The sequence below is a fragment of the Muscardinus avellanarius genome, assembly GCF_963383645.1.
Source record: "Muscardinus avellanarius genome assembly, chromosome: 1".
Classification (NCBI taxonomy): Eukaryota; Metazoa; Chordata; class Mammalia; order Rodentia; family Gliridae; genus Muscardinus; species Muscardinus avellanarius.
Genome location: NC_137786.1, coordinates 84,368,515 through 84,512,693, shown reverse-complemented (window position 1 = coordinate 84,512,693; position 144,179 = coordinate 84,368,515).

Here is a 144,179-nt window from a genome sequence, read left to right as displayed (position 1 = left end):
AAGCCAAAGGAAGGAGCACATACCAGTCCTGCTGACACCTGATCTCCAGTGCCTTAAAAACAGCATTCTTACAAAAGCTCAAACACCACAACCTGAAAAAGAACAAAGGTGGCAGGAAAAGAAGGCTAGGAGATGCATCAGAGAGCAGAAAAAAAAACCTGCCCAGAGAGCAGAAAAAAAATCTGCCCACATCATGGCCAAGGGTGCCATGGTGGCCCCATCTTGCCTCACTGCACCCAACTCCAGAGATGAACAAGAAAGCAACCAAGGACCTGCAGAAAATAGGGATTGTAAGCCATCAGTTCCTTCTGTGCAAACACCGGCTACAACTTGAAGCAGTGACGGCTGAGCTCACCATGCCCCCCAGAGATCCAGACCAGCAATCAGCAACTCAGTAAGTGAAGCTGCCATCCCTGCAGGAGAATGCCCAGGGCGGTGCCTCTAGGGACTCGTACATCTGTGATAAACTCTCTGGTTCTGAAACTTTGTGGTTCAACCCAGTGAAGGTGGGGGTGAAGTCTGCTGTTGAACATAGCAGAGGCTCGAACAGACTCAGGTTCTGCATCAGTAGAAAGTGTGTGTGTGTGTGTGTGAGACCTATGCTGAACACTAGATACAACTAGTAGAATCTCTGGGATCACCACAGACCACCCAATCATGGTGAATGGGTAGAAATTAGACCAGCCCAGCTCTAGTTGTGCAGAAAAGAGAAAAGAGACTCTTAGATTGAGTTTGGTCTCAGAGGCACCTGCTACCAACAGAGGCAGGGCAAAAATGAGATTCCACCTCTGTGCAAAGCATGGAGGGTGATCTTTGCTTAATACCAGATGCAGCCCCATTGATACCGGTCATCTTCATAGACTGAGAAAGACTCAGAGAACCAGCCTTGCAGCAGGAAGGGTGGCACTTGTTGTCTGTACAGAGAGAGATTGTAGGGTTGCATTATTTTGTTTTTATTTTGTTTGTGTTTTTGTGTGTATATGCTTGTTTGATAGTTCTATTCCTAAACTCTCTTCCAAGTTTCTTCCCTTATACATACCTACTCTCTTCTCTCCATCTCTTTTCTTTTTTTCTCTTCTTTTTTCTTCTTTGTCTTGTATTAAATCCACTTTATACCACTATACTAAATACTTTACATTGGTCACTAGAATACTTCTACATATTTATTATCTCTAATCTGTACTATATACTACCTTACCAAGCTCATACTCTCATTCTATTTGATCCTATCTGTGTCTTTATCCCTGCATTTGTGATTTTACTTCCCTAATCACTCAACATTCACTGTTGAATACAACACATTTACTCTTTGATATACCAGCTGACACCTAGAGATTGAGAGAAATCTACCAAAAGCAACAGATACAAATTTCTGAAATCATGAGAAGGAGGAATGACAAGGAAGCAATGAGCTCCCACAACCCCACAATAACAGAACCTGATAACACAGAATTGCAGAGATCTCCTGAAGGCCAATTAGAATTGTAACTGTAGAAATAATACAACCAAATTATGAAGATAAGAGATGTAAAAGAAGATATCACTACTAACAGTATAGGAATTCAGAGGATTATCATAAACTACTTTGAAAAACTAAACTCCAACAAAATGGAAAATCTGAAGAAAACTGACAACTTTCTAGATAAATACAACCTGCCTAAACTGAGTCATAAAGATATAGAAAATTTAAACCAACCAATAGCAATCAAAGAGATTGAAACATCAATAAAGAACTTACCATAAAAGAAAAGCCTAGGACCAGATGGTTTCCCAAGTAAATTTTATAAAACATTTATAGATGAGCTAATCCCAATACTTCTCAATCTATTGAGATTGAGAAATAGAAAAAAAGAGACATTCCCAAATACATTCTATGAAGCCAACATCACATTAATACCAAAACCAAATAAAAACAGTTCAAGGAAGGAAAACCACAGGCCTATATCTTTGATGAACATGGATGAAGCACTGCAGAGAATTGAAATAGAAGAAACATACCTCACCATCATAAAGGCAATCTATAATAGGCCCACAACCAACATCATATTAAATGGGGAAAAATTGTGAGAATTCCCCCTAAAACAGGAACAAGACAAGGATGTCCATTATCACCACTTCCTTTCAATAATAGTACTTGAGACTCTAACCAGAGCAATAAAGCAAGAAAAGGAAATCAAAGGAGTACAAATAGGAAAAGAAGACTTAAAATTATTGTTATTTGTAGATGACATGATTCTATACTTAGAAGACCCAAGAAAATAACCCAAAAGGCTTATAGAACTGATCAACAAATTCAACAAAGTGTCTGGATACAAAGTCAATCCTAAAAAATCAAAAGCTTTTTTGTATGCAATCCATAAATGCACTGAGAAAGAAATATAAAATCACTTCCACTCAGGGTATCCTACAAAAATTAAAATACTTAGGAATAAACTTAACCAAGAAGGTAAAATACATCTATGAAGAAAATTATAAAACATTGAAAAAATAAATCAAAGAAGACCTTAGAAGATAAAAGATCTTCCATGTTCATGAATAAGCAGAAATAATATAATCATAATGGCATACTTCCAAGAGTGATCTATAGATTCAACACAATACCCATTATATTACCAAGGTCATACCTCACAGACATAGAAAAATCAGTCCTTAAATTCACTTGGAACAACAACAAAAAAATCCAGAATAGCCAAAGTAGTTCTCAGGAGGCATCACAATACCTTACTTCAAACTATATTACAAAGCCATAGTGGTTAAAAACAACATGGTGCTGGCACAAAAAGAGACACATAGACCAATGGAGCAGAATAGAAGACTTAAAAACAAATCTTCACACTTATTGCCAATTGATTTTTGACAAATGGGCCAAAATATACACTGAAAAAAAGAAAGTCTGTTCAACAAATCATGTTAGCAAAACTGTTTAACTATATGCAGAAACATGAAAATAAACTTCATTTTCTTACTCAATACAAGAGTAAAGATGGATCACAGTTGAAAATCAGACTAGAGGCCTTGAGGATCCTTGAAGAAGGCATAGTTCCCACACTTTTACACATAGGCACAGTTAAAAACTTTCTCAACAAGACCCCAAAGGCACAAAAAACTAAAATGTGAATCAATATGTGGGATTTCATTAAACTGAACAGCTTCTATATAGCAAAGGAAATGATATCAAGAACCTCAACTGAAAGTGAACAGAATGGAAGAAGATTTTTGCCAAACTGCTCTGATAGAGGCCTAATATCTAGACTATATAGAGAACAAAAGAAACTCAGGACTAAGAAAACAAATAACCCAAATAAAAAAATGGGCAAGGGAAGAGCCTGCCTTCCAGGCTGCGAAAGCCCTGTGTGACCCGGAAATCTCCTTGGGGCACCCCAGCTTCTACGTCCTGAGGGAGGCAGAGACCATTGCTGGACACCACACACTGGACCCTTGAGCACCTACCCTGCACCCCTGGCCCACCGCTGGGTGTTCCCACTCTCCTGATAGCCAGATGCTTAGTTCTAAGTGAGAACACAGCTCAATACACCTTGGAAGAGCATACCAGCAGCAATAGACAGCTGCATCCACTCACACTTGGGTCCAGTATTAGCAGTGCATCCAGCCTGCACTCTTGGAATAGGCAGAGCTCTGGCAGTAAGTGTGGGCATCCAGGAACCAGCACCCATTTGCCCAGGGTACATCTTGGGACCACACTGGCTAGCCCAGCTGGAATTTCCAGAGACACAAGAAAATCCATCGGGCCACAATATCTGCACAGGACCTCAGGGGGAGGTTCCAATTATACTTTGGTCATTCTCCACCCCTGCTGTAGGGAAGCACAGGCTGGAGACTAGGGTGGTGAGTGCAGAGGTGCTGACCACAGGTTAGAATTTCGCAGAACCTGTGAATTGTACAGAATCAAATAACAGTGAAACCAGACATCCAGACACATAAACCTAAAGCAGCTAAAGGAGAGAAAGGTGTCCAAACACCCAGAGTGACCTAAGAAGATAAAAATAGAGTACAAAGAAAACTAAGAGACATTGGATGGTATTCTGAAAGCTACCAAAGCAATCAGATATGTACATATTATATGGACCTGACCCCATATGCATAAATAAGGAGGACTGTTTGTTTTACTTTTAATGTGGATGTTTTGTTTTATTTTGCTTTTACAGTGCTTTTGCTTTGGTATGGTTATTGCTGTTTTATTTATTTTTTTTCTTTTAACCCACACTTCTTTTACTTTAAATTGTTGTTATATATATATATATATATATATATATATATATATATATATATATATATTTATTTATTTATTGGATAGTTTGCCTTATTTTTTTATTTCACACAGCTGCTAGTTCCTTTTATTTTATTCTTGTTCTTTTTTCCTCTTTCTTCCTCTTTCCTTCCTTTTTCTTTCATTCTCCTCCTTTGATTGGTTTTACTTCCTTTTTCTTGGATTACATAATAGTCTTGGTATCTTGCGTGGATTCTTTTTTTTTAATGTCTGTCTGCTCCTTCCATCACCCCTATTTACAAACCTTCCCACACTAACCTACATACTTTTCTACCCCAAAACTTTTCCCCATACTATACCTTCTGGTTTAATACTCAAAGTATTTCTTATATCCATAATGACTCTACTAACAACAAGAGTCCTAGTAGTTAACTCTCTCTCATTCCTAGCAAGTTATTACCTTATCATACTTAAAGTCTTTCTCAACCTAACATATCCTCTACCTAATCCGACTTCTTTACCAATCACCCCAGCTCCTCACACATCACCCGCCCTCAACACTGGAAAGGCTCTGCTGACTAGCCAATACCCCTAAACTCCTAATATTAAGATTTGACTAAGCACATTACTCACAAACAATGGGTAGAAATCAGAAAAACAGGACAGAGAACGCTATAAATATGAGAACCAGGAATTATGAAGAGACAGCAGAAATCACAAATACTGACCTACTAGAAATGCAAGAAGGGGAGTTCAGAATCTTGATGTTCAATATGATGAAAGGATTTAAAACAAGTATAGAGGAGGTTAAAGGTGAATTAGAAACACTAAAAAAGAATCAGAAAGAGGTCTGGAATGAAATGAAAGAGGCAATAAGTGAAATGAAGACAGCAATAGAAAGAAATTCTGGAAGATTAGATGAAATGGAAAACAGAATATCAATATTAGAAGACAGTACATCCCAAACTGAAAACACAGTCAGCAATATACAGAAATCTTTACAGCAACAAAACCTAAGCATCCAGCAATTATGGGATAATATGAAGCGCCCTAATTTACGGATAATAGGCATTGAGGAAGGGATAGAGGTACAGACCAAGGGCATCTGTAATATCTTCAAGAAAATAATCTCAGAGAATTTTCCAAATATGGAAAGAGACTTGAATCTTCAAGTCCAGGAGGCATACAGAACTCCACTGAGACAGGACAAAAGAAAAACCACTCCACACCACATAATAACCAAATTGACCAGCATAGAGGCCAAGGAAGGAATCTTAAAAGCAGTGAGAACAAAAGGACGGGTGACATATAGAGGCAAAACAATAAGAATCACCCCAGACTATACAATCCAGGTCAGGAATGCTAGGAGAGACTGGTACGACGTGATTCAGACCCTGGAAGAAAATAACTTCCAACCAAGGCTCATCTATCCAGCAAAACTACTATTCAAGATCAATGGGGAAACCAAAGTCTTTCAGGATAAACAGAATCTCAAAAAATTCATGAATTCAAAGCCAACACTAGAAAAAATTCTTAAAGAAATAAACCATAAGGAAGAAAAAAGAAGCAGACTTCAGAATCAGAGAAGAGAGGAATTTAATAAGTGGGCCATTTAAGTAAAGAAGAAAGATCACACCACCCAAGAGTAGACAGAACACAAAATGGCAGAAAATAAAAATCATATTTCAATAATATCTCTTAATGTCAAAGGACTTAACTCACCAATCAAAAGACATAGACTGGCAATGTGGATTAGGAAACATAATCCAAATATATGCTGTCTGCAAGAAACTCACCTCACAGCCAAAGACATTCACAGGCTGAACGTGAAAGGATGGAAAAAGATATACCATGCTACCAGTGACCAAAAAAGAGCAGGGGTAGCAACCCTGATATCCAACAAAACAGACTTTAAACTAAAACACATCAAAAGAGACAAATCAGGGCACTTCCTTTTATTAAAAGGAACAATACACCAAGAAGATATAATGATAGTAAATATTTATGCCCCAAATATGGGTGCAACCACATTTGTAAAACAAACCCTTCTGGATATAAGATCCCAAGTAGACCCAAATACGATAATTCTGGGAGACTTTAATACGCCTCTCACACCACTGGATCGATCTTCAAGGCAAAAGATGAGTAAAGACGCTTTAGAACTAAAGGAAACCATAAACCAAATAAACCTAATAGACGTTTTCAGAGTATTTCAACCAGGAACTACAGAATACACTTTCTTCTCAGCAGCCCATGGAACCTTCTCCAAAATAGATCACATCCTGGGACACAAAGAAAATACCAGCAAATTAAAAAAAATGTAATATAATTCCATGCATCTTTTCAGACCACAACGGAATAAAAGTAGAAATCAACAACAGGAAACTCGAAAGAAACTATTCAAATTCATGGAGAATGAATGATACACTATTGAACGACGAATGGGTAAGAGCAGAAATTAGGGAAGAAATAAAGAAATTTATGGAAACAAATGAAAACAGAGACACAACCTACCAAAAACTATGGGACACCATGAAGGCAGTACTAAGAGGAAAGTTTATTGCATTGAGTGCCCACATAAAAAGGATGGAGAACCACCAAGTAAAGAACCTAATGACACAACTCAAGGATCTAGAAATTCTGCAACAGTCTATTTCCAAAGCCAGCAGAAGACAAGAAATCATCAAAATTAGAGCAGAAATAAATGAAATAGAGAACAAAAAAACAATTCAAAGAATCAATAAAACAAAAAGTTGGTTCTTTTAAAAGATTAATAGAATTGATAAACCCCTGGCCAACCTAACCAAAAGAAAAAGAGAATCAACTCAAATTATCAAAATTAGAAATGAAAAAGGAGATATCACCACAGATAGTGAAGAAATTCAAAAGATTATTAGAAACTACTTTAAAAATTTATACTCCAATAGATTTGAAAACCTGGATGAAATTGACAGATTTCTAAGCACAGTTAACCTTCCTACACTCAACCAAGAGGACATAGCAAGCCTAAACCAACCAATAACAACCAAAGAAATAGAAATGGCAATAAAAATTCTTCCACCAAAGAAAAGCCCAGGCCCAGATGGGTTCCCAGCTGAATTCTACAAAACCTTCAGTGAAAAACTAATACCAATACTTCATAACATGTTCTGGGAAATTGAAAGAGATGGAACTCTTCCAAATTCCTTCTATGAGGCCAGTATCACATTAATCCCCAAACCAAATAAAGATACCTCAAGAAAGGAAAACTACAGACCAATATCCTTAATGAACATAGGTGCAAAAATTCTAAACAAAATACTAGCTATACGCATTCAAAACTATATCAAGAGAATAATACATCATGACCAAGTCGGTTTCATCCCAGAAAAACAACCCTGGTTCAACATACGCAAATCAATACATGTTATTCACCACATAAATAGAACCAAGAACAAAAACTACATCATCATAGCAATAGATGCTGAAAAAGCATTCGACAAAATCCAACACCCATTTATGTTAAAAACACTGCAAAAAATTGGGATAGAAGGAAAGTACTTCAACATCATCAAGGCAATATACTGCAAACCCAAAGCCAACATTATATTGAATGGGGAAAAACTGCAAGAATTTCCGCTAAAGTCAGGAACAAGACAAGGATGCCCACTATCACCACTCCTTTTCAATATAGTCCCTGAGACTCTTGCTGCAGCAATCAGACAAGAGAAGGAAATCAAAGGAATCCACATAGGAAGAGAGGAATTAAAATTATCCTTATTCGCAGATGACATGATCCTTTATCTGGAAGACCCAAAGAACTCAACCAAAAGACTTCTGGAGCTGATTGACAAATTCAGCAAAGTCGCAGATTACAAAATCAACCTAAAGAAATCAGTGGCCTTTCTTTATGCCAACAACGAATCCACAATGAAAGAAACAAAAACATCAATTCCATTCACTATAACCTCAAAACCAATAAAATACCTAGGAATAAACCTAACCCAAGATGTAAAAGACCTCTACAACAAAAACTATAAAACATTAAAAAAAGAAATAGAAGACCTTGGAAGATGGAAAGATCTCCCGTGCTCATGGATAGGCAGAATAAATATCATCAAAATGGCCATTCTGCCAAAACTGATCTATAGGTTCAATGCAATTCCCATTAAAATACCAGTGACATTCTTCAGAGACCTAGAAAAATCAATCATGAACTTCATATGGAGAAAGAAAAGACCTAGAATAGCCAAAGCAATTCTCAACAACAAGAAACAGGCAGGAGGCATTACAATCCCAGACTTCAAACTATACTGTAGAGCAATAGTAGTAAAAACAGCATGGTACTGGCACAAAAACAGATATACTGACCAGTGGATTAGAATAGAAGATACAGAAACAAACCCACACATCTTTAGTCAATTAATCTTTGACAAAGGAGCCAAACACATACGCTGGAGAAAAGACAGCCTTTTCAACAAGTGGTGCTGGGAGAACTGGCTAACCATTTGTAAAAAGATGAATCTAAACCCCTATATCTCACCTAACACAGGAATCAACTCAAGATGGATCAAAGACTTAGAAATTAGACCTGAGACTGTGAAGTTAGTAGAGGAGAACATAGGTTCAACACTACAACATATTGGCACAGGCAGTAACTTTCTCAACAAAACCTCCAAAGCTCAGGAAATTAAAGCAAGAATAAACATGTGGGATAACATCAAACTAAAAAGTTTCTTCTCATCAAAGGAAACTATCAATAACCTAAAGAGGAAGCCTACAGAATGGGAAAGGATTACCAGCCACCATTCTGATAGGGGGCTAATATTCAGAGTATACAAAGAGCTCAAAAGACTCTACACTAGCAAAACAAACAACTCAATCAAGAAATGGGCAAATGAACTAAATAGACACTTCACAAAAGAAGAGATACAAAGGGCTAATAGATACATGAAAAGATGTTCTTCATCACTGGCCATCTCGAGATGCAAATCAAAACTACACTGAGATTCCATCTAACCCCAGTCAGAGTAGCAAGCATAAAGAAATCAAACAACAACAAATGCTGGCGAGGATGTGGGGAAAGAGGAACTCTTTTACACTGTTGGTGGGAGTGCAAACTAGTTCAGCCACTATGGAGATCTGTGTGGAGATTCCTAAGAAAGGTGGGAATAGATCCACCATATGATCCAGCTATACCACTCCTGGGTATCTTTCCAAAGGGGTTGAATTCAGAGAAATGCAGCAACTATGTTCATAGCAGCACAATTTGTAATAGCCAAAATATGGAACCAACCCAGATCACCATCAACAGATGAATGGATAGCAAAACTGTGGGAAATACACACAATGGAATTCTATTCAGCCATAAAGAAAAACAAAATTATATCATTTGCAAGAAGATGGAAAGCCCTGGAGAACATCATGTTAAGTGAGATCAGCCAAGCACAGAAGGAGAAGATACACGTTTCCTCTAATATGCCCAAACTAGAAAACACAAAGGATACCAGTGGGACTCCAGATATTAGAGGGGAAATACTAGCTAAGTTTTAATGGAAAGATAGGAGAGGAGAAAGGCCGATCTTGATTAATGAGGGTCTACACCTGAACATGTGTAAAATTATGAATAAGACATGGTTAACCTGGACAACCATTGGTGGGAGGGGGGAAGAGAAAATGGGGGCGGGGGGGGAGAGGGCACCAAATATAGTGTAAATGTACACTATTTATGTTCAATAAAAATTGTTAAAAAAAAGAAAGGAATAAAAAAGAAAAACACCAATTAAAATATATAAACAACAACAAAAAAAAATGGGCAAGGGAACTAATAGACACTCCACAAAGAAGAAGTTCAAATGGCCAATAAATGCATAAAAATTGCTCAACATCATTAGCATTCAGAGAGATGCAAATCAAAACTATCCTGAGATTTCACCTACCTCCAACTGGAATGGCAATCATTCAAAACACAAACAGCAACAAATTCTGGGAAGGATGTGAAGAAGTAGGACTTCTAACTACATTGTTGGTGGGACTACAAATTAGTGCAACCACTTTGGAAAACTATGGAGGACCCTCAGAAGAATGGTAACAATTTTACCATATGATCCAGCAATATCACTTCTGGGTATCAACCCCAAAACTGGAAACCAAACTACCAAACTAATGCATGTGTATCCATGATCATAGCTGCAGTATTCACCATAGCCAAACTATGGAACCAGCCAAGATGTCCAGCAACAGATGAATGGATTACAAAACTATGGGATATGTACATGATGGAATTTTATTCAGCCATAATGCAGAACATGATTATATCATTTACAGGGAAATGGATGGAACTGGAGAACAATATGCTAAGTGAACATTATGCTAAGTCACAAAAATAATAAATTGGATGCTCTCCCTAATATGTGAAAGGTAGGGAGAAACTGGGTCATAGGAGGAACTCTAGACGAAGAAGCAGATACTATAGATGAGCAAATAAGGCAACCCGAGGGGATGGGAAGGGGGAAGAGGGAAATTCTCTAATGTTCATGAAGTACATGAACAAACATATCAAAGTCAATCACTAAATCAAGCATGAGAAGAAGAAGGGGCAGGAAATGAGGTGGGAATTGGGCAAGGGCTAATTGGGTGATGTAATTGGTTATGCCTCCACCATCTTGTACTCCATTAAGATTTTTTTTTTTGGTGGTACTAGGGGTGGAACCCAGAGGTTTCTACCTCTGGGCTATACTCTCAGACCTTTTTGGCTTAGGTAAAACATTGTCAAAAGATCCCAAAGGCAAAAGAAACTAAAAGGCAGATCAATATGTGGGATTGCATGAAACTGAAGAGCTTCTGCAAAGCAAAAGAAACTATCAAGAACCTCAACAGAGAGCCAACAGAATGGGAGAAAATACTTGACAACTATTCCTCTGGTAGAGGACTAACATCTACAATATACAAAGAACTCAAATTCAGCACTCAGAAAACAAATAGCCCAATCAAACAATAGGCAAGTGAACTAAAAATAGACACTTCACAAAAGAAAAAAGTCAAATGGCCAATAAATGTACAAGCAATCAGAGATATGCAAATAAAAAGTACCCTGAGAGTTCACCTAACACCAACTAGAATGGCAATTATATTAAAAAAAATGTTGGCAAGGATGTGGAGAAGTTGGAAGTCTATACATTGTTGGTGGAATTGCAAATTAATGAAACCACTTTGGAAAACAGTATGGAGGATCCTCAGAAGAATGGGAATGAACCTACCATATGATTCAGCAAGACCACTTCTTGTTATCTTCCCAAAAGGATGGAAACCAAACTAATGCCTGCATATCTATGTTCATAGTTACATGATTCACAGTTGCCAAACTATGGAAACAGCCAAGATGTCCATCAACAGATGAATGGATTACAAATTATGGAATATGTTCACAATGGAAGTTTACTCAACCATAAAGAAGAACAAAATTATGCCATTTATAGAGAAATGGATGGAAATGGAGAACTTTATGCTAAGTAAGATTAATCAGTCATTTGATTAATCTCAATCAGTAAGAAATCAGATGCTCTCCCTAATATGTGGAGGCTAGGGAGAAAATGAGTCATAGGAGGAACTCTAGAAGAAGAAGAAGGAGAAACTACAGATGAGCAAATAAGGTGACCTAACTGAAAGGGATGAGAGGGGAAGAGGGAAATTTCCTAATGTACATGATGTATATTCATAGACACCAAAGTCAATGACTAATCAAACATGAGAAGGAGGAAAGGGGAAGGGAATGGGGTGGGACTTGGGTAAGGGCTAAATGAGTGATGGGTGCATGTGTGCCTCTACTATCTTGTACCCCATTAAGATGTATGACTACAATGTACCAATAAAAATTAATAAAAAAGGAAAAGGAAAATACAAACAAAAAAGAACGCAGCTCAGACTAGCATGCAAATGCTTTGTTTTCTTCTAGAATCATAGAATTTCTTTCTCCAGCAGAGGCTCTCTGTTTTATCACCTGCAATCCTCTATTTAATTAGATTAGCCTTTAAGAAATTTTTTTCTTAATAGTATTAACTCTGTATTTTCACATCACTGATCAGAACAACTGTGTCCTTAGTCCTTCCCACTGTTCAAAGGGGTACTAGTAATTTGTCCTCAGAGACTAGTTAGGAAAGAAGAAAGCATAAACCCACATCTCAGGCCACACAAGATCATGAAAATGATATTGCAAATTAACTCCATAGTTTATTGATAATAAAACTAAATTCAAAAGGTATAGATTTTTGAAGTTAATAATCACTTTGAAGTTTTACATGATATATTTGATGGTACAGAATTGTTATAGAAATTTAACTTTTAAGGACATTTTTCTGTTTGGGGAAGGGATTATGATTAGATTTAAGCCACATTTAATTAGGAGTACCTTCATAAAAATATTCTCTTGTTTTTATATTTTTAGAATAGGATGGTATTATTAAAATGAGAACTTTGCCTCTAGTACTTAATATTTATTAAGCACTCATTATATACAAAGCCTATATTCCTTCTTTTACTAAATAACAGGTACCATTAAAGAAAACTGTTCATTAAGATCACCAAATCTAAGTTGGCAGTAATGCACAATAGTTCTCCTTCTTATTATTGTAGCCGATAGATAGACCACCTACAGTAATTGGTTTCCAAATTTATATGCCTTTTACTCATATAGTAAATAAAAATAATTATATTATTTCCATCATAAATTTTCCCATTATAATTTTTACTGCACATTGAGATTTCAAACAAATTTGTTCTTCTCAGATTTTCTTGGAAATTTAAGCAATCAACCAAAGTAATACTGAATAATGCTTGCCACAAGAAATAGCTGTCTCTTCTCTGCCCATACTCTTGGCATTTCTTGGGTAGTTTCCAACTCAAGTCTCTTGGCATACTTGAAGACAGGTAAAGGACATTGGAGAGTTGAAACAATAATTTTCAAAGAAAAACTTTCCATGCAAGAAAAATGATAGATTAGAGGCCAACATGTTACAAGTTTCTAACCCTTTGGTTTAGAGGAGATGAATAGTGAGGAGCTCAGAACCATTCTATTCAGCCAGTCAAAGCTGGCACGTAAGGCTACAACTGCTTAGGAAAGAAATTGCTTTATGAATTTCTCTTTGTTATCATTTGTTCAGGTGGATCTTTTTATTTTATTTTTTGATAATGTGGTTTGAACACAGGGTCATTCTACCTCTTAGTTATACTCCTAGGCCTTTATTATCCTTTATTATTATTTTAAATAATAAATTTGAAACAAGATCTCACTAAGTTGCTGAGACTGGTCTCAAACCTGCAATCATCCTGTCTTAACTCTCCAAGACATTAGAGGTGTGTGTCACCGTGCCCAGCTATTTGGGGTTTAAAATGAGTTGCTTGAAAATATTTACCTTATGACTGAAAATAAAATAATTTGATATCATGGACTAAAGGGACAGATTTTCTTTGGGGGGGACACAGTTTGATGGTATGGGGAATGTGGTCTTGCAGTTGCTTTGTAAGTGGAAGACTCTAGCGAGCTTTTTCAAGAGAGTCCAGATGTGAGGAGGTGCTGTCCACAGCAGATAAAGCCACAGGACCAGGCTCACCTGGCAGGTTGGTCCCTGTTCCTGCTTCTGCAAGAACATCTTCTAGGCCACCTGGGGAGGCAGACTTTTCTGCTGTCTGTTAGGTCAATCAACATTTTCTGAACTTCTGTGTTCTGCAGATGATTTGCCTACTTATTCCCCCTGCTTACCTTCAGTTTGACAACCATATTGTTTTCAGAAAAGGAAAAGACTTTGAATAGTATGATTGTGGTCATATTTTAGAAATGAATAAATTGAAGCTGTGAAAGGATATACAACTCACTTGCGTGGGCCACAGTGACCTAATAACATTATTGAGACAGTGCTGCTTATTCCATATTAGTGAATTGACTCTTCCTTGCCTACTTGAGTAGTGAGATTTGTTATATTTAGATAGGTTAGGTTGTTCCCTAAATAAGAGACAGATAAGGAAAGCCCATACCATTAGTTGGCCTGGGCACTCACTTCCTCAGATTTTACTCTCCTTGGGTTTCTGCATCTACCTTGCTCCCTCAGATATCTTCCTAGTAACCAAACAATGTATTTACATATGATCCCACCCTTTGCTGCTTCCTCATCCTTTGTATTGTAAGTATTATAAAATTTATCTTATCCCAATAATAAGTTCTCCCTTCAGTGTGACACCTGCATTCTTAATGAGTACTCAGGTGATGGTGTTGGTCTAGACACTATACTTTGAGAATCACTTACTGAAAAAATTTACTTTTTCTTTTGTTTTGCAGTACTGGAGGTTGAACACAGGGGCATTCTACCTGCGAGTTACACCCCCAGCCCTATTTTTTATTCTTTATTTTGAAACAATCTCACTAAGTTGCAGAGGGCCTCGCTAAGTAGCTGAGACTGGCCACTATTCTGTGATCCTCCTGTCTCAGCTTTCCAAGTACTGGGATTACAAGCATGTGCCACCATGCCCAGGTAACATTTACTCTTTATGCAAATAAAATCTAGAAAATAAAACTACTTTTATTTTTTTATAGTGTTTATTTTGAAATAATTGCAAATGGACATGAGTTGTAGTAGTAAAAATACACGGAGTTCCAATATACTCTTTGGTCAGAATCTTCAGTTGTTTACAATTCTGAACCAGGTGAGAATGTTTGGACATAATACCCTCAGTCTTCTTTAGCTTTTTAGTGTTTCTTTCTTTCTTTTTTTTTTTTTTTTGTGGTTCTGGGGGTGGAACCCAGAGGCTTTCTACCTCTGGACTATATACCCCAGACCTATTTTATATTTTATTTGGAAACAGGGTCTCACTAAGTTGCTGATAGCCTCACTAAGTAAGTAGCTGAGGCTGGCTTCGAACCTGCGCGATCCTCCTGTCTCAGCCTCCCAAGCACGGGGATTACAAGCGTGTGCCACCACGCCCAGCTAGTGTTCATTTCTTAATCATAAGAATAGTATCACTACAATATCAGAAAAATAAACAAAATCAAGAAGTTAACAAGATCATCAATAAATCTGTAGATTCAATTCAAATTTTTCTGCTTGCTCTAATAATGTGTTTTATATATCCAGGATTGAACTCAGGGTCTTGTATTGTTTTTATTGGGCATATCCTTGGCCTCCTTCATGAAAGAACAGTTCCTCAGTCTTTTATTTACCTTGACATTCTTCTCTTGTTTGGAGAGCATAGATTATTTACTTGTAGTATGTCTCTTAATTTAAATTGGCCTAATGGGTCCTCATGATTTATGATTTTGATAGGAATGCCCTGTTCTCCTTAGCGAATCACATCAGGAGGCATAAAATGTCACTTTGACCCATTACTGGTAACATTAGCTCTGAATAATTTAATTAAGATGAGGTTTGCTCAGGTTATTCAATGTAAATTTAATTAATAAGTATGTTGCACTTGTGATGTAAAAAGTATTTTGTGGGGGATGTGTTGAGACTCTGTAAATTCTCTATTCTTCATCATAATTTCACTGACCAATTTCAACTGCAATGATAATTCAGCCTGGCTCAATGATTACCATTAAGGCTCTCAAATTGTGGTTTTCATCTTTCTTCCTTCTAGTTGTTGGTTGACAGTCTTGTCAGGATATATCTTTTCTTTCTTGTCAACTTAGCTTTATTTTCATAAAATCATGAGTTTTATGAGTTTTATGTAAAGGGATATACTCCATTAATATCGTACAAGTTTCCCAAAACCTGGCAAGCAGGAGCCTCTTCAGTCTGATTGCCTGTTTCACTTTTACATGTCTTGATCATTCTCTGAGAAACTCTTAAATTACTTGTGTAAAAAGATGGCACATCCCAGTTTTTTATTTTCCTTTTCCAAGTTTCAGCAGGCAGGCTGTCTCAGCAGGTTGTCCTAGTTCCTTTCAATGAAAAATGATCTCTAAATTCATTATTTTAGCACAGGCATGCTCATGGCCATCAGTTTGCATTACTGCTAGATCTTCTCAATGGAAAGAGGTAGAAAAACTGTGTGTGTATACAAACATGTATATTTATCTATCATCCCTCTATCATCTATCTTATCTATCATATGTTTATCTAGTATTTATACATCTACCTACAAGTTCAGTCACACTTTCCAATTCACCACTTCAGTCCTCTTCTTCTTTTCTACATTTATCACACTATTCTCTAAGAATAAGAAAATTGGCTCTTTTTGTCCAGTATGTACTTATCTGCATAATTCCCTATAGCTAACCAACTCTGGTTCTATGTGCCTTAAACACAGCCACTATTGAAAAAGAAGGGAAGGAGGAGGCGAGAAAGAAAGAAAAGCAGTTGGAAAGCTGGATGTAGACATCCTGTGTTCTTCTTCCCACCATCACTCTCCATAAAAGGGACTGGTGAAAGACAAAAGGGTGAGTGAGTGTGTGTGTGTGTGTGTGTGTGTGTGTGTGTGTTATTATTTTGTGGTGCTGGAGATTGCACCCATGGCTTCTCAGGTGTAGTTCTTTTGAGATAGTATTGAGCATAATAGATTGCATAAAACAGATAATAAGTACTAATTGAATGAATGTTTCTGGGGCCAACATAAATTTGGAAAATGCCCTCCTTAATCATATTTGAAACTGGATTAATGCTCTAAGTAAAATAGTTGTCATGAAGCCAGGCATGGTGGCACATACCTGTAATTCAGGTACTTAGAAGGCTGAGATAGGAGGATTGTAGGTTCAAGGTCAGTCTTAGCCATGTAAGGAGACTTTCAGCAACCTAGTGAGACCCTGTTTCAAAATAAAAAAATAATAAGCCAGGCTTAGTGGCACACGCTTGTAATACCAGTACTTGGGAGGATGAGACAGGAAGATTGCACAGATTCGAAGCCAGCCTCCGTTACTTAGGCTTTCAGCAACTTATTGAGACCCTGTTTCCAAATAAAATATAAAATAGGTCTAGGAGTGTAACCCAGAGTTAGAAAGCCCCTACCTGGGTTCCATCCCCAGGACAAAAAAATAATGGACCAGGGGGTTTAACTTGGATGTAGAATGTCCCTGGGCTTAATTCTCAGTAATACGCACGCGCGCGCGCACACACACACACGTTAGCATTTATTTATCTAAAAACAAGATGATTTCAATAGTTTGCTGAATCAGAGGTAGAGTCAATAGCAGAATACCAGCTTGACTAATAACAATTCTGTTTACTTTTTAAAATAAAAATCCTACTATTTTAATTTAAAGTTTTAATTTCATTATACTTCAGACAAACCTTAAGAAACAAGTTTTTTACTTTTATACAAGTCTTGAGGAACAGAAAGTAAAAGGTAGACAGAATCCTTAGCAGATTTGGTGAGCTCTCACCCCTCTGTGGGCCGCTTCTGCTGCTTCTAAGATAACAGTTCAAGTTTCCATGATTATTTCTACTAGCAAATCACTTTGTCTTTAGTTTTCTTAGTGATTTATTTTGAAGACTATGATATACATATGTATACACACACACATACACACACACACACACACACACACACACACACATATATATATATATATAGAGAGAGAGAGAGAGAGAGGGAGAAGAAGGAGGAGGAGGAGGAGGAGGAGGAGGAAGGAGGAAGGATGAGGATGAGGAGGACAATCTGTTAAAAAAGAGATAATAGTGAATTCCAACAGAAATACTTTAGAAAAAGCATGTTTCTCCCATGTTAAATAAACTTCCCTGTCTTGAATTCAAGGGGGGTATCTCTAGATTATTGTCTTATAGATTTTTAAAGATTAGTCCTGAGGAATATGAATCCACAAAATTTTGTTCCCTCTTTTCTTGCTTAGTGGTATCAGGCTCTGATTTCAGAGAATCAGAGGCTTTGGGAAGTCTAGTACAGTTGCCAAAGGCAATCATTTTAATTTTTATGAAACAACTTATCTTCCTGGAAAATGATTTATTTTAGGCATGGCCTAATTTCTTTCAAGCCTCAGGCTCAGGTGTCTGTGATAATTTGCAAAATGTGGGGGAATAACATGGAGTTTTCTACCTGTCAGTGCAGGATTACTGCTTCTTATTATACAGACAGAGAACAGAGACATAAGAAACTACAGAGTCTACAAATCTGCAGAATAGCTAAGATCCCCATCACTTAACTTACTATCAAACTGAAAAATCTCTCTTGTGTTACTTCTTTTTCAGTCTGACTCCCATCCTAAGGCATGTTCCTCTTTATCCATTTTGTGCACTAAGCTCCCTTTACTTCAAAGGTGCTTTTTACCCAGGGAGAATGATTGAGCGGCTGGCCTGATTGGTATTCTGCCTTGAAATTCTGAAGGATATTTGTTGAAGACTAATATTGTGAACAGGCCTAATGATGTGGAATCCAAGAAGAGAATTCAATCTTTGACCTATTATTTCAAATTATATAGCTACGTGATACAAGTTTGATGTTTAAAACCATTAGCCACAAGGGTCTGTCTTATGGCTTTTAAAGCCAAATGACTTTGGATAATAATTTCTCCACTACTGGAAGGGGACTATTTTGCAGGGTCCTCTACCCCCAGTCTGATTTTAATAAATTTTCTTCTTCCTTGGCACCCTCCTAACTCACCAGATGTGATGATCAATTTGTGAGTACTTAAAACCCAAACTGATTTTAAAGCTGATCCTGGGGAAACATTTTTCAAAGATAAGATTATCATTCCTCCCCACTTTCTCCTAAAAAAGTCCAAATATTTTAAAGTGAAATAAACATGATATCTATTTCTGTTCTCAGACAGTTATTCTATTCCTGTTGCCCTCCATCTTTGCTGATCACCTCAGAGAGAGGTTAACTCTGGATTTCTCTGTTTTCATATTGCTTTCCCCTTCTAGTGTGTTTTAAGTGAATTGTAACAACCCAATACCAATCTATTCCTCAGTCCCATCAGGGACTTATTTAATCAGCATGAGCTGGTAATGAAATGTTCTGGTATGAAGTAGTTTTGATAACCTGTTCACTAGGACAAGGATAGAAGATGCTGCCTGGGAAATAGGTATGAAATTCTTTATGCCCAGGAGCTCCTGTTAACTACTCTCCTGATGGGAAAGAGATAGAAAGACCTAAATCTTATCTAAGAAATAAAGCTATTAAGTAAGAAAACATTCCTACTGCAAACACTCAACTTCTACAGAGTCCAGAGATTATGTCTATTTGGAATGAATGACCAGTTACCCTCCATTTATTTATTTATTTATTTATTTATTTATTTATTTATTTTAATTTTTATTGGTGCATTGTAGTCATACATCTTAATGGAGTACAAGATGGTAGAGGCATACATGCACACATCACCCAATTTAGACCTTCCCCAATTTCTACTCCATTCTCTTTCTACTACTCCCTTCTTCTCACGTTTGGCTTAGTGATTGACTTTGGTATGTCTGTGAATGTACATCATGTACATTAGGGAATTTCCCTCTTCCTCCTTCCCATCTCTTTCAGTTAGGTTGCTTTATTTGCTCCGCTTACGGTTGCTCCTTTTATGTCTAGAGTTCCTCCTATGACCTTTTTCTCCCTTTTATCTCTCAGCATCTAAATGAATGTGGATGAGCAAGAATGCTGTGGTCCTTGGGACTCAAAAGCACTGGGTGATGGGACTTGCCCAGTAAAGTCCCATTTGATATTTACTAGAAGGGAGACATGTGGAGGAAGATGGCAAGTTGCTTTGTAAGGACCACCATGCTAATCCTGTGTGCTTTCCTACTGATTTCACTGCGCTGCCCAGCTGTGTTTGTGCTGTGGGCTATACAAAGAAAGCACTGTGGAGGAAATCGTAAACACTTGATTTAATTAAAACCATTACCAGCACCATTTCTCCTCTCATTTCTCTAAGTGCCAAGGTATAGATTACGTTTGAACAATGACAATGCAATAAACACATGGGGAGAAAATACAATTTTCTTTTTATGGTTTGTAAAAAAAAAATAGGGCAACGGTAAGAGACCCTGTAGCAATGAAACATTTCCTGGTCAGCAGTTTTCTTTGGTGCAGAGGTTTGCAGGGTTAGAGTAGGGGAATACATTCAAGACGCTTCTCTCCAGCTAAACAATAAAAAGAGAGAAAGAGGAAAATCAATCCTAACTTGTCCATCTGATCCTGTGCTGAGGTCTCCAGTGCCATCATGGAAAAGCCACAAGCCATGGGCATAGTGCGGTTTTCTTCACCAGCTGGACAATTTTTGCTTTCATACCAGTCTGCACGTTGGTGCCAAGAGGAACTGTGCTAATCCTGCTCATCTACTGACCCTTACATTTAGTTAGAAGAATTCACAATGTTTAGCCGGATGCTGTTACTAACACTGGTAATCATTGGATAGAAGAATAAATTGTACTCACTTCTGGGTGCTTCTTGTGGTTAAAGATATTGCTCCTTTTTTATGGGTAACTAACTTATCTTGTTTTGTCAGGGATTTTTCTGGTTTTAAAGCTGAAATGTTGACACTATGAGAACCCCTTGGTCTAGGAGAAACAGGGCAGGTTAGTAACACTAGTTACCAGTGACATTTAGGTTCTACTGTTTAATTTTTTTTTCTTTGGAAAATTCACTTTTATAAAATCATTTAATTATAGCTAACATTTATTGAATGCTTTAATATATGCCAACTACTGTCCAAGTCTTTAAATCAAATTTATTTTTTCATTCCTTCAAGTCCCCAAAAGGAGAGGTGATATATAGTTGCATGGGAGGTGGGCTGAACATCCCAGGAAGCATCATATAGATGAGGTAGCTTTACTGGAAAAGATAGGTACTCTTATTATCCACATTTTATAATAAAGAAAGTAGACATCCAGAAAGATCAAATGCCTGGCCTATGATCAAACAGCTAGGATGTGGTAAGTAAACAGTCTACCCTGGCAGCCTTGCCTGAGAACCCTCAGTGGGGTTATTATTAATTATGGCTGCAATAGCAATCCCTATTTACTCTTGAAATACATATTTACATGACTGTTTTCTGTCATTACTTCCTCAGAGTGACTGAAATTATTGGACTTATGGTGCCTACTCTAGCATATTTCTCCAACTAAATTGCTCAACTATGTCCTTTTTTCCCCCCCTGTATATTCCCAGAATGGCTGTTTCCTAGAGTGGTATCTAAAATCATGCTTATTTTTCCTGGTCTACTATGAAATGTAACAGTCTATAGACAATGCTGCCCCATAAATATATCTGAATAATTTAATATAGAATAATTAAAATATTCTATAGTTGCAGTGTCCAAAATAGTACCCTATGTGGTACTGAGCATTTGGCAAATATCTAGTGATAGAAAAACTGAAATTTACATTTTATTTAATTTTGCTCAATATTAGATTAAATTTAAATAGCTGCATGTGGCTCGTGGTTAGCACAAAGAACAGCACAGCTCTAGAATTCATTCACTAATGAAGAACATATCAATATTTGTTAAAAATTATACTAATTGCTTTATTAGTTGGAAGTACACCTGTCAACTAATTTCTACATGACTTGATATAAAAAAATGAGAGACAGAAGTGGTAATGAGAAAGAAACCACACCAAGAGAAAGGATCTCTATATTCTTTTATTATTGTTATCTAATAATGTTTTCTAAGGGTGCAGTGGATCACAAAGTAGATTGCTTTGGCAATCATAAAATTCATGTTCAGAAATCTTAATGGACACTGGATACAGTAGGGTTTAGAGCTCACATTGACAATAAATACAAGAATCAAAGTAGCTGGGTGTGGTGGCACATGCCTGTAACCCCAGTATATAAGAGACTGAGATAGGAATATTGAAGGTTTGAGGCCAGCCTCAGCAACTTGGCGAGAATCTGTTTTAAAATAAAGATTAAAGGGCAGGAGGTATCGATCAGAGGTAGAATGTCCCTGGTTTCAATACCTCTTCCAAAAAAGAGTTTTTTGGGAAAATGTTGCAAATATTGTGTCCAAAAGATCAATTAACCTTAGTTTTTGCCTAGATCTTTGTATATTTATCCACAATTTTACATAGTACATGTAGAATATAAATAAAATTTCTTTTCTATGACTTTAAGGCATTTTGGATAAAAGATATAACTATGATTTTTGCTAAAATTCTCTTGGGAAATTTTTCCCAAACAAAATGACCTCCAAGTAATAAAGGTTTGACCTTTGTCCTTTGGCTCCTTTGAATGATTGGGTGGACCAATCTGAGATACCTAAAAGGGAAGGGTGATTATTAGAACAAGCTGGATGGCTAATTTCTTCAGGAAAGGCCTTTTGCTGGCCTTGCCTGGCTATTTTTGTCACACATCATTAGTCTTGAAAGAATACTCCCAGGAAAGTCACCTCATGGTGGAATGCATTGGGAGCAGCTGTGTGTCTTTTATTGAGCAGCTTGTGAATGTGAACTGTCGAGGCTTTTGTCCCTGGCCACTGCTCTTCCCCCGTCTCAGGCTCTCTATAGTCAGCTGCGTTTACATTGCCAGCCAAATTTCCCTTTGCCTTTAGGAAAATACTTTTAAAGACCCCTGTGCTGATGCCACCTGACTTATCAGCTTGTGGTTGAGTCTCCTGCAGCCAGGGATGCCTTCTTCTCAAGTCTCTCATCTAAGAGTGATACTGTCAAGTAGGACAGCCAGATAAAATACAAGATTTTTAGTTAAATTTTAATTTTAGATAGTGAGTACTTTTAAAAATTACAAATATGTCTCAAATTGTACATGGGCTATATATTTGCTAAAACGAATTATTCATTGCTTATCTAAAATTTATATTTAACTTTGCATCTTGTGTTTGAATTTGCTGGGTCCTTACTTCAGGGGAATTCACTCATAATACTTAACAGTGAGGCAAGAGTTAGTTGAAAGGAAACTTTGTGGGAAGACGTCATGTGTCATTTGAACGATATGGTTTATCTTTAGGAATACCAAGTATGCTTTATTTAGAGTGACCAAGGCTTTGATCATGGGAATAATCATAGAATTTGGGTCTTAGCCATGACAAAAGAGTGTTGACGGGACTAACAAGTTGTTGACTGCTCTGGCTTCTCATAGAGCTTCCCCTAATTACCACACAATAGCAATTTTTAACTGTAGAAGAAAGCCAACCGCTGAATTCAGAGTCTGTAATTTCTTTTCTTCTTCTTTCTGTGGAGGTGTGAGGAGCAGACTAAAGATGAAGTTGCTTCAGTTCTGAAAGTTGCTTGTGTTCAAGGATAAGACATCCTGCTGTTAACTGATTTTCATTAGATTTCTTTTTGCAGGGTGCAGAGGCTAGATAACTTGTGGCAATATATTAAAAGTATAGAAAGAAAGACATTCTGATAATGATTCATAATGAACAATGTAGGCCGAGGAGAAGAAGAAGATAACATATGCATTGTGTCAGAATAGACTTCTTACTTAATGGAGTTAGTGATGTCAACAGGTGCATTGTTTGCCAAACTGCTAATGACAGGTCAGGAAAGCCACATGACTTTGTATCCCAACAAGCAACTCTGGCTCTATCAGAGGTAACTCTAAACTTTAGGCAAAGCCACAGTGCTCAGTCCCAAGCAGTCTTCTCTTGCTGTCTGAGTTGGTTTCATCTCCTCTTTATTCTTGGATTGGTGGCTTTAAAATGGAAATGTTGGATTCATTTCAATTATTACGGTGATACAAGCATTGTAATTCTCTCTCTTGAGTTTTTAAATGTGTTGATTGTACTCTGGGAATTCTATGGTTCTTTTAAAAATACTGAAAGTGCTTGTTCATTTTTTTTTTTCTATTGTAAATGCTTGTACTATTTAATTCCCAACCCTATTGTATTTGAACTTTTGTGGAGGAATCAAAGAGACACAAAAGGCATTCTTAATGATAAACTTCCATTTCTTCTTTCAAAATACAAATTAAACTAGTTCGGAAGAAATTGGAGGGAAAGAAAATTGCTTTAATGTGTAACTTATTCTGGGTCTGGAAGTCTTAGTTTTTAAAAAGAAATACTCTGGCAAACAAAACAAATGGTGGTGAGTGGATGACACAGTCATAATTGTCAGGCTCTGGTGTCTAAAGCCATTTGCTTGAATTATTTATGTCTGCAAACTGACAGGAATTTCATAAGTGCAAACAAGCCAAGTCCAGTGGGTGTAATTTATATGATGCAATCACACATCTGATTGACTGCAGGCCTCATCTGCCTGAGCTGATGCCTTAAAAACCCAGGGGAGGAGTTTATTTTAAGACAGCCCCATGCCCATCCATGTTGGATTAGTCAGTTCTTCAACAGCCTGATTTTATTCATTGTCGAAAACAACTTAGCACAAAGAACAATCTCTCTACAGTTGTTAAAATAGTGCAGTTGTATGTAGTGCTATTGGACCACTTCTTTAGGCTTTGAAATGATCTCTGTAACCTCCTTTCCTTGAAAAGAACTTTGATAAAATTATCAGAAACCAACTGAATTCTGCTCTGCTGTTCTGTAGTTGTATGAGACGTGGTCGTTGGAGTCTGGCATGCCTCTAGCATGGTTTTTCTGCTTTGTCTCTGGGACTCAGATGGTCCTTAATGTCTTCTCCCAACACTCATTAACTCTGCCCTCTTCCTTTGTGGTGCCCCTTTGGCACTATTGGTGGGGATGGGGACATGGTTCCATTGTACTGGTCTTTGGAGTTGGAATAGAAAATGAATAAAAGGAAATTGCCTCGAGGCATTTTTACATAACCTTCATTATGTACAGATGAAAGACTGCTTCTATCCATTTTTATGTGGACTTTAGAGAAATTCTCATGGAGCTTCTGATTATTAAAACTTAAGTTTATTTTATAAATTTTAAGAAAAAGCATTTTAAAACTTGAGAGCAATATTATTTATAAAATTTTTGTTGTGGTTGGTGTTTATTCAGTTTTGCATTAGGCATGACAGACAACTTTGAGAAGTGATTTAATGACATAATACTCTGTATTTTAAAATATTTCATAAAACATTTTATATTTCATATTTTATTTATTTTAAATATTTGTTCATTAAAATTCATAAAAATTGCTCAAAGCATTGCAGTTAATTTGGGCATAGTGGCACATACTTATAATCCCAGAATTTGGAAGGCTGAGACAGGAGAATCGCAGGTTTGAAGCCAGCATGTGGTACCTTACGTAGACCCTGTTTCAAGACAAAAAATAAAAAAGTCTGGGGATGTACCTCAGAAGTAGTTTGCCCCGGGTTAAATCCCTAGCATCACACACACACAAAGGTATTTTAGTTATTGTTCATGATTAAATTGCTAAAACTATTTTAATATCAATTTGTCCTGATCAAAAGTTATTTTCTTTGAAAATTCAGTAAGTAAAATAAATTGATGGCTGTTACTTTTTTATGTTAACAAGCGGAGCTGCTCCAAAAGTTTTTGAAAAATAGATACTGTACTAATCACAAATATTATCATATTGGCATGGGTTTGGGTGATAGGGCAACTATGTTACTGTTAAAAAGAAATGTTAGAAGCAGGTGCATGATGGTGCACATGCTTGTAATCCCAGCATTTGGGAGGCTGAGACAGGAGAACTGAGGTTCAAGGACAGCGTCAGCTACTTAGTGAGGCCCTTTGCAACTCAGTGGGACCCTGTTTCAAGATAAAGAATAAAAAAATATGGCTGGGGGTGTAGCTTGGAGGTAGAATGCTCCTGGGTTCCATTCCCAGAACCACACACACACACACACACACACACACACACACACACACACACACACACACGTTCCAATCTAAGAGAAAACAATAGCCAATTGTCTGCAGAAGAGGAATCCTTAGTTTCAGAAATATTCTTCTAGGGGAGGAGAGAGCTGTTTTTCATGCTGTTTTCTGTTCTTTCTAATTACCTTTTCCTGGTGTGTGCTATGTTATTTCTTCTCTCTTATGCTGACCACAAATAAAAAATTTTATTATATTCCGGCCATGAAAGGCAACTGCACTGATAAGAAAAAAAAATTATTTAAAAAAGGGTGGGTGTTTTATCCTCTATTAAGTGAGTTATCGTTTCAGGCTTCCTATAGCATCCTTCCTGCACTCATTTCTCCAGTCTGGAGGAAATTCCTTCTCCTACCAACTTGGGCTGTACCTTAAAGGCTTGCATTGTTAAGTTTCTTCATAAATCATGATGGGATTTGCCTAGACTTAAAATATCTTTGTTGGTGCATTAGGATTACGCAAAATAGTGGAAATCACTGTGATATCTTTATACATGCACATAACATAATCTGGATTTTTTAGAACTCCTCTGTTTCAGGCACACTGCAAAGGATTAAGCCATACAAATATCATGAATAATCAAGTTTTATTCATCTCTTACACCTGTGTTTATAAAAAGTCCTGGGCAGCTGGAAAAGCAGTGTAACCTCACTCAACACTTGACATTAAGTTTAACCTCTGCCTAAGGAAATAAGCACTTAAAAACCTGCGAAAGGTCTCTTTATGGGAACCTCAACCTAGGGTCTCATGTTTACCCTTTGACTGGTTGTGCTAACAGAAAATTCTATTTTTTCACTGCCCCACCTGGAATATAGCTCCTATTTAAAAGCATAGTTAGATACTTAAAATTTTCACTTTCCTTCTCTTAGACACTCTCCCTTCTAAGCCACCTCTCAAGGTCCTCTGAACAACTCTATTATCTGTTTCATTCACAGAACAGCAGGAGATGACACTCTGGTCATGTTCAAATCAGAAAAGAGAGGCAGGTGAAATGCCTGGGGACTTTTTAAAACCAGGAGATCAGTATTTTAAATCATCAGATTCCTTAAAGATTCAGAGAGTATTATCCAATAATTTTAAAGACTATCTTCAATTGCACTATGGTTAGTCATCAGTGAGCATTGCGTTAACACCCATAGAGAGTGTGTTAATGAACAAAGACCTGGGAGACAGGATATGACCCCTACATCAGCGAATGTGGGCTGTGTGGTCATAACAGTAAATACACCATCTACTGTTGAAATAAGAGAGCTGATGGTAGTAAGAAAAAACATTTAAGAACAACGTTAGAGAGACTACTATTCCAAGAACATGCATAAGAGTGAATATTAATTAGTTTAAATGATAGGATAGCATTATGAATATTCAGAATTTATCCCTTCCTGAACTCCATCTAGCATAGAACTGATAATTGCATAACTAATATATTCTGTGCATGTGAGATATACCAGAGAAAAGAACAGCTTTTATAATAGAGAAAATATGCATCTTCTCCAAAAGGTCAGGTACAGCCTTTCCAATGTGTTCTGTTTGCTTTATCAGGCTTGAGAGAATTCTGCAGCATTTTCTTTTTGCAGGGGAGAGGTGAGCAGTACCCTCTCTTTTCCTCTCTCTACTAGATTGTAGCTCACTCTGAATGTGTGAAAACGAATAGCTGAATTGAGGACAGAGGTGCTACTACACAGATGCTAGCATGCACGTTATCAGCATAGAGTGAAGGAAGTTACTTGAGAGAAAATTTCATCTTACCTTGTGCAGGTTTTTTATGTATTCTGTTCACTTAAGACATTAATGAACTCCTAACCTTTTCTTTAGGGAATAGAATATAGTTAAATGACTATCACAAGCATGTAATTGAAGATTAAAAGGAAGAAAAATTCAAATGTTCTGAAGGGGAAATAAAATTTTTTAAAGCTACTGTGAATTTTGGGAACTGTAGAGTCACTTTGTACACTATTTTTTTGTGAAATGTTACATGAGATATGAATAATTTAAACTTCAATTGAGTTTCATTTCTAGATACTAGATTAAACACAAGAGACAACTGAATAATAAGCTTTTATTGAGCCCTATGGTAAGTTCCTTAGATTTGTGATAAATTTTTAAAAATAATCAGCTATTTCTAAATCCATTTTCTATGAATAACCCATGAAAAAATATTAAAATACAGTGGTGAAATGAAATGCAGTTCTTTCTTCAATTGTTCAATAAGTTGAGTGCAGTGAACACTTAATATAGTCTTACATTGAATTTTCTTTTTTTTTTTAGTTGGATTTCACATGGAGTTACAAGATAATATAAATGCTTTTGCTTTGCTTTTTATAGATAATGAGCCTGAGGTAAAGACATGCAAAAAATATTTTTCTGAGTATCCAATAGCCAGTTCAGGTAGAATTCATTTTATTCATAAATAAAATAAATTTTATTTATTTTGCAACACAAATAAAAATAAGTATTGATATTTTCTTAGGAATATACATAAGAATTTCCAAAATACACTTCTATATAAATCTCATAAAAATTATTTTGTTGCATACAGTATGCTTAAGAAAAAAAAATGTCACTCTAAGTATTTCTTAATAGGAAAAACTATGGACTCTAGATAAAATCACCAATAAAACAATTTTTTTCTAAAGCCAATTTTTTAGAAATTAGTTTTCTACAAGCCAATTCACTAAGTGACCAATTCAATAACAATTCATTTGAATATAATACTAAAATAATATGTACATAGTCATTAAATACATTTTAAAACATGTTTGATAATTAGAAAACTTAATGAAGATGTCATTTTGTAAACCAATCTTTTAGTGAATTGGCCTGCTTTTAAATTGACGGATTTATTTATTTCATGCGAAAATAACACATTAATGAGCACATATTGTGTGCTGGAATTCGATGTTTATACTTAGTTAACTTATTAACATAACATCCTTGCCATTAGAGATGTTATAGTTTAGTGGAAGATGGAATCAAGAATACCATCACAGGACAGAGAGTATTGTGGCAGGAGAGATTTGGGAGCACAAAGAAAGGCCCTGAGGAGAAGTAACTTATTCCATCTGTTCACTGGTCACAGGAGGCTTCTAAGACGAGGTGAAGCTTGAGCTGAGATTTGGAGACTGAAGGAGATTTACGTAGGGAATGGGCAAGTGATCAAAAGTTCAGAGTGTGCTAAGGAAGTGTTTATCAATCTGAGGTCTGTCCTGCCTACCTCTCAGGGATCCTTTGAAGCACTCTACAAAATTATGATGGAATTATTGTTAGGATCTAGATGATTCAGCTTATATGTACATATGTAATTATTAGAGCTAATACTTACCTAGTGCTTACAATGTTTCAGGTACACATTAAGTCATGTTCTCTTAGTTCATGCAAATATTACAACAGTCTTCTGGGATAGATAGAATTGTTAATCCCCTTTGTACAGTGAAGAAACCTCAGATCTAAGGCACAGGTAGGTGGCAGGTACATTTAATTACAGTGGTATAGTATATTTTAGGAGACTCTTAGAGATTCGTAGGTAGATTTCCTTGCCACCACTTGTACTAGATGTCATTTTATTACAACTAGTAGGCCACAAGACTTTGGAGTTATTGTAATACCCAACCTTTATTGATCTGATGGGTCATTTTTCTCTGTAGTATGTATGCCTGCCACAGAATATTTTCATCCACATTTTTGTTGCTTTTAATAATTACTGAGGGTCCTTAGTTAGAATCAGGGCCCTCAGAAATTAGTAGAAATGATAATAAAAATGATCATAAAAGAAGACTAAGGCATATCCTTTGAGTGAATGAGTCGGGTATTGTATGGATTTGTTGACATCCACGTTGATTTATTTTGTTGTTCCTTGGCTTTTCTCTTGGTAGCCATATTTAGTAACCATCTATGGTGACTGTATATCCTAGGTTTCATTTTAGTTGGCACTAGAGATAGATATAATTTTAGTCCTTATGTTTCAACTTTGGTTACAGACTTTTGTTCCTACATTTTAAGACACTTTCAGAGAAGAAAAGCATTACTAAATTTTATATCAAACAAAATATCAGGACTCTGGGTTACAATCATATATAGGCTTTTCTGAATTTACTTATTCTTTTAAGTTTATTAATAATAAAACAAAAGGAATGGATGTATTGGCGAAGAAAAGACCTATTTGATGAGGATTGTCTGGTCTCTCTCCTGACCGCCCAGTGTCGCCCAGGGGTAGTCCCAGTCTGGCTTTGAATGACTCAAATAGCAGTTTCTTCAGCCTCCCTTTTAGGAGAGTTCACAGCTTAATGGCAATCACATCTAAGAAAGTTTTCTTGACATTGAGCACAGACATCATTCTCTAAGGTGCTCCTGGCTGTGGTAATGCTAAGCCAGGACTGCAATATTTCTCTGCTTTTATGGGTCCTCATATATCAGATGAAGTACCCAATAATTATGTAAAACACCTTGGATGGATCCCAGACTGGGAGTCTTGAAATGGCAAACAGATTAATCATACACTAAAGGAAGGCATAGGACCCACATGTACACTTATTAGATCAACTGGTCATCCCTGAATAATATCTTACTCTGAAAGAAATGCTCCAAGCAGGAGAAAAGTCAGCAATGACCAAGGAGCCATCTGGAAGTTTCTTTCCATTTCTTTAGGGTGTTCTTCTTGTCTTCCTCCCTTAGTTCTGCAGTCAGGCACAGGTAGCTTTCTGATGTTTGCTTACACACACATGTACTTGAAAGTTATATTTACTTATGCATGTTGCACTTTTCTGTACTCAGTTCTTTAATGTTTTCCCCCAATGCTTGTGTTCAAGGATTTTTCCCTATGTGCTACGGTTTATTCCTTTGTTTAATTAATGCTTTAAGAATTATAATTATTAACACATATTACTTATACAAGTTAATGTATTTTACCTGACATTTCCTGCATATATCATGTTCTGATCATGTTCACCCACCTTTCTACCCCTTTCCCACTCCCTAATAGTCCTTTTTCTACTTCCAAGTTATTACTTTTATTTTATTATTTTCTACAAATGAAAGATACTTTTCTGGAGCTGTGTTCCTGCCAGAACTGGGACTGCAGCTGGGAGCAGTGCCCTGCGGGAGCTGGTGCCTGGGTTGGTTCCACTGCCAGGCTGCCCACTGCTGTCAGCTCACTCTGCTGGTAGCTGCTCTGTTTATTAAGAGCCTTTCTTTTCTAGGAATCAGAATTTATTGATTTGGACTGGTTTTTAGCACTATGTTCCCCCTCAGTTCTTCCCCGGGACTTTCTACCTCAGCACAAATAGTAGAAATGCTTCTTTAATTCACCTTTGGTGTGCTGCTCCAATGTTTTGTGTTTCTCTGTTCTGTCATTTTACTCTTCCTGGGGATAGACATCTTAATGTCGAGTTTTTTGATCCACGATTTAGTATATCTCACATTTATTTAGGTTTTAATTTTTCTCAGAGATGTTTTGTAGTTTTCAGTGTAGAAATTCTTCACTGAATTTATTCCTAAGTATTTAAAAAATTTGAAATTATTATAAGTAGAAATATACCCCAATTATTGCTTTTGATATATAAGAATACAGCTGAGTTCTATATACCAGCCTTATATTTTGTGACTTTGATAATTTTGGACTTTCTATGTAGCTCAGTAAAAATAGGAACTTTATCTTATATAGCTTCCTTTTTCAAAATTTCATTTTTTTTCAACATTTTAAAGCCCTAAGATATCTAGTTGTCTTTGTATTTTTTCAGTTTCTATATATCATCTATATAGAATCTTGGACTCTTGTCATTATAACTATCTTAAAATGAGAAAATAAAAACTGCAGGAAATTAATTAACTTGCCTAGTATCAGATAGTAGCCAGTGAAAGCCAGATTTTAATTACAGGTCTGTCTTAATCTAGAGGTCTCACTATATATACACATATAAAATATATGCTAGATATATCATTCCAAATGAGTGTTCACTAAGTATTAATTAACTCAAGATGAATTATTTCAATGTTCTACTAATTATGAATTCTGATTATTTCAGTGAGAAAGAAAATGTGTGATCTGACGAAATTTCCTTATTCTGAGTCCTGGAAAATTGAATAGGATAGAAAGAACTTGATCTTCAAATGTGTCATACATTTGAAGATGATGCAAAGATTGCTGATGAGAATGCTTGTTTGTCATTTTCTTTTAATTTTAAAATGCTTTAAAATAATATCATTAAGTTAAAGTTGAAGGCAAAATTTAGACTAAAATACATAAAATAAATACCTCTCTGAAGTATTTTGGTAAATGTATAACATTGTAAGAAATCAAATATTTCAAAAAAGCTTTTACACACATTTTAAAAATTTCTTACTATTGTTGCATTGCAGTCATATATCTTAACGGGGTACAAGATGTTAGAGGCATACATGCACACATCACTCATCTATCCCTTTCTCAATTCCCATCCCATTCCCTCCCTGTCCCTCCTTCTCACGTTAGGCTTACTGATTGACTTTGATATGTTTCTTAATGTACATGATGTACATTAGGGAATTTTTCTCTTTCTTTCTCCCATCCCCTTCAGTTAGGTAACCTTATTTGCTCATCTATAGATTTTCCTTCTTCATCTAGAATTCCTCCTATGACCCATTTTCTCCCTAGCTTCCACATATTAGGGAAAACATCCTATTTCTTACTTTTGGTGACTGACTAATCTCACTTAGCATAATGTTCTCCAGTTCCATCTATTTTCCTGTAAATGCTGTAATTTTGTTTTTATTTATGGCTGAGTAAAATCCCATTGTGTACATATCCCATAGTTTTGTAATCCATTCATCTGTTGATGAACATCTTGGCTGCTTCCATAGTTTGGCAATTGTGAATTGCATGACTATGAACATAGATATGCATGCATTGGTTTGGTAGTTTGGTTTCATTTCTTTTGGGTAGATACCCAGAGGTGGTACTGCTGGATCATATGGTAGGTTGGTTCCCATTCTTCTGAGGATCCTCCATACTCTTTTCCAAAGTGTTTGCACTAATCTGCAATCCCACCAACAAGGTATTAGAATTTCCACTTTTCCACATCCTTGGTTGTTTGTGTTTTGAATGGTTGCCATTCTAGTTGGAGTTCAGTGAAATCTCAGGGTAGTTTTGATTTGCATCACTATGATTGCTAATGATGTTGAGCATTTTTTCATAAATTTCTTGGGCATTTAAATATCTTTTTTTGGAAGTGTCTATTTAGTTCACTTGCCCATTTTTTGATTGGGTATGTTTGTTTACTTTGTGAGCTTCTTGGGTTCTCTGTACATTCTAGATATTAGTCTTCCATTGGAGAAATATTTGGCAAATATTTTCTCTCATTCTGTTGGCTCTCAGATGAGGTTCTTGATAGTTCCCTTTGCTTTACAGAAGCTTTTCAGTTTAATGCAAATCCACCTACTGATCTGTCTTTCAGTTTCTTGTGCCTTTGGGGTCTTGTTGAGAAAGTTTTTACCAAAAGCCATGTTCAAAGAGCTGCAAAGACTGGTCTAATTTCCAACTGTTTGATCCATCCTGAATTGACTCTTGTGTAGGGTGATAAAATAGAGTTTATTTTCATTTTTTTGCATATGGTTAAACAGTTTTGCCAACACCCTTTGTTGAACAGGCTATCTTTTTTTTCAATGTATGTTTTTGGCCCCTTTGTCAAAAATCAATTGGCTGTAGTGTGTGGATTTGTTTCTGAGTCTTCTATGCTGCTCCATTCATTGGTCTATGTATCTGTTTTTGTGCCAGTACCATGTTGTTTTTATCACTATGGCTTTATAGTATAGTTTGAAGTCAGATATTGTGATTCCTCCTACATGTTTTTTGTTCCTGAGAACTACTTTGGCTATTTTGTTTTTTTTTTTTTTTTTGTTCCAAATGAATTTAAGGACTGATTTTTCTATGTCTGAAAAATAATTTTGGTAATTTAATGGATATTACACTGAATTTGTACATCACTTTTGGAAGTATGGCCGTTTTGATGATATTTATTCTGCCTATCCAAGAACACTGAAGAACTTTCCATCTTCTAAAGTTTTCTTTGATTTCTTTTTTCAATATTTTATAATTTTCTATGTAGAGAAAATTATGTCCTTGGTTAGGTTTATTTTTGAGTATATTTTTTTGTGGGATGTCCTGAGTGGAAGTGCTTTTTAGATTTCTTTTCAGTGGATTTAGGGGTGCCATACAGAAAAGCTTCTAATTTTTTAGGATTGATTTTGTATCAAGAAACTTTGGTGAATTTGTCGATCAGTTCTATAAGCCTTTTGGTTGACTTTGTTCAGTTTTCTAAGTACAAAATCATGTCATCTAGCCGGGCGTGGTGGCGCACACTTGTAATCCCCGCGCTTGGGAGGCTGAGACAGGAGGATCACACAGGTTCAAAGCCAGCCTCAGCTACTTAGTGAGGCTTTCAGCAACTCAGTGAGACCCTGTTTCCAAATAAAATATGAAAATAAAGGTATGGGAGTATAGCCTGGAGGTAGAAAGCCTCTGGGTTCCACCCCTAGTACCACAAAAAAAAAAAAAACCCAAAACAAAAAAAAAAACACAAAAGCATGTAATCTACAAACAACAATAGCTTTAGTTCTTCTTTTCCTATTTCTACTCCTTTTTCTTTTCTGGCTAGAGTCTCAAGTACTATAATGAAGAGAAGTGGTGATAATGGACATCATTGTCTTGTCCTGTTTTTAGGGGAAATTCTTGCAGTTTTTCCCCATTTAATATGATGTTGGTTGTGGGCCTTTTGTAGATTGCTGTTATGATGTCGAGGTATGTTCCTTCTATTTCAGTTCTCTGAGGTGCTTATAGCATAAATCGGTATTGGATTTTGTCAAATGCTTTTTCAGCATCTATTGAAATGATCATGTGGTTTTTGTTTTTGGTTCTGTTTATGTGATAAATTACATGAATTGATTTTTGTATTTTCAACCAGCCTTACATTCCTGGGATGAACCCTACTTGGTCATGGTGTATGATTTTCTTGATGTGGTTTTGAATGTGTGTTGCTAGTATTTTGTTTAGCAGTTTTGCATCTAAACTCATCAATGATACGGGCCTGTAGTTTTTTCCCCCTGAGCTGTCTTTATTTGGTTTTGGTATTAATGTGACGTTGGCTTCATAGAATGTATTTGGGAGAGTCCTGATTTTTTATATTTCATGAAATAGATTGAGGTGTATTGAGATTAGCCGTAGGAGGTGGGCGGGTTTCTTTTTTGCTCTCTGATCAACCATTTAGCTTTTTTTTCTACCTCCTTTTACTTGTTTTGCTCTTTTTAAATTTATGCTGTTTTTTTTTCTTTTGTAAGAACACTATTTTCACAGCAATAGAGACCAAGAGTCAGCAGGACTGATATGTACTGCTTTCCTCGGTCACCATCTTCCTGAGAGTCTACACACATTTTTAAAAAGACAGCATTGTATGAATATGGTAGACAATTTAAACATAAAATATTCTAAATACAGAATTATAAACAGACATTCATCCTTCTCACTCTTTCATCATGCACTGCTATTCCCAGAGAAAAAATAATTACTACCTGGTATAAGACATATATTTATCTATATCTATGTTATAATGTGTGTATCTATCTATCTATCTATATATATGGTATATATATATATAGTGCCATATTATATACATGTATATATGTATATTATATATACCTATGTATGGTGCTATATTCTTTCTACTACATTTAGCATAAATGATAGTATACTGTACATATTATTTGATATAATGCTTTCCTCAGAATATAATGTGTATATATATATATATATATATATATACACACACACACACACACACACATACACACACACACACACACACACATCTATGGTGCTATATTCTTCCTACTACATTTAGCACAAATAATAGTATACTGTACATATTATTTGATGTATTGCTTTCCTCAGAATATAATTTATCAATCACTTCATTTTCAGTTCACATAAATATATCATTTTTTTTTTTTTTTGGTAGTACTGGGGTTCCTGGAAGCCCTTCTACCTCTGGGATACACTCCCACGGGCTACACTCCCACACCTATTTTTTAACTTTATGTGGAAACAGGGTCTCTTAAGCCAGCGAGGCTGGCTCCGAAGCAGCGCGATCCTCCTTTCTCCGCCTCCCAAGCACAGGGATTACAAACATGTGCCACCACGCCCGGCAATATATCACTTTTAAAATAGTCGCATTATGTAATCTCAGTACTTGGGGGGGCTGAGAGAAGAGGATCACAGGTTCACAGCCAGCTTCATTTACTTAGTGAGTCCCTCCACAACTAAGTGAGACTCTGTTTCAAAATTAAAAATTAAAAATAGGACTGGAAGTATAGCTCAGAGGTAGAATGCCCCTGGGTTCAATTCCCTGTACCCATACACACACAAAATAGTAACATTATATTACATTATAAGGATTTACTATATTTATTAGTTCTCTTTTGATAGATTTAGGCTCTTTAAAATTTCTGTTTACTACAAACAATACTACCATAAATACAATAATCTTTAAAGAAAAAAATATATATTTGTACTGGTTGATGGAACCCAGGGGCATTCTACCTCCGAGGTACGCCCCAGCCCTATTTTTTATGCTTCGTTTTGAAACAGGGTCTCACTAAGTTGTAGAGGGCCTCACTAAATAGCGGAGGTTGGATGTGAACCTGCAATTCTCCAGTTTCAGCCTCCCAGTACAAGCATGGGCCACCACACTGGGCTTCTTTAAAGATGTTTGAATATGTTCTGGTGGCCATAATTGTCTAATGCTTATATCAATGCCATTAAGTTTTATTTGTGTAACTTTTTGTTATTTATTTTTCCTTTTTTTGCTTAATTTTAGCCTATTTTTATTCATTAAAATTGTGATACCATTCCTGATATACAGTAATATCATATATAGGTTTAGTTTTTGTTGTGTCCTCTAATCTTAGGTTTTGAATTTGCTTTTCATATTATTTTTATTTTATAATTTAAATTTTATTTGGTTTTGTCTCTATATAAATGTATTTCCTACAAATAGCTTTTAGATAAGTCTATCCTCTTAAAAATTTTATTTAACATGTACTTTCTTAAAAATTAGTGACCACTGAGAAATTATGAATTAATATGCTTCATTATTATAATTTCACATTATAGAGAACTCTAATATATGTTGCCCTAAAAAAGCCCTATTCTCTTTTTGTTCCTTTTTTCTGTACCATTTTTTTTTTCTCTCTTTTCTTTGGTACTAGGAATTGAACCAGAAGTGTTTTACCTTTGAGCTTTACCTTCACCATCCCTTTTCATTTTGAAGTAGGGTCTCACCAAGTTTCTGAGTCTGGTCTTGAACCTGTGATCCTCCTGCCTCAGCCTCCTAAACACTGAGATTATATATTTGTGCTACTGTACCTGGCTCCTCTACTATTTTCTTTAACAACCATAGTCTACATGAACAAATTATACTAGGTGTAGTAATAAATGCTTCATAGATAGAAAAAAAAGGGGATAAATTCATCACAAAGGATCTGCTTAACATCATGAAGATTCCCTTGGAGATTAAATTTTCTTGTTAGAGTAATACTATTTTTTGTGAAAAAGGTTTACAGGTTTACATAATAAAATTTGTGTGTATTGCTTTTTTTAAAAAAATATTTTTGGAAAGAGCTGAATATTTTCTGACTGAAAATCCAGATGCCAGGTCATCTTATATCTAACTGTGATAGCATCTCTAACAAACTATTGTAATTCTAATATGTTTTATTCCTAGTCACATAAAACCATGAGCATTAGTTATAATTTGGTCTGGAATTAAATATATGGGCTATCCTTTGAGGCAAGGCATCTGCAGTATTATTTGCTCTTTCTCTAAAATTGATTTTTAGAAACATTAGTGCCCATAACTTTGGTTTGGGGGAAAATATTTATACTACAAATTGTCAGAGCCAGTATTAAGGGATAATTGCTTTTAATAGAGCAGCAAAGACATTTTAAAGAACCCTTTATACTAGGAGAATTAAAGCAATTGTCTGGCTACTTCAGGCAAAATAATTCTTTCTTTTGTCAATTTCTGGCTAATCTGAAATATTTTTTTGTTTTAAGGTCTCTAAAAACTCCTTTACTTTCCTATTGCATTTTATGGGTGTAAACATAAGTAGATGAAAATATCATTCTTGCATTAATAAATTTATCCTCTTAGGAAATACTCTAACTTGTACTTTGTTAAAAAAATTACTTCAAGTAATGTTTTATAATAACACTGTAATATAATTTTCTGAGCTAGGGCAAAATAATCTGTTTATTTTGTAAGTAGAAGTTTGTAAGTAGAAGTTTGTAAGTAGAAGTTAAACCTCCTGCCATTAAATCTCCAGCAAATAGTCTTATTGCCCATAGATCTCTGCCCCACAAGGAAAGTTGAAATGTAGGTTTTAACAAGTTACAGTAGCTTCTCCTTTCCCCTTCTACTTCCTGTTCCATTTCCATTTCTCTTCTTTGTCATTCATATTAAACAACTCAAGACCTAAAGCCATTAGCTGATTCAGGATTAAGTAGGAGACTGAGGAAAATACCTACTCTTGTGTAGATCTCGATTTCTGAACACCATTCTCCACTGATCGGAAGCCTTATTTCAGGAGAGGAACCGGCAAACGACAAGATGATGTGGGGACATCTTGTACTGTGAAGCAAGGAATTACTTAGAAAATGATAGGAACATATCAAGAGAATGCAGGATCCAGCTAGAAGATGCTGGCATTCGCCAAGATCCAGCTAGAAGATGCTGTAATTTGCCAAATTTTGGAATAACTTGAGCATCAGTGCAAGCGAGATAATAATGGATTGTATGTCATTGAAGTTGTGAAGCATAATTCTGTGTTGACAAAATAAGTGAAAGAATTGAAAGTCTAATGAGAAATGGGATATTTACATAAGTTCAAAAGAACCATCTTGCCGGGCGTGGTGGTGCACGCTTGTAATCCCCGCGGAGATGGGAGAATCCCGCTGGTTCGAAGCCAGCCTCGCTGGTTTAAGAGACCCTGTTTCCAAATAAAAATATAAAACAAGTGTGGGAGTGTAGCTCGGAGGTAGAAGGGTTTCCAGGTATCACTAAAAAAGGGTTTCCAGGTACCACTATAAAAAAAAAAAATCTCATAAAATTATTTACTAGTTGTGGAGGGAACAGAGAACATCATTTTTGCTTTACTCATGTCAAAGGTGCTTAATCTGAAGCTCATCATAAGAAGAAATCTTGAAAATATCCCACCTGAGGACCTTTTATAAAATAACTGGCCCATACTCTTAAAAACTGTGAAGATCATGAAAATCAAGGTAAGACTGAGAAATAGTTTCAGAGTAAAGGACATTAAAAAAACCAAGATAAAATGCCTATAATGTGTTATTTAAATGTAAAAAGTATTGTGGAGACCACTGGTAAATACTTGAACACAACATGAAGATAAGATGACAGGGCTGGGCATGGTGGAGCATGCTTGTAACCCCCGCGCTTGGGAGGTGGAGACAGGAGGATCGCGCAGGTTCAAAGCCAGCCTCTCTGGCTTAAGAGACCCTGTTTCCAAATAAAAAAACATATAAAATAGGTTTGGGAGTGTAGCCCGGAGTTAGAATGGTTTCCAGGAACCCCAGTACCCCCCCCCACACACACACATATGATGACAGAAATGTGTCAGTGTTTATTTTCTGATTCAGTTGATTATATTGTGATTATCTAGCGGAGGAATTTGTACAACCCACTAAAGTATTTGAAGGTGAATATTCATCAGATTGGCAACTTACTATCCAATGGTTCTAGAGAAAGGGTTTTTTTTGGCAAATATTTGCAACTTTACGGTAAGACTGAAGAGTATTTTAAGATAGGCACCCTAAAAAAGTAGCTCTCATCACAGTATTGTTGGTGGTTCATTATTAGGGATGCCAATTATATTAGAAAAAATATATTGGCTTTCTAAAGTTCACTATTTTTTGTCTTTTCACCCTGAGCTTTGAGTCAGGTTTACAAATATTATTTTATCATGTAAAGCAACACCTTTAGGAGACCTTTTTCTATACCATACCAGCAGTTAATATTGTCAAAATCAAATGTTAGTTTGATTTTGGTATTAACCAACTAGCTGATATACTTCAAATAGGCTTGTGAAGGTCATATGAATATTTCACTTTCAGGTTTTGTCTATTAAATTACAGAGGCTAACTTTCTCTGAGGCCCCATGCTTCATGTAATTTTAAGAAATTCTTCCATGCTAACCTTCAACTAATCCTTGAAGGTACCTTTTATATCTCAGAATTCCTGAACTGCAGCTAATTACTGTCAGTTATCTGTTGGGTGTTAAATCTGAGTGAGAACTTGTTACCATCTATACGTCTTGATCTGTTTGCTTTTCCCTAAGAGATATAATATATGATAATGATGAATTTACAAACTAATATTATTTGAAAATCGATGAGTGAAAGTTTCAAGGAAAAAGAACACCACAAGTTTTAAGAACAAATGTCCTTGAGCGGCATTTCCTATGAAGATGATAGCATGACGTTATTTTGGGAAGCTTCTGCTCATTGTACCATCTAACATATTTATATAGGAAATTGTTCTCCATTAAGCCATACTGACACATGCTGTTTCATTTTATGTAGAAAAACTCAGTTTATTTGTAAGTGTTGTAGATCATTTAAAAAATTTTGGTCAGTTTGGTGTGGGATTGTTATTATGAAAATTAACAGTGACAATAAGACCTCAAGAAATATATGCAGGAGTAGGTGCACCTGTGTGCTCTAATTTGTAGTGAAATACAAGTAGAATGAGTCCTACTGATTTTCAGGACATAATCACAATATATATTTCTAAAACATGCTGATTTACCTGAAAATACTTGGTTTCATTTTTTGAAATTGTAAACCATGTTTATTACATCATATTTGTTGAATGATTCTATAGAAGATGGTACATGACCAAACAGCATTCATTTTGTTTTCTTTTATTTCTTTTTTGCAGTACTGGGCATAGAATCCAGGGGCATTTTGCATCTGAGCGATATACCTCCAGCCCTATTTTTTAATTACTTATTTAAAAACAGGGTCTCACTAAGTTGCAGAGGGCATAAATAACTGAGACTGGTTGCAAACCTGTGATTCTCCTGTCTAAGCCTCCCAAGTACTGGGATTTTAAGAATATGCCACCATACTCAGCTAGCATTCATTTTCAATATCTGCAGAAAGGGTTCTTCCAAGTTTACATGAAAAAAAGCATGTACATTTTACCTATTAATTGTAAAGTCTATTACAATATAAATTAGTTTGATGGAATGGGTAAATCTATAAAAATCTTATTATTCTCAGAGGAAAAGATCGATGGTTATCAATAACTGGCTGAAAATTATGAAATGATTGTTGGGCACTAGATATACCTGCTATTTTTTTCATTGCATCTCAAATCCTGTGAAGTTAGGTGCTTTGGGGAACAGTGCCATACTGCTTATACTTCTTCATGATTTTAGTTCTGAAGAATATAAGAACATATCGATCCAAAAGAGGATGGTTATGTTCTTTGAATAAAGTGAAAATTTAAATTGCATATATTTTGTTGTATCATTTTCAACAGAGGTTTTTCATGTTCCTGACCTAGAATCTGGTCATCATTATTCTACTCTTTTCTATGAAAACAGCCATTTTAGATTCCACATATGAGTGACATCACTCAGTATTTGTCTCTGTCTGTGCCTGACTTGTTTTGCTTAGCATAATATCCTTTAGGTTCATCCATGATATGTTTTATTTCTTTTTGTGGTGCTGGGGATTGAACCCAGGGACATTGTACCTCTGAATTATACCCTAGACCTTTTTTATTTTATTTTATTTTTTGTTTTGAAGCAGGATCCATAGGTTGCTTAGAGTCTCACTACACTGCTGAAACTGTTCTTTTTTTTCAAGTTTAAGATAATTTATTATAGCAATTATGGGAAATCAATACACATTTCATACTCCATGCATGGTCAAGTTGACTCATCTTTCTCCAAATTTTCAACCTGGACAAGGGGTTCAAGTAAGCACTGTGTGCCTATTGCAGACTGCGCTATGTGATCAGTACACCTAGGAATGGAGCACAGTTATCCAGAGGAAAGAACTTAAGGCTCTAATTTACCCAAAGGTATCTGATAGACTAGCAGTAATCTTAGAATACTTATGGTTCTGCCAAGGACAGAAAAGGCAAACTCAGGTTTATTACCACTTATCAGTTGGATAGAATCTACAATTGATTATGTGATTAGTTTTTTTTTTTTTTTAGCATTCAATTCCTTTGCTTAAAAGGAAGACTTCAGATGAGACAAACTCACTTTTTCTAACTTTACTCCTACCCTGCTTGACTTATTATTATTTCTCAAACTTATACCTCCTACCTCAGGGGATTTGCACTCACTATTTTCTCTATGAATCATAGGGCTTCCTTCTTTCTTTAAAATTTTTAAATAAATTTTTATTGGTGCATTGTAATCATACATCTAAATGGGATAAAAAACTTGTGGAGATATACATGCACACATCACCCAATCAGCCCCTTCCCGATCTCTAACCCCATCCCTTTCCTTCCCTCCTATGCTTGGCTTCCTGATTGACTTTGATATATTTAAATGCATCATGTGCTTTATCCTCCCTCGTATCCCCTCAGATATGTCACCTTAATTGCTTCTCTATTTATCCTCCCGCGTATCCCCTCAGATATGTCACCTTAATTGCTTCTCTATAGGGTCTCTTCTTCATCTAGAGTTCCTCCTGTTATCCATTTCTCCCTAATATTTTGCACACTAAGAAAAGCATCTAATTTCTTATTTTTTGTGACATTTCACTGTAAATGCCATAATTTTGTTCTCCCTAATGGCTGGGCAAAATTCCATTGTGTACATATCTCATAGTTTTGAAATCCACTCATCCGTTGAAGGACATCTTGGCTGGTTCCAAGTTTGGCAATGGTGAACTGTGCAACTATGAAAATGGTTGTTCATGCATTAGTTTGGTATTTTGGTTTTCATTCTTTTTGGTAGATATCCAGAGGTGGTATTGCTGGATCATATGGTAAGTTCGTTTTCCTTCTTCTGAGGATCTTCTATACTATTCTCCAAAGTGGTTGCACCAACTTGCAATCCCACCAACAATGTATTAGAGCTTCTATTTCTCCACACTTATTCCCACTTATTGAAAACCTGAGGACTTCCGGGAAGATGGCCACCGAGAAAAGCGGGGCTTAAGAGTCCCGCTAACAACCAATCTCCATTACCACAAAAAGAGCGCCTTTCATAGCCAGAAAACACCATCACTAGAAAAACAAAAAAAACCACCAGGCTCCAGAGAGAAAGCGGACTGAGAACAGAGCTCAGGGCCACAGAGGAGACACACGCGCCCGAGGACGCAGCAGCAGCGCCATACTGCCGGCGGCAGCGGCGAACTCAACGGACGGCTACAGCAAGCCAGGTGAGCCGCTGCAGAACAGCCAGGCGGGATCTTTCGGCGCAGACAGCATTTAAAGCTCCCAGTGGCTGAGCTCAGCACACGCTGCAGGGATTCAGAGTGGAAATCAAAACCAGAGAAGAAAAAATACGCCAGCCTCATGGCCGAGGGCGTGGCAGAGGCGCCATATTGCCACCGGCGGCGGCAGCAGCAGTGAATTCACCGAGTCCAGTACAGCTACATCTGCGTACTCAAGAACAGTGAGTCAAATTGCCGGCCACAGAGGAGAAATCGCAGTATTGGGCCTCCTGGGACTTGACCCAGTGAGGGAGTGGTGGTGGCAGAGATATCACACCATAGGAGAACGTGCAACCTGGCACCCCCCCATAGTTTAAAGCAGCCTCTATCGACTCCCTGGGTCGGAGACTCTGTGATACAACCCAGTAAAGGAGTAGTGGGGTCTGAGATAATACAGACTCGAGATCCAGAGCACCTTAAGTGAAGCCATAGTGACCCAAGGGAAGAACCCAGAGAAGGCACAAACCTCCGAAATCATGGGAAAGAGGAATAACACTGGAGTAATGAATGTGCACAACCCCACAACATCAGAACCTGATAAAACAGAAAATCAGAGATTTCTAGAAGATCAAATCAGGAAAATAACTGTAGAAATAATAGAGGTGCTTCGAAAAGAACTCAGAGAGAGCCAAAAAGAGATAAAGGATGCAATTAATGAAGTAAAGGCCTCAATTCAAAGCACAAACAACCGATTAGAACACATGGAGAACAGAATCTCGCTCTTAGAAGATGAGCAATCCAAAAATGAACTCATAGTTTCTAATCTAGAAAAAAATATCCAACAGCAGGAATCTGACATTGAAGAAATATGGGCCCATCTTAAGAGAGCTAACCTAAGAATAATTGGAATAGAGGAGGGAAAAGAAAGTGATACCAAAGGGATCAACAATCTCTTCAAGGAAGTAATAGCAGAAAATTTTCCAAATTTAGAGCAAGAGGTTGATACACAGATCCAGGAAACTTATAGAACTCCCTTTAGATAGGATCGGAGAAGAGGATCCCCACGCCATATAATTGTCAAAATGACCAATGTGGAAGCCAAGCAGAGAATCTTAAAGGCAACAAAAACAAAGGGCCAAGTGACATTCAGAGGCAAACCAATTAGAATCACTCCAGACTTCCCAAACCAAGTCATGAGAGCCAGAAGGGCTTGGAGTAACATATTCCAAACTCTGAAAGAAAACAACTTCCAGCCAAAAATTTCCTATTCAGCAAAACTTTCTATCAAATTAAATGGAGAAATAAGAAGCTTCCATGACAAACAGAAACTGAAGGAATTTATGTCTTCAAAACCAGCGCTAGAGAAAATACTCAAAGAGATTAACTACAAAGAAGAAATAGGTAACACTCACCAGAACCAGAGAAACAAGAGTTTCCATCCAACAGACAACTAAGATTGGTTATCTGTGGAGATTCATTATTTATGTTAGTCTTTTACCTATCTCTAAGTTGTATTGTTTGCCTTTATTGTTGTTAATTTTTAGGATTTCTAGTTGGAATATTAATATACCTTCAGATATAGCATTTGGAAATATTTTATCCCATTCTATTAGTAACATTCTATTAGTAACTTTTACATTGTCTTTGGATATACAATATTTTCTTTTATTTTTTAGGGAGTTTGTATATTCTTCTGTTGCCTGTGCCATTGAAATCATATCCAAGAAATCACTGCCAATTTCAATGTTGTGAGGTTTTATGACCCAGATTTTCTCCTAAAAGTTTATAGTCTTAAGATTTATATTTAGGTCTTTTATCTATTTTGAGTTAATACTTGTATATGGGATTAGGTAAAGGTTCAATTTTATTCTTTTCCATGTAATTATTATTTTTCAACAATATTTAGTTAAAAGATTATTATTTCCACCACCAAATGTTCGTGGAAACCTTGTCAAAAATAACTTGACAATATAGGGAAGAATTTAGCTCTAGGCTTGTATTTAACTCCAATGGTCTATATATCTGCCTTTAGAACAGTACTACACTGTTTCAATTATTGTAGCTTTATATGGTTTGAAATCAGAAAATATATATCTGCTAGCTTTGTTCTTTTTCAAGATCGTTTTGGGTATCTAGAATTCATATTTCATATTAGGATAGATTTTTTTCTGAAAAATAAATATATAAATATATGATAGTTTCACCTAAAAAAACAGAAAAAAATATGCTCTAGTAAGAAAGAAAGCAAAAAGAAATATTGAAATGCTATCTTTAAATCATCAAACGCTTGGTATCAGACAAATGAAACTGTTATGTGAGATTTTCATTTTTAATTTTGGATAAATTGCTATAATACTAGATGTCAACCACTAAGCCAAGCCTGGGAAGGAGGGATGGGGAGAGAATGGGGTGGGGATCGGGTGGGGGCTGACTGGGCGATGTGTGCATGTATGTCTACAAAAGTTTGTATCCCACTATGATGTATGAATACAGTGCACCAATAAAATAAAATTAAAAAAAAAAAAAGAAAACCTGAAAGCCAGTAGGTGAGTAACTTTGATAAGATGATCCACTCACAACAGATATTTTTAATAAAGGTCGCTTGGATCTGGAAATCTGCTGAGATATTAGGTGAGGCAGCAGCAGCTTCTAGTGTTTTCTGGCCACACAGCTGAAGAAACCTGCTGGCCCTTTGCTCTGGAGTAGGCCCCAGTTCCAGGCCTACTGCGCAACAGGCTCTGGGCCTGGCCTCATCACATGGCAGGCTCTGGTCCCTGTCACTGTGGGCAGGACGTTTACAGAGGTTTCCATTTTTCCATATGTGTGTGTGTGTGTGTGTGTGTGTTTAGTAGGAGAAAATAGCACATGTCATTTGCAGAAGCTGGGAGCCCAATTCCCTAGCAGCAATGAATTTTATCTCCCTACTGAAAGTGAAGGCTCACAGCCTCACCATGGAGAGCGGGATCCTCTGCTCCAAGCACACCTTGGCCCCCAGTGCAGCAAAGATGAGCACGGCTTCCATGATCTGAGGTCTCCCGAGACACCCAGCGCAGTGAGCCAGTCCAGCAATATGGGCGGGGCTCCCTCCAACTTGCCCCAGACATTTTTCTTACATAGTATGTTTCCAGAATTCCTGCAATGTGCGGAAGGAGCAGTCTACTTTGGGAGAGAGTTCTTCAAAAATTCAAGGTGGATTGGAATGGATCTGTCTGCCTCTCCCAAATATTGGCCACCGCCGCTGCCACCATTTTGGTCGTCTCCGCGAAACTTTTTTTCACATAGTATGTCGTCCAGAGTTACTGAGCATGTGGTGCAGGAACAGTCTACTTTTGGGGAGATTTCTTAAAAAATTCAAGGTGGATTTGTCTGCCTCTCCTGAATACTGGCCGCAGCTACCACCTTCTTGGTCTCTCCTACAGTATGTTGTTAAATATTCCTGTGTATGTGTGGCAGGAGCAGTCTGCTTTCTAATCTCTTCTGGGATAGCCCTCCAAATATCACCTTTCTTGTAGTGGCAGTGCCTGGTTGCTGTCTTGCCTTTAATTCAGCCATTTTCCACTCTCTCCTATATTTCAGATAGGAAGTTATGATTGGAAATGTTTCTGTGTATTGTCCAATCAAAATCTGTTGTCCAGGGTTTCTCAGAGGGATGCATGTCCTATTCTGCCATTGCCAACCCTCACCACTCTGGCTGCAGTTGCCACTGCAGCCACAGCCGCCACCATCTTTCTCCCTCTTCAATATTTTTTTTAATAAAAGAAAACAGTACGTGACTTTTGCAGGAGTTGGGGGCCCAAGTACTTAGCAGCAATGTGTTTTATCTCCCCACCAAGAGCGGAGGCCCACAGCTTCACCATGGAGAGTGGGTTCTGCTGCTCCGAGCACACCCAGCCCCAGTGCTGCTCAGAGGAGCATGGTGGCCAGGAGCACCCTTGGCTCCTGGGACGCACAGTGCCATCTGAACTGACTATGCGGGGCTCCATCTGATGCACCTCAAACATTTTTCTTACATAGTATGTTGTTCAGAGTTCCTGAGCATGTGGGTCAGGTGCAGTCTTCTTTCAGGGAGATTTTCTCAAAAGTTTAGGGTGGATTACAATGAATCCACCTGCCTCTCCCCACTACTGGCTGCTGCCACCGCTGCCATCTTGGCCTCCTCCCAAGCATTTTTCTTACATACTATGTTGTCCAGAATTCCTGAGCATGTGGGGCAGGAGCAGTCTTTTTTGGGGGGAGATTTCTCCAACAGTTCAAGGTAGGTTGGATAGGATATATCTACATCTCCCAAATACTGGCTACCACTCCTGCCACTGCCACTGCCACCCTCTCTGCCGCTGTCTCTGTCATCTGAAACTGTTCTTGAACTTGTGATCTTTCTGTCTCAGTTTTGTTTCCATTAATGGACTGTGAACTCCAGGAGGGCAGGAACTACGTATGGATTACAAAATGTGCCACTACTCCTGAATCATCCATGTTTTAGTAAAAAAATAAATAAGTAAAAAGCTTCAGCTTTCTAATTATTCTACCCACATTCCCTTCCCATCGTTGGTTTTGAATTAGTAACCCTGTCATATTAGCACAAAATTCTCAGAGATTTTTGAAATGATGGTAGAGTCTGCTCTCCCAGAAAAAGAGAGATAAAGGGTGTAGTAACTTAGACCCAGGCAAAGAAAAAGTGGGTTCATGTTGAAGACACAAGGACTATTACTGTATCTATGAGGTTGGTTGCACAGTGGAAAAGGAAAAATCAGTGCTTATATCAAGGCCAAGCAGTGCCAGTCTCCAATGTTTTCAACATCATCTAAATTTCTAATAAAGTGTCATGGTGGAAGTAAACATTCATAAAGTCTTCCACTTATCCAACACTGCCAAGATGTGTGTGGGAACTAGAGATAAGCTGGCATCCGCATCAGACATAATTCCTGCCCTCCTAGATCTTACAGTCTATTAATTGAAACAGAGTCAATAAACAAAATCTCACCAAGCAAAAAGAAAACTCATTTGAAGGGAATAGCAATTACCAAAAGGCAAGGGGCATTGTGTTAGCAAAAATAGACTTTGGCCTCTTTATCCATTGATGGAGAAGTAGAAGAGCCTTTGAGGAAGTCGTTCTTATCCTACCCAAGCATTTACAAATGTACAAGTAGCTTCTTTTCGTAAAAACTCTCCACCAGATTTTCTTGCCACTAAATATGTTCCACATTTCTTACCATTTCATATGTGGAATAATCAGGCTCCTGTTTCCATAGCCTGCTTCCTACTCTGTAAAGACCTGAGATGTTGAATTCTTCACCAGGGATGGCAGGCTTGTTCCCTCTTTAGTCTCTGTGCTTATCTTATGTCCCCATTCTGAAATGTCTTCTTTTTATCACATGACTGTTTACCTATTATTCTTTTTTTTTGTACTGGGGGTGGAACCCAGGGGCATTATTTCTCCAAGCTATTTCCCCAGCCCTATTATTTATTCTTTATTCTGAAACAGGTTCTCACTGTGTTGCAAAGCCTCACTAACTAGCAGAGGCTGTCCATGAACTGCGATCCTCCTGTCTCATTCTCCCAAATGCTGGGATTACAAGCATGTGCCAACACACCCAGCTTTTCTATTATCCTTTAGGTCTTAATTAATTTTTTTTTCAATAGTAATTAGGCTTTTATTTTTTTTATTTTTTTTTATTGGTGCACTGTATTCATACATCATAGTAGGATATATACTTTTGTAGACATACATGCACACTTTTCCCAGTCAGCCCCCACCCAATCCCCACCCCATTCTCTCACTATCCCTCCCTCCCATGCTTGGCTTAGTAGTTGACATCTAGTATTATGGCAATTTATCTAAAATTAAAAATGATAATCTCACATAACAGTTTCATTTGTCTGATACCAAGCTTTTGATGACTTAAAGATAACATTTCAATATTTCTTTTTGCTTTCTTTCTTACCAGAGAATATTTTTTTCTATTTTTTAGGTGAAACTATCATATATTTATATATTTATTTTTCAGAAAAAAATCTATCCTAATATGGAATATGGACTCTAGGTACCCAAAACGATCTTGAAAAAGAACAGAGCTAGAAGATATATATTTTCTGATTTCAAACCATATAAAGCTACAATAATTGAAACAGTGTAGTACTATTCTAAAGGCAGATATATAAACCACTGGAGTTAAATAAAAGCCTAGAGCTAAATTCTTCCCTATATTGTCAAGTTATTTTTGACAAGGTTTCCACGAACATTTGGTGGTGGAAATAATAATCTTTTAACTAAATATTGTTAAAAAATAATAATTACATGGAAAAGAATAAAATTGGACCCTTACCTAATCCCATATACAAATATTAACTCAAAATAGATAATAGACCTAAATATAAATCTTAAGACTATAAACTTTTAGGAGAAAATCTGGGTCATAAAACCTCACAACATTGAAATTGGCAGTGATTTCTTGGTTATGATTTCAATGGCACAGGCAACAGAGGAGTATACAAACTCCCTAAAAAATAGAAAAAATTGTATATCCAAAGACAATGTAAACAGAGTTAACAGTTACTAATAGAATGGGATAAAATATTTCCAATTGCTATATCTGAAGGTATATTAATATTCCAACTAGAAATCCTAAAAATTAACAACAATAAAGGCAAACAATACCATTTAGAGATAGGTAAAAGACTAACATAAATAATGAATCTCCACAGATAACCAATCTTAATTGTCTGTTGGATGGAAACTCTTGTTTCTCTGGTTCTGGTGTGTGTTACCTATTTCTTCTTTGTAGTTAATCTCTTTGAGTATTTTCTCTAGCGCTGGTTTTGAAGACATAAATTCCTTCAGTTTCTGTTTGTCATGGAAGCTTCTTATTTCCCCATCTAATTTGATAGATAGTTTTGCTGGGTAAAAAATTTTTGGCTGGAAGTTGTTTTCTTTCAGAGTTTGGAATATGTTACTCCAAGCCCTTCTGGCTCTCATGACTTGGTTTGGGAAGTCTGGAGTGATTCTAATTGGTTTGCCTCTGAATGTCACTTGGCCCTTTGTTTTTGTTGCCTTTAAGATTCTCTGCTTGGCTTCCACATTGGTCATTTTGACAATTATGTGGCGTGGGGATCCTCTTCTCCGATCCTGTCTAAAGGGAGTTCTATAAGTTTCCTGGACCTGTGTATCGACCTCTTGCTCTATATTTGGAAAATTTTCTGCTATTACTTCCTTGAAGAGATTGTTGATCCCTTTGGTTTCACTTTCTTTTCCCTCCTCTATTCCAATTATTCTTAGGTTAGCTCTCTTAAAATGGGCCCATATTTCTTCAATGTCAGATTCCTGCTGTTGGATATTTTTTTCTAGATTAGAAACTATGAGTTCATTTTTGGATTGCTCATCTAAGAGCGAGATTCTGTTCTCCATGTGTTCTAATCGGTTGTTTGTGCTTTGAATTGAGGCCTTTACTTCATTAATTGCATCCTTTATCTCTTTTTGGCTCTCTCTGAGTTCTTTTCGAAGCACCTCTATTATTTCTACAGTTATTTTCCTGATTTGATCTTCTAGAAATCTCTGATTTTCTGTTTTATCGGGTTCTGATGTTGTGGGGTTGTGAGCATTAATTGCTTTAGTATTATTCCTCTTTCCCATGATTTCTGATGTTTGTGCCTTCTCTGGGTTCTTTCCTTGGGTCACTATGACTTCCCTTAAGGTGTTCTGGATCTCGAGTCAGTAGTATCTCGGACCGCACTACTCCTTTACTGGGTTTTATCACAGAGTCTCCGACCCAGAGAGTCGATAGAGGCTGCTTTAGACTGTGGGGGGTGCCAGGTTGCACATTCTCCTATGGTGTGATATCTCTGCCACCGCCCCTCCCCCACTGGGTCAAGTCCCAGGGAGTACAGTACTGGGATTTCTCCTCTGTGGCCCGCAATTTGACTCACTGTTCTTGAGTACGCAGATGTAGCTGTACTGGCCTTGCTGAATTCGCTGCTTCTGCCGCCGGTGGCAATATGGCACCACTGCTACGCCCTCAGCTATGGGGCTGGCGTTTTCCTTCTTGATTTTGATTTCTACTCTGAATCCCTGCAGCGTGTGCTGAGCTCGGCCACTGGGAGCTTTAGATGCTCTCTGCGCGGAGAATACCCGCCTAGCTGTTCCGCAGTGGTGTTAGGGTCCGAGAGTCACCCCCTTACCCAAATAACGAAGGACACACCAAGGTTGCAACTCACAAGCAGAGTTTATAGTGCTGCAGCTCTTACTGGCACGCCAGTGGTCGAGACTCCTTCACTAGCTTGACTGTCAGTAGAGGAATTGCCCAGCAGCTACCAGAGGAAGCCTCTGGCCGAGCTAGCGTTCAGCCTCAGTAGACAGCAAGGAAAGTGGTCGGAGCTCGACCCCTAGCACACTTCAGGCTCTATATTTATAGCCCCTGAAGGGGTGGCTACACACGTCACAGCCCGCCAAATTGTAGGATACAACCAATCAGATAAAAAGGTAAACAAGTATAACCAATAATTTAAAAAGAAAGCACACACACACTTGAATCACAGCAAATAGTCTTAAAGGACAGCCTTTCTACGTCACTGCCCGCCAAGGAGTGACTTTCTCTTTCATGCTCGGTTACTATGGTAACCTTCAGCTCGGCCCTTGAATACCAGGTGTCTTCTTTAGATAAGGTTTATAGCGGGCTTGGAACTCACTTCCAAGAAAAGTAGCTTCATATAGCTTCACTCTCTAAACTACTTTATACTATTTTAAAATGTTTCAAACTTTAGTAATATCCTTAAAATAATTTCTAACAGTAACTTAGGTTTTAAAATAAAACAACTTTTAACATTAAGGTAGCTGGGATATAAGCAAGTAGTTTCACAGAAGCCAAAACTCAGGCAGTTATCATAAGCAGGAACTTATAAGTTGTACTTTATATTGGCAAGTGGGGTTACCGAAGCAGAGACTCACAGTTTTATTCTAGGTTAATTCTTCACATTTTAATTTTATCAGGAGAGGGGAATGTTTCCTCACAGTACTCTCACATGTTTTTGTTACTCTCTTACTTCTACAAGGGTCCTATTTTAATTCTAATATCCTGCTTTCTTATTTCTAGTAGATTCCCTATACTAGTATTGTCAATATCTTAGATTCTTCTTCCTGCATTCCTTCAGTGGCTCACGTCGGCTTGCTGTAGCCATCCCGTGAATTCACCAGTGCCTCCGGCAGTATGGCGCTGCTGCCGCGTCTGCCGCGTCCTCGGGCGCGAGGCCGGTGTATCTCCTCTGTGGCTCTGTTCTCAGTCCGCTTTCTCTCTGGAGCCTGGTGATTTTTTGTTTCACTGGTGATGGTGTTTTCTGGCTATGAAAGGCGCTGATTTTGTGGTAATGGAGATTTGTTGTTAGCGGGGATCTTAATCCCTGCTTTTCTCGGTCGCCATCTTCCCGGAAGTCCCTTAGGTCTTAATTAAATATCACACTAGGGAGGTCTTTCCCAATGAGCTATGCAATGAATAGTCTCCCCTGACTCTGGCAATCTCTTCTTCTTCTTCTTCTTCTTCTTCTTCTTCTTCTTCTTCTTCTTCTTCTTCTTCTTCTTCTTCTTCTTCTTCTTCTTCTCCTTCTCCTTCTCCTTCTCCTTCTTATTCTTCTTCTTATTATTAATTTTTTTTTTTTGGTGGTGCTAGGGTTCCTGTAAACCCTTCTACCTCCGGGCTACACTCCCAGATCTGATCTATTTTTATACTTTTTTATTTGGAAACAGTGTCTCTTAAGCCAGCGCAGCTGGCTTCAAACCAGCGCGATCCTCCTGTCTCCGCCTCTCAAGCGCAGGGATTACAAGCGTGCGCCACCATGCCCAGTGCAACTTTACTTTCTAGTGCAGCCTCTTTTATATTTATGACACAGCACCCTTTATGCTTTGTAATTATTTTCTTTGTTCTATGACTATTATAGTAGAGCTTAATTTTGTGTAGGCCGTGTTCATCCTGTTCACATGGTGACTTGGCACATAGGGGGCATCAGTTGATAAGTGCAAAATGAATGAAAGCAGCCATCTAGCAGATCAGATAGGACGTGGTACCTAAAACTGAAATACCCTCTAATTATGCTGGTAAGCTTCTCAACATGCAGCAAACATCTAATCCATGAAGAAGTAAGATCACCATAATCAAATGCATCATTTACTTTTATAGTAGAAAGAACTTTACAAGTCACATTTTGACAAGTTTCAGATAGCTCACTGATGTTTTTCAACTGAGCCAGAGTTTACATTAATGCTGCATTTGTAGGATTGTGGTTTTAGAAACTTTAAAAAGTCTGTTTATTCAGCTGGGAGCTTTTGCTTTAGTAGGAAGAAATGAATTTTATAACACGAAAATAAAGCAGCAGGCATCACTAAGACTAAGAGTTGTTCAGAGAGCAGAAGTAGGCGTGTTCCACGCAGCGGATATCTAGATAAATCTACGTGATGATGGGGCCACTACAGTTAAATCTCCTTCATTCTTAGCATTTCCAAATGGATTTAATTCATACAAATTGTTTATGTCATAACAACCTTTTATGTTTTTTGTGTAATGTCACTGAAAATATTTCAGGAAACATTTTTTTTCTTTACTCATACACAGCATCCTTTAGTAAACTATCTCACATAAAGTTACTTCCTATAAAGAATTCTGCTGTTGACTTGGCTCTTCCTTTGAATTCCATCTGCAATAAGGCTTTCTGAAATATATTGGTATTCCTAACTGGTTGGATTCTGAAGGAAAGATAGGCATATGTGTAGACAGGGAGTGACTCCTTTTTAAAATTTACAGTCAGTATAAAGAGAGCCAGATGTTCTAAAATTTTATGTTTGTTTCTAGCCTTTCACTCTATAGTGTATTGTTACAAATGATTATAATTATTTAATTGTATAGTTTAGTTTCTTTATAGAATTCTATTTCATTTTGATAAAAATTCGCTATTATGTGTATTTTGTTATTTCACATTATGTGTGTTTTATTAACACCCCAAAATGCCAACAAATTATGACCAATATATTTAAATAAAATGTAACCCCTTAGACACAATGTATCATATAAGATGTATTTATTCATAATGATAGAAAGTACACAATGAGAGATATATAGATTAAGTGAAAGAAAAGTTATCTATAGGTTTAAGTACTTTTATTGGATTAATGACAAGAATATTCATTTTAATTTTATATAGGTAAGGGAAGTTTCTGGCAGTTTTAAACAATTGTGTGTTAATATCTGTGAACTCATATCTTAAACATTTTCCTTATACATGAAATTATTGTACTGATCATATGAATACACATACATACCTACATTAATACATACATACTTATATTAAGAATTCAGTGGAATACAGGTAGTTTCCAGTAACTAATTTGAGAGTTAGATTATTTTAGTTTGATGGCCAGGCCAAGCTCCTCCTCAATACTCACTTTAGATGATTCTGAGGCCTGTGATCTGTGGTCTACTCTGAAGTATTATGGTAGCTGTTATTTTTTAAACAAGGAGATGGGTCTTAATTCTTTTATGATACAGTAAGAGATTCTTGGCGGTGTTAAGGTTTTTAGGCGCAATAAAAAAGGTGAGAGAGCCCAGTGGCCAAAAAGAATTTTAATACCGTCTTCTCTCCGGGATAGGACCTGGACCGCTCCTGAAGACCACGGAGCGCCTCCGCAGCTGGAAGGGAAATGCCCTTCCTTTTAAAGTTTACGTCTTGTGGGTGGGGTTATGCGTGGAAACTCCGCCCCTTTCACGAAATCGCCCAGCAGAGTCTCCTCCTTTCCTAAGGTCCCGCCCCACAGGACCCAACCTGTCAGGCAGGTGGACCCAGGATATCAGAAAAGCTTCTTTCAGTAAACTATATGATTCTAATTGTGATTTTATTTCTGATATCTTCCCTCCCTATAAAATATCTCTAGGATAAGAGCTAAATTGAAGAATGAGTCTAGTTAGAGGGCCTAAGCTCTGAAAAAAAATATTGTAATATCTTCTCTTATCTAAAGTAAAATGTTATCTTTTCCAATATTACATAAATGTGCATGCTAAAATTGAGACAGTTTCTTGAAGATATTCTGGTTGCAAAAATTAAAATTGAGAGCAAACTCATAAAGACAGAAATGTTTGCCTCTGTCTCTGTCCCTTTTGGTGTCTGTCTCTTCCTTCGGTGTACTGGTTTTGCTGGTGCCTGAAATCCTGTCTACTCTGCTAACGCCTTAGTCTGGCCCTGGCCTGACCAGCGGTGCCATTGTTCCGATACTTCACCTGTTCACTCGGTGTAGAGAGAAGCTGTGGCACAAGTGTTCATGTTCACAGAAGGCAACACAGAGGAAAATTAGGACATATAACCTCAGATAGGAGCTGAGTAAAGTCGGTTTAGAGACTCTTCCAGTTCCCTTTTCCCAATTTTATCAAAGAATAAAATAATTAAAATGAAAGTTAGAAACAACTATTATCACTGTTTCCTTTTTCCTTTGGAAAACTTGAGCTCGTGTGTGTGTGTGTGTGTGTGTGTGTGTGTGTGTGTGTGTGTTTGCATGCGTGCACATGTATGTTACTAGGGATTGAACACAGGGGCATTCTACCTCTGAGCTATACTTTCAGCCCTATTTTATTATTTATTTTGAAACAGAGTCTAAGTTGCTGGGGGCCTCATTGGGTTTCTGAGGCTGGCCTCAAGCCTGTGATCCTCTTATCTCAGGCTCCTGGGTACTGGGATTACAAGTGTGCATCAGTGTGTCTGGTTTCAATTTTTTATCATTAGAAACTAATTGTGAAAAGTGAAAACACTGACAAAAGGATGGTTTATATGATTGTTCCAATCACATCTGACATCCTTCTGGATAAAAGGTAAATCACAACCTCATTCTATATAAGGCCCAGCTAACCTGTTGTTTTGTGCTTAAATTTTAATAGGATTTTCTTTATTCCTTAAGTCTAAAGGTATAAAATTCCCCTACAATTTGCATCTAAGCAATGTATTGAGTGATGAAATGATCAAAGAACACCATCTTTTCAGCCCTCATTTATAACTTGTCCTATTGAAGTACAGATTCTTTTCTACTTTCACTGCAACATAAAGGACAGAAACGAACTATTTCATTGTTTGGCGATATTGGCTAGGAAGTAGGCGTTTTAAAGGAAGGAAGCAATAGATTTCAGCTGAAATTTTACTGCTGGGAGATGGCCTGATAGAGTGTTTCCTCTTTCTTTTTAAGCACAAAGAGCTGGGATTTAACTGCATTATAAACCATTTCATCAACAGATCCACAAAGTAACAAGCATCCAGGTACTTTGTTTTCTTTTTGCCATAATATGTTACAGAGACAACTGAAATTAAAAGGGAGAAAAGGCTTTTGAGATGAAGGGGACCATCAAGCCAATATTCTGAGGGAAATAGGAGATGATCATGAATAGGATGAAGGGTTTCTCCCCTTTGTTCTGTTTTCATAGAGAGAAACCTGTAACAGAAGTGAAATTGGTTCTTTTGTGCCATCTTCAGCAGGCTCTAAAAGGATAAATGGAGTAATGGTACTAGTACTTCCCTGCCTCAGTCTAAATCCAGCATCTTAGGGGGGAAATGGAAACAAATCTCCTAGACGGACAGGAATTTGGAGCGGGACTCTGGCATAAACAATTGGCTCTTTAGAAGGGAGAAATTGAAGCTCTTATGTCTTTCTTAGTCACCTCGAGAATATCTGGGACAAATATTCAATGTCCATCCCCCTTCCCTGCCTCCTGTCCTCTGGAAGGGCATCTCTGTGGAGGGGTGTGCTTATTTCTGGTGTTAGAGAGCAAATAGGTCTAGTACTTCCCACGAGCCATTTACCCAGTCAAGGTATTAGTAATTTTGAATAGCAAGCTTTTAAAGAATCATAAAAAAATGTTACCAGAGCAGTGTCCTTATCCTTTTAATGTACAAAGCCTCATCTGTACAAAGCCTCATCTGTGTTCTTTATAGATGTTCATAGTTTAGCTGGAGTCATTTAGTGGTTAAGAGCTCAGGTTCTTCAGCAAGAAGTCCTGTCATCAGAGATATTTACTGGTCATGCCACCCAGCATCTAGGCAGCCCAACTGTTTTAATCACATCCTGGATTTCCTCAGTTAAATAATCCCTCCACTTGCATTCAAAAAGCACTGTGCTCTTGGCATTGGGCTTGGCCATTTAGCATGTAACACTGAGCAGTGTTAGGCTCATGACTTAATCAAAAGGGAGGGCTCCGAAGGGACTTTTCCTGGGACTGCAAGGTGAGGCAGTTGTGGTTTTCTGCTGGTCTTGGTTGAGCTTAACTATAGGGCTAGAACTTCTCGAGATAGACAGACAATGCAGCAGAAAAGACTATTTAAGAATATAGCCAGCAAACGGACATCTGAGTGAGGGTGGTGTATGAATTGCTTGTTAAGTTCCTTCTGCAGCTAGCCCTCACCTCTGCTTTTGGATGTGTTAATTATAGGAGCTTACAAATTTCTTTGTCCTTTGCTTGATTTTTACCAGGCTTTCTGCTACTTGACAAAGAATTAATGCTAACTAATATGACCTAATTCTAATCCCAGCTCAGTCTCTTTATTTTTGGTGACTTTGAACAAATGTTTATCTTCTCTTAACATTGCTCTTATATATATGAGAAAAAAAGCTACACCAAAATTATCTACTAGATCATTGTTTTTTTGAAGGTTAAGTGAAGCTGTGCTTGTTAAATTCTTAGAACATAGTAAATAGATCAATAGATATTAAACATTATTTTCAGGCAAAAGGTAAATTGTATCACAACTTTAATATCTAGGACAACATATCTTTGCGAATCTTTAAATTATGCATGCCCATCTTTTATCAGTTTTATGTAATTTCTTATATCATTGCAGTTCAAATCTCATTCTTTTTCTTTATGTTTCATGATGTCATAGCTGTTTTAGTCTCAATAATTGTGGTTATAATTTAAATCTAGAATGTCCCCCAAATGCTCATATGTTGATGGCTTGGTCCTCAACGTGGCAGTGTCCAGAGGTGGGGTTTTTGTGGGAGTGATTGGATCTGAGGGCTCTGATCTCATGATCCATTCATCTATGGGTTCATAATTGAATAGACCATCGGGAGATGTTGTTGACTGTAGGAGATGGGACTTAGTTGGAGGAAGCAGGTCACTGAGGGCATGCCTTTTCCCCAGTCCCTGATTCTCTCCTTCTGTGTTTCCTGGCTGCCATGAAGTAAGCAGTTTTCCTCTGTCCTGTTCTGCTACAATGTTCTGCCTTGCCACAAGATTAGAAGCAATGGAACCAGCTGACCATGGACTTAACCCTCTGAAACTGTGAGCCAAAATACCTGAGTTGTTAGTCTCAGGTATTTTGTCACAGCAATGAAAAGCTAGCAACTGATATTTCACTAATTTCTAGCATAACCCAATTTGATATAATGCTGAGCTTAATGGAAGTACGTGATGATAAAGAAATATACCAATAAAGAAGATGTGAAACATGAGATTTTGTAGACCAACATGGAAAGAAGTGATTATAGCAAATAATCAAAATTCACTATTCAAGTTTCATTTGGAAAAGATAAATTTCAACCTTGGTTCCTCTCTTTAGAAAATGTTAATAAAGGAAAACAAAGTGGTGGAGGTGTCTTCTCAGGGTTCTCTCTTCCCCCCTTTCTTGTCTGTCTCGATCAGATTTTATGTTTATACAGATGAGTCCCAGGTACGCCTCTCTACGCTTTTCCAGTATCCTGTGGTTTGTTCAATCATATCAGGTTTCCCCCAAATCTCTCCTGGCTCTTTTCATTTTTTTTTAATATGAATATTCCAGTAGCTTAGGCTCTAGGCTCAGACCGTAACTTTATCTTAGGCAGCCACACAATTGCCCATCCTGGATTTCATCTTCACTTCCACTGCCTCTTTTCAGTTCTCTGTGTCAGTGCCCTGTACTAGATACCAATTGCTGCTTGATATAAAATATCTCACTACCTTTTTTTTATATTCAGCCACTGCCTGTATCCATTCCCTTTTCTTCTCATCCCCTTTAAAATTTTTCTAATGTGGTACTGGGGATTGAGCCCAGGAACATTCTATCTCTGAGCTATACCCACAATCCTATTTTATTTATTAATTTTTCAACAGGGTCTCACTCAGCTGCAGAGGGCTTTACAAAGTTTCTCAGTCTGGCTGAGAACCTGTGATTCTCTTGTCTCAGCCTCCATAGTATTGAGATTATGGCTCTTATTTTCTCTTTTTAAATTTTTTTTTATTGGTGCATTATAGTCATACATCTCTCTGGGGTACAAGATGGTGGAAGCATACATGTACACATCACCCAGTTATCCCTTACTCGATTCCCTCCCCATTCCCTCTCCCTCCTTCTCATGCCTGGCTCTTCTTTTCTCTTTTAATATGCTGCTTCTGCAGTTCCCTAAAGGAACTTCAAAGGGAGAGGTAAAACTATCTTTGGAAGTGGTCCCCAAATTTGGATCTCATGGACCAATTAAATAAAAACCAGTGAGTCTAACGCAGTGGTGACTTTTTTTTATTTTTTTTTGCAAAGTACTTACATTAGAAATTTCCACTTTGCCATCCACTCTTATCATCCTTTCATAATTGAATTAGCATTTGATTCCAAATATAGGAAAGATATAATCTCAACATAAAGACCTTTAAATTGAGTACATTTTGTTATAAAAAAAACCCCACATGAATTGTCATTAATTTTCTCATTTTTTCCTGTCCAAAAATGTAGACTTGAACTGTCACTGGCTCATGAAGCTCTTTTGGGAATCACTGAGTCTGTACAATAAAATAAAAACTCTGAGCATAGCATTCAGGATCTGATATATATGGCCTAAAGGAAACATTAGTTTGTGCAGGAAAATGTTATTCTTTGTTTTTAAAGTACATTTTTGTAAACTCACCCTTCCATTTGCTTCCTTTTTTCTGAGTTTTAAGCTTCCTGATTTTGACTTCAAATCTTGACCCCTCAGCCATCCAACTTTTTTTTTTTTTTTTTTTTTACTGAAAACTAGCTCCCAGGCTGCCTTTCGTTCCTTAAGAGTAATTCTCCCATTCATACATAATCTCTCCTTTTGTCTGTGCTGCATTACACATGGAAGCTTCATTCCTGTCATATTCTACTTGCCATATGTTACCAGATTGCCAGATTGAGACTTATGCAGGGTCTACTCTATGGGCATGTCTTTTACCTCTTAATGCAGATGAGAGGAACTTGTATGGAACAAGTACATGATAGAAATCTTGGAAATTTGTGCAGAATTTGGGAATTTCAACTTTAGAGGAAATACAGTTTAAAGAAGATATAAAAAGAACACAGTATCAATGATTTAGTAACTAAAAACGATCCTGTGCCAAAGGAGTAACAGAATACAGGGCTGAAGAAGCCAGATATCTGATCCCAAAGAGCCAACAAAAAGCAGTGGGAGGAGGCACAGTCATCCTCCCAAAGGAAGGGCGAGTTTGGAATCCTGTGGCTATTTCTGTCTGGTTGGCACCGAATGATGTGAGCTAATGGTCACTGAGGAAATCCTAACAGGGAGGGAGGTGGCCGGATTTACCTTCACTGACTCACAGGCTGATATTCCTGTCTTGTATAGCTTTTTGATTAGGAGAAATGCCAAAGTAAGTATAGAAGGTAGACAGGGAGACAAATATAAGTCAAGCCGCAGGAAATGGGATTTAAGCAGAACAAAGCACAGAATTCTTTTCTGAATTTATTTGATTCTAATATATTTATTCCAAAATGAAAAGTACTTTTTAGTCTGACTTGGAAAGAGTTAGCAGGCTAAAGGAGGGTGAATGATTTTATTTTCTTAAATGTGATATTCCTTGACAGTACAGTGACATAAAGAAGTAGAAATAATAAAAAGGAAAACAAATGCAGGCTCATCTACCAAAAATAAATTCAGAGCTAAGATCCCTTTTGCTCTGGTACAAACAAGTGCAAGATTTTCAAACTGTCATTATGTTGAAATTCTGTTAGACTGGCAGGAAGGCCTACCTATCCATTATTCTATCTTTTCATTCATATATATATATATATATATATATATATATATATATCCATGTATCTATAATCTAGTTATTTGGTAAATGGCATGTACTTTCAGCCAACTTTTCAATCTCATGTTGAAATTCTATGACACCTGGAGCCTGCTATCCTGACTCAGCCTTCCAAATACTGGGATTACGGGCATACACCACTGTGCCTGGATTTAGACGTGTCATGACCTGACCAACCTGCTACTATAGAAAATGGAAGAATGAATCTGAGAAAAGCCACAGCAATTTTCTCAATGCTGTGGCTTTTCTCAATTCTCTATTGTGTGAGCAAAAAGCTGCATAATGTAATTATTTATAGGCTATAGTTTCAAAGCTATAGCATGCTTAATTGTGCTGGTGCAAAATAATGGCAGCGGGAATAACAATGAGTTGAGTAGGATCTGAACCACATCATAGACAACTAAAGTTCTAACAGAGCACATTTTTATAGAGGGTCCAGACCTCTATTTCTAGATGCCTCCTTTCTATTGAATCAAGAACCGGTACACACACACACACACACACACACACACACACACACCTCCCTCTGAATTCACATTTTTGCATAAAAGCAGAGCATGTTCCAGGCAATGTGAAGGCATCGATGCTGCTGACTGATGAATTATCTAGAGTCTAATCAGAGCTGTTATCTTCTCTAGTGACTTAGGGAGGAACCCATTGTTTACTTGATTTTCACTTCAGTTCTCTGACATGCACACTCCTGAGATCACCATTGTTAATCTAACTAGATAAATTAATATAAGCAATAAGAAAATCTTATGGATTTTTTTGGTGCTAGGAATTTAATCTAAAGGCATTCTACCTCTTAGCTACACTTCCAGCCTTTCTGTTTTGAAACTGGGTCTTGCTAGGTTGCTGAGGCTGGACTCGAACTTGTGATGCTCCTGTCTCAGCCTCCCAAGTACTGGGATTACAGGTATGTGCCACCATGCCCAACAAAATCTTGCCTCTTTATTGGTCCACATGGAGTTTTCAGAGATGTGTCTATGTAGTAGCATTAGAGTGAATTTGGAATAATTTTCTTCTGGTGAGGCACTGAGTTAACTATAAGGTAGTATGAGGAGTGAGGGAATATAAAGGGAGGAGGGTGGTCATGTCACATGATCAGTGCAGTAATTAAGAACTTCAGCACAGCTTATCAGACCAGCTGCCTGCATCCTTGTTTAGTTATCTTATTAAAGTTCCTCATTTACAAAAATTGGAACAGTACTGGATCTATTGTGATGAGGTTGATTTAAGAATTACTTGAGATGAGGGGCATGGAAGATCTTAAATGGCCAACTAATATTAGCACTTGCTGCTATTACTATGACTTGACAGTAGGCAAACCTATGGTGTCCACCGAGTCTTAAAGGAAATGAAACAAATGTACTTCTGATCTGTTATAATCTGAAACTACCTAGGGTAATTATAATAAGTAATTTGGTTTTCTGATTTAAGATTGCAAACAAAAACTAGTTTTTATTTTGGTATTATATCAGTGATAGAAAGACTTCATTTTTCTGAAATTCCTTTTTGTGGACTAAGAGATTATCCTTCATTTTTTTCTATGTAAGTCACACCCTCTATGGGTGTGAATGCAGTTGTTATTCTGAAGAATAGTTAACTGTTCTGGTAACAATATTCTTTACAAATTCACTAAAAGTAATTTTGAGAGAGTGGCACTGAAATCACACTATAAGTTTGTAAATGTTGAAGCATGTGGGGGGAACATCCATGTAATCAAACTGTTGAAAGAGTGGTATTGCATTAAAGAACAATGAGATTAGGCCTGGAGAGGAAGGATTCCTGCCTTGGGATGATGGCCTGGAACCCTGCTGTGGGACACAGGCCACAAGGGTTCAGAGTGTGGAATATAAATATCCGTATAGAGGCAACATAAACTTTTTTTGTGTGTGTGGCATTGAGGATGGAACACAGAAGCACTCTACCTCTGAGCTACACTCCCAACCCCATTTTACTTTTTTGTTTTAAACAGGGTTCACTAAATTGCTGACAGCCTCACTAAGTTGCTGAGGCTCGCTTTGAATCTGCTTCATCCTCACAAGTACTAGGAAAAGAGAAGTGTGCCCAGCTCATCATTAACTTTTTTTTTTTTTTTTTTTGGTGGTGCTAGGGTTCCTGGAAACCCATCTACCTTCAGGCCACGCTCCTAGACCTATTTTATATTTTTATTTGGAAACAGGGTCTCTTTTAAGCCAGTGAGGCTGGCTTCGAACCAGCGCGATCCTCCTGTCTCCGCCTCCCAAGCGCAGGGATTTACAAGCGTGCGCCACCACGCCCATCTCATCATTAACTTTTGAAGGAATGATCAGGCAAAGTTTTTGAAATTCTGTATATTTAGGAAATTCAATCATTTTATTTAATTAAGAAATTTAGAATCCAGAAAAGAAATGAGAAAAGAAAAAACAAAACTAAATTGAGTAAAATAAGAGTTACAGAAAGAGCAGAAAGCCCATCTTTCTCATTCTCCCAATCACCACGTATGTGACGGAGAGTTTGCCTAATTCTGTGAAAAACAACTTCTGGTAGAGGCTGGAGGTTGGATTTGTGGTTAAGGTTTGCCTTGGACTTGTGGATATGTTACTATGCAACATTTTATTAGAAAATGCCCTTTCTTATGAAATAAGTCAATTAAGGAAGGGCCAGACAAATAAACTACTGCCCTTGAGATTGGAAAAGGCTGCATTGAGTAGCATCTTCTAAGTGAAGGCATGGACACAGCCCTGATGGCTAATGAATTGCTTCCTTTCTCCCATACTGAAGACGAGTGCTTCAATTAGTGTCTGGGGCGGTTGCACAGAGACCTACAGTTTATGGCTTCTCTTTCTCAGATCCTAATAAGAGGCAAGAAATACTGGTTGCTGGTATGATCAATTTTCAACAAATTGATTATATCTTCTCTAATTATCACAACTACAATTGACACCACAGACAATTTAGAGAAAAAGCAAATTTAATCTTGAAAAATTTCTAGGTGCTTTTAAGACTACAGCATGCAGATCATAATAGCACAATGTCTGACAAAGCATTGTGGGAATCGCCATAGGAACCAGAGTGTTTTACATAGTCCTTAAAAGCTCTGACACATCTTTCAAAAGAGGAGCCTGTTCACAGCACCTGCTGTTAAGAGGTTTCGGTTCTTTGGTGTTTGTTATCTCTAGCACTTTTTGATCTTCTTATTTTAAGATTTGTTTCACTGGTGAGAGGAAAGGAGGTCCTTTTCTAATGATCAATAGTTTCATGGTTTGTCTCTGTCTTACACATGACAGTTGAGGTGAATGTGCGTGCTCCGTTGGTTTTTAGTATCCCTCTGGTTCATGACCCTGAGTACTAAGGTCTGACTAAAATGCTCCAGCCAGCTGAGGGATGGGTCTGGCATGGCAGAGGATGGCAGAAGAGTCCTATTATTCACACAAACATCCCCTTTGTGTTGAACTCCAGGTGGTTGAGAATTCTACAATATTCAAACCTACTTCTTCAATAGGGTAGAAAGCCAAGTGTCTTAATTTCCCAGAGGCCATGATTTAGAATTTCAAAAGGTATATTTGTTTCACCTGCTCCACTTCTGCAACTGGGCCTACAGGATCAGTTCTGCTCTCCTGTGAATTCCAAGAATCTTGTAACAAAAGGTAAATATTTTTCTGGGAGGAAGTAAATAAACATAACAAATCTGAGCAAATATCAGTTCATAATTCTTTTGGTGCAAAATTCCGCATGCTCCAAAGCTCTTGTTGCTTGAGTACGTTTTTGTCCAGGCATTTTTTAAAAAGCGAATTAAGACAATATAATTCAATAGAGGGGACTTGGGGGGGCTAACTAATTAGTCTACAGTAACTCGACAGTCCGCCTTTTCTACTCTCCAACACTACTAATCAGCTTTGTTTGATGAGAAGCATGGACAAGTGTCCCCCTGACATGCAAAGTGACTCTGAGGTCAGGATTATGCAGATTATTATGTTTAGTGATGTGTCCCTTTTTTTGTTTTCCCCACCCTATTATTTTGAAAAAATTCAGGCCTGCCATAATTCTCAAGGAATAGCACAATGCACACCCATATGTTCTTCATCTAGATTCACCAATTTTTAGTATTTTGTAATATTTGCTATCTATGATCTATCTGTCTATATCGATCTATCTATCAATCTATCTATCTACCTACTAAAATCCTCTCTAATTTTTTTTCTTTGAGCCTTAGAAAGTAAACTGAAATCTAAGTATTTGAGAGACTGAAACTTGCAGGCTTGATGATAGCTTCAACAACTTAGTGAGACCCTGCTTCAAAACAAAAAATAAAAAATAAGGGCTGCAGATGTAGCTATAATATCACCTCTGTGTACTTCAGTATTTATTACTTAAGAAAAAGAACATTTTCATACTTTACCACAATGCCATTTTCCCTAGGAATTTAAAAAGCAGTGCAATAGGCAATAATACTTAAAGTGCATATTCAAGCTGGGCGTGGTGGTACATGCTTGTAATCCCAGTACTTGGGAGGCTAAAACAGGAAGATCACAGATTCTTGGCCAGCCTCAGCTACTTAATGAGGCCCTCTGCAACTTAATGAGATCCTGTTTCAAAATAAAAATTAAAAAATAGAAATGAAAGTGTAGCTTGGATTCAATCTTCAAAGTGCTCCTGGATTCAATATCTAATATCTCAAAGAAAGATGCATATTGAAATTGTCACTTTTCTCCAAATGTTCCCCAAAATACAATATACTATTTCCTAAATTAAAACTTAAAAATCTAATCAATGTTTCTACATTTTAATTGGTTGTTGTCTCATTTTTTGCTATTTTTGGTGCTGGGGGTTGAATCCAGCCAGGGCTTCACACATTGTTTTGTCAGTAGCATTTATGACAGGAGCATTTTGAATAATTTAATTCTGTTATCTTGTAGAGTGTCCATTGCTGGGACTTTTCTGACTGTTACCTTATGACTAGGTTGCAAATATTTTGTTCAAAATTATGTTGCTTAGGTGGTATTATTTAATTCCTATCACATATCTTGAGGTGGATAATACTAAGCTGAAGTGCTTGGTTAAGGTTGTTTATGAAGTTCTCTCTTTTATAAAGTTTTTCCTTTATAAAGTAATAAGTACCTTATGGAAGAATCCTTTGTTTTGTAAACAGCATGAGTTTCTAGTCCCAACTACCTTTCACCCAGTGATTTCAACATTAAAGGGTGATCTGTATCTTTCTGAATTAGTATTCTGTTGATTGACAACTGAGCCTTTGTCTAGTTTTTATGTTGTATAATAACCACTGAAACATTAGGATTATTTAAGTTTTGGTGTCTATCCATCCGACACTTCTATTATTAATTTGCTCAAATTTCACTTTTCTCAGTTGACCATGGTTAGAAACATCCTTTTTCAAAATTCACTGAAGTTTCATCTCCAACCTACTGTCTCAACAGTTTTCTGGCTGAATAGCATTTTTAAAGCATGTACCTTTCTATTTTGTAGTAATAGATAAAGGTTAGAAAATAGATGAAGACATAGGTGAAAGTAGTAGCATATAGAGTGGTAACAGGATGTCTGGTGCCCTAGGAAGCAGACTCTAACACCGAGACCTGTATGTAGAGTGAAGAAAGCTCTCAGGCTCAGCACATCTGTGGGGAAAGGAAGCCAGGGAGAAGTTAGGTCCTAATGCAGTGCCACATGGCTTGCAATTGTGGTATCAAAATCCAGTGATGAGGAAGGGTCCCCTCTTGTCTGGGTTTTCCAGTTGGAAAGTTGCTTGGAGTGCCCCTCTGGCCAACCTTCTTTTCATCTGCAGATAGATTATTGAAAATTGTGGCTCTGCTCTGTCAGTCTAAATTACATTAAGAGTATTAAGAGGCGCTCTGCAAAGACAAAACAGGATTTGGCAATTTGATTTCAGGGAGACTTGAAAGGTCAGAGATGGAAGACCAAGGTGGAAAAATAAAAGGGCTTCGAGCTCCTGTGGTGAGAAACAGCAGTTGGGAGTGAGGATGACAGCTTTGCTAACCAAGGTGTAATGTCTTCAGCAAGAAGCATCAGCCGAGACAGAATTCTATTTGTCTCTTTGTGGAGACAGGGAGCTATACTGATTTTCTAAAAGGAATGTGGCTTGTTAACTTTGCTTTTTCTCATATGATTTCTAGTTTAAAAGTACTTTTGGTTCATCAAATGATTTTTTTATTGAGCAAAAATAAAAAGCTATTTTAATTTTCCATTTATGTTTCTTCTAATTTTATCAATTTTGATCCAAAGCTGCTATTAAAAAACAGTGCAAAGTCTTCATGCTTTAAATAAAATTTGTTGCCACCTTTTAGGCAATGGACAATTATGTAAGAATTTAATGAAATAAACCTCATTTATGTAAGGTTCTAGAACACATTTCTACACATAATCACTTTACTACTAGTTATCACGTTATGTTTTGTTAGTGCTCTGCAGATGACGGTTGTGAACCAGTTACAGTTATGAGTAATTAGATGGATGGTCCTGCAATAGGATCATGTACTCATGCTCACTAAGTAGTTAATATGGCCTTGGCATCGGACTACAGATGAGTTAAGAGACATCTTTGAGCTTCAATTTTCTTTCTTATTTCTTTCTTTTATTATTCTTTTCATTTTCTCTCTTTTTCTTTCCTTGTCTTTTTTCTTCTTTTTCCTTCTTTACTGGCTCTGGAGATTCAACCTAGAGCCATTCTACCTTTGAATTATACCTCCATCCCTTTTTATATTTTGTTTTGAAACAGGTTCTTACTAGGTTGTTGAGAGTCTTGCTAAATTGCTGAGGGTGGTCTTGAACCTGTGATACTTCTGTCTCAGCCTGTCAAGTACTGGGATTATATGTGTGTGTGCCACCAGGCCTGGCTGAGCTGCAGTTTTATAATGTATAAAATAGTAATAATAGTCTCCTATTAGAATTTTTGTGAGAACAAAATGAGAAAATGAATGTAAGTGTTAAACATGAGAACTGACTCACAGTAAATGCTCAAAGGCGGTTTAAAAAGTTCTTATTTAATCGTGTGAATATGAGAGACTGCCCAGCAGGCATTGTTTTCCTGACAGATTATGTTTATGTGACGGTGTAGGAAGATTGTAAACATCTGTGCTTTGGTTACTATCTTCATGATTTATTTAACCATGTGAATTTTGTCAACTGTTTTCAACTAATCAGACACAAGCAGGCACAGGCAATGCCATTGACACTACACAGATGGTTTCTCCATCCATCAGCATCCTGGGTGGGGCATCCCTGGGGACAAAGCAACTCTCAATGTTAGAGGCAGGGAAATTTGAGCTTTTGAATTTTCAATACCCTGGAATGCTTCTAAATGCCTATCTGTCTTAGCTCTGGTGCTGGAAAAGTTTATCATTTGAAATACATTTTTTCTTAGAAAGTCAGTACCAACAGGACTGCCTGATTCATTAGGAAATGTCCCTTTCTGTTGTAGATAGGAAAAAATTAAAAAAGAAGGAAACTTGAGAGAATTAAAAATTATATTTTAATGCCTACTCAAATGTTTATTTTTGATACTAGAACATTAAGAAAATGTAAAGGTAAGAGAGAAGAATATGTTTTAAAATAATTTTTCTACAACAGTGTTATATACCCATTGTAGAAAATGCAGAAAGCAAAGAAAATTAAAAAAAAAATTCTAGCTAGACGTGGTGGCACACGCTTGTAATCCCCGTACTTGGGAGACGGAGACAGGAGGATCCCACAGGTTTGAAGCCAGCCATGCTGGCTTAAAGAGACCCTGTTTCCAAATGAAAGAATATAAAATAGGTCTGGGAGTGTAGCCCTAAGGTAGAAGGGCTTCCAGGAACCCCAGTACCACCAAAAAAAAAAAAAAAATTCTGATACTCCTTCCACCCAATACAACTATTCCTAACATTCTGATATCTTTAATTATGATTAACTTTTAACATATGTATATAATATATATGTATACATTTATACATTTGTATATACATATATTTTACTTAAATGGAATAACATTGCACAGTGTTTTGCAACTTGCTTTTTTTAGGTATTGAGGTGTTTTCAAAAAATCTTCTACTTCATTGCAATGTCCTTTTATGTTTCTTTTAGAGATGTAAGCAATCTACTCTCAAATGAAATGTAATTTCCCTAGTCTCCTAATTTTAAAGAGTTGGTTTGTGTAAAATCTTATTGCCGCTATTAATAAATGCCTAATGAATAGTTTTTTAGCTAAGGGGAAAATTTTGAAAAGGGTTGGGTAAACATAACACCCAAACTCTTTATTCTGGTAAGTTTATCCCCACAAAATGATTGAATTTGATTTACTTAGCATTAGAGAACAACACAAAAGGAAAAACAAACAAACAAACACAACATAAAACAAAACAAAACACCTCGTGAAAACCAGAAGTTGCAACTTTCACTGAATGTCGTAGAAAACAGAGTAGCAGCAATGCAGATGCATGCTGAGACAATTCTTCTTTGGTATAGTAACAAGGGACAATAAAAATGACCTCACACGTGAGACTCTTGCAAAGTGATGCACACAGAGAATGGGGAAAACAAGGATTGTTCTGTGAACTTAACAGCTTTCTACCAAACACTCTTTCTGTTGGTATACTGCATAGGGATATTAAACAATAGCAAACCTAATAAATATTTAAAAGGTTATGATTTAAGACATAATAAATCTTAAGATTTAAATGTTTTGGGCCAAGAGATGTAGCTCAGTGGCAGAGTTCTTGCCTAGCATGCATGAGGCCCTGGGTCCAATCTTCAGTATCACAAACAAACAAAAATTTCCTCACACTCCAAAAAAACTTTTAAAAACCAAAATTAAATTAAGTGTTTTATTTCTTTTTTAAAAAATTCAAAGTATTTGGTGTAGCACACGTCCCATTCTTCTTGGATATAACATGATATATAAGAAGATGAAAGGCATTTTTTATGTTTCAGCAAATTTCAATCAGCTTCTGACATTGTGTGCTTAATGTGTTCAGAGGTATAAATTATTTCTGAGAACAACTTTAACATGACTTTTTCTTTAACCACATCTGGCCTTTCTCTGGGGCACCTTCATCCTGTTTGTCATAACCACTTCCTTCATTTTAGCCTCTATATTTGCCTCCTCTAAACTCTACCTTTTCTAAACTATGATTGTATGCTTGGTGACTCTGTAACAGCAGTTATGGGGGTGCCCACCACCAGTGATTTCTTCTATATCTTCATTGCTATGGTTACTTATAGAATGTCCCCTGGAAGGGCTCATGTGTTGATATTCAGAGGTGATTGAATCATGAGGGTTATAGCCTCATTAGTGGATAAATTCATTGATGGATTAATGAATTTATTGGGTGTTAATGTAGGCTGGTAGGAGGTGGCCTTAGGGACTCATATATGTCTAGGATTCCCTTTCTCACTCTCTCTGCTGCCCATCACCATGCTCCAAGCTCTGCATATGTGACCTGGCTTAACATGGAGTGAAACCTCTGAAACCTCCAGAATTGTGAGCAAATAGATCTTCCTCCTCTAAGTTCTGGTCATCAGATGTTTTGGGTCATAGTAGTGAGAATGCTGGCTGAGACATCCATGGATGCTTGATTTGCATTTCATTACTAGCATCATTGCTTCTTATTTCATTGTTGCACTTTCATATTTGTTGAATAGTTTTCTCAATAATTTATTTTTGTAAAATGCCTTATGATTTTTCTCCTTGGGAGACAAGGAGGCAACATAGTTATATGCTTTGCTGTAGGTACATGAGCTGAATAACAGAATCACAGTGACTGAAGGGCTTTGAGTTAATTGATGTGATTAGTCATTAACCAGAATATGCATCTGGTATTTATGCATATTAAATATTTTGTTTTTTATTCATGGACTGAAGAACTAGCAGCAAAGTTTGTACTTTATGCAACTTCAATTGTGTTTTGTAGTTGACAGGTACATGTTCTGAGAGATACATCGCTAAGTGATTTTCTTATGTGAACATCATAAAGTACCTACACAAACTAAAACAGCTATTCCATCATTAAATTAGATGATCTTACAGAAACATGATCATATTAGCAGGCTGTCATTGCCTGAAACATTGTTGTGGTGTATGACTACTCATAGTTAATATGCCATGGCAGTAGAAATATGAACCATATTTCTTGGTACCAGTGTTATTTAACTAATCCATAGTTATAGAAATTTCTGCATTGGAGTTGTGCAAAGCAAAGAATAGTCACTAAGTGTGTATATATTCACACTTAGTGGGTGAAGGGGATGGCTTCTAAATTGTTTTTAGTAGGCTGTGAATAGCAGCATCTCTCCCTCTCCCAAACTACTTGGGAGCAACACTGGCCTAATAGAACCTGAAGAATACGTTGTATTTAGGTCTCTAATTTGGACATCTTCCATGAAATAAACTCTGAATCATGCTTGCCAGATGTCACTACAATGAGACAGAATCTAGGAACTACATTTCTTCCTGTGTCTCTGCAGAAGCATCTGAGTAAAGGAGTTCATTGAAAATTTCAGTCTAACTTGGTAATCTTGTTTTTTACAATTCTTTTTCAGGAACTTTTCCTCTCCACCTCCTCACTTAATGAACAGTAAGAAAAAGAGAATCAAGTCTTGCAGGGCCAAGTCTAAATGACAGTTCCTGAAAAATCAATCTTTAAAGTTAAATCAAATCAATGATGTTTAACAGAAAAGTAGGGGTGGAGGAAAAAGAACCCAAGAAAGTTAAAGAATTTGTAGCTGAGTCTGTAATTGAAGTGGATTGATGATAGCTAAAAATAATGGGAGTATTCATTGGAAAGAGGGTACAATGGTCTTAGGAAGGAGAATTTGAGGAGACTGGGAGATTTCTCACAGGATCTTGATATATTGTCTTAATTATCTTTGCACTCACAGTCTGTCACATCATAAAACCTTCTAAATGCTTGTTAAATGTAGCAAAAAGTACTGTCTTATTGAAAGATGGGAGCCCACCATAAAGATAAGCACTTACTAATATGCATTTTTGAAAAATATTATTTCCATAAAGCCTAGACTAAATATGACTAACTATATAGGTCATCTATATAGTTATATGACTTCTCACTGTCACTAGGTAGTCAGGGTGATCTTTTTGTAAATAGAAATCATATCATGTAGTTTTTTTTTCTTAAAAATTCCATAGGTTTCCACTGCACCAGAAATAAAATCTAAAATGTTTTCCATGGCTCATAGGCCCAAGTAATCCAGTGCCCGACAAACTCTCTGGTCTCAACTCATACACCTCATCTCTCAGCACTCTCCTGCTGCCCTCCAATATGCTTTAATTACAGTGGCCTTCTTTTTCTGCTCCATATATATGCCAAGCCCACTGTAGGCTTCAGGGTCTTTGTTCTTGCTTCTGTTTGGCGAGTTTTATCTATAGATCTTGACATGGAAAATTCTTAGCAAGTTCCTAATATATGGAAAAAGTAAACATATTGTTGTCGTTCTTTAGAAGTTTTATATTCTTAGAATGCCTGCTCTAGATCTTTTCATTCATTTTCATCTGTCTTTGAAGTAAAGAATAAGTGATAATAACTCTGCTTGTGAGAGAAGAGATGGCATGTGTATCTATAGCAATCAGGACAATCTAGTTATGATGCAGTGACAAATAGTTCCCAGCCTCGCAGTGGTTTCAAACAACAAAAGTATTATGTTTTACTCATCATTGATGTTCCATGTGGACTGGTGAGATGGTTTGTTCACTGTAGAGATGCTAACATTTATGATGGTTCTATTCATTGTAGAGATGCTAACATTTTGATGCTACTAACATGGGGTTTTAGACTCTGCCAAGTTAGAAGACAGTTTGAGTAGAGAGTAGAACATTGTCATTTCAATGTCTCATGCCAGGAATAGCACAAATCATTGTTTAGATTCTATTGATATTACATTTGCTTTTGATGTTTCCTATCCACATTTTCATTTTTTAAAATTAGGCTTTGATGGCAGAGACACAGTTATTTAATTGGATTTTTAAAAGAATTTGAGAGCTGGGCATGGTGGCACATGCTTGTCATCCCAGCATTCGGGAGGCTGAGACTAGAGGATCGCAGTTTGCGGACAGTCTCAGCTACTTAGTGAGGCCCTCTGCAACTTAGTGAGACCCTGTTTCAAAATAAAAAAAAAGAATAAAAAGTAGGGTTGGGGTGTAGCTCAGAGGTCAAATGCCCCTGGGTTCCACCAAACCCACACACAGAAAAGAATTTGGGGTTCTTTTAACAATGCAGTTTTCTGGGGCCTACCCACCTTGACTCTGATGTAGCTGGTATAGCATGGGAAATAGTAGCAAAGGAATCTACATTACTCAGAGTCACTTATAGGTGATTTGGAGGTCCAGCTTAGAGAAAGCAACAAATATTAACCTATTGTAAATGCTTACTAAATATTTTTTGATTGACTATACAGGTAGGGTTCTCCTATGAATAAATATTTAAGGAAACAAGTTGGTAATTTAGATGAAAAAATTGTTTGTGCTGAATTGCATTTCAATGCAATTTATATTAAAGTTTCAATGCCATTTATATTAAAGCAACTTCTACTTTCGGGATGAGGTGATCCTGGGACTTTTCTTTTTTATTCTGTGCAGGTGATTAGGTTGATTTATACAGCATCCTTGCTCTCTCCCATCTCTTGTTCAGGAGGAAGACACAAGTCTGTAGATATTTTAAAAGGAACTGGGTGAACCCTTTTATTCATTCCATTTGAAATAGACAATGGAGGAAGCAATCCAATCTCATGTAATTAGAAGTTATTTTAATTGCATGAACCACAGCCCACATTTCTTTGACAATGACAGATAATGGCTTCCTTTTTATATTGTGTTGAAAAATTTAATGGCAAATGACTTTTAAATTCCAACTAACTGGCAACTAAGCACTTTGTCACTTATCTCTGCAGTATTTTTCACATTCTGATCACAGAAAAACAATACTAGAAGTAAAGATCATAATGGTGTCATAAAAACAGAACCGTAAACATATACTTTAAGTGAAGTTAATGTTCCATTATGATAGATTACTCATTCCCTTGAAAAGCTCGACTATTTAAATCCAAGATCTACTAACTTTTCAATACATGGGCTTTTTTTCTGAGAGCAAGCTTCAACCCAGAGGTCTCTGTGGGTCTGCATTAACAAGCAGTATGTTTTGGTTCATAAAATCTGAAGGTTTCTGAAGTATTAAAGCTTTCATAGAAGGTAAGCAAAAACAAACAAGCACAAGAAGGAAAAGATGGTCCTTAAAATATTCATTATGTATTTTAAAAATTAATTTTTAGGAGATTCTGTTTTCATGATTGTCCTGAGGTCTTGCTTTACTAGCAACACTGTTTCTTTCCCTTCTGGGCAAGTTATTCATAAAGCTAGAGACTATTACAGGTTCTGTATGAACACAGGACTCACACCTAGAAGTGTGGGCTAAAAGGAAAATAGCAAGAGAACATTTATTCAAATACCTTCCTCATACGAATATGGTGTGTTAAATGTTTATATTCTGATTAGTGAATCTGAATATATTGGCAAACAAGTAAGGAATCTGTAGAAGGTAATCCTGCCTTTGTCTAAACATGGATAGAGTTTGTCTTGGGAGGTGGTAATCAACTAAAAGGGCGGAAAGAAATGCAAGAAATCACACCTGCTCTTGTTTCTTTTAGTTATGTTCTTTCTGTTGCAGGAAAGTTTATGCCTTTCTTTGCTTACATTTGAGAAGAGAACATGCACACACTGGAAACAGTCTCTTCTCTGGTGGATTTCCATGCACTATTCTTGGAGAATAGTCATTAGCATACACAGCAAGGAGTTTGCTTGTGATTTGCTTGTTAATAGGCTTCCTGATGTTCTAATAAAGTACAAAGTAGGGTGAGTTTGGAAACCAGAAGTTGTATGCTGCCTATCCAGTTTAAGGCATTAACTTGATACCTCTGAAAAACAATTTGACGTAGAATTGAGCTAATCATATTTCTCAGCTCATGGTTCATTATCATCACTGGTCCTGGGGAAGCCCCTGCCTTGTTTCTTTCTTTATCTTCTTTCATCTTCATTTCCCTTGCTTAGTTCCATCTTTCCTCCAAAAAATAATCTAATGTGTTTATTGTGTATTTGTGTTTACATGTGTTTTTATGAAAAGTGTGTTACTACTTTGTGTTTTTGTGTACTTGCATTTTTTTTTTGTACTGGGAATTGAACCCAGGGCATTCTATCTTTGAGCTACACCCCCATTCCGATTTAATTTTTCATTTTCAGACCGGGTCTAGCTAAGTTGCTGAGGCTGGCTTCAAACTTGCAATCCTCCTGCTTCAGCCTCATAAGTACTGGGATTATAGGTGGGCACCACAGTGTCTGGCTCTTCTTGCATTTTTAATTTTCATAACTGGGACTAGGTTATAAATCTGGCTTTCTTTGTTTCATCTGGGTAGAATTTATTTTGCTGCCTGTATTTCTACTATTTCAGGTTTCTTACTGCTTGCCATTGATTAGAATCTGGGTAGTGTTCACTCTCACTTTTTAAAAGCACAATATTGGTTGCCTTCTATCTGCATTTACTATTAATTTGTTCATTCTCTCTTCATCTTTTTATAATAAAATCATTTTGTAAAGGAAGATCCTAACATAACAGGTTGAGGGCAAACAGTGTCCTTAAACCATATTTTCAGATAAGTTCTGAAATGACATAGAAGTATCATAGGTCTGTGATCAAGGAGAAAACTTCCCTTAATGATGAAGATAAAATATACACAAACAATCACGTCAGTATTTCAGCCTCCCCCAGTCTTGGATTCTAACCAATGTAATGAGACTATCCTTCACAAAGTTCATTTTCACTGAAATATAGATGCTGCTTGTGCCGACATTGGATCAGGGATAAATGAAGAAATAGATAAATTTAAAATAGCATACAGTAAAAAGTCTAAGGTCAGACCTGCTTTGGGAACTGGTTGCTTAGTCATGTGCATGGTTATTAAACAACTTTATCCTTGTTTTCTTCATTAATGTTGGACAATAGCCCAAATGATCTTGAATTTCTTAAGGTAAGGTGATAATTTATATTGAGTGGAACCATTTCCCATCCTCTATAAGATCTTTGGGTCCTAATGAGGAATGCAAGCTGGCCTGAGAAGGACCTTCTCCTGGGAGCAGCAGGCGGTTCCTCCATCCTCTGGAGCCATGCCAGGAGGCTGTGTGCCTAATCTGCTAAAAAAAAAAAAAATGCCTCTCTGTCTATCGCTGAAGACTGAACACACTCCAGGAATTAGGTACTAATTAATGTCAACACACTACAAATGAGGAAAGAAGGGAAATGGCTTGGACTCATTCCTGAGGAAATCTCAGAAATTTGCTTCAGTTAATGTGTACTGCAGGCAGCACTGAACCAAATCATAAAATGCTGCTCCTGCGGGTGGGTGACCTGGAGGTGACCCTTGTGGGCCTCTTGGCCAGCACTTATTTCCATACCATGTCTATTTTGTTATGATGCTCTTTGTAACTTTGTGTTATCTAATTGGTGGTATCAGGCTAAGAATCTATACCAGAGCTTCATTAGTTTTCTGTTCTAGAATGCCTGTACAAAATTCTACCATACATCTTTCAAAACAGCAATTTGTTGATTTTCACGTATTGCCATCTTCTGGACTTCAATTAATAGTGCTTCTAAGAGTGAAGCAAATAGTTTGTTGCATGGATCTTAGGAAGCTCTCATTTTTTAATCAGAAGCAAATTCTATATTATATTTATATGCCTATAAATATACTAATCAGGAGTGAGCCTGTAGTCAGAAATAGGGAACATTGCATAGAAGAATCAGTTGGAGTTGCAATAAAAATAACTCTGAGTTTTGTTTTCATTTTTCTTTAGGATTCCTTATGATATTCTCTCCTAGTAAAAATGCTCTTGATATGCACTTCACTGGACTTCATTTAAATAAGAATATCTGAGCTTGGTCAGGTAAGCAAACTTGCTTGCTTTATTTAGGTCTTCAACTCACTAGAGGGTGTATACTGTCAAATGCCCCCTCTCTTATCACAGCACTGGGCACACAGGATGGGCCATGACTACTGAACCAAAAAGACTACAGAGTAATGGAGACATACCTATAATGTCAGATCAAGTTTTGACCACAGCAGCAAACTACTGAAAATTTCTTTCAGTGAATAGATTTTGGAGTTAAAACAAACAAATAAAAACTCAAATCTGGATTACAGTTTTTTTTTTATCACAGATTAATTACTATCTCTAAATCTCAATTTCCTTATCAATAGACTAGGTATAATAATGGATTAGTGAAGAAGAGGGAAAGAGTCTATAGAGAAAACTTACTGAACCACATCAACTCCAGTGATTGTGCTAAAGTTAAAAAAAGTTAGTCTTGTAGTTTGATGATTTTCATTCTTTTTTTTTCTTTCCTTTGGTGGTACTGGGGTTCCTGGAAGCCCTTCTACCTCCGGGCTACACTCCCAGACCTATTTTTACATTTTCATTTTGGAAACAGGGTCTCCTAAGCCAGCACACGTGGCTGGCGATCCTCCTGTCTCCGCTTCCCAAGCGTGGGGATTACAAGCGTGTGCCACCACGCCCGGCACCTGATTTTCATTCTTTTGAGTAGAGACCCAAAAGTGGTGTTGCTGGGTCATATGGTAGGTTCATTCTCATTCTTCTATGGATCCTCCATACTGTTTTCCAAAGTGGTTGCATTAACTTGCCATCTCACCAAAAATATATTAGAGTTCGGCTACATACTTGCCAGCATTTGCTGTTGTTTGTGTTTTGAACGATTGCCATTCTAATTGGAGTTAGGTGAAATCTTAGGGTAGTTTTGATTTGCATCTTTCTGATTGCTAATGATGTTACAAAACAAAGGAATATGTACACAATGGAATTTTGCTCAGCCATAAAGAAGAACAAAATTATGTCATTTGCAGAGAAATGGATGGAACTGGAGAACATTATGCTAAGTGAGACTAATAATCAGTCACAAAAAGTGAAAAGTCAGATGTTCTTCCTAATATATGGAAGCTAGAAGAAAAAGGGTCAGAGGAGGAACTATAGATGAGAAAATAAGGTGACCTAACTGAGGGGGATGGGAAAGGGGAAGAGGGAAGTTCCCTAATGTATACGATGACGTATAGGATGCACATTCACAAACAGATTAAAGTCAATCACTAAGCCAAACATTAGAAGGAAGAGGGGGGGAGGGAACGGGGTGGGAATTGGGAAAGGGCTAAATGCGTGATGTGTGCATGTGTGCTTCTACCATCTTGTACCTCATTAAAATGTATGATTACAATGCACCAATACTTTTGTTTTTAAGTTCTAAAAACGTTGGCTTTGAATTAAACACTGCCTTAACTATTTTTTTAATGGATTGACTGAAATGAAGGATTCAAAAGCATGCATTTTCTGTTTTCCCAAGTACCTAGCACAAATTTTTTGTGAAATATTAGTCTGTATGTTTTCTAAAAACAACACTAGGTAAGGGATAGATATAGAATAATATGCAAATAAAAACTCATGACAGATATGGCTTATTAAGAAAATTCCATTTTGAAACTTCCTGGCTCCAGTTATGCATTAGCATTCCTATAAACAATCGCCGTGACTCTCATTGTGTTTTGCAAAGTCCTGGAAGATGAGAGAGTTAGAGAAACGAGAGCAAAGGTGCACTGGATGGATGGACGGTGTGAAAGTACAGGGTGGATTAGAAGAACTGCAGAGAAACCACTGGGAAATTAGTTTCTAACAGTGATTATATTGAAGGAAATGGCTTTTTATCTTAAAGAAGGGAGTACAAGATACACTTAGCAACATTTAGAAGCTGAAAGAAATAGATATTTTATTTAAATGCTTAACAGGATGCTGTTGCCAATTTATTGAATGTATTATAGATTTCATTCTTACAAATGAAAAACATATACTGAACACATTAGAATGGTTACCCATGTGGGGGAGGAAAAGTGGGGCTCAGTGGGAATAATAAATACATCAGTGAGAGAGGACTTGCCAAGATCACTGGCGATAAGAGCTCTGAATTGAATATGATTAATTTAGTTTTTTGCACCTGGGGCCCAACCACCACCACCAAAACAACAAAATCAAAATATACAGTGCAAATGTGCAGATTTATTGCTGGAACTCTTTCACTTTATATGCTGGGGAATAATGCTTCAGGCTATGAAGTACCTTGGATTCCCAGGTGTTCGTAAAAGTGTGTGTGTGTGTGTGTGTGTGTGTGTGTGTGTGTGTGTGAATGCATGTGAATGGATGTGTGTGAGCATGTGTGCATAAGAGCATGTCGTGTACATGTGAGCATGTGCATAGACTTTTGAACTTCTCAAACAACAGCTCCCCACTAATTTAAGACTAACTGACTTTAAGTGTTAAAATGTAAATACAGAGAAAAAAAAACAGCAACAATGTACACCCCCATTAAAATACAATTAGATAAGCAGTTGTTCCAAGCTAAAAAAAAATCTGCCTTTTTAAAAATCAGAGTGAATAGTTAGGTATCCACTCATTAAAAATGGAAGGATGTGGAAACTTGGATCAAATGCAAGGCAAAGAGAAATAAAACATTATTTTTTGAAATCAATGGAAAGGATGCCAGTGAAGACAACCAGCCAGAAATTAATTAATATAAAAATCAGCAAATTTGGGGCGCCGGCTGAACTACCTTCCTGGCCATTATATTATATTTATTTATTTATTTATTTATTTATTTATTGCGGGCCTGGCGATGGAACTCAGGGGCATTCTACCTTCGAGTCACAACCACTGCCCTATTTTTTATTTATTTTGAAACAGGTCTCACTAAGTTGCACCGGTGGGGCGGAGGCCATGGCGTCCTGGAACGCACTCTCGCCCAGCGTCTGGACTATTTTGAGGGCCAGGACTTCTACCGCTGCGGCTACTGCAAGAACGAGGCTACTGCAAGAACGAGGCGGGCAGCCGCTCCCAGGGCATGTGGGCACATTCTATGACAGTACAAGACTATCAAGATCTTATAGACCGAGGATGGCGAAGAAGCGGGAAACACGTTTATAAACCTGTCATGAATCAGACATGCTGTCCTCAGTACACAATAAGGTGCTGGCCTTTAGAGTTTTAGCCAACAAAATCCCACAAGAAAGTTTTGAAGAAAATGTTGAAATTTTCTGGCTAAGGGGTTGATTTCTAGAGGAAATTTTGAGGATGTGCCCATGGATTCCACAGTGGAGGATGCTGTTGCTGGTGACTTTGCATTAATAAATAAGTTGGATATAAAGTGTGACCTTAAAACACTTGGTGATGACCTCAAAGAGACCTTAGAGAAGGAAGAGAAGAAGAAAAACTTAAAGAAAGAAGAAAATGAGTTGATTCATTCACAAGCTATAGAAGAGAAGTTAGGCTCTGGTGAACCATCGCATTCAGTTAAAGTTCCTACAGTTCCTAAGCCAGGTAGGGAACATTCCATCTCAAGTCATACTAGTGCTCTCTTTTGAGTCACTGCAGTGCCAGGGCCCTACGGTTTAAGAGGACCTGCTCATTATGTCGGCAACACAGAGCACTGTTTTTTTTTTTTGGTGGGTCTGGGGATTGAACACGGGAATTTGACCTCCGAGCTAGACCCCCTACCCTATTTTTTATTATTAATTAATTAATTAATTAATTTGGTGGTGCTGGGGTTCCTGGAAACTCTTCTATCTTCTGGCTACACTCCCAGACCTATTTTTTATATTTTTATTTGGAAACAGGGTCTCTTAAGCCAGCAAGGCTGGCTTCAAACCTGCACAATACTCCTGTCTCCGCCTCCCAAGTATGGGTATTACAAGCATTCGCCACCATGCCTGGCTCCTTATTTTTTATTCTTTAATTTGAAGCAGGGTCTTACTAAGTTGTGGAGGACCTCACAAAGTAGCTGAGGCTGTCTACGAACCTCGATCCTCTGGTCTCAGCCTCCCAAATGCTGGGATTACAAGCGTGTGCCACCACGCCCAGTAGAGCCCTGTTTTATAGAAGTACTTGCTACCTGGATTTAGATAGATCATGTCTTCTTGAACTACTGTGCTGAAAACCCTGAAATAGTAGCCTTATTTCCCTAAATGCAGACCTTTTAAGAGTTGCATTTCATTTAATGATTTAGAGCCTTAGAAGTTTAAAGATCAAATTTTATCAGTAAAATGTATGATGATAAACATAATAAGGATTGTTATTTTCAGCATTGTAATATAATGTAAATTATAGGTAATATGTCCAAAATGCAAATACTGTGAGATTCTTCACTTTATCTTTCAAAAAATTTTTTGCAATTAGAATAAATTTTTCTTTCTTTTTTTAAATTAGTACTGAGGATTGAACCCAGGGATGTTCTACCACTGAGCTACATACTTATCACTTTTTATTTTGAAATAGTGTCTTGCTAAGTTGTTGAGGCTAGTCTTGAACCTACACTCCTTTTGTCTCAGCCTCACAAGTACTGGGATTATAGGCATGTGCCACCATTCCCAGTTTAAATATTACTTTTAAAATGCTCAGATTTTAATATTTAACTTCATCTTTAAGAAAGTAATTTTTCCTATGTTTTCATTTGTAAAAGAATTTGGTTTTAAAAGTTTATAGAAGGGGGCACGCCAGCCGGGGCCCGGGTTGCGGGACTCTGGGCCCCGGGCCAGACCACGCGGAGCACGCCAGACCCTTGGAGAAACCGGGCCCAGTACCCTGGGTCCTGGGCAGGGGTCGCGTGGGGCACGCCAGTCGGGGCCTGGGTCGTGGGATTCTGGGCCCCGGGCCGGACCGCGCGGAGCACGCCAGACCCCTGGAGAAACTGGGCCCAGTGCCCTGGGTCCTGGGCGGGGGTCGCGCGGGGTACGCCAGCTGGGGCTCAGGTCGCAGGACTCTGGGCCCCACGCAGAGTAGTACGGAGCACGCTGGACCCATGGGGAAACCGGGCCGGGTCACAGTGCTACTGAGTGCCTGATCCCACTACCTCCTTAAACCACACATACTGTCTTCTCTTATTGAGAAAAAAAAAGAAAAAAGAAAAAAGACAAGAAAATGAAAAAAAGAAAAATATCGGAGAGGGGTTAAGAAGACCATTGCGGATGCCAGGATACTGGAGATGCAGACAAAACTTATCCAAATGCACTGGAACTTATGGAAAAATTCCCTATGAAGGAGGACTGCTGTTTCTCTATATTGTTAAGAATCTTGGACATCACCTGTAAGGAGAGAGTTTAGCGGAGACCAAGGAGAAAGGCAGTATTGAAAGTGGTCTCCGTGATGGCGGTGGAGACTTGTATTCAGGAGAAGCAGATATTGGATCCGACCAACCTTATTTTTTTGGAGAAATTACACCAAATATCGAATGCTACCATCACGCATGCTTAGGAACACTGGACAACATTCAGAGTGAAAAAAGAGCTTGGGAAAGATTTGAAATGGTGGAGGCAGTGGCAATGGCAGTGGCCAGTACTCAGGGGAGGCAGAGATCTGATGCATTACACCTGGAAACTTTGGAATAATAACCCCAGAGGCACAATGCTACAGCCACACACCCTCGAGAATGTGGGCCAATTGGTTGGGCGAAGATGGTGCCCAGATTGGAGCCTGCTGAGGGGTGAGGCCGGTGATGGACACAGCAAAGCTGGGATTGGAGACTAATGTGAGGCAAGGCTGGTGCTGGAGCCTCCGAGGCCGGGATCGGAGCCTGCCGAGGGGTTAGGCCGGTGCTGGGGCCAGTGAGGCCGGGATCGGAGCCAGCTGAGGGGTTAGGCCAGTGTCGGGGCCAGCGAGACCAGAATTGGGGCCTCCCATGAGGCAAGGGCGCTGCTTGAGCCAGCGAGGTCTGGATCAGTCCACCGGGTAGCCAGGCCACTACTGGGGCCGTCAAGAGTGGGGTTGGTACTTGCAACGTGGCATCCACAGAGAAATATCACAGAAAATAAAAATCAGATGCTTCCCTGATCAGCAAAAACTAGGAGGAAAGGGGCAACAGGAAGAGGTCGAGCTATAGAAAGGGCCCTATAGTGAAGCAACTAAGGTGACCAATCAGAGGGTATGGAATAGGGGAGGATGGAGCCTCTTTAAAATGCAGGAGGTACATAAACAAATGTATCAAAGTTAATCACCAAACAAGCATGGGATCAAGGGAGGGGGAGGGAATGGGTGGGGGCTGGATGAGGGCTAATTGGATGATGTTTGCTTGTATATCCTCTCAAGTCTTTTATTCCAATGTGATATATGATTACAATGCACCAATTAAAAAATAAAAAAATAAAAAAAAATCAGCTTGGGTTGTATCTATCACTCCATAAATAAAGAATGGAGGAAATGCAGTATTTTCCTCCAATGACATCAGGAGATCATGGTCATAAAACTATCTCAGACACTGCACTCTATATTCTATGTTCTATGGTTTTGACAACTTAGTAAGATCAGTTTTTTTACGCTTGATCGTTTTAAGAAAATGCACAGAGATATGTGTGTTTTAATGGATGACATGCTCAGCCTCCCTGCACCATCAAGCTGCCAACCATCCCTCTCTAGCTGTTCACTTACTCAGAGATTCAGAAGTTGGGAAAAAGGAATATTGCCCCAAAGTGATTATGCCAAGGGCTGTGATCCTCGCTTGTATGTCCAACAAGGCTGGGCTTGATTGGTGTGTTCTTGGGCACCAGGCGGCAGCTGCTTGCTATCCGCCTTCACTCGAGGGTTCTCTCCCTGATTGCATTCCTTTTTATTTTTGTCTCTTTGAGAGGAAGGAAGGAAGGAAAATGGGTGGGGGAAAAGGGTTCATCCATAAGACCACAGTCAGCTGACATCAGGTAGACTGATGGACACGTGGTGAGTGGAGAAGCACCCTCAACTACCAGTGCCAGAACCTGCACACCTGCTTTATTTCTGTGTATACAGCCACATGCCAACAGAACAGCAGGCAGTTTTGCCAAATTGCCTTTATTTGGCTCAACTATCTGGGCTTAGGCAGCTTAAGGATGAAAGATACCTTTCTCATGTGGAGCCTTTAGTATGAAAAATGAGAAATGGCACGACAGCAACAAAACCTTTAAAACTCCAGTGTTAGTTTTTAGTGTATTTAGTATTCAGGATATTGAAGAGGAGAGTAAAATCAGGTCAGGATGAAGGAAATAAGGACATTCTTACAGTGTAATTACACCGACAGCTATACTCAGTATATGAATAAAAGGCAGGGTCTAGCTGTTGTTTTCAACATACTTTTTATTGTTTATATTTATAATATAGGGTTAGATACAAGAGTTGAATTTATTAAACAAGTTTTTTTTAGCAAAATATGAGCATTGACATTTCCATGAATAGTTCCACTTAAAGAAAATTGTCCAGGGAGTATAAAAGGAAAATAAAATAAAGTCTCTGAAAAACTACAATAAAATCTCTGAAAGGTAATATTATAGTAGGTATAAAAAACATTAATAAAGTTCTTGCCTTGAACAAAAATTATATTTTTCAAACAATGATTCTAAAAGAATTAAGGTCTGTGCAGTATATCCTTATATATAACAGAAAAATCATTTTTAAAGTCCAAAAATAATGGAGCAATTAAGAAAATGATCTTCACATCCATGTACTGAAATATGTAACCTTAATCAACTATGTTGTAAAAGAACATTATTGTGGTAGAAGAATGTTTGTAAAATATAAAAACTAAAGGAAGTAGCCTATACAACTGAATAACACACTCATTTTATACAATAGAAATGTAAAAACATATGTAAAGACCAGGGCTTACATTCAACAAAATATAAAAAGATATTTTTTTCATGTTTGTATATTTTTAAAGTTTTTTCTTTGGGTGCTCTTTTAATATAATTTGATATAATCCCATAAATGCTACTAAAAATACTCATTACTGTGGAAAAGATTTTCTCTCTAGGAATCCAATGGTTCAGTTAAACTCAGAGGTGTTCCAGGTGACCTGCTGTGGGTACAGGGATAGGCATATCACTGCAGATTTGCCCATCTGTGTCAGGCTTGCACTGATTGAGGATTATGTACATAAAATGATGGCTTAGAATATACTGTGACCCCTTGGAAGAATGTTCCTTTCCAGGTATGCAATCTTGTCTGCCATCCATTAGCAGATGCTCATATATAACATAAACGGCCACAAACAATGAACTCATGAAATGAAAGGCACTATTATACTGCTGATAATGAGAAGAGGGGTCCAGGTTTAAACTGGTGATTCCAACCCTGCGTTTCCTGATTCGGATGCAATTGAAACCATGGCTTTCTCATATTACAGTGGTTTACATAATATATTTATAGATATCCACAGATATGTATGATAAAACAATGTTTTATGGTCAGAGTAAGTAAGCAGCTGGATACCACTTTGTTTGATTTGTACAGAAGAGTGGAAGTTCACACATAAACTGAAATGACTGCCCCTTTGTTTAGCTATCATATACTGTTGCTTTATCGTGGTCACGTGGAACCGAATGGAACATGCAGAGGCAATAACAAACATAGCACCACACTCCATTATCATACGTATTACTCCAAATACAATACAGTACAATTCCTATATTAGTATCCTTTTAGAATCAAGGTAAATCGAACTGCCTCCTAAAGCCCACTTTCTGTGTTTTCCTATAAGGATTCCTTAAGGCAGATTCATGATAGGCATTCAAAGGAATGCTCACAGACAAAAGCTCTCCATGTAGTCCTATTCTGGATAGCAAGATAATCTCTAACAAATCTCTGACCCCTACACCTACACCTTATTAAACAGCCTCTAAAACCAGCGTTTATACAGGGCATGTATTCCTTGCACATTGACTTATAATTGGCAAGAATACATAAAATTCCACCTATTTTAATATTAATGTCACAAACCAATTCTGAGTTTGGGCTGGACACCACATATTCTAAAATGAAATAAAATATAAGTAAAATAAAATGAAGGTACATTTTTACAAAACAATTTGTTTTTTGTGGCTATTTGGGAGAAATACTTCACTGCTTTTGATAAAAGCTTTCTGCCTTTGTGGAAACAGGTAGTCATGACAAAATGCTTCCAATGAAGGGATTAAGAATCAAATATAACCCCCAATGAAACAGTGGGAAATGTTGAGAGTTTAGACTTCATCACATCTCTGATTTTACACAAGAAAAAACACGACTCTTTTTCAGCTAAATATCTGAGCATTGATCGCAAGATATGAGAGAATTACTGTTAATGTAAAATGTTATCAGATTACCAAACACTTGGAACACTGGCAAACTGAAAGATACTCTGCTTAGTAACCCCTGTTAAAGAAAAGACAACTTTCTGACTATTCTGTGGTTGTGAAAACAGGTATAAGAGATCTGGAAGAAATTTTACTCTGAAAGGAAGACAAAAGTAGTCTTCAAATGAGTAGCTCACAAGTAAAGTGTGCTACCTCATCTAATAATAAAAGCAAACAAAAATTCAATTTCTTTTTTCTTTTTTTTGGTGTTACTGGGGGTGGAACCAAGAGGCTTTCTACCTCCGGGCTATACTCCCAGACCTTTTATATATTTTATTTGGAAACAGGGTCTCACTAAGTTGCTGATAGCCTCACTAAGCAGCTGAGGCTGGCTTCGAACCTGTGCGATTCTCCTGTCTCAGCCTCCCAAGCACGGGGATTACAAGCGTGCGCCACCACACCCGGCCAAAAATTCAATTTCTAAATAGGTATATGTATTTTAATAAAAGTAAACTTAGTTTCAACCACAAGGGTAAAATTTATAGGGCTGGACACTGAGGCACAGGCCTGTAACCTGTGCTTAGGAGGCTGAGACAGGAGCAGCGCAGGTTCAAGGCCAACCTCAGAAACTTAGCAAGGCTCCTCAGGAATTAGTGAAACCCTACTTCAAAATAAAAAATAAATTAGGGCTAAAGGTTTAGCTCAGAGGTAGAACACCTCTGGGTTCAACCTTTAGTATTAAACAAACAAACAACAATTATGTCAAAATAACTTTTGCAAATGACTTTTTATTTTCATTATAATAACATGTTATATTTTAATTTCTCTGTACTAGTGATGGTTTATACAATCTTCTAAAATGTTTATGCAAACAAACTAAAGAAATAAGTTAGAAAAAATTGGAAGACTTTTTGTACTCTTTGATGTTGCAGTAATTGTTCTAAACTTTTTAATTTTACAGTCTTTAATGAAAAATATAAGAAATGGCCAGATCTTTAAAGTAGCTCAATGTGTAAACACAGATTTTTCATGATGATCTATCTCTGAAATGTACTCAAAACCCAAGTTTGGACAAGTGGCAGTGTAATTTTCAAGGCATCACATGGGAAAGAACATGTCAGCAGTGTTTTCTGCAACTAAGAATTCAGGTTACTCTTCTATTTTTAAACTCAAATGAAAATTCTTCTGCCTCATTTTTACATGCATCCTTTTGCTTTGAGTTGGTTCAGGTAGCAATGGACTTTAATAAGAATAATTTTATAGTTAAAACTATTGAAATTAAACTACAATCTTGTTTGAAAGTATGAAAGCTATTCTTTTTGCTTAAAATACTGGAAAACATTTTTCCTCACTTAAACAACCTTGGAGATAATCAAATGACTATATTCCATGTAGTTAATAACTAGTGAATAAAAATGAACTGCAATTTTGAAGTGATTTTTCCTTCTTGCTAGCTTTCACCTAACATTAAAAAAAAAAAAAAAATTCCCCCAAAGCCATTCAATTTTGACTCAGCTATAGCTATCAGTCGGGTACAGAAGTGCTCAAAGAATGACTCGTTTATTTAGTGGCCTGTCTTTTTTTCTGGGCAACTAGTAGGAACAATTGTCTGGTCTCTTTTCTATGCTATTCTTTTGCACAGTGGGAACAAACTGGACCCCGAACGCCTTCCCTCACTGAACCTCTTTCCAACTCTCCCAGTGTGTGTGTGAGGAGCACAAAGGGGCTTGATGAGCCGGGGGCACACCTTCTCCCACTCAGCGATGCAGAGCTGCGAGGGAAGGCAGAGAAGTTCTACTCACAGACCACACAGAGTACTCCCCACTAGGCCACAGCTGTGACGAGCCAGCAATCCCTCCCCTGACACCTAAGGCACATATTTCATAGTCTAATAATAGATGTGCTTACATTGATGAAGAGTGGAAGAGGCTGACGGAGTTACCCTCATAGGGCTGGGGCTCAGATGTGTAAAGATGTCAAGAGATCTGGTCTTTATTGAAATGTGAGCACTCACCATGTGGTATTGTACACACATGCCATTTTACCTTATATGGTCAGTTGTGTGTTTTGATTATATGTTATAAAAGAACAATGAAACAGTAAGACTATGAGTTGTAACAGTGTATATTTAACATAGACTGTAGAAAAGAATTACATCTAGTGAACACTACTTAGAAGCATGGTATTTATCATTTTGATGTTTGTGTATATTTTTTGTATATGTACAAATTTAACACATTGTCTAATAATGTTCTTAAACATTATACAGTTGGTTGTTGTTTTTTCACTTGTGGGGAGGTGATAGATTTCCTCATAATTTATAAGTTAACAACTGAAATACTTTAGTGCCTGATTCCTCACTTGGCATTAGGAGCACTTCTTTGAGAAAGTCCAAATAGTAAAACAAAACTGCTGCAATATTTTTATTATCTTGATACTATAAACACTGAGAACTGACTCATTGCCCAACTGTTGTAGAAAGATCAAAGAAGATCTATATCATATTTTAACCTGAAGTAGAAGGTTTGCATGGACATTAGGTCCATCTTACTATGCAACTTATTTTGTCTATTTCGCCCTTTCAAGGTTTAAAGTATAAAGCTTTCACTGGCAAATTAGTCCAGATGTTGGTTTAGAATAAAAGCGAAGCTCCATTAGTACATAGTACTTGTTTTAATTTCTAGCAGGCCTGTACCTTCTCTTGATGAAATGTGATAATTACATATCTGCAAACTTGTTGCAGGCATCTAAAGCTGAGCTGTCACATGGTAATTCTTATTTTGCCTTAATGCAGCCTCTTTGTGTGAATGGGCTTTTTTTTTTTTTCTAGGTGAGTGATCATAAGATAAAATGTAACTATGTTCTATGTTCTTTGCAGGGTGGCACACTCTGGTTTTATCATTTGTGATATACATTTAGCCCTTGGATGTAGTTGGTTACTTTGTGCCTTTGACAGAAGGGGTCTTACCTTTGAGACAGAATCCTTTTTTATTTACTTTGCTGTGGCCACTCACTTTGTCTTGGCACAAAACAGGCTACTCGGTGATAGATATGACAAATGGTTATCTCACCCATCTGTATATTGTTGACTAATTGTTGATTAATAAATGCTGCTCACTTGCGACCCAAGTCTGGATAAACCTGATACTCAGCTTCTGGGTGGTGTGAGAACATGTTCTAGGCCATTCTCACACCCGATGCCAGGTGCTTCCTGAGAGGCTCCTCGTGGGCCAAGTGGAATTCAGGGCACCTTTGGGAAACTCTCTCACTTGTATGACACAGTACCTGTTCGAGTGGGTGGGGGGAACAGATCTATAGCTGTTGCTCTGAAAGGATAAATTATAAAATCTCAGTGTTCTGTAAGCTTGGCCAGTGGTTTCACTTAGCTATCATCACCTTTGCCTCCTTTGTCCAACAAAGAGAAGACCCTTAGTTTCAGAGGCTGATTAAACAGAACTGATTAAAGAGAGTCACTTGGGGTGAAGAGGCCAGAAAACAAGCTACAGCCAAACTGTCTTCCTTCATAGAGCTGCGAGCACACCTCACCGGCCCTCTCTTATGCCGCATAATCCCAATACCACCCACCCATTCAGACCCACCCCACTCTTAGCTGCCTGCATTTTGTTTCTACAGCCTAGTCCTGTTGGAAGACTGGACACTTTTCTTTAAATTTACTCTCATAGGCATTGCTTCTCTGGCCTCAATTTCTTTCTGACCACTAGACTTTATCTCAAAAACTTGCTACTGCATCTTGAAAATTTTGTTCCTCACTGTCTGCTACCAGTCTCACACTCAGATGCCTGGCGTCAGGACCACCATGAGAAGTGCCCGGGAGGGCATTCTGGCTGAACCAGGCTCAGCAGTAATGTCTAGGTTCAAATCTTGTGGCAGGCCATCAGGAAGCGTTACCTGATGCTCCTGAGCTCTGTGTGTGTGTTTGTGTGTGTGCATGTGTGCGTGCGTGTGTGTGTGTGCATGTGTGCGTGTGTGTGCGTGTGTGTGCATGTGTGTGTATGTATATAGGTGTGAAGGAGTGCATATGAAGGAGTGTGTGAGACTATGGGTGTGTTAGAGTGGGAATGAATGTGATAACATGTGAATGTGATTGTGCACAAGGGGGAAATAAATACAACAGGGAAAACTTTGCAGGTAGCAAGTTCCAAGAGACATTATATACCACAGGAGCTTTTAATCACGGACTGAGGGTACACAGCTTGGGCTCCAGTTCTGCTTCTGATACCCTCACAACATGTGACTTAGAGCAAGCTACTTTCTGTTTCTTGGATCATATCTATTTGTGTGTGTGTGTGTGTGTGTCAATGAGGATTGCCCCCAGCGGGATTCTATCTCTGAGGGGGATTCTATCTACACCCCATCCCTATTTGATTTTATTTCGATATTTTGAAACAAGGTATAAGTAACTTATATGTGTTGGTCTTGAATCTGTGATCCTTCTGTGTCAGCCTCTATCTTTTTTAAATTGTGGAGTCAAGTCGGGCATGGTGGTGCATGCTTGTAATCCCAGCATTCGGGAGGCTGAGACAGGAGGATCGCGGTTTGTGGACAGCCTCAGCTATTTAGTGAGGTTCTCTGCAACTCAGTGAGACCCTGTTTCAAAATAAAGAATAAAAAAATTGGGGCAGGGGGTGTAGCTCGGAGGTCAAATGCCTCTGGAGTCAAACCTAGGTCCTTGCATATGTTAAGTGTGTGCTCTAACCACTGAGAAACCCCTTTGAATTTAAAAATTTTAAAAATGTTGAAGTTGATGGAAATGCTAATCATGATGATTTGATCTTTGCATATTATATGTCTATCAAATTATTACACTCTACCTAATAAATATATGCCAATGAGCATATATAAAGAGAGAAAGATAAAGATATAAAAAGTGTTAAAAGCTCCACTTACTTTAAAAAAGTACGATAAAATCATTGTCATGATTGTACTCAGTCTGCCTAACTCTCTAGTAGAAGTTGAATAAGAGGGCTAAAAAAGAGGCTAAGGTGAGAAATTCAGACAGGCTCAAGCCCCATTATTATCTAGCTTTGAAGTTACTACTAAAATAGTACAGAACTAGAGACTGAAAGATTACTGGCCCCACCGTGGGTGAGACAAGGACATCTACTTCAGGGGTGTTGAGGGTAACACAGCCTCCCTCATGCTCTTTTGTAGGTGCCTTGACCTGGATTGTTTCCCTCCTGAATTCTCCTGAAACACAGGCAGAGAACTAAGTCCATTTCCATCTCTTGTTGATTAAAAAAGCCCCTTAACTCCTTAATAAAAAGAATTTGGTGGACAAGAGACATTGCATGCCATCCTAATTTGAGAGTAAATGGAGCATGGCCTGGAGTGGCCTCCATCAATTATAACCAAGACAACAAGCTCAGTGCACCTCCCTCTCTCCAGTGACTGTATCGACAGCTTTCACAGACATCTGTATGGAAGGCAGGCCCAGGAAGCAACAAACATTCAATGACCTTCTCCTTCCTGGCTGCTAAAGACAAATCACAAGTTAACTACACCGTTGCCTGAAGACTCAAAACAAAACCAGAGAAAAATGTACGTGTTACCTGTTTCAGTAGGGAATCATTAAGTTCATATGTCTTCATTCTAACTTGAGCTGGGCAATGGGATGGTCAATTAATAAACAATTTAGGTGAAAGAGGGCAGCAGGTTTGTAAAAGCACATGTACTGAAGGGTCATGAACCTCTTTCTCATCAATGAAACCTTAGACTGAAGCAAGAATGGGCAGTAGAAATGATCTGGAAGTAATAAAATGAAGATATAGAAGTGTGAAGCCCAATGATTTGAAGTGATTGCCATAGTACCTATAGCAGTTTTGGTTCGAGTTTCATCTCCTTCCTCCCAAACTGAAGATTTTTCCACTACTGCTTGTGTGCTATAAGAAAAGTCAATTCTTCCTGAATGTCTAGTATGCATGTATGTAAGTATGTATGTATGTGTGTATGTATGTATGCATGTACTTATTTATTTATTGTGGCATTGGGGATTGAACTCAGGGACATTCTATCCCTGAGTTCTATATCCCAGCCCTATTTTACTTTTTATTTGGAAATAAGGTCTTACTAAATTGAGGATTTTGCTAAGTTACTCAGGCTATCCTCGAATCTAAGATCCTCCTGTTTCAGCTTCCCAAGGACTGGAGTAACAGGCAAGTGCTACTGTGCCAGATAGCATTGAGGTTTTTTGTTTTGTTTTGTTTTTTGTTTTTGTGGTACTGTGGATTGAACCTGGAGGCATTCTACCTCCATGCTGTACCCCTGGCCCTATTTTTTATTCTTTATTATGAAACACGGTTTCCCTAAGTTGTAGAGGATCTCACTAAGTAGCTGAGGCTGGCTATGAACCATGATCTTCCTGTCTCAGCCTCCCAAGTACTGGGATTACAAGCATGTATCACAATGCCCATTGAGTTGTTTTTGGGTTTTTTTTTGGTGGTACTGGGGTTCCTGGAAGCCCTTCTACCTCCGGGATACACTCCCAGACCTATTTTTACATTTTTTATTTGGAAACAGGGTCTCCTAAGCCAGCGAGGGCAGCTGGCTTCGAACCTGCGCGATCCTCCGTCTCTGCCTCCCAAGCGCGGGGATTACAAGCTTGCGCCACCACACCCGGCACCCATTGAGTTTAAAGTAGCAATTATGGTGGCACTCAGCTTTCCTTTTTAAAGACCTCTCCTCAGTGTGCCATCTCTTTTCCTTGCAGAATTTCAGTCTATCTCTGTCCTCGGGGTACAGGCTTTCTAGTCAACACAAGCCTCTAGCTCCTGTTTTTCTCTTCCCTGGGGACTCCTTTCTAAATATCTCACTTCACTGTTTACACAGAGTCCAGTCCCATCCCTTTCTATCTCTAATCACACAGTAGCATCTCCAGTCCCCCAAATCTCAATTTTCCTAAGTTTCAGGGAGCCATCAATGGCTGCAGTCCTCAAAGTACAATTTCTAGCATGGCAGCATCACATTACCTGGAAACTTTGCAGGAATGTAACTTCTCAGGCCTCAGAACTGTTGTATTGGGAACTCTGGGAATAAGCCCAGGCATTCAGGCATTCTGTGATTCTGATCCCTGCTGAAGTCTGGGGACTACTGAGCTACATTATTTCCTAGTAGCATAAGTTCAGAGATCTGTGTAGAACTTCTTGTTCACAACTTTTCTGGTTGTGTTCTTTGGATACTGCACTTAGCAGAGGTTTGTTGCTGTGAGGATACAATGACACAAGGTATGTGCATAAATTATGTAAAAAGAGCAAATCCTAGGAAATATCCAAAAAAGCTAGCACTTGTTCTTTCATAAGGCACTCCCACTCACAGAACATAAAATATAAATCACCTTTTTATCTCATACTCTTATGAAACTTGTAAACAAATGCTAGTCAGTAGCAAAACTGTGTTACTTAATTAACAATGTAAATTACATTCTGAAACAGGTCTTGGTAGTATCAATTTGTAAGAAATTAATCTCATGCTTGCATTTAAAATGGTTATATGAGCCCGGCGTGGTGGCGCTTGGGAGGCGGAGACAGGAGGATCGTGCTGGTTCAAAGCCAGCTTCACTGGCTTAAGGGACCCTGTTTCCAAAAAAAATATAAAATAGGTCTGGGAGTGTAGATCGGAGGTAGAAGGGTTCCATCCCTAGTACCACCCCCCAAAAAAGGTTGTATGAATATTTAATTTAAAAAATTTATTAGTAAAAATATTGGCATAGTGTAAACTTTCAATAGAATCAGTTTACAGAAAGCCATTTTATTGCCACATAGGAGGAAACTCAGAAACAGGTTGCAAGTTTCTTTTCATAGCAGCTCTTACCCCTAAAGGAAAACACATATACATAGCTGTTGCTAAAAATATAGCACTTTGGTCTTTTTGAATCTAGGACAACTGGAAACTCATCTGTGTAGACTGTTACTGAGATTAAAAAAAAAAATCAGACTCTTCCATAAGTATGTCTTCAGTTACTCTTCACTCAGTGTTACAGTGAGTTATTGTTAGGCACACACCTATAATCTAGTAATAGAAAGGCTGAGACAGGAAGATCACCGGACATCCTCAGCGATGTAGTGAGACTCTCAGAAATTTAGTGACACTTCATTTCAAAATAAAAAGAAATAAGTCTGGAGGTGTAGTTCAGAGGTAGAATGCCCTGGGCTCAATCTTCAGTGAAGAAAAAATAAGTGAGTGGCCGAACATTGGTGGCGCACGCTTGTAATCCCCGCGCTTGGGAGGCAGAGACAGGAGGATCGCGCAGGTTCGAAGCCAGTCTTGCGCACTGGCTTAGGAGACCCTGTTTCCAAATAAAAATGTAAAAATAGGCCTGGGAGTGTAGCCCGGAGGTAGAAGGGCTTCCAGGAACCCCAGTACCACCAAAAAAAAAAAAAAAAAAAAAAAAAAAAGAAGTGAGTGAGAAAGAAAGAGGAAGAAGGAAGGAAGAAATGAAGGAAGAAATGAAAAAAAAAGAGAAAAAAGAATGTTCTTTACTCTCCTTTGAGGATTTCAATTTCTTTAAGGTATCATACATTGTGCTTTTATTAATAAAGTAGCAAATACTTCATTGTTCTCACAATGAAGAGAATCACTAATTAACAGAGAGATTTCTATGTAATACACCAATTTTAAGTTACATATTTTCCAATTGTAGCAATATGGTGAACAAATAATACAATTTTAAAGCTTATGTTACTTGGAACATATGTGCAGTATGAACATATATGTTCATATTGTGTTACTTGGACCATATATGTAGTATGAACATATGTCCAAGAACATATACTTGGAACAGTATATAAGTGTACTAAAGAAATGGCTCAGATATAGCATAAAAATAGAAAATCTGCCCAGAAAATAATTTTTAAGAGACAGGACAGAAACTTTACTCAAAGAGGTTTTTTTTTTTTTTTTTTTTTTTTTTTTGCAACTCAAAGGTAAAGTCCTCATCTGTGAATACCTTGGACATAAGGATATGCCATTGTGGTTAAGGAAATATGGTAGTTGTTAATTCCCAGCTGACCCAATTCCTATTCATATTAAATATGCTTTGGGGCAGTCATCAGGACACCACTCTGATTTTAGTCTAAATAGAATTTCTCTTTTATGACACTTTAAATTTTCACTAAAAGATAGAAGAATTTGTATAAAACATATGGCTTAGAAAGGTAGAAAAACATGTAGGTAAAGTTTTATAGTGTATTGACAAAGGTGCATGTGCAGCTGTTAATCACATGGATTTTAAGACCAATAAACAGAGTGGAGTGGAATCCGTAGGAAAACAAATCTAAAAATCAGACATGTGAATAGGGGTTGCTCCGTTTGGAGAACACAATGGCAAGCACAGACCTTTCTCAGGCAACATAATGTGGCTATAAACCATGCTGTTTACTTCTGGGGAAAACTGGAAACCAGAAATCATCATTCTGATCCCAAGACATTTAATAAGATGCCCACAATTCTCTTTGGCCCAGTACTCTTCAATGGGGTTAATTGTTTTTAATGTTATTAATAATCATCTTGAAATAAAGAATCCGTGTTTGAATTCCTATTGTGAAATTGTTCCTCAAAAAAAAAAAAAAAACACAAAAAAAACCCAGAACCACTGTTAAGATTGAAACACTGAGAGGATAATAGAATCAAAAGCGCTGCAATAAAAAAATATATTTATAAAGACAAATAGTGCCAGACAGTCTTGATAGCTTTTTCAATAGAATTAAAAACCCAGTGAGCACAATGAATGTATCTTAACACACGTATATTTGTACTTTTGTAATCCATTTGATACAGTATCTCAATAAATCTTATTTGCCAACCTAATTAGCATTGGCTGCGCTGTGTGCTCTGTCACACGGGCTGAGAAGTGGCCGGAGGACAAGTCCTAATGACTCCCAGCAATGTGGTGAGTGTAGGGTCAGCGTGAGGTCTGGCTTTGTTTAATGTCTTTATTAACGATCTGGAAGAAAGAGTAAATAATTCTTGAATGAAACAATATTATAAGGAGGGCCAACGGGCTCCCCTGAGAACACACTAGGTGGAAGTGTGTAGCACCAGCGCAGGCCCTGCTCTGATTGAAGGGGTCACTTGATCTTTCTGCGCCTGCTTCTCGTGTGGAAAATGGAGATAATGACATTCTCACAAGAAAGCAAAGATAAGATTTTATGATTTCAACTCCAGAGTATGATACTACTCCTGATAACATTGAGTGCTTATCTACTGCTTACAGTTCTTGTCAGGAGTCACATTAATATGGCAGACACACAGTAGGGCCGGAGAGGGTCAGAGAGGAACAATTTACATCGTCAGAGGACAACCAATTTAGAGGACAAGTAGCTGAAACACCCCTAAAACTTTAGCTATAGTTTCTAAAATATGTATATTATGTATGCATATATCATTTTAGAGATATGAGCCCATTTCTTTGTGGTAATTGCAAGTGAAGTGGTAATTGTGGGTACACATTTGGCAAAATTAATTAATATAACATATTTACTTGTAAGAAAAATGGTGTTCAGGTTTGAAGAGGAGCTTATGGATGAGTTTGCTTTTTTTAAACTTGGCAACATTCTGCACAGTTGTGTTGACAGTTGGGAATAGATGGAGGAAGCTTAGAAAGCTTAGGATGCTAGAGAAGAGCAGCAGAATCTCTCCTGGAAAACTAGACAGCAGGGTCAAGGATGATGATGTGACTTAGGGCACAGCTAGCTTGCTGTAGGTGGGGAGGGGTGGGAAGGGGCTCCAGGGGACCTTCCTTCCTCCTTCCTGTTTCCCTCCTACAGAGGAGGTGTTTGCACCAAAGTGCTCTTTAATCGCTATTCAGTTTTTTTTTTATATTAGGAATCTACAGTGTTTAAACACAAAGGTAGGCATAGCTATTTCAGATAAAGCTATAAGTGATGATCTTTGAAGGGTCATGTCCCTTCTGCTACAGCACAATGTTGGGATCCATTTACTCAGCTTACATGGGTTGTTAAGTGGGCTGGATCATGCATTTAATGTACCAAAGTAAAAGTAATTTACAAAGATTTTTTCCCCCTGTCCCCACTGAGAAATATGATCGCCAAATAGACTAGAATGTTGTTGCCAGCTGAAGAATCCTTATTCTTTTTGGAAAGAAAGACTCTCAGGAATCAAATGATTTCTGTTTCTTGTACTGAAAAGCAAGGACCCACCAACTAACTTGATTCTAATCATTTTCTAGGTCTTTCAAATATATTTATATTGAAAATACAGGCATATGTCTTTGCCCAGATTTATAAAGGACAACTTTCTTTTTTCACATTCTTTTAAAAAAAATTTTATTGGTGCATTGTAGTAAAGCTTTCAAAGAAGACAAAGTAATTGGTATGATCAGGATAGTGTGAGAAACATGCAGGTTGAACTCTTAGTCTATTTTCTTCTGCTATTACAAAACACCTGAGACAAGAAAATGTATAGAGAAAAGAAATTCAGGTTGGCTCATACTTCTGGAGGCTAATGAGGGCCTCATGCTGCTCCAATTCACAGAGGAAAATAGAAGGACAAGTGTATTCTGTAGAAGAAAGGAAAGGGGGCAAATTCCCTGGATAGCTAACCCATTCCCAGGAGAGATAGTAATTTATTCAGGAGAGTTCTGCCCTATGACTCTAAACACTTCTCCTTAGGCCCCACTCTGCTGCATTAAGAAGTTTACATTTCATCATGCGAATATTTGGGAGACACAATCAAACCACAGAAGTTGAGTAAAGAAAATTGGATCCTCTTAACAGATATTCTGGATAATATATGATAGTCTATTGTAGCCAAACATGCACAAAGTGTGTTCATTATAAGATGACTCAGAACATTATAATGGCTTATTAGGATACTTTTTTGTTTCTGTACAGGATCAAAGATTGCATGAAAATATACTAGTCCATTGCTTTTTCAGTTTTCCCTACCAATCAGCCAAGGCTATGTTAGTAATCTACAATCTCATTTTACAATTTCTAAGAGTACAGTTAATTTTTCATGAGTTATTTATTTTGAATTCATTTATAATTTATATCCTGCTTGCTTCCAAAAAAAAAAAATGAGGGCTATATTTCAAACTGTCTTTCTGGTGAAGGTTGAGGAGAAGGCTTTTAGAGTTCTGGATGTGACCGGAGGGGTCTTATCAATATTCTTGTGGAATCAAGGCTGAAGTCCACCACTTCTTCCTTTAAAATGTTGTGCTTTGTGCTAAGTTGCAGATATTTTTTTTATTTTCAAGATAGGAAAAACAATGCAAAATAAGTTTAAAATTTGAGAAACCATTTTCTATGTGTTCTGTCAGAATTATAAAAATGGTAGAAGCACTAGAGGGACACTGAGTAGGTGTCCCCGGAGAGCACATTAGCATCCTCTTTGGGCAGAATTGCTTTTCTGGTGATACCCAGGCTGGTGAAAACCAAAAATCCCCTTTGCCACAGTGCTCTTAGTTCTCTGTCCATACTATTCTGAAAACAGATTACAAGATTAATTTGATATTCATCACTATTGAAGACTCAATTTAAATTAATGTATGAGGGAGGGGTATTAGGCAGGAAAGATTCCAGAAAAATATCCAGAAAAGTAAAAGTTCACAAAGAAAGAAAAAAAAAATGCTGTGGGTTAACATGCAAAAGAACCAACCAAAAAATAATAAATTTTAGAAACGTGTAAATCTACTGTCAATGATAAATTTTACTTTGGTTAAATATTATTGTGGTTGTTGGCGAAAAGCTTTTTCTTGTGGATTTTGTGTCTGGGATAAAATTTTGCCTCTTAATCTGTTTTCTCTGTGAAAACAGTGAACGTTTTGCCATCTTCTTTCCCCGACAGGTTGTGGCTTGCACATCTTGATCATTCTTTTTATTTTTTAAAATTTAAGATGGCAAAAATAATAGGGCATGGTGGTACATGTATGTAATCCCAATACTCATGGGAAAGGCTGAAACAGAAGTATTGGAGGTTCAAGACCAGCCTCAGCAACTTTGCAGAACTCTCAACACCTTAGCAAGACCCTATTTCAAAAAAAAAAGGGGGGGAAGGGGAAGCTGGGGGTAAAGCTCAGAGGTAGAATACCTCTAGGTTGAATGGGATTCACACACACACACACACACACACACACACACACACACACACACACAGTAACACATTTCTCAAAGGAAGTTTAGCTAGCTTGTGCAGCAGTTTGGTGCTGGGTAAATTTTGTCCTGGAGAAGCTACTAAGACCACTAAGCTGATGATTTTTGGAAGATCCTTCTAAATCTTCTCTTCCCCGCACCCCTATGAATGACATTATCTGATGTCTCAAAGGAAATCTCAAAGAAGAGGGAAGATCTCTGTCTGACTGGGGCTCATACCTCTTTGCCAGGGATGCTAGCAGCTCAGCACTGTCCCTGTGTGTGACAAGGGCTAGGAAGATGAATTCATTTTCTCCCAAGTTTCTGTTTCTACTTCCTTGTGAATCTAACCACACTTGTCTTAGTTTATGATGCTATCAAAAAATACTTGAGGATCCTGGCACAGTGGCACATATCTATAATGTTAGTATCTGAGAGGTGAAGACAGGAAAATCATAGGTTCACAGCCAGCCTCAGCAACTTAGTGAGACTATGTTTCCAAATAAAAAACAAAATGAAACTGAGGGGTGTAGCCTGGAAATAGAATGACCCTGGGGTTCCAGAAACAAAAACCAAGAAACAAAAACACAACAACAGCAACAACAACAACAAAAATCCTGACACTGGGTAATTTATAATAATAGAAATGTATTCCTCAAGGTTCTGGAAGTTGGAAGTCTAGATCAGTTGTGGGAAGTTTTGGTGTCTGGTGAGGGTCTAGCCTCTGCCTCCAAGGTGGCACCTGGAGTGCTGTGTCCTCAGGTGGGAGAAGTGATTGGAAGGCAGAGGAGGGCCTGCCTAGTTCCTGAACTCAACCCTTTTCTAAGATCCCCAGCTCCATTCACAAGGATTCTGCCCTTGTGACTTAATCACCTCCTAAAGACCTCACCTCTTAATACTATCACTTCAGGCTGAAGTTTCAACATAGAAATTTTGGAGGGACACAAACGTTCGAACCATAGCACTGTCCTTTAAGCAAACACACATTACTTTAAAAAAAAGAAATCATATTCAATGTTCTTATCTTTTAACTTTAGGTTTTCTATTATCTGGTTGTGTGATTTGCTAGTAACCTGATTTCTTTCCTTTTTTTTTTTTTTTTTGGTGGCACTGGGGATTGAACTCATTCTACCTCTGAGCTAAACCCCCAGCTCAATTTTATTTCTTATTTAAAAATAGGGTCTCACTAAGTTGTGAGGAGCCTTGCTAAATTGTTCAGGCTAGCTTTGAAACCGTGGTCCTCCTGTCTCAGCCTCCCAAGTGCCGGGATTAGAAGCATGTGCCATCATGGCCAGCTGTAACTTATTATTTCTTATTTCCTTTTCTAAAGATGTTGCCCAAATCAAGGGTTTGTTGTGAAAAGAGTAGTAAAGACCATGCCAGGCACGTAGCAGGGCCCAGCTAAATAATTGGAAGCTCTTCTAATTGTGATAGAAATTGTCTATTTTTATTGGTTAATTTTTTTTTACCTTTTTCCCATAGTGTTAAGTTTTATATTTTGTTTCCTTCAAAAGTTTAATTATTTTTGGTCCTTTTATCATTCAAATTCTTTATGACTTTTAAATAAAGTCAAATGCATGTAAGCCCATTTTTGCTGTTAAATTCCTGACTTATTTAGATTTTAGAATACTTTATTAATTTCCTTTGAAATTTTATCTTCCATCTATTATTGTGCTTTCATTTTAATCTCTCATTTCCTCCTCTGTTTGTGTACACATGCATGTATGAATGTATTTCGTGATTTTTTTAAATTGAGGCTCAAATGAAAGCAATTCTGCAGGAACAGTGAGAGTTTGCTCTTATCACAAAGGAGAAGTGACAGTATTTTCTCCAGCCCCCCTTCATCTGTGTTAAGGAGCTCCTGGCTAGTAGAACAAAATCTTGAGATGCTTGGAACAGCCCTGAGATAAACCTCCCCATGATTAGAAATTGTTTTATGAACATGAGACATTTGCTTTTATCATAACAGCATGCTATTCACTAATGTAAACATTATTTTTACTTTCTAGCCATTTTTTTTTTTTTTTTTTTTTTTTTGCGGTACTAGAGATGGAACCCAGGGACATTCTACCTCCGAGCTACATCCCAAATTCTATTTTTTTATTCTTTATTTTGAAACAGGGTCTCACTGACTTGCAAAGGGCCTCACTAAGTAGTTGAGGCTGTCCATGAACTGCCATACCCTTGTCTCAGCCTCTCAAATTCTGGGATTACAAGCGTGTGCAACCATGCCTGGCTGTCTAGCTGTTATTAACATCATTTTCTAACAGCATAACTGGATAAACAATGTAAATAATTTGTATTTTCTCTTTATTAGAAATTAAATAATACCAAATTCATTAATTTACTATCAAACAAAATAAGTGCTAAATGTCTGTTTCTGCACCAGTGTCTATCATTTAACTGTATAGTGTACATAGCTACTAACCATGTGTAGATAATTGGGCACTTGAAATACAATTTTGTAACAAAATTGTACTTTAATTTTAACTCCTTTAAATTTTAATATTGAAGCAGTGTAAAATAATTTATAATCAAGCAACTTTTTTGTATGTGAAATATATTAGCTAAATATGGTGGCACACACCTGTTATCCCAGTACTTGGGAAGCTGAGATAGAAAGATTGCAGGTTTGAAACCAGCATCAGAAACTTGACTTTCAAAATAAAGACTAAAATAAGACTGTAGCTCAGACATGCCCTGAGTTCAATGTCTAGTATCAAAAGAAAAAAAAAAAAGAAATATGTAATTGGTAATATTTTGCATGCTGAAAGGATAATGTTTTAGATATTGCTGTAATTTGAACATACTCTCTAAAAGTTCATTTGGTGAGTTTGTTCCTCAGTGTGGCAACGTTGACCGGTCAAGGAAGCTTTAAGAGGTGGAGCCTTGTGGGGAGGTAATTAGTTCATTGAGGGTATCACCCTTAGAAGAGATCACTGCAGTTCTCACCAGAGGACACTGTTAGAAAATGAGGCCACTCTGTGCATTTGGCCTCTTTGGCATGTAACTATTTCTTTTCCTACTTCTCCATCATGTTGCGACCTAGCCAGGGGGCCCTAACTGGAGGTAAAAAAAGATATGGCTCCCTGATCTAGGACTTCTAACTTCCAAAACCATGAGATAAATAAAACTCATATTTTTTTCACAAGTACTCAGTTTGGGACATTTTGTTACAGCAATAGAAAATGGATTAATACTGATATATTAAGTTGCATTAAAATATACAATTATTAAAATTAACTTCGTGTGTGTGTGTGTGTGTGTGTGTGTGTGTGTGTGTGTGTGTGTGTTGATCAGGGGCATTCTACCTATGAGCTACACCCCCAGCCCTATTTAATTTTTATTTTGAAATAGGGTCTTGCTATTCTAAGTTGCTGACATCCTCACTAAGTTGCTGAGGTTGGCTTCAAACCTATGATCTTCCTGTCTCAGCCTCCCAAGTACTGGCATTACAGGAATGCACTACCATGCCTGGCTAGCCATTTATTTTTAACTCTTTCTAATGTGGCTATTAAAAATTTAACACAGCTGGGCGTGGTGGTGCACGCTTGTAATCCCCGTGCTTGGGAGACAGAGACAGGAGGATCGCGCAGATTCGAAGCCAGCCGCACGTGCGCTGGTTTAGGAGACCCTGTTTCCAAATAAAAATGTAAAAATAGGTCTGGGAGTGTAGCCCAGAGGTAGCAGGGCTTCCAGGAACCCCAGTACCACCAAAAAAAAAAAAATTAACACAAAAAAATTTAAGTTACTTTACATTTTGGCTGGATACCACTGCCATAGGGCATTCTTATATCTATCACACAAGAAACTAGTATAAAGTAATATCAAAATAATATGTCAAAAAGATAAGATTGATTAGTAGAGATTTTAGAAATTTATAAAAAGAAGAGATAGTCCTGATTCAGAAAGAGTTAGTAAAGAATTGGAGGCAGGTGTGGTGGTTCATACTTGTAATCCCAGCATTTGGGAGGCGGAGACAGGAGGATTTCAGTTTGCAGCCAGCCTCAGCTGCAACTCAAGTGAAGCCCTTTGCAACTCAACGAGATTCTGTTTAAAAACAAACAAAAACAACAACAACAAAAGTAGGATGGGGGTGTAGCTTGGAGATAGAATCCCCTGGGTTCCATTCCTAGTACCAAAAAAGAAAAAAAAAAGCTAATGATGAATCAATGATACATCCTTCATTTGGAGATTAGAGAGAATGTTTGTAGAGCAGGAATAAAGCAGTGGCCATAATCCCAGGGGTGACAGCATAGCGACCTAGCTGAGAGGGATAATTAAGAACTGACATCACAATATATGACTTATAGGGAGTTAAAGATTCTTTTCTAATTTCTTACTTGGCATAAAAAGTTTTTCTCAATAGTCAACCTTCAGTAAGTGCTCGTTGTATGCCTATGAAGTTCATCTAATTCAGATGGTGGAAAGACAGTAGCAAACAAGACAGGCAAGCCCTCCTCTTGCTATATTCTAGCTGGGAGAGATAGGTGAGAAGCAATTTATAAATAAATGAGAAACAGAAACATACAATTTCAGACCTTGATTTCACTTGAAAGAAAATAAAGTGGTGATAGCTATAGAGAGATGGAAGATAAAGGAGGTTACCTTTAGATAACTTAGATGTGATAATCATGGGAGTTGAAAACTGGGAAGAAGAAATCACCAACCACACTTAGATCTGAAAGTGGAGCATTCAGCAGATGGACTGATAAAGAAGAGGTCTTAGGAGGAAGGAGCTGGGCGTGTTATGGAAAAGCTACCGTGCTGGTCATGAGGGGAGGGGAGAGGCCGAAGCAAGTTAGATCTGACCTTAGAAACCAATATAGTGATTCTGCACTTACTCCATGTGCCATGAAAAACTATCTAAGAATTTTGATCATAGGTGAGATAGGAAATGATTTCCTCTGTAGAGAATGGATTAAAGGGCAATATATTCTTGGATTTCAGATGAGAATACTCTAGCAACCATGAACTGGAAGTCATGCCTCCCTCTGCCTTCCTAACCAATTTTATCTGGATATCTCCTAGAACGCATTTTCTTTTCTACCTTATATTCTGATAAGTTATTTTTCTAACTGATTTCCTTTTCTACCTTATATTCTGATATTAGCTCCACTGTCTGAGATGAATTCAGTTCAGTCCGTCTTTGCCTCTTAGCACAGTGCCTTAAATATAATAAATCCTCATAAACATTTATTAAGTAAATGAATCATGGAATGCTTGAATACCTTCAATGACAAAAAGAGAATAGCTTTCTAAATCAACCCTTCCCATTGTTGGAAGGTTCTAGATGGTTAAAAAATGTTTTAAACATTGATCCAAGATGACTATTTCTTTCATTTGCAGTTATTCATCTTTTTTCTTTCATTTGTCCATGGAAGAGTGGAAAAGAAATAAATTTCCTCTCTCACAAAAACGTCCTTTATTTGCTGACAGCTATAATTATTTACAAAAATTTTATTTATTATAATTCCCAATTTTTTAGACACATTAAAAATTTACTAACTATCCATACAACTTTCTTCAGTATGTACTTTAGTTTATTTTAACCCCCTTAAAATATGATGTATAAAATTGTATTTGACATGAGTCTGACAAGTCAGAGTACATTAAGGATATTCTCATACTAAGTGCAGTTGTATATGGATGCATGCTGGAATGTTAATTTTAATAAATACATCCAAATATTGGCTCATATTGAGATGGCTAATCACAGTATTAATGTGTTGTGCATGAGTGGGTACTTATGACACATTGCTCGGTAGTTGTTAGTGGTTTGTTGAAGCAACTAAATTTGGCAAGAATCAGAATATGTAGAGCTTTCTGATGGTATGATTTAAGTTAATAAATATGAGTGCTACATTGGTAATAGGCAGTATCTTTCTAAACCACAGATATGCATTTACTAAGGATATTAATTCCCTCAATCCACTGTTTCTCAACTAGGTTAGTTAGCTGCTAAACATAATGTAAGACTAACAAGGGGCTGAACAGAATAAGTGCCGAAGGGCCTGGGGTTAGCTAAAACATGTGTGTGTGTGTGTGTGTGTGTGTGTGTGTGTGTGTGTGTCTTACTGAGGATTGACCAGGGGCATTCTACCTTTGAGCTATACCCCAGCCCTTTCAGATTTTGTTTTATTGAGACAGGATCTTGCTAGGATGTTGAGAGTCTCGCTACATTGTTGGGGCTGCCCTTGAACCTGCGATCCTCCTGTCTCAGCCTCCCAAGTACTGGAGTTAGAGGCAAGCACCATCATGCCCTGCTAAAATCCAGAATTTGAGGGTTTGGTCCTCCAGAAAATGGCCCTCACTTTTGACACTTAACTGCAAGTTTGTGTTTCCCTAAACAATTCTCAGGCTCAGTAATTTATAAGGATTCACAGGACTCACTGAAAGTTATTATACTCATGGTTATTATTCATTTTAGAGAAGGAAAACATACTAAAATCAACCAAAGGAAGATTCATATGATGTAGAGTATATGAATTCCAATGTGAGGCTTCTGCAGATTCTGTGTGATGTGTTACTGGAGATTGAATCCAGGGGCATTCTATCTCTGAGCTACACGCTCCATCTCTTTTATTTTTTTATTTTGAAACAGGGTCTCATTCTGTTACTGAGGCTTTGAACCTGCAGTCCTCCTGTCTTAGTCTCCCAAGTACTGGACTCCCAGGCACGTAGCACCACACCTGGCTTCTGCAGACTCTTGATGAGTTGTCCCTCTGGCATTGCTGTGTGGTGACAGGTACAAAGTGTTGCCTACCAGAGAAGCTCACCTGAGCTTCCATGTTTGAAGTGTATGTGGGAAATTCATTGTGTGGGTAGGACTGGTGGATTGCTAGTCCACACAGTTGAACTCAGTCTCCAGGATGACTGATGGTGAGTGACTTAAAGTCTTCTAACTAAACCACATGACTGTGCTTTCTGCTAAATATAATCCCCCCCATAAACAAAGACACTCCTGAAGAAGTATGTCACAGACTACCAGAGCTGAGAACATGGTCTCTCTTTTAGGCAAAGCCAAATCCTTTACTTTACTAATAGAAATTGAATTTGAAATATTTGTATATTAGTATTTAATTTATTTTTTTTAAAGCAGAATCCATAGCTACAATGACTTTTAAAGATAAATTATAATTTAAAAGATATTTTGAGGTAAATTCATAGGTACCTCTGCTGGGTGTATTGTCAAAAGGACTCTCTCATGTAAAGCAAAGGTTGGCATCCTGTCTGTGGGACACACCTAGCCCATTCCCATTTTTATAAAAAAATGTTTAACTGGAGTACACTGACACTCATTCATTTATGTATTGCTTATGGCTGGCTTTGATACATTGGCAGAGTTGAGTAGTTCTAAAAATACCTTATGTTCCCCAATGCTCAAAATACTTACTACTGTGATTTTGCAGAAAATGTTTGTAGACTTTTGAGCTAATTATCTATAGTTGTTCAGGTCTGGGAAAAAGGAAATTTGTAGTGGAAGAAAACTATATGGAACAGAAAGACTTTCTTCATAGAATATCTCATAAGTTTTAATTCTTGCCTTTACAGTTAGTCTGGGTCATAAAATCATAAAGCTGGAAATAGTGATAAAAACAATCTCTTTAGGCTTCTTTTTTCAAACATTTAAAAAAAGAAACATTTATTTGCTTAAATACTTCCATTGATTGGTTTAGAAATTAAAATGGGAGAAGAAAAATGGTATAATTTGTGTTTTATTTGTCTGAATGAAGCATCATGAAGCATCATGATTAGTCACATGGCCTAGTTATGGTGACCATTAGAGTAAACATCACCTTATCTCCAGCTATATCTTATATTTTTATTTTTGCTGTGTTATAATATCTTCTACTCTTTTATATAAAAGGTAATTTTTAGTTTCTGTTTATGTAAGTCATCTTAAATCTTTGTTGGAGCAAGATATATTTCCAATAAGTCACAATGTTCAAGGCTATCCTAAACTTTTACCATTTCCTTGAAAAAAAAAATATGCCCCAGCAATCCATTAACATAGAAACTTCTAAGTCATCTTTCTTTGATTGTTTCAAGAGGAATATCTCCACATGGATGATTCAGAAACACAAATTATTAGGCTTTCATCTAGTCTCAATTTCATCTCAAGGGATAATACATTTGTCACTGTTTTGTTGCATTTTTGATTGGCATGTTTTCATTGGAAATTACAGTCTCCTTGAATAGATTCTTGAATATAAAATGCATCTATCTCCCAGTTAAATATCTTCAGCCACATTTTAAAAACACAGGTTTCTACACAAAACAAGTAAAATTTTGACAGTAAAGTCAATATTCTTAGGTATTTCTAACTCTTTAGTGCACCCACACTTAAAAATGTAATATTTTATTGAACTGTTTTTATCCCCTTATGTCTAGAAGTAACTGAAGATATATACTCTTTATTTTTTTTCTGAGAAAAGTTTAAATTTCAGTGACTGCAGGGTACAAAACTTGCTGTTAATTAACCAAATAAAATTAAAGAATCTAGGTAGGGTAGAGTGGTTGTGGCAAAAAGATGGAATTAATGGATGAAATATAAGGCAACAACTAGAACAAATAAATAATACATAAAGAAAATCTATTAAAGGCATCAAAGAACTGTTAAAGCAACAAGAACTGGAAGAGTTAACATCCAGAAGAAGGGAAAACCAGGGAGCAGTAGTATGACATTCTTTTTCTGCCTTTTCTATGGTGCACATGATACTTTTTGCAGTGGGAAATAAGATAAATATGCTGGTTATATAACAAACAAAATGGATATCAGAAAAGCCAGCAGAATTTTTGATGAACCCAAGAGAACAGAGTGACAAAATTGGAGAATAAAGGAACACAGGATGCTTCATCCTCACGTAGTTGGCCAAATTCAGAAATTCTGCAGTGATGGAGAAAACCACAAACAAAGAACTTTGAAAAGTAGAGCAGAATTTTGTTAGTCTTAGAGTGCCAAGGAAACAATGATTAGAGTTTAAGATGCTCCAGGGAGAAAAGTCTCAGCAAATAGCTCATGCACTCAGAGGAAAGTCCTGGAGAACTGTGTGCTAAGAACAGATCAAGATCTTCCAAAGCTAAACTATTCATTCAATGAAGACTTGCATATTGTGAACTAAAATCAAGAGGAAAAGGCAGAAAATGGGAGCAGGCTCCAGATACTGTAATTAGTAAACAACTTTACAGTAATTATGACTAATAGTCTGCAAAGGTAGGCAAAAAGACAAAACAGAAGATAGAAAACTTATTAAAAACTAAAAACTATTAATAATCAAGTGGAAATTGGCAAACAGAGATGGTAAGTGGAATTAAAAACTCAATAGGTGAATTTGGTTGCAAATTAGGAGAGTGCAGCATTGAGGAAATAAAATATAGGGCATTGGAAAATGCACAAACTGAAAAACAGAGAAAGTTGAAGATTAGATTTATGTGGACCATGGGGGAAATACTAAAATATATGTCTATTAAGAGTAACAAAAAGAAAAGAGAGAAAATTTGTATTAAAAACTCCAATGAAGCAATAGAGTGGGTATAGAGGAGAGAGAAGAAAGAATAGAGATGTAATAAAGGTAATAATTTAAACAATACTATATATATATATATACAGTTATCAATACCAATCTCAATGACATGTAGGGGAAGGGCAGGGAAGAGGTAGGATCCAGAGAGTGTTGTGTGCATGTATATTCCCATCACTCTATGCCTCAGTATAACATATAATTTCAGTGCACCAGTAAAAGCATATAAAAAGAAACATGGGCAAATAATTTTTCTAAAATCTATGAAAAATATCAATTTACATATATAAGAAAGTTTGTGAACTCCAAAGAAATGACAGAAAATTTAACTAGAGCTGAAAATCAAAGGGAAGATGGGGAGCAGCCCCAGATCAGACAGCAGATTGTCAAAGGAGCAACAATGCCAACAGCAACAGAAGGGGAAGAAGTGATGACTCCAAATGCTGAAACAAACCTTCAGCGTAGTATCCTATCTCAAGGAAAATATCCTTACACTGTTTTTAAGAAAAGTGAGACTTGAGAGATTCTTATAAACAGGCACGACTTAACAGAATATTAACAAAATTCTTTTTTTAATATTTTTATCAGTGCATTGTAATTAGACATCATAGTGATATTCAAAGTCATACAAACATAGGTGTGTGCAGCACTTGGCGTATTGCCCTCTCTCTGCCTCCTGCTTTCCCTTTTTCCTTCCCCATACATGTCAGTGAGATTCATAGTGATACCTTCATGTACAGACATAACCTTATCTGAACTGTTTGCTTCTTCAATCCTTGATTTTCCCTTTCCCCTCCCTCCCCCAACCCCCTTCCATTGTTCTACTTGTTTCTCTCCTCATTTGTTTGAAGTCCCTTTCTTTTTCTGTTTCTGTCCTTACTTCCAAATATGAGAGAAAGCGTACAGCCCTTGACTGCCTGAGAATGACTGATCTGACTTATCATAACATTCTCTAGTTCCATCCATTTTCCAGAATATGACACAATTTTACTCTTTTTTATGGTTGAAAAATTTCATTGTGTATACATAACCATATTTTCATTATCCCTTTATATGTTCATAACCACTTAGGTTGGTTTCATAATTTGGCCATTCTGAATTGCGCTGTTATAAACATAAGTATACATGTATCATTATAGTAGTCTGACTTTAATTCTTCTGGAAAGATACCTAGGAGTGTTGAGTCACATGGTAGTTCCATTCCTAGTCTTTTGAAGAATCTCCATACTGATCCCCATAGTGGCTTTACTAATTTATAATCCTACCAACAATGTATAAACTGAGAATGGCTGTTAACTCTTGTTAAATAAAATACTTGTGAGTTCAAAATTCATGAAGCCATTTATTATGAACAGACTACTAGGATTTCTAAAAGGACCCCTAGTTAGTGAGTATGGGCCACTGGCACTTAAACAGGCTTTGTTAAGTAGTTAATTGCTGTTTTTAAAAACTGAGCTTTAGTCAGGTGTGATGGCATATGCTTGTAATCCCAGTACGTGGGAGGCTGAGACAAGAGGATCCCAGATTCTTGGCCAGCCTCAGCTATTTAGTGAGCCCCTCTGCAACTTAGTGAGACCTTGTTTCAAATAAAAGAAGACCTTAGAAGATGGAAAGATCGTCCATGTTCTTGGATCGGCAGAATAAATATCAAAATGGCCATACTTCCAAAAGTGATCCACAGATTCAATGCAATACCCACTAAGTTACCAACGTCATTCCTTACAGACATAGAAAAATCAGTCTTTAAACCGGGAGTAGCCAAAGTAGTTCTCAGCAACAAAAAAACATGCAGGAGGGATCACAAAACCTGACTTTAAAGTAAACTACAAAGCCATAGTAATAAAAATAGCATAGTACTGACACAGAAACAGATAAATAGACCAGTAGAGCAGTAGAGAAGACTCAGAAACAAATCTACACACTTACAGCCAACTGATTTGTGACAAAGGGGCCCCAAACATACACTGGTAGAAAGATAGCCTGTTCAATAAATGGTGTTGGCAAAACTGGTTAACCATATGCAGAAAAATGGAAATAAACCCACTTTTTCACTCTGCACAAGAGTCAATTCAAGATGAACCAAATACTTGAAAATTAGACCAGACACATTGAAGAGGGGGCATAGGTCCAACACTGCAACACATAGGCATCGGTAAAAACCTTCTCAATAAGACCCCAAAGGCACAAGAAACTAAAAGGTGGATCAATACATGGGATTGCGTTTAACTGAAAAGCTTCTGTACAGGAAAGGAAACTATCAAGAACCTGGGATATGCTCTCTGATTTCCAGTCATCAAAATTTTTTTTTCTGCTGGCTCTTCTGCCATTCCCTTTAACTTTGTGGATTTCAACATGAATACACACACACACACACACACACACACACACACACACACACATATATAATTTATATATAGTATATATACATATAGTATTTTTGTGATAGTTTGGTACACATATTCAACGTGACATCTTTAACTGAAAGCTGCAGCACTGGTTTTCATAGTAATCATTATGTTTATTGATAGTTTTGCATGAATACAAGTAGAACAACTTAAAATAATATACAACTGAAATTGTTCTTTTTTTTCTTTTGTTATTAGAGATTGAACTTAGGGGTATTTAACTCAAAGCTACAGTCCCAGCTCTTTCTAGTTTTTATTTTGGAACAGGGTCCCACTAGTTTGCTGAGGACCTCACTGATGCTGAGGCTAGCCTTAAACTGCTATCTTTCTGTTTCAGCCTCCCAAGTACTAGGATTACAGGCATGCACCACCACACACAGCTAGAAATTATTCTTTACATATAAAAAACCTTGTCATAGAATTTCTTTCCTGTAATAGCATAGTTTGCTGTTCATTCCCTACTAACCCTATCTCGAGAACTATAAGACTTTCATGGAGTAAGTTGATCATTTCCCATTTCCCATCCGGCAGTCAGCACTGTTGGACTTTGTCATTTTATGTGCCTATCAACCTTGTAGAGTATTTCTATTCAATTGTCAGAAATATTGGAGCAGAAATTGGCAAATGCTCTTGCACAGTAGGGTGACTATAGTCAATAATAATGTATTGTATATTTCAAAATAACCAAGAGAGTAAATTTCAAATGTTTCACCACAGAAAAACATCAAATAAATGAGGCAATAGTTGGTTTGCTTGACCTAACATATATCAAAACATTGCATTATACTCCATAAATGTGATACGGTTATGATTTTTTTCAGTTATTTAAAGTAATGTAATTTAAAAACACATTGGTAATACTCCTGGATAATGATCATACAAAATTACCAGATATGCAATAAGAACCTTCCAGGTGTTATGAAGTTACTGTTTTAATTTTTGTTACATGCTCTCCATAATTGGTAGATAGACAAATTTTCTTTTTTGTTAATTTTTATGTTTTTTGGATTTATATATAGGTTTTGTTGAGATACTGAAATTATAACAATACCCTCACTCTAACACACTCCAAACATCATAATATGTTTTACTGTAGATATGCCAGGTGATAATTTTTTATCTTTTTTTCTTCTTTTTTGATACTGGGCATAGAACCCAGGGGTATTCTACCTTCGTGCTACAATCCCAGCCCTATTTTATTTCGAAACAGCACTGGTTTTCATAGTAATCATTATCTTTACTAAATTACAGAGGGCCTCACTAAATTGCTGAAGTTTTCCTCGAACTGCAGTCCTGCTGTCTCAGCCTCCAAAGTACTGGGTATTATAGCCATGTGCCACCATGTCCAGCTGTGATAATTTTTTTTGTGTGTGATAACTTGGAGTGGAGTGAAATATGACCCCAAGTACAAGCTGACAAAAAAAGAGAGAAGAAAATAGATGGGCTAAGATTCTAAAAAGAAGTGTTCAAGTCTTATCCCCATGAGACAGTCACTGAAGGAAAACAAGAAAAAGCCTGAATTTAGAATGCTTCCTTCCTTACACTTGCTTTTGTGAAAGACAGCTTTATTTTGTTTTCATGTCAATTTTTCAGATACACATGAATGAATGAACGTTTTACTAGTACAGGATCCCACGTACTTGGCTACTGAAATTGCAGTACCAGTCACTGCACAGCATGGTTATCATGATTTGTGTTTGGTTTTGCTTTCCAACATGTTCTTTCCACTAGAATTCAAAAAAAAGAGAATGCCTGGAAATGATAGCAGAGTAAGCTTTATTTTATAAATGTCATTAATAATGAGAATGCAAAGCTAATTGAGTTGTGAAAACACGGCTCTTCGCTTTTATGGTGAACATGTGAAATGTGCTGATGCTCGGCCAGATGAACATTAAGCATGTTATTGTACACATTAAGGATGAGGATTTCTCCCTGCAGCACAGAAGCACTTGAGAGGGTGGCAAGACTTTGTGCTGTCCATCAGTAGAGAAGCTGCCTCATGTGCAGCCTAGGATTGGGGCTCCCTTGTGCTTTGAAAGAGCTGGTGACTTGGCTGGTAGGTCAGCCACACAGTAATGGGAGTTTTGCTGTGTGTTGCTCTGACTAAGTGACAGGAAGCCGATCTGTCTTGTGAAAAATGGACCTGTACAACTGCTCTGTGTCATGCATGAACCAGGAATAGGGTGCGTGAAATGCACAGCTTGACATCGTACCTACTTATTTTAGCTTCGATAGAGAGCATGGCACTCAAGGCAGCTCTGTTTTTATTGACCAAATTGAAATTTTCCATCCTGTTGTCCTCTATCTTCTCCCTTATTCTTTCCAAGGACACATTTGTCTCCTTTCTCTGTGATTTATATGGCCGTGCAATCTACGGTACTACTTCATAGAGATATTTCTATAAATGTGAAATTTTACTTTGTCTCACGATGATCAGTTGGCTCTACTGGAATTGACAGGCTTTAGCCCGGCATGGTGTCGCACGCTTGTTATTCCAGCATTTGGGAGGCTGAGACCAGAGGATCGTGGTTCGCGGACAGCCTCAGCTACTTAGCGAGGCCCTTTGCAATTCAGCGAGACCCGGTTTCAAAATAAAGAATAAAAAAATAGGGCTGGGAGTGTAGCTCGGAGGTAGAATGCCCCTGGGTTCCATCCCCAGTACCGAAAAAAAAAAAAAGAAAAAAAAAAGAAAAAAAAAAGGAAAGAAATTGACAGGCTTTAATCTAGTGTTCAGAAAAACTAGCATAGTTGAGACAACTTTATGAAAAAGAATTTCAAAACCTATCTTTTAATCTAGTGCATTGAGCGTTTTGAAGAAAAAGCATAAAGAAATGCAAACCTTTGTTTATTGTATTAATTTTGCTCATAATTTAAGATTTTGAGTTTAAATGTATAGAAACTGTGACCTTTATTAAAAGATATGTGATATGAACCTTTTGGTGTGTGTGTGTGTGTGTGTGTGTGTGTGTGTTACTGGGTGTGAAACCAGGGGCATTCTGCCTCTGGACCACACCCTTATCCCTATTTTATTTGGGAACATGACCTTGCTAAATTGCTGAGAACCTCATTAAGTTGCTGAGGTTGGCTTCAAACTTGCAATCTTCTTGTGTAAGCCGGGATTAGAGGCATGCACCACCATTCCTGGCTGTGAAATAAACCTTTTAGGAACAGATTTCTTTTATAACTTCTTATAATTTATAGAATTTATAAATACTGTATATATAAAGCTTTAGAGCTTAAATTACATGTATTCTGACTCTGAACTATCAAATAAACTATAGAATGTTCAGTTATATTTGAATTGCAGTTACACAATGACTGTTTTTTTATTATAGATATGTCCCAAATATTATTGTAGTTTCATCTTCAAAAATCTAGCAAATCTACTCTGATTATTATAACAAAATGTTTTGTTTATTAATGCCTATCATATCATTAATTATGACTTAAAGTGAGAAGATTGTGTGTGTGTGAGAGTGTGTGTGTGTGTGTGTGTGTGTGTGTGTGTGTGTGTATGATAATAACTACCAACTTTGCTTTTGAGACAGAAAGCCTTTAAAACTTTGGTCAAGGTTTTTCGTTTTGTTTGTCTGGCACTTTACCTCTTCAAATATACATTTTCTTCAGTACCTCGTACTAGTAGTTTATAGGTCCATGTTAAAGAAAAATAGGTGAGACTGTTGTTCATATGTAATTTGTTGTAAGATCCTTTGTGTGTACACATATATATGTGATGTACATATACACATACAGATAAACATATAAATTTATAGATGTATTATATAAGTATGTATTATATAAAGCTTATCTCATTTTAGCATATACTTTTTCTTTCCCATATTGATAAAAAATAATGAAAATAAATAACAAATTATGATTATTACAGAGAAGATAGTCTGGATTACTTTTTATACTTTTATACTTTATCTTTCCCACATTCATGATAAAAATAATGAGAAAAACACACATTATGATTATTACAGAGAAGGTAGTCTGGATTTAGAACCAGTGAGTCTGAGTCCCAGCTCTAACACACTGTAATTGTACAGATCTGGAGGAGCTAATCTCTCTGTGCCTCTGTTAAGTAGAGAGAATAATGGTACTTACCTCATAGACTTCTTGTTAGGATTTAATAGGTTCATATGTACAAAATTCTTAGACTACCGTGTGATATATAGTCAGTGCTATGTAAGTTTGTTACATATTAATTGTTGATGGTTTGTGTGTGTGTGTGTATGTGTTTTGGCATTGGGAATTGAACCCAGGGTCATTCTACCTCCAAGCTATACCCAAAACCCTATTTAAAAATTTTTTTTGAAACAGCTTCTTGCTAAGTTGCTGAGAATCTCACTAAGTTGCTCAGCCTCCCATGTACAGGTATTACATCTGCACTACCATATCTGGCTATTTGTTGATATTTTAAAGTTTGTTTTCTATGTGCAATTATTGTGTTGATGTTTTTACAAACAGTACCATATTTAATCTTCATCATATCCTCTGAAGTTAATTTTATCGGTATATTTAATAAAGTGTTGTAATTTAGCTAAATAGTAAAGCCAGGGGTCAAGCCCAATCTTTTTAATCCCTGTGTTATTCTGTCATCACTCCTAACACACACACACACACACACACACACACACACACACACACACACTTTCCCAGGATGTAGGTTGTTTGTTTAGAAGATGTATTTGCCTTGTAGCCACACTAAATGTATCTAAAAAAGCCCATTTTAAAATTGGATAGCATTCACTAATTCTGCTGCCCTTTTCTTCCTTTCATAAGGCTACTCACAGCCTTTTTTACTGGGCTTTTTGTTTTCGTCAGCTGTTCACATTTGCAATCGTGCCACCTTGAAAGATGCTGAGACTCCTCTCGATTGTGGAGGATCCTTAACAGCGCTTCACACGTGGCTGGTGCTTCCTTTGGCACTGAGCCAGCTGATGTGTCCACCCACAGGTTTACCTTCACAAGCAGGAGTGCGCAGGCAAGCAATTGTGTGATGCAGTGAGAAGCTGACTTCAAGTATCTGATTATATCCTAGAGGTCTCAGTCAACTGTATTCCAGTAAACCTGACCACACAGCTTAGAGGAAGGAAGCTTTATTTGCTTAGGCTAGCCAGATCCTTTTTTTTTTTTTTTTTTTTTTTTTTTTTTTGGTGCTGGACATGGAACCCAGGGTATTCTATCTCTAAGAAACACACCCCCAGCCCTATTTTTTATTCTTTATTTTGAAACAGGGTCTCACAGGGTTGCAGAGGGCCTCACTAAGTAGCTGAGGCTGTCCATGAACCACAGGCCTCCTAGCTCAGCCACCAAATGCTGGGATTACAAGCCTGCACCACTATGCCCGGCTTGCCAGACCCTATTTTTATAATAAGAGATAAAAAGGGCTAGGAGTTTAGCTCAGAAGTAGAATACTTTTGGGTTCAATCCTCAGTACATTAAAAACCAAAACCAATCCAAAACAACCTCCCCCTCTTAAAAAAAAAAAAAGCAATGAAAATAGGTCGATTTCATAATGTCTTATTTAGGTGTAGTAACTTATTTTTTCTTCCTTTTTTTTTCTTTTGCCTTCTCTCACAGTTTCACCTGCTTATTTTCTGGTGAGTATATAATTTTCCTCTTCATTGATCCATGCTTGAGTTGAATTTTCTTGCTTCAGGATTATTGAATTTCCTTTCTCTTTTTGTCCTTCCTGACATCCGCCTTCAAAGTTGAGTGTTCTTATCAACGACTGCGGGGGCCACAAAGGGCTTGTACTACAGAAGAAGTGCATGGGCAGAGAAGTGAGCTCTGCTTCACAGGTGTCTCCAGGGAAGGTTTGTGCAGAGTAGCATGACATTCCTCTGCAGTGAGGTGGGGTGTCTGTGGTTCATGGGGAGCTTATGAGACCCTCATTCACAAAGGAGCAAAATAAGAAGCCATCCTGGTCATGGTTTAACACAAACCTTGTACAATACCATTTAGTAAGATGAATAGTGTCTGGCTTTAGTTAGTCTCGGACCCTCTTATGTGAACATCAAATAGCTAAATGTGTTCCTAACCCTCTTACTTGACGATGGATCTATAATTCTCTATACCACATTCTCCTTATTGGGTGGTAAGTCCTGGGTCCAAAGCACTGTATGAAACATCAGGTATATTAGTTTAGGTTTCCAGCTTGGCATATTAGAAAATGATGGTGTTATGGAATCTCTCAAAACTCTGCCTCCTCACTGATGTTAGGAAAACATTGGCATCTGAGAACTTCACATCTGCTGTCTTTGCAGAGTCTTACATGGGTGCAGTGGGTTTTATAGCATTTAGGCATGGTCACTAGTCTTCAAAACATACTGGTTGTTGTTGAGATAGGGCAAATCTCTAGAAAAGTGGAACACTGTAGGTATGTAGCTGGAAGTTCCCGGTAGTTGGAATCCTCTGAAGTGTTTGAGGACAGGCATAATTCATACGGTGTCACAAATTCTTGTTCATAAAATGGGATTTAGCCAGGCACATTTCCACATGCTTATAATCCCAATACTTAGGAGGCTGAGATAGGAAGATCATAGGTTGGAGACCAGCCTCAGCAATCTGGGGAGGATCTCAGCAAATTAGTGAAACCATGTTTTAAAATAAAATAGGGATGGGGGTATAGTTCAGAGGTAGAATGCCCCTACCTTCAATTCCCAGTACAAAAAAACAAAACAAACAAGTCCTGTTTAACTTGACATACAGAGCTTTCTTGAGCCTAGGAAATATATTTACAATTAAGCAGAACAAGTTCATTTCCAATGAAATCCTAAAATACTGTGTTGCAAACATAGTGCAGCATTCAGTATTAGAAATGTTATTTTTTCACTTTCTCACTTTCATGGCATTGAGAGAGAAGAAGAAAAACTGCACATCAATTCTCCAGTTCTGAGTCTTGCTCCATCTTTACCCTGCCCACAACACAGCAGTGACAAAGTGAACTACTCAGGGAGATATGGGAGCTCTGTAGAACACTAGCCTTCAAACTTCAGGGCTCATTGACATCACTGGAAGGGTGGGGTCTCAAAGCTTACGGGACTCCAGCAGTGCTTTTGATTGGCTAGCAATGGCCTTTAATTGCATTTCTAACATGTTTCTGGGTGCTGTTGTTGTATTAAGATGGAGAAGAATTAACTCAAATTTATAAATATAATTTATTATGTTTTAAATGAAATATTAATAATGTATGAGAAACTCAGATATTTAAGTGGGAAGTTGTAGAAAAGAACAATTTCATCTGAAGATATCATCTGCTGTTTGTCTTTAAATTTTTTTGTGTGTATGTGGGAATAGATCCCAGGGTCATTAGACCTCCAAGCAACAGCCCCTGCCCTATTTTTTATTATTTATTTTGTAACAGGGTCTCACTAAGTTGCAGAGGGCCTCACTAAGTAGCTGAGGCTGTCTGCGAACTGTGATCCTCTGGTCTCAGGCTCCCAAATGCTGGGATTACAAGCGTGCACCACCATGCCCGGCTCATAATCAAATTTCTTAAAGTTGTCCCTAGAATGTTCTTTCAGTTGGCTTGTCCACTAGAATCTAATTCACAACAATCAATTGCATTAGACTGTTGTGTCATTTAAAGCTTTCTTAAAACAGTTCTTTGCCAAAAAGAGGGGGAAATGTATTCTGTGCAATATCTTATTTTTCTGGATTTATCTTTCATCCTTATGGCCATGTTTTGGTAAGAGCACATACATGCCATCTCGTGTACTCTGTTCTCTGTCATGTTCGGGTTATATGTAATATGTGGACTTCCCACCATTTCCACCACTGTGACTGTGTATAACTTCCTAATTGTTCATAATAATGTTATATTTCTTCCCTACTACCAGAAAGTAGTGGGTGTGATGCACCCTTGGCTCTGCACAAATATCTGATCCCTCAGAGCTTCTTTCTCTTATGGCTTCAGTATCACTTGATAATTCTTTACTAACCATCAACTTCATTAGTTTACAAAATGCTAATCCACTAATTCTGTCATTTTTTTCTACATGAGTAGCTGTCATTCTATTTAAAATTCGAGCTTTTGCTTCTAACCAAGGCTACCTATTTGCCTTAAGATGTATTTTCTACTGGAAATCTCAATCTTTTCTATAACTTCCTAGTTTTTAAAGTCAGTGGTTTGTTTAATTAACGACTCCAGTATTGATGAATGAGATATTCTAGCCTTCCCTGTGGAAATATCATGAAGGATACATTGATTTTCCCAGGATAAAAGTGGTTCTGTTGCTTACCATCATTATGCTGAAATTGTATTCACATGACAGGCATAAGCTGTCAAGAAGCAATGAGCTAAAAACCAAGAGGACAATTAATAATGACAGGAAACAGGTGACAATACTTCTAAGAAAACCCAAAGACTCAGATTTTCTTGTTAGCTATTTCTGGGTAAAGTATTCCAGGATGATGCATCTAACCCGTAAAGTATTGACAAGTGAGAAGACTCACACACCATTTGCTTTGAGGGGAATCCATTCCAAGATGGTTTAATAAAGCCAATCCAGACTTGAGAAAAATGGCTACAACTCTTTATTAAGAGACTAGTAAAACGTATATTATATATTATAATTCAAACTATATAAAGCTAAGTATGTTAGACAAGAGAATATATATTAATTATAAAAGAATCTATATATTATAGATGCATGGATATGCGCATCAACAGAATGAGAAAGTTGTAGGGGGTATGTGATTTTTGCATGTGTTTGACTTTAGCCTATTTTGGGAACAGAAATGGTGATGGTAGAAAAAAATGCTGTTCTTTATTGTATTTATAACCATGCTGAGTTTGCAAAAAGAAAACAGACTCAAATCATTAGATGAATGTAGCAAGGCAGTTAAATGTAAACATAAGGGAAGTGATTTGTATGGAAGCCTTCAACATTTTTTTTTCTCTCTCTCTCTCTCTCCTGGAGTTTATTTGGATAAATAAAACAAAACAAAAAACTAGCACTGCAGATTTAGAAACCATTTCCTGTTACCTCGGGTTGAAGTAAAAGTAAATGCCAAATCATTTTGGTTAGGCTGCTGGTCATAGTTAGAGGTTTTTACCGTGTAGGTCTAAGTAGTAGAACTTGTATCAGATGGTTTAGATTCATCGTCCTTGGATGTTGCTTTGCGCTTCTTTTTGTGCAGATCTTAGGCACAGGGACATGAAATGTTTTTGATTCCTATGATTGATTGCCTAAAGAATGTAACCAGGGTGGATTTGTTTATGGACAAAATGAAGTCCTAGCTGGGCATAGTGGCATAAACCTGTAATCCTATTACTTGGCAGGCTGAGATAAGAGGGTTGCAGGTTTGAGGTCAGCCTCAGCAATGTAGTGAGACTCTCATCAACCTAGTGAAAATCTGTTTCAAAAAACAAAAAATTAAAAGGTCTGGGAGTGTAGATCAAAGGCAGAATGCCCCTGGGTTCAATCCCTAGTACCACACACACACAAAAAGAAAATAGAGTCTTTTGGCCTCCTAGCCTTCTGTTTAGGAAAGTGAGACAATATTCCCGGGAAAGCCACACAGAACTCTGGAATGGGTGAGCTTTCAACAGCAAATGCCAACAGGTTGGACCATAAGCACGTTTTTTTTTCAGAACTTTTGCCCCCAGACTATGCCATGGTGACATCTTCCATCTCTGTTGGTGTGTTCACGTCCATTCCTTGTTCTGGAATAAGTTGCTTATTCCCAGAAATCTGTGCCAAAGTAACATTTTGAGAAATTTTCAGGACAAATTTTCTGAATAACTAAGGTTTGTCAGTGTGGAGAGTTGAGAAAAAAAGGCATTTTGAAGAAGAAAAATAGTATAAGTAACATTATTTCTTAATTCAGAAACATTTACTCAATACTTACTAGGTATCATGAAGGAGTAACTGTCTTAAACAATCAAATTGATATTTATTTTCTACCAGTGATTTTAATCAGATATCATGACTTTTCAAATACATTAACTGTATAAATGAAAACACAAAAATGAATTTTCCCTTGTACAGTCCTCAATTTAGCCTCTGCCACATTCAAACATGAAGCCGGCAGAAGAGTCAAAATGCTTCCAAGTCTCAGCTTACTACCAGCTCTACAGGCCCTTTGAATGTTTCCTTCATATTTTAGCGCTTATTTATTTATGACAAAGAGCTATGCTGTTGCATAATTTTGTAATAATAATTCTGTGATTCATGTAGCTCTTTGCTAGACTCACTTCCACATACATGCAGCTTTCAAGTTTACCTTCAAGATAATTTATCTTTGGTTTAAGCAAAAGAAAAAGAAAGTAGAGATACTTTGAACTTTGGTGAATCTTTCAGGAGCAATAAACAGGGCAACTAAATTGATAATTCCAAGAACCCTGCAATTAATTATTTTTAGAACAAATTTTCTTAGTCTTATAAGATAAAATAAAAATAAAAAAATCCTATTCCTGAAATCAATTAGTTGTATCTCACAGCCAGTAAAGCCTTTGGTTTGTGGTTTTGATGTGTGAGTAATGACAACTTCAAAAGGAAATTTCTGCAGTGTGGGATGAAATATAATTTTAAGAATTTTAATTCTGTTTCAGTTCAGCACCAGAGGGCAATTATACTTAATATTCTCTGCACTGGCAAAAGTCTTTGGATTTAGATAGCCATGACTGTTAAAAATAAGAAAGTCTAATTGGGAATTGGAAGTATGTGGGTTTCATGAGCAAAATCTGTGATCTCCCTGAGTTCTTGTTCTTTTATTAAAAAAAAGAAAAGGTTTCTATGTTTTCTAAACCTTGAGTCAAAATTAATATGTTGCAAATGAAAGCACTATTTTATGTGATTGTATTATATATGTACAGAATATTCGAGTTTACTTGCAATGTTCTAGATATGGGAATGAGTAATCAATTATAAAACCTTCCAGAAACTTCTAGAGATTGCATAGATCCCAAACAACTCCTCAGAAGATCTGATCATGTTATTGCAAAGACAAAAAATGCTGTCATGTCTGTCACAAGTGACAGCCTCAGCGCTCCAGATGTGTTGCTGTGCCTTTCTCAAAACACTCCCTCTGAATTCTGACTTTCTTCATTCCCTAGGACATGGAGCACAAAGAGATTTTTATTCACTGCCTCATGATCTTATAAACAGGTGGCAACCATACCATATACCAGCTGAAACACAGCTCAGAGCATCCAGCTGAAGAAAGAAGTCATGATCTTGGGGCAGGAGCCAAACCCAAGGTACAAAAAATCTGAAAGTCCCAGATTACAGGCTTGGGGAGATCTTTTAAGTTTAGGAATTTAACATTTTCTTTCTCCCCTGCATTACTCTACCCATGTGTTGGCGTAGTCTATTTTGATTGCACATAGCTCAGCTATGTTTTTGAAGTTGTGAGAAAATCTATCTCCCAAGTGATCCTATTTGCAGAATTACACGATCCTGAAGTGCTTTTAAACTTTACTACTCTGTGATCCCACAATGGTGATGGAGCCTAGCTTATCAATGTCTCCTTTCAAGCCAGACTGGGTCAGTGGAATCCCACAGTAGTGGACATAGTAGTTTACAAGAGACATTTATGGAAACCTTAGTTGGTAGCAGGTACTACCTTTGGTGCTAGACAGACAAAAATAAAAATTTATATTGTATAAGGAGAAGAAAAAAAAGCTTAAAAGTAAATATTTTAAAAGAATGGCCTGTTAAGGCTGAGATAAGAGCAGATAAGATTTGAGACCAGCCGCTGTAATTTAGCAAGACTCTCAGCAACCTACTGAGAACTTTTTTGAAAATGAAACCAAAACAAACAAACAAACAAAAGCATGGTCTCTCAGATAGTAATACGTGCTCTGGAAAGGTATTAGAGCTAGGGAGGCAAGTGGCCATTTACAATCAGGCAACCAGGAAAGCCTGGGTGAAATGGTAACTTTGAATAATATTTCAGAGAAGAGTATTCCAGGAAAAGCCTGCATCAAATGCAAAAGGCCAGAGCCAGGGTATTGAGGAGAACCAGGGAGGTGGGGAGTAACAGCAGGTAAGATGGGTAGGATCTCGTACAGGAAATCATCATAATCACCCTTTATTCATACAGAGCTAGGTTGCCACTGAACACTTTGGAACAGAGGAGATATACTCTTAACATACTTTTTCAAGGATGGCCCTAGCTGTTGTGTTAGACCTAGGCTCTGTTAGGGACTGTGGGCTCCAGCTGGGAGGGCAGTTAGGAGAAGCCATGTAATAAATACTGCAGGTGGTATGTGCTGTGTAATGAACACTGCGGGTGGGTGTAGAGCAGGCAGGCAGCAGCAGAGGTGGTAAAGACCATTCAGGTTCTGAATATATTTTGAAGGTAGAACAAATGTAATCTGCTAAAGGCTTAGATGTAGGGTGTGAAGGAACTCAAAGCTGACTGGAAAGTATTTTGCTTGGGCAACTATTATAAAGATAAAATTGCCACTTAAAGAAGTAAATTAGACTCCAGTCTCTCAATTACTAGCAGAACAGCCCAAGTACTCAGTTCATGCCCTCTTTTTTGCTTACTAAATGGGATAACTTTATCCACTTTGTAGTTGATATAAGAATTAGAGATAATGTATTAAAAGCCCTCGCATGGTGCCTGATACTGGTGGGCAGTTAATAATAAACAGAAATCTTATCGGTGCTGTTCTTTGGGAACAAAAGAACAAGTCTTAGTTTCTCTCTGGGACAAGCCTTCAGATATTTAAAGACAGTTCCATGACTCCTCTGAATCTTCCTGGATTCATTCTCATAACCTCTCCTCCTAGAGTCTGGATGGTTTCTGTGACTTAGATGCATTTACACTGGAACAACTGTCCTGCTTTATCAAAGAAAGAGAGAAAGATTAAAAAGGACTCTATACATTTTCAGTAGTGGCCTAAATGATTGAAAATGCACATGTGAACAGCCTGTGTCCCCTCTTCTCGCAAAAGCAATCCTGAATGGAGGAGCTTCATTATTGATAGTAATATGGATGCAAGGTAAATATGTGTCAGGAAAATGGGGATTCATTATTTACATGTGTTTTATTTTCTTCAGTAATCCTTTATCAGATCCCAGTGCCATTATGCAACTTTTGTGGAACTAAACATGAACATCTCCAAGTTATAAAACCAATCGTAACTATCTGTAGCTATACTTAGTTGTGGTTTTGAGATACGGGGATGATCCCCAGTGACTGTCAGTTACAAAAAGTGTGGCAGCTTTTCTGGCCTTATGGCCCCCTAGCGTTATGAACTATATATGTGCAGAAAAAAATATTTCCAAAGAATGATGAGCTCTATTTGGCTTGAGAACCATGTGTTCTGGGAAGCCAGATGGTTGGAACAAAAGACTGATTACAAAGGAAATGGGGGGGGGGAATCACACAGAAGCAGACTGTATCTTTGGTCTCATATTTTTTATGCTAAGAATTAGGAGACTGGACTAAATCATTTCTTCAAAATCTATCACCCAAACTCTATGTTGTGTTTCCTTCCTTCTCATGCCTGCTCAAAGCCTGGTAAAAAGAACTGTTAACATTCCACCCACCATGACAGGGACTGTAGTCTTCGGAAAGCTTGTCATTGATAACCCAACCTCATGGGTGAATCTATACTAAGCAGACCCAAATTTTAAACTCTGTTGGTAAAGTAAGGGAAGGAATTAAATTTAAAATGTGGACAAGGCAGCTGGGTTGTTGCATAGACCTGTTATCCCAGTACTTGGGAAGCTGAAATAGGAGGATTGCAGGTTCAAGGCTAATGTACAGTAACTTAGTGAGAACTGGTTTCAAAAATAAAAAAAATAGCCAGGCGTGGTGGCGCGTGCTTGTAATCCCTGCGCTTGGGAGGCTGAGACAGGAGGATCACGCAGGTTCAAAGCTAGCCTCAGCTACTTAGTGAGGCTCTCAGCAACTTAAGTGAGACCCTGTTTCCAAATAAAATATAAAATGGGTCTGGGAGTATAGCCCGGAGGTAGAAAGCCTCTGGGTTCCACCCCCAGTACCACCAAAAAAAAAATAATAATAATAAAATAAAATAATAAAAAAGGCTGCAAGTGTAGATTAGAAGTGGAATGCCCCTGGGTTCAGTTCTTAGTCTCAAGTCTCACCACAAAGCAAAACAAAAACTGAAATGTGAAGACAAGCTAGAGCTTCTCTATGACACTGTTTTGATCTTCACGGTCAATCATATTTTCAACTAAAAATATGTTTTACTCGTATAACTAAAAAATTTAGAGACCATCACAATGCATCTGAATGACTTAATTCAATGCCTGGAACATAGTGTACATCCAACAGGTTCTGTTTTTAATGGCAATAATGGTAGTATTTTTCTCTTCTAATATGTCATAGCGGCGCAGGGCTTCTTGATATTCATGGAGACTGGCCAGTCTATTAGGCCCCTCGAAGTGCACAGCAACACTGACTTAACTTGCTAATAAACTGGAACTTCACACCTGCTCCCAGCCGTCCCCAAGAGGCCCTGTGAAGTAGCCCAGGGATTTCTGGCTGATTTTAAAATTCTCAGCTTTCGTGCTGGTCACACACATATTCACAGTCTCAAATGAAACATGTCTTTGTGTGAGAGTAAGCGGCTGAGTAAAGCTGGTGGCTCGGCTCACAGATGCTTCTCACCTTCCCCCTTTCATTTCTTTTCAAATCTAAGAAGGCATTTATTTCTGACTCTCTATTATTAGGGAAAGGGTGAGTGGGTGGACATGGCAGTTCTGAGTGAGGCTGGGGGGACTCAGTAGCGAAGGTTTGGGTGGAAGGCCCAGAGGGTAGGAGTGCGCATGTGTGCGGCCTGTGTGGGCCCTGGGTACTTGCCCTGGCGCCTGTGTGCCAACTTATGGGCCGTCTCGTGAGGTGGGCTTAGATTTACATCCTCACTAAGAATCTACCTGTCACGGCTTGGTATTAAAAGTTTCTGTATTAGAGCAAATATCTTTTAATAGTCTATTCTATAGTATTCTAAAAAGATTCTAAAAGGATCTCAAACCATAGTCTGAGGCAATTCCTGAAAATTAACAGAACAAAATTCATGTGTCCCAGCTACTGTTATTTTCTTATTTTATTTTTTCTTATTTTATACAAATATTGAGATACACATAAAATATAGTGTATGAAGCCATTTGCGTATATATGTATGTAACCTTTGTTCTCCAGGAAGTAGCTGGTACTCATGAGATTTCATGCTGTGATGACTGCAAATCTCTTTTTCCTCCTGGAATGTAAGATTCATGAGGAAGGAACTTGTCTATTTCTTCTCTGTGATATCGCCAGTCCTTATAATATCATATATTGAATAAGATATTGAGAATAGTATAAACCCATATTTCAGATACTTAACAAACACAGATAAACAATAATTACTTTCAAAGGATAATAGAGACTCCCTTAATCTGTTTTGTGCTGCTGTAACAAAATACCACAGTCTGGATACACTATAAACAATGGAAGTTTATGGGACTCATGATTCTGGAGGCAGGGAACCCCAAAATCAAGGGGTCGTATTTGGTCAGGGCCTTCAATCTGTGTCATAATGTGGTGGAAGAGTGAGGTCACACACAAAAGACAGAAAAAGAAAATCAGGTCTAAGTTATTATTTTTATTTTTTAAGTCAGGAACCCACTGTTGATAATTAACACTATTCTACAATAAAGGCATTGGTCTTTCATGAGAGTAGAGCCCTCATAACTAATCACTTCTTAAAAGTGTCACATCTCTCTTTCTCTCTTTCTTTTTCTTTTTGTAGTACTAGGGATTGAACCCAAAGGTGTTCTACTACTGAGATATACTTCTAGCCCTTTTTTACTTTTAATTTGAAATAGGGTCTTGCTAAGTTGTCGAGGTTGGCCTCAAACACGAAATCTTCCTGCCTCAGCCTCCCAAGATTACAGGTACCCCACCTCGTATTAAATCATAACATATATTTTGGCAGGGAAATTCAAACCACAATAGAGACCTTTGTATGACAGTCTTAAATTTGTGTGTGCCATGAAAAAAAATAAAAAACACCTAGGAACTTGTAAAAACCACAAATTCTTAGTAGGTCTTCTGCTATTCAGGTTGCCCATCCAGGAAGATCCCAGCAATCTGCATCTTATCCCGGAGCCCTCCCCTACTGCCTTCTCCCAGACCTCACCCAGTGAGCATCTGCGGTGGTAGTGTGTACTGTATAATTGATGTTTTGAACTTAGTGACTTTGTTTTTCTCCTCATTCTGCTTCCTGGTCAATTTCATTACCAAAAGGACATTAGTGGAAAGCCTTTTTGATGTTTTTTACTTCTTTCTTCCCTGATTGAGAAACATAAGGGTTTGGTCATCACTCGTTACACAAAGAGTCTTCTATTTATTGGCAGAAGATTAAGAGTTGGAGTGACTGACATCAGGAAACAGGGTCAGGGCACAGTATGATTGCCCAGGTATAGAAGAGGGGAGAAAAAAAAAAGTACATCTGCCTGGAAAAAGCAAGGGCAGAGGAAATGAGATTTGAATTAAGAGCAGAAGTGGCAAGCATCAGTGGACACAGATCTTATCTGTGTGCCAAGACAGGTAGCCAAGGGTCTAGTGACAAGCAAGGAAAGGAGAAGCTACTAGCTTAGGAGCTTCTTTCTGGTCAATGCCAAGAGGTAACATTAGGCCAGGACCTTAGGACATTGTGCCTGGAATATGCAGAAGAGAGTGGAATTCCCAAGAATTTAGACATAGGGGAGATGGTTGTGCTCGCCTAAGTATGAAACAAGACTGGTGCACTGTCACTTGTCCCAGCCAGATTCTGTGACAAGGGGTCCTTTGAGTGATATGACTGTGTGCTCCATAGGGTCCCACAACTTTTGCCCTCAAGAACCGCAACTACTTTATTTCTGTTCATTTCTTTTTATTTTCAAATGACTCGTTAACAAAGAAGAAGGTAAGTTCCAGGAGCATGGAGGTGATGCTGTGCTTTAAGTTGCCTTATATAGAGAAAGAAATAACAACACATATCTCCTTTGACTTTGGGAGTAAACCCAGTAAGTAGTGAGCAGGGGAATTCTGTGTGTGCCTCAGGTGGGCCAGTCCAAATATTTCAGAAAATGCTAACTGAGCATCTGAAGGGGTGCCTGATGACTTCCGGACCCTCTTGCCTTGAAACAGTGGGTGGGTCTATCACAATCAGTTTTCAAAATGTGCTTTTACTGTCTGCTTATTCCTTTCACAATTTAGACAGTCTGGATGATTTCATTAACTGTGTGAAATTGGATAAGAAATTTAACTTCTCTGCGTTTATTGATATATTCTTTTTTATTTCTTTTCTCATTTTGAAGAAAAACATATTGCCTTTATAATGGATAGAAATGAATTATGAAAATCACAAGATGCATTCTAACTTTAGATTTTGTTGTTCAAATATTTTTACTTTTATATTTATGTTTGCAGTGCTGGGGATTTAACTCAGAAGTGTTCTTCCTCTAAGGTACACCCCAGCCTCCTTTAAAATTTTGAATAGGGTCTCACTAAGTTGCTGAGGCTGGCCTTGAACCTGCAATCCTCCTGTCTCAGTCTCCCAAGTACTGAGATTACAGGTGTGTGCCACAGCATCTGGCTCAAATAGATTCTTAATACACATGAAAGGCATTTACTAACAAAACATTTATTTCACATTATAAAACATGTAGCTTAGAGGTTTTGCTATTATGGCCTTGCAGTCAAGTAAAAGCACAGTGGAGCTTGGTGTGGTGTCACACTCCTGTAATTCTAGAACTTGAAAAGCTGAGGCAGGAGAATATCAGGTTTGAGGCCAGCCTTAGCAATTAAGTGTAGCCCCTGGCTACTTGGTGAGATACCATTTCAAAATAAAAACTAAAGTAAACTAAACTATAATAAAATAAAATAGTAGCTCAAAGGTAGAATGCCCCTGGATTCAATTCCCAGAACCACAAATGAACAAAAAAACCAAGATGGACTCTAAATCTTGTTGTGACTTTGTTTTGTGTAAAATTCTGATGATAGAAAAGAGAAAAATCTTTTAAACTAGTTTACAGATAAGGAACTTCCCCAACATGTGGAGTAAAGAAAGGGTTTGCTCCTGCTGGAAAAAATGAATAGGGAAGCAAATACAGGGAGTTCTGAGTGGAGCCAACACAAAACAATTCTTCCACCAAGCATACATCTGTACGGCTTGGGCATTGAAACAGCCATGGGTATCCCAGACGACATCATATACAATAGACACTTATGGGTATCCCAGACGATATTATATACATTAGACGCTTTTCTGTTGGCAATGCGTTGTATGTGGAACTTCTTCATTTATTGTGCAAAAGCTCGGGATGCTCTGCAAGGTACTGTGCTGATGGAAGTTGAGAAATACATTAGACAGGTTTTAACCTCCAAAGCTCAAATGCTATGAATTACAAGGCTTGGGGAGATTCAGTCAAGGTAGTGGGAAAGCTCGCAAGAGGCTGCTCCACACCCAGGAGGGAAGTCAGGAAAAGGAGTGAGACTTGAGCAGAACATAGGCTTGATGCATTGGGACCATCAGAATCTGGAGAGTTGGTGTGAATTCTGGACAGAGTGTTTCTAGTTATACTGAAGATGAGACAAAATAGGGGGTCCTATTTGGAGCTGACCAATGTGTCATTCAGTTTGCTAGAAGTAAATGGATTCAAGAAAAGGCACAGTTGGCTGGGCATGGTGGAACACACTTGTAATCCCCGCGCTTGGGAGGCAGAGACAGGAAGATCACGCAGGTTCGAAGCCAGCCGTGCTGGCTTAAGAGACCCTGTTTTCAAATACAAATATTAAAAAAAAAGGTCTGGGAGTGTAGCCTGGAGGTAGAAGGGCTTCCAGGAACCCCAGTACCACCAAATGCATAAATAAATAAATAAATAAATAAATAAATAAATAAATAAATAAATAGAAAAGGCACAGTTGGAAACCGATGTTGAGAAAATACTTGAATAATTCATTGAGGAACAACATCTGATTACTTAGCCTAGCACTCTGAGTAGCAATAGAACAAGGGAGGGAGTGTGCTATATAGGAATTTGTAAAAGGATGGCTTCATCTTTCTTTGCAGGGTTGGAGTTGTAAAGTAAACTAAGAGAGTCTGGCAAGGTAGATGGGTGAACTGAGCCAGGATCAAGAAAAATAGCAACTCTAGGGACATGATCATCAGGGAATGGTACACACCTGTAATCCCAGTACTTGGGAGGCTGAGACAGGAGGATTGGCAGCCTCAGCAACTTAATGAGACTCTATTCCCAAATAAAAAATAAAGCCAAGCATGGTGATGCATGCTTGTAATCCCAGTACTTGGAAGGCTGAGACAGGATGATTGCAGTTTGAGGCCAGCCTCAGCTACTTAGCGAGGCCCTCTGCAACTTTGTGAGAACTTGTTTTAAAATAAAGAATAATAAATTCTTGTTTCAAAATAATAAAAAAAAATAGGGCTGGGGGTATAGCTCAGAGGTAGACTGTCCCTGATCTATACCCCCAGTACCAAAAAAAAAAAAAAAAAGTACTGCATTCTGCCACTGAGATACACCCCCAGTACTTAAAAAATAAAAAGGGCTAGGGGCATAGTTCAGAGGCATAATGCCCCTGGGTTCAATTTAAAGTGCCCCAGATAAACAAAAGCCAAAACCAACCAAACAAAAAATGGGCACACCCAGTCCCAGAGGGCCCTTGGGCGGAGTGTCAGCAAGGTGACCAGGACTGGGAGTAACTGTCGCCAATATAGGGCTGACTTCCTTCTGAAGAGGGCAGCTGTGCAGCCCCAGCCACTTGTTACCTTGTGAAAATGAATGTCGAATGTGGCCAAATGTTCATGAGAAACTGGAAGCTCACATTGTATGTTGGCAAGAAATTCAAATTAATAAAAGAATAGTGGACCTCAGCATTGTGTGGGCCAAACGAAATAGGTCAGCAGGCAGTTGGTTTGAGGCCTCTGATGATTGCATAGAAGTCCTTAAAGAAAGGTGTAATAGGGAAAGGGACCCCATCAGAAATAAATCAAAGTATTGCTGGAAATTGCAGGAATAGCAAAGACCTGTGTGGAAACCCATACTTGCTTGATTATTTGTTCAAGGTCTGTCTCAGCAGACTATCAATGCTGCAGTACTGTCCTGCTCTGCTCCAAGAACTTGCACAGTGCCTCACATAACGAGGCATGCAGTAAGTATTTGTTAACTAGACATTATTCTTAGAAATGGACTTTCTAGCTTTGTGAGAATTTCTAGGTTCTGTGGTTTTTTTTTAGTTTAGATGAAGGAGGAGAATATCAATGTATGGATAGTTATAGTAATAATGTAATTTTATCATGCCTGCATGCCATTAACATATACCTCTTTTGTTTTTTGCTGAACACTACATATAAAATATCACAAAATATTCAGTATATAGCTTGAACAACATGGGATCTCTGAACTAATTGTGATTACAAAGTTCTTCTAATCAAATGCTTCAGTGACTTCTCATCACCTACTAAATGAACTCTAAACTCAACATAGTCCCAAATTACTTCCATGATCTGGTTCTTGAAAGATAGTCTTCATAGAGATAGCAGTGACTAAGATGTGGGATATGTTATTTGATGTCAAAACAATCAAGGGAAATTGGGTAAAGGCTCATGACTGAGTTTAAGGCTGCCAACTTCTGACATGTATGTGTCATTACAAACTGGAGTTGTGCTTCATTGCCCTTTGAGATAAAGGAACTAATAAATAAGGACAAATTATTTTAAAATGTTCTGTTAATGCTCAGAGTTTGCTTGGTCAGCTACTTTTTTCTAATTTATGGTTAAATATTTTGTTTGTTAATGCAGCAGACAATATTCATATAATGGGAAGGGTAGCTGAAAATTGTATGGGAGAAAAATGTCTTATTTTCTATGTGTTCTTCTTTTAAGTGTTATGGTAGCGTTTCTCAACTGTGGCCAAAGGAATACTCTCATTAGAATTACCTGGGATGTTTGTTGAAAATAGATTTCTGAAATATACCATAAGTATAATGAATGTAAATCTCTAAGAGAGGCTCAGGAGTCTGCATTTTTATAAAGTTGCCCAAAGTGTTCTGATGCATGGGAAATTTAAAAACCACTCTTTGAGGGCGTGTGGTCAACCTGGAAGTGGTACCATTTATTATCAGTGGGTGGTCCCCCTCTCTTTCTTTCCCTATCCTAGTGTGGAGCCAGCTCCACAAAAATGTTACCCCCTGGAAGTTTGGCTGGGGAATATCCGTGCAAACACCTGCATACCAGATGGGCACATCTGTACAGCTTGTACTGCGGATCCAACTTTAGCACATGTCATGAGCCACTGGCTTAATTCAGAGTGAATTGGAAGAACGACAAGGACTTACACTGAAATCGGAGGCACACCGGAGTCATTTTCATTCTTTTCTTTCTTTTTTTTTTTTGTTTTGTTCTTTTTTAGCCCTCTCTACTTACCTTGATTTACAGCCATTTCCTTTTTTATGATCAAGAATGGCAGAGATATTGAATACCAATGAATAAACACCTCATCCAGCTGGAGGCATTCTGCTTTGTGAATACTGGCCATCTTGTACAGTTAGCCTTAAGAAGATGGTGTTGCTTTGTGCAAAGATAATTGGACCATTTAAAAAAACAGATCCAGTTTTGTATTAAAAATCATTCACTGATTTAAGGTCTACCAACTACTGAGTATAAAGGTATGCATGACAGAACTAAAGTAGAATCTGTAGGTTTAAAAAACCTGCGTTCTTTTCTGCTTTAATTCTATATTTTAATGCAAGTAATATAAGTATCAAATAGATGGTTAATCTCAACTACCAAAGTAAGCTATCAGGGAGAGGTCATATAATTTTTTGATCAGGCAAGCATGAGATACATCTAGTTTTCTTTTGAACTGTACTTTCCCCTAAGATCTATCCTTTTCCCCCACTGTTAGGTCTAGAGGGAAGTATACTGCACTGCAGAATGGAAGTTGATTGTTACAGTCTGTCTTTGAAACCAAGAAGAACCAGGAGTCCCTCTGTTAGAAACGGGGAACTGGGGGCTGTAGCTCAGTTGTAGAGCACTGGCTTAGCCTGTGTTGGATCTGGGTTCAATCCCTAGCACTGTAAGAAAGAGAAAGAAAGAGAAAGAGGGCATGAGGGAGAGTTAAGAAGGAGGAGGAGGGAGGGAGGGAAGGAAGAAGGAAAAATAAATGGATCAGAAGTCACAGCTCATGGTAAGGGGAATGGGAGGTGGTGCATGTTGTTTAACTACAAAAATATATACACATACATCTTTGTAGTTACATGCTACATACATATTAACTACATACATGTATCACATATACATAGTTTATATATGTAGTTACAAGACACACACACATGCAGACTCACACACACTATTTGGATGTAAAAGTAAAATCAGTCTTCAAGATTTTCTTTTTAAAGAACCATCTTAAAACATTCTTTTTTTTTTTTTTTTTGGTGGTACTGGGGTTTCTGGAAGCCCTTCTACCTCCGGGCTACACTCCCAGACCTATTTTTACATTTTTATTTGGAAACAGGGTCTCCTAAGCCAGCGCGCACGGCTGGCTTCGAACCTGCGCGATCCTCCTGTTTCTGCCTCCCAAGCGCGGGGATTACAAGCGTGCGCCACCACGCCCGGCCTTAAAACATTCTGACAATTAGAATGAATTATTACAATAGCATACACATATGCAAAAGTGATAAGGATAGGTAAATAGGGCTTTTCTTGGACTATTCAAAACAGCTTTAAGTGCTCTGGTTGTACTAACTCATTGAACTTTCTAAACTTCCCCCATTTTACAGGTGGCTGACGGAGACTCCTGAGGGTAATGAACTCATTCAAGGTTACACAGTGGTAGAGCCAGGATGTGAGTCAGGGCCTCCAGCTTCTTCAGCATGGCCCTACCACTGCTGAAAGAGGCAGTGGGAGAAGCCCTGGTTGTTAGGGATTGGGGATTAGTGAATTCTGATGAAGAAAGGGGACTTGAAAACTAAGGAGAGAGGCACTTACCCCCCCCCCCCTGTGATCCACAGTGTGGAGTGTCCTAAACAGAAGGAGAGCTCCCTGTTACCCCATTGCGTGGTTAACTCTGCCCTTCGCTGGAAGGTATGGTGTCAGCTAAAAGCAAGGATAAGCAAATTATATGTGTCTGTGCTGGTTTTCCCCACTGGTATTGCTCAGCTGGCACAAGACTGTGCTCAACGAGTCTGAATAGACTTGAATTTTATCCATGAGTCTGCCTACCCTTAGAACTAAGTGGAAAGTGGTTGCAGCTCATCTGCTTTCTTGCTAAACAGGGATACAATGCTGAGGATTTGTCAGTCACTTGGAAAATGAGAGCAGAGTCTGTTATTAGTGACCTGTGTCCTCTCTGGTAGCTTGCTGCCCAAATCTTTGTTATTGCTAACAGAGTTCCTGCTATTCCTTCTCTCCCTGGCAACTGTGCTCTCTCTGGTGAGCTGGGCTGAGGCGAAGGGGCAGACTTCTCAAGCAAATGGTTAGACATTCTACAAGTCTGTGTGCTTTAAGTGCGGTTGTACTAACTCATTGAACTTCATAAACTGACTTCATAAGCTGACTTTGCAGTCTTTCCAATAGACCCAGCTACACAGCCCTAGCCAAAGCACTCAGAAATCTTTCCTGTGTGGCCCAGGTATGAATGACTAAATAGTATCAGGCCAACAGTACATTCACTGATGCCCCCATCGGTGTTTTTCTTATCCTCCTGACAGGCACTAGAGAGCTCCCAGAACACACACTTCCTTGTACTTGGCACACAGGTAGCCCAGCTGGTTCTTTAGGTAGGGATGGGAATATATTTTGAGAATATGATTTCAAAGCAATTTCTGGGACAAGAAATAACACCTTTATTTTTTCTTTCAGAGATCTTTATCTATTGTTTCCCCCAATATTTTCTTTAATTTTACCTTTTCCTTTCCTTTTCCACCCAGTTTTTATTTATTGATATAAAAATTTTGTAATAACAAAATGTTTCTGACATTGTGTAACAATATAATAATTATTCTTTGTGGATTAAAAATTATTAACCATGAGCATGAGGTTTTATTAGCCTCTTTAGCCAAAGTTCTGGCCAGTTAATTAGGTACTGGATTCATCCACGTCAGGAAACTCTCAGTGAAAGACAGAATAAATTTGTCATAGGATGTAATGAGGAACAAATGAAGTTGTGCCTCTAGAACTTTTGAAGAAATTATTTTTATTTGATCCTTTCTAAACAATATGGTTCAAACAGAATGCTGTTGAAAAAGTTACATCAAATTTTTATCAGAGTTGTCCTAAACATGAACCTGTGCAGCAGCTTGCACTATGGATTTTTATGGCAGGGAGGTGCTAGTTTTGTTTTGTTTTTGAGGTGCTGTTTTAATGGACATAGTTCCTTATTAGAGCATTAGTTAGCCTCATGGCTGGGTTTTCTGCTGGAATGGCAAACAGGCTTAGCATGGTGTCTCAACATGCTGAACCCCAGTGAGTAGCTCTTTTTGTCTTAGAGATAGCCTCTCAGGATATGTGAGCATCATGCCTGAGTCTCACACTCAAGGACTAGCTGATGGGAAGGGAGGACATGGTAAGGGAAAGAACTTCTGGCTCCTTAAAACAATTCCTCTTTTTAGCAGCGCAAGCATGCTTTCATAGCTGTGAAAATGCATGAATGACACTGGGATCTTTAAATTTATCATAGGCTCTTATTTTGTCTTTTCCTATTTTATAGAAAATTCTGGAGTCTCTGGAGGCTAACCTGTAACCCAGAGTTTTGGAATATATGCAATTCTTGAATGAAAATTAGAAACCAGAACTCAAACTAGCTTGTTGAGTTATTGGCATATGTGATCCACAGCAGGGAAGGTAATGCTAATACGAAACCAATGAGCATGTGGTGTGCCATAAACCTTTACTTACAAAAGCATTCATCAGGCCAGATTGTCCAACTATCCATGGTTTGCAGCCACTGTTATGGGAATGTGAGATGGGTGCAGTTACCCTGGACCCTTGTCTTTTCAGACAATATTTACTTTGGGTACTCCTACTGCATGGGCAATGGCCTGGGGATTCTATCTGTGATTTAGCACAGAAACAGTGAATGAGCTTTATCTCATCTGTTATTTACAATTGGTAGAGAATTCTTGTATACTTGTGTTCAGAAGGATTCTGAAGCCGGCTATGGTGGTGCACACTTGTAATCCCAGTACTTAGGAGACTGAGATAGGAGGATCACAGGTTTCAGACCAGCCTTAGCAATTTAGTAAGACTGTTTAAAAATAAAAATATATATATAAAATTAAACTTGGGATGTAGCTTGGAAATAGAATGTGTCTGGATTCAATCCCTAGATAAAAAAAAAATAAAAAGAATCTAGAGGCTGTATTGGAAAAAGCAGAAAATAAGTAATAATTAATTACTAATTTTTAAAATAGGTAAAGAAGAAGGTGTAATCACACATACTTCACTTAAAAAAATTCTGTTTTAGAATGTAGGACTGACATGGCCTGATCTTCCTTCACACACAGACTTTCCAGTGTCTTTCTACTTTGATTCTTTTTAAGAGTCTATAAAGATTCAACATTGCATAAAGTATGATCCAATGCTATTGCTCATCTTTTCAGTTATTTTGGAAGTTTAGTATGGAAGTGAGAGGATCATTTATAATGTTTTATCAAGTAGCATGAATCAAGATTTCAGATCTAATCTATCTAAGGATACACAGCCATACCTCATGGAGCGATGGGGACAGGTTTTGAAAAATACATCAGGTGATTTTGTTTCTGTACAAACATCATAGAATGTACTCACCTCTGACATCAGTACACATATGACCTTATGGGAACACTGTCATATACGTGGGCTGTCATTGATTTAAATGTCAGTTAGTGGTATTTGACTGTACTTTCAAATATGATAGTTATACTTTTTGGTGTGTGGTAAGGGACTGGTAATTTAGTACACTGTATTTTTGATAACAATCTTCCTTTAGATCTCAATGATTTTGCATGCATATTTATTGGTGGTATACTCTCACTAACCTTTCAAACTAATTATTTTTCCTTTCCTGGAAAAGGCCAGAGCTGTTTTTTGACCAATCAGAGGGGATGGGATGGGGGAGGATGGAACCTCTTTAAAACTCATGAGGTACATAAACAAATGTGTCAAAGATAATTACCAATCAAGCATGGGATCGAGGGATGGAGAGGGATTGGGATGGGGATTGGATGAGGGCTAATTGGATGATATGTGCTTGTATATCCTCTCAAGTCTTGTATTCCAATGTGATGTATGATTACAATGCACCAATAAAAATATATTAAGAAAATAAAATAAAATAAACATGTAAAAAAAAAAACCCTATACTTCATGAAAACTTAAAAAAAAAAAAAGAGCCACCAGGTAGAGAGAGGACAAGTCAGTGGTTTTGGAATGTTGCCTGCAGGTGAGCAGGTGTCACTTGCCCACTGTGTAGGAAACAATGGTGCTTCTTGAAAACACCATCCCTGGGAGGCAGAGGGTAGCTGTTAAATTGAAGAACCATTGCTTAGAGTCCAAAGGAAAAGGAAAGTTAGCCACGGGTCTCTCCAAATTGGTATTTACCTAGAAAAAAAAAGATGAAATTTTAGATTTACTTAGGAGTCACAGTAAGCATTTACAAATTTATTGCCACTGTTTCAACAGTCCCTGTGCAAGTAGAAGGTGTAAAAGAAATAAACCCAGGGTTCTGTTTTATACTGTTTTGTTTTAGGGATAGCTGGGCTTTACTCAGTGTTATGGTCAATTAATTTATTGACTACTTTCTGAAAACATAAAACTAAAAATTAATATTGTATTGAAAAATCTCTTCTGAATACTTTCTTGTGAATTATACTAGAAAGCTTTTTACCTATCAGAGACTGAGGTATAATAAAGAAGAAAAATATAGGACTAGAAATCAGACAAAGAATAGAAAGGCCCCTTGAGATGGGTTCTTATTCTGGGCTGGGTCCAGGGAGAATTTTGCAAATCATCTGGAATTGTATGCAATATTGTGTGTGCGTTTGTGTGTGTGTGCTTGTAACATAAGCATATTGTGGCGCTAAGGATTAGCCCTTCAATTGAGAACCACTGGTCCATAGTTTGGATTCTTATCTAGATAGGGTAGCCTGAATAAGTTTTGCAATGACTGGAAAACAGTAGCAGCAGAGAAAAAAAATAGATATTTACTAAGGGAAATACTTTGCACTTTGTAAATTTGCCAAGTGGCAGCCTGGATCATGGCTGCCTGAATTTAGGTTCCAGAACCAAAGAGAACAATGGCTGCCAAGGCAGCTTTTCTTGGAAATCGGTGACATGTGACTGCTTCCCTCTTTTTCTGTTGTTAAGAGAACAGCTGGCACACCCTGGAGAGGCCCTGACAGTGAACGATAGCCCAAGGACAAGGCACCAGCTGAAAGCCAGCTTGGCTGCAAATTAGAGGATAATGGCAAAGGGGCTTCTGCTGCCAGGCGATTTGCATCAGAGCCCCCCAACAATGCATGCTCTGTAGAGTAGGCATTTGTAAGAGAAGGAAGCCAGAAACGCTGCATTTCTAAATAATGTAGAAGATCTGCAAAAGGAAGAGGGGCAGAAATAGGGAACTTGTCTCTCATTAGGCTACACTACATAGAATACTCACTTGCACCAAAGAAAATACATATTTTTCAATAGATTTGTCTATAATTCATCCTTATATACTTGATAGTGCCTTCCTTTGTATGCCTCATAGTGATTTGCTCATAATTAAATTATAGAATTACATAAACACAGTGCTTAGACGTATATTTCTTTAAGTCATGGATTTACAGTGCTTAAGTGTGTTTTCAGAAGATCAAGTTGCTGTGGTTTTTATATCAAAATTTCTATTTCCCAAGATTTCCGTACATATATAGTCAAATTTTTAAATATTTTATGAAATGTACAAATGGCTAGACCTTGTGGAAGAGCCCTGGCAATGTGAAACATCAGAGAAGAGATCCAATATAAGCTAAATGAAATTTTGTGATAAAGGAAGCAGAAAATGATGAAGAAAGCAGTTAAGTTGGAAAGAAAGCAGTTGGAAAAGAGAAGAAGAGAAAATTGTGGTAGAAATATTTCATCAAGTAATACTGATAATCCACACGAGGGAACATCACATAGGAATGTGTGTTACAACTACTAGCAAGATAATATGTTAGGCTTGTACAAGATAAACATATGACTGGACATTGCTATTTTGTTAGTGCAAGTGTAAAGGTCAGCTAGAATGACCATTGGTTATGTGGTAATTTTGGTGCTTGCTAGCCATAGATCCTATTCATCTGATGGTATTTCATGGAGATAGAAAATATTATTCCTTTTGTAACCTTTGGTGCTTGGCTCAATTTACCTTACAGTTGGCATTGGCTGTGTATTTTTAAAAGCCTGGCCTCAAAGTTCTTTGTAATCAGTGTGAGCCTATCCACAATTCTACATTTTTCACTTATTCCTGTACACACCTCACACTCTCTTCTTTCTTGCTTTACAAATCTATTCAGGAATACTTTTTCTCTGTTTTTTGCCTCCCCCTGTCTACTCTATACCTATTTATACCTCAGTACAGCATGTAAATCTTACACACTCCATACTTTCTAAAGCTCCCTTTCTTCCTCTCTCCCTCTTTCCCTTTCTCTCTCTTCCCTTTACCTTCCTCCTTTCCTTTATTTCTCCTCCCTCTGCCCGTCTCCCTCCTTTTGACTGAACCCAAGGCTGCTCTACCACTGAATTACATCTCCAACTCTTTCTATTTTTGTGGTACTGAGGATGGAACCCAGGGATATGCTACCTCTGAGCTACATGCTCAGCCTCTTGTATTTTTTTTTCTTAAGTTTGAAACAGGGTATTGTTAGGTTACTTTGAGTGTTGCTATGTGACTGAGGCTGGTCTCAGACCTGGGATCCTGTTTTAGCCTCCTAAGTACAAGCATTATAGGCATGCATCACTATGTCTGGATCTCAACTCTTAAAATCATTATTATTATTTTTGTTTTTGAGAAAAGATCTCACTGAGTTGCCCAGGCTAGTCTTGAACTTTCACTCCTTCTGCCTCAGCCTCAGTATCCTAAGTAGATAGGATTAGAGGCTTGTGCCACTGTACTTGGCTCATCTGCCCACTATTTTTGTACTGATTTCCTTTTTCTTTGATAAGTTACAACTCATGAGGTTCATCTTTCACTGAATATTTCACTTATTCAAAACTCATTTCCCCACCTAGACTACAAGCACTTTGCCAGAAGAAACTGGGCCTCAAAGAAGGTAAATTTCTACATTCCCCTGTCACTGATCACAGGCTGAGTGCTTGATGGGCAGACATGCTAGGAAATCGATGGCCCTGCAGGAGTGATGTGTAGAAGGCCCAAAAGCATGACAGCTAGGTGGGGGTCCAAACAGAGATTTTTCCAGAGTGTTGGGGGAGTTCCACTGATTTTAGATAGTTCCTGTCAATGGGGATTTAAGAAAGCAGGAGGCTAGGATCCTGGAACTCCAGTGCTTAGTAAGGATTATGTATTTTGGTAGGCTTTCTATTCATTTCCTATTTCAGCAGCTGTGGTCTTAGAGAATAAATATTGAAATTAGATGAGTCTCTTTTATGTGGTTGAAACCTTCAGCTTACTTTCTCTCCAGAGGCATGAGTTACTAGCAAATAAGTAAATAGGAATAATTAGCTTTAGTTAGGTTTTTAATCATTGTAAAGCTTTTTATTATTTTAGATTTTAGGTAATGAATGTAACATATTAATAGTTTCTATATTTTTATCAGGCATTTATAGATTTGACAGAATTTTCAACACACTGAGTAGAAATAATATAATTTTTTTTTGTGGTACTGGGGATGGAACCCAGGGGTATTCTACCTCTGAGCTACACCCCCACTCCTATTTTTAATTCTTTATTTTGAAGCAGGGTCTCAATAAGTTGCAAAGAGCCTCACTCAGTAGCTGCTGAGGCTTTCCTCCAACTGCCATCCTCCTGTCCCAGCCTCCTAAATGCTGAGGTTACAAGCATGTGCCACCACAACTGGCCAATAGAAATTTAATTTATACATTGTGCTAACTTTCTAGTTTTTTTTCTATGAATTTTCAAATAACTTCAGTTTACGAGTCTATAGATTCATATTCACTAAAGAGAAATTTATTCCCATTGCTGTCAATTAAAAATAAAAACTAAATCAAAAGCCTGCTATATAAATTCTAACTTTTCTGTCCTTTGAACTCTACTTTTGGACGAAGAAATACTCTACTTTCCTGGAACTGTAGGATATTTTTCTATAGTTTAGCAATGATGTAGCATTCTCTAACCTTGTTGTCCATAAAAACATCTAATAGCCTATTAAAAGAATAAAGAAAGGCAAGATTCAAGATCTGTCCCAGTCTGATAGGATTGTTCTATGTGGTGGTGGCTTACTAATAGCTTTATTATTAAACCATGTAAGCAAAAGAAAGCAATACAGCTTGAAGAAAACTCAGAGGGATCTGCTTTCAGCATGTAACTAAACCAGTGTGTAGAAACAAGTAATTAAAAAGACACAAAGCCCGTAATCAATTGCGCACCGGTTATCTTTGATTGCTCTTGCAAAGGACAAATTACACACAAGCCTCTTGCAAGCCTGAAGAAAAAGGGGTTCTATTATCTTCTTTTTGAAATAATTTCTCTGCAAAGACAAGGACATCCCTATTCCAGATCTCTTGGTTTAATTAAAAGGACACAAATATCAGATGCTACTGCAGCATATCAAATGCTTCCCTGTCTGCCCAATGGAGTGAAGGAAGGGGGGAGGCACAGGGGTAAGACATGGGCGGGGGTTGGTTGGAAGAATTTCTTTTCCATAATGACTGGCCTTTTCACTCTGACCATCTGTTTTCTCATGGTGAAAAGCCCCATTGCTGGTATCCTGGCATAGCTTTGCATGTCTTTGTGCTTGAGGGACATTCAATCTTGCATCTGATACATGCTGATCTGTGACACTTCCTAACAAATGAGGCTTTGTTCAAACAAAGAGACTCCCTGATAGGAACTGTAAACTTGGAGCTTGATATCCTGTAGGAAAGACAGGCTATGGCTGAGCTGGCACAGGAAATTCTCTCTGCAATGCAACAGAGCCAAGGGAGGTCACAGCCCTGTGCACACATACGCTCTTTCAGATCTTCCCAGACCTCTTCTCTCCTCTGTCTTTATTTTGGATTGAGCAGCTCCATAGCACAGCTGCATTGGGCTTTGGGGAGAATGCCACCCATCTCCATTACAGGCTGAAGCCTGCTCTTAATAACCATGCATTTATTTGTAGGGGTTCTTTATGTTACAGAGTTTGCTAACAATCACTAACCCATTGCGTACAATAACCTCATAAAGTCTCAATATGATCACATTCAAGAGAACTTGTTTGTGAACACTAACACCAATTTTGGCTCCTCTCCATTTATATCCTTTCTTTCTCTGCCTGCCTCTTTCTTCTCTTCCCCCTAATTAATGACTTTGAATTTGATTTGCAGTTCTGAACTTCAGACCCATCCATCTTTCCACCATATGATGTTTCCATGACCACTCACTATTTAGACTTGAGCTCAGGATGAAATAGTGTATAATGAGTGGCTAAACATGAATTGCAATTTGGAGAAAGTGGCAGAGAAGATCACAACTTGGAGAAAAATGATACCTGCCTTTTCAAGTTAGGATTTTGAATCTCGCTAGAATCTAAACATCCTTGGAAAATGTCATTTTTAAAAAATTGGGTTGCTTCTAGATGGATATGATGGCACACACCTGTACTCCCAGCACTAGGGAAGTTGAGACAAGAGGACTGCAGATTCGAGGCCAGCCTCAGCAACTTAATGAGACACTCAGCAACCTAGGGAGATCCCGTTTCAAAATAAAAAGGGCTGGGGGTAGGGCTCAGAGGTAGAAAGCCCCTAGTTGATATCCTCTATTCCTTCCACCCCAAATATGCTATTTTCTCTCTTTGGTGAACTTTTTTCTGCACACTCACTGAAGACCTAGGTGAGAAGTGGCTTCTATGGCAGACACTCGCTTCCTCTAGACAGAGTGAATTGATGTTTTCTTTGCCTTCGTACCTCACTCTGGTCCTAACTCAGTGGCATTATGTAGCATGCTATAGTCTCAGCTCTTTGTTTATGTATCTATCTCTCCTGATAAGCTATGAACCACAAGGCCAGAGAGTGTATTTATTATTCATCCTTGTATATTTCTAGTATTTCACAAAATGCCCAACCCATCATAGACTCCCAGTAATAGTATGTTAAATAAATAAATTCTGTGGGTTAAATGCTGATACAATTGGGGGGAAATAGAAAGATAAGGTGGAATGGGGAAAATGGACTTCACTCCTGTCTAGGAATTTTTACTTGGGTGGATTTGTCATTTGTCTTTCCGTTTCTTATTGCTTCAACAATGTTAAGCAGTTTTTGATTCAGGAATTACCTTAGACCCAGTTTCTCAGTGTTCTGGGTCAGTTCTTTTTTCCTTTTACAAAGATATACAGAGAACTTAAATAACTATTAAAAAATTCTCTATTTGATTACGTAGTAGACTTATAACCAATTCTGAAGGTTTTGAGCCCAATAAGGGGCTGAAGTTACAGAAAAGA